The 142070-nt window shown below is 34.8% G+C and overlaps 11 protein-coding genes across 11 annotated transcripts; 4 read left to right on the top strand and 7 right to left on the bottom strand.

Moving 5' to 3' along the window:
• Positions 1-240: 240 nt before the first annotated feature.
• Positions 241-1400, bottom strand: LOC131868839 (G-type lectin S-receptor-like serine/threonine-protein kinase At2g19130; the record flags this gene model as incomplete). The annotated part of the gene is made up of 2 exons (XM_059215679.1): positions 870-1400; positions 241-777 (listed from the first exon to the last, which is right to left on the bottom strand). Coding segments are annotated over exons 1-2 (1068 nt in total), but the record flags the coding sequence as incomplete, so codon positions are not given.
• A 117-nt stretch (positions 1401-1517) lies between these two features.
• Positions 1518-2607, bottom strand: LOC131868838 (G-type lectin S-receptor-like serine/threonine-protein kinase At2g19130). Its single transcript, XM_059215678.1, has 2 exons — positions 2399-2607; positions 1518-2352 (listed from the first exon to the last, which is right to left on the bottom strand). Exons 1-2 carry the CDS (start codon positions 2605-2607, stop codon positions 1518-1520), a joined length of 1044 nt encoding a protein of 347 aa, XP_059071661.1.
• Positions 2608-8476: 5869 nt separating this feature from the next.
• Positions 8477-9427, top strand: LOC131868837 (G-type lectin S-receptor-like serine/threonine-protein kinase At2g19130). The gene has a single exon (XM_059215677.1). It carries the CDS (start codon positions 8477-8479, stop codon positions 9425-9427), a length of 951 nt encoding a protein of 316 aa, XP_059071660.1.
• Positions 9428-24298: 14871 nt separating this feature from the next.
• On the top strand, positions 24299-25126 carry LOC131061751 (G-type lectin S-receptor-like serine/threonine-protein kinase SD2-2). Its single transcript, XM_057995575.2, has 2 exons — positions 24299-24943; positions 25025-25126. The coding sequence occupies exons 1-2, from the start codon at positions 24299-24301 to the stop codon at positions 25124-25126; spliced, it is 747 nt and encodes a 248-aa protein (XP_057851558.2).
• A 13771-nt stretch (positions 25127-38897) lies between these two features.
• Positions 38898-40185, bottom strand: LOC131868840 (G-type lectin S-receptor-like serine/threonine-protein kinase At2g19130). Its single transcript, XM_059215680.1, has one exon. The coding sequence runs from the start codon at positions 40160-40162 to the stop codon at positions 38990-38992; it is 1173 nt and encodes a 390-aa protein (XP_059071663.1). The 5' UTR covers positions 40163-40185; the 3' UTR covers positions 38898-38989.
• A 29754-nt stretch (positions 40186-69939) lies between these two features.
• Positions 69940-71076, bottom strand: LOC131061766 (G-type lectin S-receptor-like serine/threonine-protein kinase At2g19130). The gene has a single exon (XM_057995590.2). It carries the CDS (start codon positions 71074-71076, stop codon positions 69940-69942), a length of 1137 nt encoding a protein of 378 aa, XP_057851573.2.
• Positions 71077-71193: 117 nt separating this feature from the next.
• Positions 71194-72283, bottom strand: LOC131061765 (G-type lectin S-receptor-like serine/threonine-protein kinase At2g19130). The gene is made up of 2 exons (XM_057995589.2): positions 72075-72283; positions 71194-72028 (listed from the first exon to the last, which is right to left on the bottom strand). The coding sequence occupies exons 1-2, from the start codon at positions 72281-72283 to the stop codon at positions 71194-71196; spliced, it is 1044 nt and encodes a 347-aa protein (XP_057851572.2).
• A 5922-nt stretch (positions 72284-78205) lies between these two features.
• LOC131061767 (G-type lectin S-receptor-like serine/threonine-protein kinase At2g19130) lies at positions 78206-79156 on the top strand. Its single transcript, XM_059215676.1, has one exon. It carries the CDS (start codon positions 78206-78208, stop codon positions 79154-79156), a length of 951 nt encoding a protein of 316 aa, XP_059071659.1.
• Positions 79157-94025: 14869 nt separating this feature from the next.
• Positions 94026-94853, top strand: LOC131868836 (G-type lectin S-receptor-like serine/threonine-protein kinase SD2-2). The gene is made up of 2 exons (XM_059215675.1): positions 94026-94670; positions 94752-94853. The coding sequence occupies exons 1-2, from the start codon at positions 94026-94028 to the stop codon at positions 94851-94853; spliced, it is 747 nt and encodes a 248-aa protein (XP_059071658.1).
• A 10050-nt stretch (positions 94854-104903) lies between these two features.
• Positions 104904-107332, bottom strand: LOC131868835 (G-type lectin S-receptor-like serine/threonine-protein kinase At2g19130). The gene has a single exon (XM_059215674.1). It carries the CDS (start codon positions 107330-107332, stop codon positions 104996-104998), a length of 2337 nt encoding a protein of 778 aa, XP_059071657.1. The 3' UTR covers positions 104904-104995.
• Positions 107333-135970: 28638 nt separating this feature from the next.
• On the bottom strand, positions 135971-138245 carry LOC131868834 (G-type lectin S-receptor-like serine/threonine-protein kinase At2g19130). Its single transcript, XM_059215673.1, has 3 exons — positions 138037-138245; positions 137157-137990; positions 135971-137084 (listed from the first exon to the last, which is right to left on the bottom strand). Exons 1-3 carry the CDS (start codon positions 138243-138245, stop codon positions 135971-135973), a joined length of 2157 nt encoding a protein of 718 aa, XP_059071656.1.
• Between the last annotated feature and the right edge of the window lie 3825 nt (positions 138246-142070).

Raw genomic sequence — 142070 nt, 5'->3', positions numbered from 1 at the left:
AAATCTTTATTAAATAAAACTATTCATATATCAGGGCGTGAATGTGAATCTCATCTAATAATACAATCTTTGAATAGATACCTCTCCACACAAAACCCTGTTATCTAATGTTTTAAAATAAAGAAGACTTCCTCTCACAAATTCTTCCAATAACACAAATCATATAATACTCTAATACCATACCAAGTGAGAAGCAATACAATAAATAACTAATAACTACACTAGCAAACCACTCAGTACCGAGTGACTGTAACTTCCATAGCTGTCAATGTCGCTTTGGTCTACATGCTTGTCCATAAACGCATAGCTTGGAATCTGCGGAGGTTGAGGCTCCATCTTCCCTTCTAGCATCTGCACCACTTGCCTCATGCTTGGCCTTACTTCGTCGTCCTCTTGAATGCATAACAACACTATAACACATGCTCTTCTCACCTCTTCCATGTCTGCCGCCTCTACAACATCCTTCTCCACAACATTAATTGTCTTCCCCTGCTGAATTTGTGTTACAGCCCATGCGGGAAAGTAAATCAAACTTGAATCTTGCATGTTTAAGTCTATATTTCTTCCCCCCGAAATAATTTCCAAAAGCGTCATACCAAAACTGTAGACATCAACCTTGGTAGAGATGGGAAGACCAAAGATCCACTCTGGAGCCAAATACCCTCTCGTTCCTCTTGTAGTGGTCAGCACACGGCTAAAATCTCTACCCACAAGCCTTGCCAGCCCGAAATCCGCTAACTTGGGTGACAAATTACTGTCCAGCAGAATGTTTTCGGGCTTGACATCGCCGGGAATGATGCAATCTCTGCATTCTTCGTGGAGATAATGTAACCCTCTTGCAGTGCCTAACGCGATCTCCAATCGAGTACCCTCCGTTTACTTTTAGACTGACTTGTGAACAGAAAAGAATTTAGAGAACCGTTGGGCATGTAATCATGAACCAACAGCCGTCTCGATCCTTGTGCACAAAATCCCCGAAGCCTTACCAAATTCATATGATGTATGTTCCCAAGAGAACTAATTTCCGCTCGGAATTGCTTCTCATCTTGTCGTGAACACTCCATTCTTTTTACGGCCACAATTGTACCGTCTGGTAGAGATCCTTTGAACACTGAACCGAATCCTCCTCTCCCCAACTGAGACTTGAAATTCCTGGTTGCAATCTTCAATTCCTTGTAACTAAACATTCTAAGAAAAGAGTCCGAGGAATCTGCGTACCTATCCGTCTGACGCCTTCGCCAGATGAAAACTGAAAAGATACCCAAAGCAACGGCGAGAGCACTAACAATACCAAGCACTGTGCCGACAATAGTTGTGCTTTTGCGTTTCGTTGGAAGTTCAGAAGCACCTACTCGGATGGAAACATTTGAACTGCTTTTCGACGGAGGAGAGTTGCGCATGTTTAGCACATCTCCTGACCGGAGTTGGCAAGGCCCTGAAGGCGGACTGAAAGTAAATGCAGTGCATGAGCAGTTGCGGAAGCAGAGTTTCTGGCAATCTTTCTTTGTTGGTGCAGACTATGAGGAAGTGTAATCATTAGGCAACGTCACATTAAGGTCGACGAATCTGTCAGTGCTGCCATTTTTGGCATCGCAGTTTAATGGGCTCTGTCGAACACAGCCACTGGATCCCCAGTCTTGGGAATCCCAGGCACCATTGTCTGTGGGCGCGAAGCCTTCCACGCAGCTGCAAAAGTGAAGATTGTTGGAGTTGCAGGTTCCATAAGCACCACAGAGACCATATACGGCGCATGCATCTGCGGGCTGAGACCAGAATGTGTTCCATTTACTGCCCCTAATAATAGCATTTATTTGCAGTCCTCCTAAATTGGTTAGGACGAAACGTGGGAGAACATTGATTTCAGGCAACAATGTAATACTGGTATAAAAACCAGAGTTTCTACTTTCAGCCCTTACATGGACGCCCTTGTCCAAGTTTGCCATTTCTAGAAGTTTACTGAAAATTTTGCCGTCCCAAGTTCCGGTTTCCCAGTACTGTATAGATTTGTTCCATGTCAACACGAATTGCTTGGCCCCAGACGGATCCGCGCGGAAGGAGAAAAGGCCAGGAGTGGGATCCATTGGGTTTTTCCAAGAGACTAGCTTTTGCTGTCCACCAAACCTCATCCCTGGCAACCATGTATTTACAGGATTGTCGAAACTCTGCCAAACAGTTTCATATTTATTGTCATCTTTCAGCATTAAAAAATTACCAGAATCTATTATCACAGCCCGGGAGGCCTTTTTTGTTGTGTTGACTGACCGGATAGACGCGCCCTCTGCATCAAACAATACCAGATTACCTTCTCGTGACAGCTTCAAAACGCCAGACCTGTTTCTGGCGGGAGTCTCCCTGTTAGCCAACCCAGACAATCGTCTTCTCTGGTATTTTGGCATACCAGATTCCGATATACCAGTTGCTTCCATTTGGGCTGAAGAATCCCAACTCAAATGTGCCATTCTGTGAAATTATTGTCTGAGTTCCAGTAAGCGAGGCACCCAACGAAAGAGTATCTCCAGCGTCGATTGCAGCACCATAGCTCTTCAGTTGAGAAAACACTGTAAGTGCAAAGAAAAGAGTTTTCCATGATTTTTCCCTCTTTTCCATCTCTAAATTGTTAGCGACGGAAAGAACTTCTAGGCTGAAGTAGAAACGTCACTTAGAATTTGTATTTGTATCACATTCTATGCTTCATGCTTAGAATTTTTTATAGTTCAAATTCAACGGTAGTAATTTATCACCGAGTCAATGTGAAACACGAGGGCGTCTTCAAAGGTGGGGGTCAAATCATAGAGCAGAGTCGGTAAGTAATTGTCTTATGTGGACACTTTGTCGTCGTCTTCTTATAGACAAACCTTGTCAAATCTCATTAAATAAGATATGGGTTTTGAAGTTACATAAATTCTTTTATAAGGTCACTAATATTATCATAATTATTTGGAGGTGGGAGACTCAACATTATAATACGGGCCAACTCATAGTATAGAGAAGGTGAAAAGATGAAGTTGTGATCATAATTTGAAAGGACATTCTCCACCACTCTAGCCCCGTTTGATTGGATGATGCTCACATAAGCAAACTTTGACACCTATCGTATTAAGTAAAATCCATGTCTTCTTAAATTAATGCTTAGTGGGTGTACTTGCTGATGTGACATCTATCCTCACTAGTGAGGTGTCATTTACGGGGCCGACATAATACAGTGGTCTTATAATGTACAATATGGGGCTGATGTATTCTATCAGCTTCATAATTAGAACCTACTAGTAATAGTTCTATTGGAAAGTGAGTCAATGCTTCGTTGGATTCTTGGTAAACATGTTTCATTGTGAACTCTATGAAATGCGCCATCAAATGCCTAGCTTCATTAAATAGAGTCTCTAACTTCCAACTGTGTAGTTTTTTTTGTTTGAATAACATTTATCACCAATGTCAAATCACCTTCAATTTTAAGCTTTGATAAACCACGTTTTAGTTTCAATTAGAGGTTGATTATGGAAAGGTGTATCCAACCGACTAAAAAGCAACCCATACAAAGGAGACACTTTTTTTTTTTTTTGAAAACTCTTCTTTATGAGTTGCTTTTTAGTTGGCTAGATAGCCACGTGTTGATTATGAATGCTTGTATTTTAGGTTCATTATTAGTCCCTTTTGCCAAAGGTCTAGAGACTTCCCTTTTAATTAAACCCTCCTAATCTCTAATTACACAACATACACCCGATGTCCCAAGATTGCTACATGTCGCTCCATTGAAATTTAGTTTATACCACTCACTTTGGGGGGCAACTCATTTTGTTTCCCATCTCTTTTTAATGGTATCAACACCCCCAATGCCTTTAACAAGACGATGTTAAGATATTTTTATTATTAAACAAATGATTTTAGTTAAAATTAAATTTAAAAAAATAAATATAAGTTATGGAACAATTAATTGTCTTAAATGCATTTAATTAATATAAAATTAATTAATATTAATATTTAGCTTTATTTATATCACAATTGAAATATTTATTAATTATATTGATATTTATATACAAATAATTATTTATAATAATAATAAAATTATGAAACTATGTAATTAATGTTGAGAGGAATTCTACAATGGAAATTGAAAGGATTCAATGAGAGTTACTTTTAAGTGATTTTTTAGCATAGAGTTGAATTTTTCAAAGTATTTTTAGTTTGAACATGATAATAATTTGATTTTGTGATCGTAGAAATGAGTCTCTCTTGCAATAAGCTGAAATGTTCATAGTTTTTATTGTGCTAAAATATGATTCATTGGTTTCTTGAAAAATATTTCATTAGAAGAATTTTATCTATCAAGATATACATGATCTAAATGTATTAGAAATTACTTATATATAAAAGAAACTCTTAGAAAAAAAAGGCTATGAAAGTAGATCTAGCTTGTTCTTTTGAAGAGAAGGTACCTCTTTACTATAAATTTTATATTTTATTTTTCTTCAGTTTGTTGTTCTTAAAATCCATTCAACATGAAAATGGAAATATAGAAAGAGAGACACATAAAAGAGATATAGATGGAGATATATAAAGAGAAAATTAGGAGAGAGGAGAGAAATCCTACAAAATGTGAAAGCAAAATTGTCAAGTTTATTTTACTACCTTTTTGATATATTATTTTAATAATAGTTTCATTTGGAAGTATTATTTGAATGTTTCCAAATCAATAAAATAACACCTTCAAATGAAAGGTTCTCTCAAACAAAGGTGACCTTTATTCGAAGTTGTTTTCCATATAACCTTTGAATAAAGGCATCTTGGACATTTCAGGGATATAAACATAAAATATCTGTAATTACAATATTGGACACGTCATACATAATTATACTAATTGGTAAGTTGGATTTTGTAGAGGAGAGAGTGACAAGGGAGGGAGGTACTTGAAAATTGCATAGGATGTTATTTTTTATTGAATATGTATGAAGATATAAATATTTGTTGGTATGAATTTGTTACAGTTGATCTATTGCATCTTCTTTCTCGCTTGTCTCATTTATACTTGTTTCTTACCTTTGGAAGTCTTAAATTAAACTATACAAATATTTTACTTATACCCATACTTGCTTTTTTCTTTAGAACTTTCCCATACAACCTTATGACTGTGAAGATATTATTTTGATTCTATGCTCTTGAATATTGATAGGTTATGAGGTCAAGTGCTCCTAAGGACCAAACAAAGGTCCACACCCACTTAATGACTTTTGTGCATTGATAATCACATACTAAAATAAATTATAATTAACTAGAATAAATATTAATTCTACGATTATAAAATTTTATTAAATAAATTTACTCTTTATTATGTAATATTAAATAAAATTTAAATAATATATGTTATTGATAAATAATTTAAATATAATATAATTATATATAAAAAATATTGTTTCTATAATTATAAAATAATGCTGATATATACTATATTAAATATTATATAATATTAGATAAAATGAAAATAGTATTTATTATTTATTAATAATTTAAATATTATGTAATTCTATTATATTTAAATATATATTTATCATAAAGTTTAAAAGATAATCTTGAAGAAACCAATATATTGACACATCCAAAGTAATAATCAAGAGAGTTCATTTTCCCTAATTTGCATGTTAACCATCGATGAGATCAAAACTTGGCTATGTGTAGGATCACGATGAGACAAACTAGGCCCTTAAGTGGCGATGAAAATTTAAAAATACAAGGTTAGGTAGCTTGACATGAAAATTTGAGTAGGCTATCAACATAACTTCAAAAATATGCAAGAACAAAATTTGAGGCAAATTGAATGCAATTTCTAAGCTACTACTAGTTGTCTTCTAAAAAAAATTAATAAATCTATTTTGTGAAAATTTGAAATTTCAATTTGCAGTAGTACTAAATTTTCAAGAAAAAGATAAAAAAGAGGTGTATGTCTGACCAACCTAAGTACAAGCAAACCATAATATTTTTTTTATGAAACTTTAAATATAAATAGATGACACATGTCTAGAAGTGATGAATTTTTTTTGAATTTTTTTTCCAAGTAAATAGCTAGCTATGAGGTTTTTACTACAATTTTTTTAAAATAAAAAAAATCGTATGCCTGGCCACCATAACTTAGTCAAAATTTTGATTTTTTTTTCTTTTTTTAATCTTATAGTATATGAAGCATAGAATGTGGTATATCTTTTGGATTCAAAAAATATGAAACTGTTTGAAATTTATAGATGTTTTTCAATCAGTTTATCAATCTAGATTTTAGTAATAATGCATGTAGAAAATCAATAAAAAATTGTTTATTAAATCTGGTTCAGATTGTTTTTTGGATTGGTTTTTTTTCCAATTTTGGCATATTCACAGTACCAAGAAAAGCTTATATCAGTACTTTTGCCAATGACTTCTATTTTTTTATTTCTAGCCACAATTCATCGTTGCTAGCTTTGAGTTGTGGGGAGGTGCGATCCATCAGTGGTTGACATCTACTTGGAAAAAATGTGCCATGTCATTGGTGCAAGAGCTGACTGATTTTCATATTGATTGGGTTATTTTTATTGTTTAGAGCACTGAATTCATGGCATTGATTATTTTGTTTGAAGCAGCTGTGGGGAAATCTTCCATAATTTTAGGTGATTCACTTGTGTTTGAGGCAATTACACAAATTCAAAAATAGAATGCTATGGGATTCAATCATATTGGTTCTTTCTGAATTGACAAATTAACTTGACTTTTCAGTTAATTTATGCAACTAAATTAATAATATCAAGCATATCCTTTGTGCACTTAATCTACCACACAATGACATTTTCTAAAGAAATAATTTAATATATAATTACATTGGATCATCATCAACTACTTATACATATGTTTCATATATTAATTGATGTATCGTCTAATTTCTCAAGAAACTAGTGAATCAATAAATAGGGCTTGATTTTACTTAGAGAACGTCTCAAGGAATTTTGATTACCATAGTAAGTCTTAATGGTGTTTCTCAACACCACCAAGTCTTTGGTTTGTCGAAAGTCAACAATACAAGTTTTAGGTGAAAAATACACATAAGGTTAAGGTTTTGAGGAAGATCAAAACTATGATTACAAGTTAAAACTTACATGAATTTGTAAACACTTTTGACATATCAACCACAAAATTTATTTGAGCTCTTTCTCTTCTTATTTTTAGGTTTTTGATTTCTAGCATATGATTTGCCACAATTATTAAGTGTGTTAACATAATTGTCTTAATTAGGTTTAGGTTTAGGTTTAGGTTTAGGTTTTAGTTTTAATGCAAATAATTAATTTTTATTTAATTTAAAATAATACTAATAAAATTAAATTTATTAGTATAGAGTTATGCATCATATAGATTGTGAAAAATAGATTCTCAAATAATATAATATGATAAGTTAATAGTGTGACAATTCTACAAGACATTAATAATGACTTTGTCTTGTATGAAGTAGAGCACTTATGACACTGAAGGGTGCCAACATATTCACCGAACTCACATGCATTTTAACAAAAAATACAAATGTACTTTTCAAAATCAATTCATGTTTGAATTTCAAGTTGAATAACCTCTTGAGCACAAATGTCACCTAAGAAATGACTCCTCATACTTCCATTGAAATGTCACATAGTGAGAAAGTGGAAGAGAGACTACATAAGGGAGATGGAGAGATGGACAAGAAAGAGAGATATATAGAGAGAGGAATGAAGAAACAAAGAGGAATAAATAGTTAGAAAGATGGATTAGAGAGAATGAAGAAAGGAAGAATGATAGAACGTGCAAAAGAAAAATAGAGAAAAAAGAATAGGAGAGAATCATTAATCACACATGGATTCATATTCTTAACAACCTACCAATTGACTTATTGTACTCCATAGATATATCTTAAAAACAACAAACAATTATTTGCTAGACTATATTGACATCAAGCCAAGTGTCCAACAAGATACTTACCCAATTGACTTTGTGATATGATTATAAATGAAAAATTAAAAAGGGGTGGCTTGACTTCCCACAAATAGAAACATATCTCCATTCCTACGCCGTACATTGAACTGGATATTTTGAACATGGGCTGGTGATTAATTATTGCCATCGAATTCTACCCAGAAAAAAATTCTAAGCATGACGCATACAACAAATATATCGGACATGTCAGTATTCATATCCGATATATTTTAAAGGGATTAAATAGTCAACTATAAATTCAAGGTGACGTTGGAATCATATTAAAGGGCTGAAGGTGGTTTTTACGCGATGTAGGTAAAGGATTGCAACTTGACTTCCCACAAACATTAACATTGTCTGAAGTGGTTATTCTGATTATAAGTTGGTGATTAATTACTGCCTGTGAATTTGAAGCACAAGAAATTTCTATGAATCATGCATAGAATCTGATACAGCGATAAATTCAAAGTGACGTTCCTCTTTCAGCCTAGAAGTTCTCTCCGTCGCCAACAATTTAGCGATGGGAAACAGGGCAAAATTATGCTTTACTCTTTTCTTGGTAGTTACAGTGTTTTCTCATTTGAAGAGTTATGGTGCTGCAGTCGAGGCTGGAGATACTCTTTCGTTGGGTGCCTCGCTTGCTGGAAACCAGACAATATTTTCCAAGAATGGCACATTTGAGTTGGGATTCTTCAGCCCAAATGGAAGCAACTGGTATATTGGCATCTGGTATGCCAAAATACCAGAGAAGACGATTGTTTGGGTGGCAAACAGGGAGACTCCAGCCAGAAACAGGTCTGGTGTTTTGAAGCTGTCAAGAGAAGGTAATCTGGTACTGTTCGATACAGAGGGTGCTTCTATTTGGTCTGTCAACATGTCGAAGAAGGCCTCCCGGGCTGTGATATTGGATTCTGGTAATTTTTTAATGCTGAGCGGTAACAATAAATCTGAAACTGTTTGGCAGAGTTTCGACAATCCTTTAAATGCAGTATTGCCAGGAATGAGGTTTGGTGGACAGCAAAAGCTAGTTTCTTGGAAAAACTCACTGGATCCCGCTCCTGGGCTTTTCTCCTTGCATGTGGATCCATCTGGGGCCAAACAATTCGTGGTTACATGGAACAATTCTGTACAGTATTGGGAGACTGGAACTTGGGAAGACAAAATTTTCAGTGGACTTCCAGGCCTGAACAAGAGCTTTCATATGATTGTTGAAAGTAGTAGCTCTGGTTTGTATTTCAGTTATACATTGAAGCCTGAATACACTGTGCTCTCACGTTACGTCCTAACAAAGTTCGGAGGAATGCAAGTCAATGCTTTTGTTGATGGCAGTAAATGGAACACGTACTGGTCTCAGCCCGGAGACGCATGCGCCGTATATGGTCTCTGTGGTGCTTATGGAACCTGCAACTCCAACTCAGACAATGGCGCGTGGGATTCACAAGACTGGGGGTCCAGTGGCTGTGTTCGATAGAGCCCGTCTATCTGCGATGCCCAAAATAGCAGCACTGAGAGATTCGTCGACCTTAGTGTGACGTTAGCTAATGATTACGCATCCTCGTGCACTGCGTTTTCTTTCAGTCAGCCGTCAGGGCCCTGCCAAATCTGGTCCGGAGATTCGCTGAACATGCGCAACTCTCCTTCCATCGGAAAGCAGTTCAAATGTCTCCATCCGAGTAGGAGCCTCCGAACCTCCAACGAAACGCAAAACCTTTAGTATTGTGGGCACAGTGCTTCGTATTGTTGGTGCTCTCACTGTTGTGTTGGGTATCTTTTCAGTTTTCATCTGGCGAAGGAATCAGCTACTACCGAAGGACAGGTATGCAGATTCCTCGAACTCCTTTCTTAGAATGTTTAGTTACGAGGAATTGAAGATTGCAACTAGGAATTTCAAGTCTGAGTTGGCACTAGTACATTTGGTGCTGATTTCCGATGGCCGTTTGTCGGATTTTCGATGAATTTTCGTCGGAGTGTCGACAAATCCACTGTTGAAAACTCGGCGTCGGATTGGTCGACGATGCCATGTCCGTCGGAAATTCGACAATCCAATGGACTCTGCCGACAGTCAAAGAAGTCGTCAGTCGAAAGCTTGGTATTCGTCGTAATTCCGACGATGATCATTTTTATAAAAAAAATAAATATAAAAGAGACATCGAAGGAAGGAAGTTCTTTCAATTTGTTTTAAATCCTAAGGGGTTCAGGGTTTAGGTTTTAAGTCGCTTCAATACCTAAGAAAAGCCCTTTTGGTTTCTAATTTAGCGTTACTGTATTCACTTAAGTGATGGGTCCATTTATCATAAAAGTGTTCTCCCCTTGTCATTTACCTAGGCAGTCCCTTTAAATATTTTATTCTTGTTCGCTTTTAATCTGCCTTTTCTAATGTCCATCGGGCCTTATAAGTATCATGCGATTTTCTGTTGATCTGACAGCCCGCGTTGATTCGCGACCAAAAAGTGCTCGAACCTTAGTTTCCACGAAGTAGCGAAAGGCGAAGGTGGACCCGACATATAGGTTTGGACCAAAGCTAAACACTGGTCAAGTTTCATCTGATCGAACAGACAACGTGGTTTCGTGAGATCAAGCTGAACGTGTTTTAACCTTCGCAAAGTGGTGAAAGGGTTTGGCGGGTCCTAGAGATAAGCGGTCTTCTTTGATTAAAGAATGACCGGGTTGGAAAAAGATCAATGGCTTCTCGTTGTTTCGTGGCCGAGAGATGCACGAGCTATACCTTCAGCGAAATAGCGAAAAGGTGGAGGGTCCCACTAAGAGTGGTAGTGAATGTGGTAACCCCAGTTGGCGATGACATGGCGGTGATAGGGCACTCAGTTGGCGGTATGCAGTGGGTCCGGGCAAGGTTGTCATAAAAAGAGTAAACAATGAGCAAGTTCTTGAGATCTAACAGCTCGCGTGAATTCGCGAAGATAAGATGCTAGCAAGTTAGTCATTGCGAAGTAGCGAAAAGGCCGATGGGCCCAAGTGACAGGGATGGCATGAAGTTAAAAGCAGATCAGGTCTGTTTTGATCTAATGGTTCTCGTGGTTTCGTGGCTGCAAGCCAAACGAAGAATAATGTTCGTGAAGTCACAAAAGACAGGTGGAAATCACACAGAGGAGTGACATGGCATAACAGCTACTTCTTTTTGTAGAGCTTGGAAAAAGATCAATGGCTTCTCGTTGTTTCATGGCCGGGAGATGCACGAGCTATACCTTCAGCGAAATAGCGAAAAGGTGGAGGGTCCCGCTGAGAGTGGTAGTAAATGTGGTAACCCCAGTTGGCGATGACATGGCGGTGACAAGGCACTCAGTTTGCCGTGGGTCCGGGCAAGGTTGTCATAAAAAGAGTAAACAATGAGCAAGTTCTTGAGATCTAACGGCTCACGTGAATTCGCGAAGATAAGATGCTAGCAAGTTAGTCATTGTGAAGTAGCGAAAAGGCCGATGGGCCCAAGGGACAGGCATGGTATGAAGTTAAAAACAGATCAGGTCTGTTTTGATCTAATGGTTCTCGTGGTTTCGTGGCTGCAAGCCAAATGAAGAATAATGTTCATGAAGTCGCGAAAGACAGGTGGAAATCACATGGAGGAGTGATGTGACACGTGGTTTAAAAAAGTGGTTGAGGGCCCGCCTAGGTGTAATCAGCAGTTATGTGGGAATAGTAAAAGGGAACACGTGGTGGATTAAGGGTGGAACCAAAAGGAGTTTCTAGGGCTAATGGCCGACTGCCATGTGGCGTTTATTAACCGGATAACAAGTGGGGTAAGTAATTCTCAGATAAAGGGCCCACTTAAAAGGCATTCATCTCAAGATAGATCCAACGCTTCTTGTTGTTTCGTGACCCAAAGATGCCCGCAACTTAACCTCAGCGAAATGGCAAAAACCGTTAGCCATGAAGATGAGGCGTGGTTAGTTAAAAGGATTGATGGTCCCGGTTGGAGCTAAAGGCCGAGTGATTTGAGTTTGATCTAATGCTTGGCGCGGCCTCGCGAAGGAAAAGTGCACGACTGTTAAACTTCACGAAGTGGCGAAAAGGAGGTAGGGCCCGACACTAAAGCAAAGAGATTAAACAGAGTAAAAGGCGATGTAAGTTCTCGAGATCCAACAACTAGCGTTGTTTCGCGAAAGAAAAGAGCACGGGTTTTATGTTCTGCGAAGTAGCAAAAGAGCGAAACAGAGGAAAGACTTAGAGAAATTATGACCCGTTGGAGCCAGTTTTGAATTCGATTTGGTGAATTTAATTTTGAAAAGAAAGCCGAAGCATGTGGAGTTAATTTCTAAAAACTTAAATGCCAACTTGCCCTTTTCAGTTCGCATCAACTTGATTGCTAAGTATTGTTTCATCGAAGTTTGTTGCAGAGCGAATTGTTGCAGAGCGATTTTCTTCAGGCGAATAATTAGGTTTCTTGTGCTTTTCTTGATAACTCTTGGTTTGTTCTCAAATACTGCTATGTGAATTACTTCATTAGAGGTCTGTGCTAGCTTCTAGTGGTATAATTGTTTGACCAGAATGGCACCCAGAAGAGAATTTACAGGGAAAGTTAATTACCAGGACCGAAATATCTGTGATGATTTTTTAGAGAAATTAACCATGTCCACCAATGCTGGGGCTAAGGCCAAAGAGCTAGTACCTAAGAACCCTTGTCTAAAAATTGGAGATGTCCTTTATGATAAGGGTAATTGGTTGAGGGACCCTGAAATAGGATTGTCAGGCTTAGGACTCTTCAAAGTTGGTTTTGGGCAGAGGAATTCCCCAGCTCCTTTGAATGGCATATGGGAGTAGGATGTAGGAAAGCTTGTGGTCCCAGATGTTTTTATGGATGTAGATCTGTTAGCCCTGATTGCACAGAATTATGACTCTGTGGCAAGATGCATCAGGAACATAAAGGGATCAGTCTTGATTGAGATAAATGAAGATGAATTCAGGAAAGTGTTTAAACTCAGTGAGTCCTCCAATTTGTTAGAACCTATTGACTTTGAGTCGTCAGCCCAGGTTAACAACACACAAAGGGATCATCTTAGAAGTGGCCCATTAAAAGAATTCTTTGTAAAGATAGGGGGCTTAACAGTTGTAAGCCCCAACACAATGGAACCATTCTCTCTCAACCTATTCACTCTGAGAGCTAAGGGTATGTATTGGGCATTATGCCAGATTTTTGGAGAGGATGCTGAAAAGAATATCCCAACCCATTATATGTTAATGATTGCACAAATTCTAAACCCCTCCCTAGCAATAACATTTGATTATGCCTCATACCTTGCTGATGCAATTCATAAAGGGCTAGTAGGAATAAAAAATGGTAAGGTGGATAGGCCATTTCGATGGTACTACATGTTAATGCATATGTTTCTGTTCAAAGGGGCTGATTATTTTGGAAAGGAGATGGACCTGATTAAGGTCAAGGATAAAGAGGAGATGCTAGTGCAATTGTGGAGTATTGTTCTATCTTGGGATAGAGAAGATGCAAGTTATTTAAATTTTGATAGATGCTTTGCATCTAAAATCAGGATTCTTCTATGCAGAGAAAACCCTAGAATTCCTAAGGCTCTTTTGGAGTTTCTCAGACCAAAGGAGTTTGCAGAGGATATCAAGATTGTTCACAATTGGGGAGACATATATTTGTACCCTGTGTCTACTATTTTTAGAGTGTTTGGATTTAGAGGCACCCCCTTTTTACTACCCTATCAGGTTCCATTGAAGATAGGGATTGCAAAAGTCCTGAGACAAATTGGGGGAGTACAAGAAGTAGAGCTAACCAATAGAGGTAAAGGAACTATTTTCCCAACTATTACCATGGCTCACCATTTTGTGATCACTAAGGGTGGATGGAGATTTTTTGAAGAATTCTTTAAGCCATATAGGTTGTCTATTGCAGTGTCAAGATGTGCAGACCCCGAGGAGAAAATAAAATTCCCGATTCTTTATTTTGAAGATCTCATGCAGACCTTAAAAGAAAAGAGGGAGGCCATAATGCAAAATGAGCCTGATAAGGCTAAGATGGTATTGGCTAAGCTTTCCTTTTCTAGAGATATCCCATGTGGTGACTATGTAATGCACAAAAGGTCAAAGTACACTGTGATAATGCCAGTGACAGGTGAGCCTTCCACTTCAAAAGGGAAGAGGAAAATTGAAGATGTCATTGACATCCAGGATTCCCCTAAGAAGCAAAGAGTGGGAAAGGAAATTGAAACTGATGAGCCTCAATATTCTCCATCTCAGTCTCCTATCCACATTGGAGATGAACAAGCTGTGGCTGAACAATTATTGCAGTTAGGGAGTCTCGATGAGATTGCCTATACCTATGAGGAGACCCAAGAGGGGATGCCCGAAGAGCCACCTAATGCTGAAATGGATTTGACTAATGGTGAGTTAAAGGGCCAAGAAATGGACCTTACTGTTAAGCAAGCTAGTGAAGAATTCCTAGTTGACAGTAATTTTGTCACATCGGGAGCTTTTATACAGTTTCTATGGAAGCAAAATATTGATCAATTCAAGACTAGATGTGAACAGAGGAAAAGTGAACAACCTCTTAAAAATACAACTCAGGTAGAAGAAGAGGTTAAGCAAGAAATGATGGAGGAGTTCAAAGCAATCACCCCTGAGAAAGGAAGAGAAATGGTAGCAAAGGCTGGTGTGTTGATTCTCCCTGAATGGGATATAGCTGATGCCTTAGTGCTTGATGCAGTGAGGAAAGAAACAAAGCCTATGGAAGGAGTGACATTCAACAAAGATAATGTTGCTCTTGTCATGTGGTCTTTAAATAAGGATGAAAACAAAAGAAGGAAGGATGCATCAGATTTTAGCCTCTTATGAGGCATGATAGTTAAAAGAGTCCAAGACACAGGGGTAGTGGAAGCTACAAGCACAGTCCTAGAGACTGCAAAATTCAGTGTTGTGGTGGTAGAGAAAGAGGCATAAGAAAATGATAATCTCCAATTGAAGTTGGAGACTATTTTAAAAGCTTACAATGATGCTAAAGAAGGAATAGCCAATAGAGGCAACATAATTGCTAGACTCCAGAGTCAACTGGTAGGTCAATATCATCCTGGTGAATCTTCTACACTCATGATAGCCTCCTGTCTAGCAAGACCCCCTCCTACTAGTCCCATCATTGAATATCCCCCTTATTCTATGTCTTCTAGTTCCCAATTACCTGAAAATGCCCAACATGAGTTGGAAAAATTGAAACAAGCTCAGACATTGTATGCAAACAAATATGAGGAGAAGGTGAAAGCCACCATCTTGAAGTTTGCCAACTCAGTCAAAACCTCTAATGTATACATAAATATGAAGAGGATTATTGAGATTTTGATCAAATTGAGAGAAGAAGAAGCCACTTTGGAACCAATCCTGAATAAGTGGGTGCCTAGAGGTAAAGAGTTAGAGCTCATGTGTTCTTCCCATGCAAATGCAGAACAGAATGACAATCTAAGGTCCACATGTGAGTTTATAAAAGAGATGAATACTCTTTCAGTGGAAGGAGCAGGTATAAAAAGAAAAGCCCAACTTTATAGGAAAGAATATTCAAATCATAAATTTGAAATGTTTCCAGGAGGTTTCAGTGGTCCTGTCCAGCTAAAGGAAGAGAAGACTTGGTTAAAGGAGGTGGACCACAATTTGTCCCTAAGGATCAATCAGATTGTTAGTACTGATGACACATCCTTATTTGTCCAAACAATTGAGGAAATTGAAAAAGTGAAATCTCATTATGGTTTTAGAGAAACAGAGATTGGGCATGTACGAGTCACTTGGAATCGGCTAGAAGATATGAAACAAAAGATTGCTAGTTTTACTTGGCCTAGTGATGATGTGTATCAGGAGTGGAAAGATAAGTATATGGGATAGGAAGAAGATGCTCAGGAGTAGTTACAAGAGGTTGCAACAGAACAACAAGCAGAGGAAGCCGCAAATGCTGAAAAGGACTTATAACCGCTTCTTGAAAATGTTTGGTTGTTTGTAACAAACTTTCTTTTAAAGGGTCCAAAGCTTGTATGCATCCATACTATTATAAATGGATACCAAGACTCCTAAAAAAATGATTGCAAGTAATTGTAAGAAAATGCTGCAGAAATTTATTTGAGCTTTTTTTCTAGTCTCATGGAGAATACTTTGAGTTTTGTAATATTTTCTCAAAATTAATATCAATATATAGACGAGAAATAGTGTATATACATAAATGTGCATAGCAGTCATAGGGCAACTCATGTCAATTGTGCAACTCAATACAATAAATAATCTTAGTTTGTAGCACTATAGCATCATAATGCAGTCCTTGACCAAGTATGCATACAAGAAACATCTAGTTCTATTAAGGCACAAGCATCGAAGTCAGAGGTTATGACAACTAGTGAAAAACATCAAGAACAAAAAGTTTAGTCTCAAGAATTAGGAGTTGTAATAAAAAAACTTACAAGGATGAGGCATATTCATAACTTTTGCAGTCCCACCTTGGATATCAACACTTGAAGCAACTCATATTGTTCGTGTAAAGACAAGACAATATGGGAGTTCATTATATCCAGCAAATCATGGTGTTGTTGTTTGTGTTGGCTCTGTTGGACCCTGCAATTAAGATTCAATATACATTATTCAATAAGATTAACTGTGCAACATAATGAAATATTGAAAAGTGTGCTACCTTGTTGAGCTTGGCTTGGTTTGGAGAATAGTTTAATATTCTCTACTTAATAGGGCCAACCACGTGAAGGTGGAAGCTCATTTGGCCCCTCCCCCCCACTAATTCTTTCTACCATTAATAAAATTTAACATTCATTCATTAATTCTTTTTACCATTAATAAAATATAGCATTCATTCATTAATATCACATAACGTTCATTAACACATAACATTGATTAACATTAATTAACATGCAACATTCATCAATATTAATTAACACATATCATCCATAACCATTAATTAGCACATAATTACATTCACTAACACATAAAAATCAGTCATTATAAAATAAGTTAGATTACAATCATTTCTTTCTTTGTTTTTTCTTTGAAGCTATGAAAAGACTAAGTGGAACATCCATGTCTTCATCATTTCCCCCCTCTGCAGATGTTCCACCAACTACTTGTGATCTCAATGTATGCCTAGTCCTATACTGAGGATGAGGACACTAAAGCGAAGGGGGGTCCTCTGCAATAACAAAGAAATGGGTTAAATTCAAAAAAAAAAAAAAATTATTGCTACAAGTATTTCATTAATTAAGAGAACATAATTGTTGTGCTCTTTACCTGATGGGGCCACATCATTTTGTGTAGCCTCAACCTCAACATGCTGAACATGACAGTCCTCTTCACTTGAGTGGGGAACATCACGTTCTTGAGGTTGTGTACCCAGATCATGCTCCACTTGCTCACCACCGACTACATGCTCTAAAATATTAACAAGAAAGGTTACATTAATTACTACTCTAATTACAAATTAAGATGTTTAATTGTATTAATAGCTAAATAAATAAATTTGAATAGCAAATGAATACCTCCACTACTGGGATGCACATCCAGACCTTCATGTGCAGGTGGTGTTTCACAATTAGCAGGCTGCATTCCAATGACATGCACATTGTTATCATTGCTTGCTTATTTAAAACAAATATAGTCACTTTATGTTGGAACTCAACATCAATTAGATTATTGGTAAAGTATTCAATTTGAAACAACTTCCATTTACCATATTTACCTGTGTGACGGATGCACTCAAATGTTATGTATGCCCACTTAATTCTCGTAGCCGATCAGCCACGGCTGAATAGCCTTGCTGGTAGGCAATTCTCTTGTCATCTTATGTGGGTGCTCTATTGAATTCAGAGCCCTGCATTTTTGCTTGGTACCGTGAATTTTGCTTTCATTGTTTGATTAAAAAAAAACGTTTGCAATTTATTAATATTTTGAGACAATATGGGAGTTTACATGAGATACTTACAATTCATGCAACAAGTTTCATGTAACCACCAGAGCCGAGTTTGTGTTTCCCGTGATTTTCTTGCCTTGGTTGCCTTTGACATGTCACTCAGTCTATAAAAAGTTTGAAATATGTTAGATTATATAAATATAAAGAGTAATTAATTAGTACATAATTACATTCTTGATAGTATCCCGTACCTTCTTTTGGCATCTACTGGTGTATTTTCTTTTTTCCTTTCAATTCTCTCCTTGGCATCCAAAATCAGATCCTTCCACTCCCTCTCTGGAATCATGGGGGGACGCTTGTACTTTAAGTTCCTTTCCAAATGGGTCCTGTATTGGTCCCTCACATACTTTAGATATGTGCCAGCTTTTTCAAGGAGCTTGGTTTTGTGAAAGGTGTCATTTCCAAACCACTCAACCATTTGGTTTGTCAATTCATCTTTTAACCTTTTTTCTTGGTCATTCCACCTTTTAAAGCAAAAACAAACCTGTTAGATTCAGAAATGAACTGAAGCTACATTTATTACACTTCAAGAAATGGATCAAAGGAAAAGTATTCTAGCAATGATATGAAATCAAAAGTGGATAAGGGTTAGTTCACATATGATGTACCACCTTTCACGTATGGTGGGCCCAAATATCTGCAATGCAATGCCACTAAGATGTTTATAGAAAATATCATTTCCTGCAAAAAATTCATGGGATCAATATTAGTCCAAAAAGAGTGATCATAAAGTAAATTACAATTAGAGTATATATAATAATAATTTTAAAGTACCTGGAACCTTTTGTATCTTTAAGGGAAGCATTTCTTCGTTGCTCACCACGAATGTGGCCTACAATGTTCCCGTACTAGCAATACGAGAAGATCCAGGAAACGATGCTATGTATCTTTATGGATTTCTTTACATGACAACCATCTACAAGGTATTCAAGATGAAAAAAAATATATTACATAAGAAGTAAAACAAATCACAAATATAATATCTATACAACGAACTAAACAAATATCACTACTTACCTGATGTATTTTCCAAGATCATATATGACTTGATTGACATTATTGTCAAAGTCGTCTGGGAGAGATAGAGGTAGAACGTACTACAACAATTATAAAATTATCTTTTCATTTTTTTGTAACATAATGAAAAGTACACATACGCTCAGTACTTAAATACATACTAAAAGCACAAGAACATGAATTACCTTAATGAAGGTATGCCAATCATGTGTTTTCATCCCTAGCCCAAATTCACTTTTCTTTGATATGAGATTGTTTATGTTCGCAGCAAATCCTGTGGGAAATCGAATTTTTTGTATGACTTCTTTTATAGCATTGCTTTGCTGGTCCGTTAATAACCAAGGAAGCTCACTTATATTAATCTGGTCTCCATGACTATTTGATTGAATGCCACTTATCATTGCATGATTGGAATCCTGAATGTCACTACATATTTTGACAATTTTTTCTTTGTCACGCCTTCCATCCAATATTTTCCATAATGTCTCTGTTATATTCTTTCCAATATGCATACTGTCAAACAAATGAACAATTTGTAACTGCTCGTAGTAGGGCAACCTACTAAATTGTCGGGGATAACTTTTTATTCCCTTAGGAAGGTGGTCATTTATGCCTTCACAACCTTCATGATCATCAATCACATCATTAGTAAATAAAACAAAATAGAAAAGATGTTTTATGACAAACCAATAGATGGAATGGCATTACCTTGACGATGAATTCTATTATATTCCAACATCCACAGGTGAGGTGTCATTCTTTGTGGCTTTGATGTATTCTCTTCTTTCCCATTGAAAAGATGTTTTTCAGTATTTCGATACTTATGATTTTTGTGGAGAAAGTGCTTATACTCATCAAACACCTGCTTTCCTAAACTTTTTGAATGATGAGATTTCATCTTTGGACCACAAACAGGGCATGCAAATTTTCCCTTTGTTTGAAGACCTACAAGATAATGTATAATTGGATTAAATATGATAATTTTTTGAATTATAATGTTCATGCACAACTTAAACACTATAACATACCACAAAAATGTGTTAGCCCCGGGGCATCGTGTATTGTCCATAGGAGCATCGCATGGAATTGAAATTGTCTTTTTCCTATTGGTCTAGAGACGTCATACATAGTGACACCATTCCATAACTCCAACAACTCGTCAATAAGAGGCTCGATATATACATTCATATCTTTAACTTGGTACTTATCTAATCGAATGAACAAAAACATTACATAATTATTATGACCATTTTACTGCAATATTTATAATTAAATTTAGATGACTATATTTAAATGATAAAATACCTGGAACAATCATTGCCAACATTATGTGCTCCCTCTTTATTGACATCCATGGAGGAATGTTATTGTTGATAACAAAAACAGGCCACATTGAGTAAACAGATCTCATCTCTCCAAATGGATTGACACCGTCCGTTGCCAATGAAAGCCTGAGATTATGAGGTTCTTCTTTAAAGTGTGGCCACTTTTCCTCTTTGTCCATAAATGCTGAACCATCCATAGGCATTTGAATAATGTCATCTCAACTTCTATTGCATGCATGGTAATCCATAAATTGTGCCAAGCTAGTGCACTTGAATAATCGTTGCATATGTGGAATAATGGGAATATAGCGAAGAACCTTGCAAGGAACCCTTTTTGTTATTTGATCTGTTAGATATCTACTGATATGACATTCATGGCATTCAGTTCAAAATTCATGTTGTTTGTGATATATAATATGATCATTGGGACACGCATCTATTGCTTGATACTCCATTCCAATATCTTTCATAACGACAGATAATTCTCGGTATGAGCGAGGTAGAATATTTGATGGTGGTAACAAAAACTCACCTATCAATCTACAACAACAAAATATAATTTGTTATAATAAAGAATATTAATGGTACAACATGATTCACTGTTTACTATGACATATATGACATGCCTTAACATACGTGACATTGTTATGTTGGATAAACCATTCATAACCTTCAAGTTCACCAACAACAATACATCGGAGAGAAGAGTTTCCTGTGAGCCTTCATAAAGGGACTCAGATGCCTTCTCAAGTAGAGTGACATCATGAACAACATCAAGGTCATCTTCATCATCATGATAAGCTCCACGAGTACTAAATGAGTCATGGATCAATGTATTTGTACCATCATCTTCAATTGTGTTTTTTGGCTCATGATCGTCATCTTCCATGGGATCATTATCTTCAGCTTTGATATTCACACCTCCATGTTCGTCCACTTCAAAAACCATATTCTTAGGGTTGTGTTGATCCATACCATGTGCTCCGGGGTGCTCGACCTATATAAAATTGATATACATAAATAAACCATGATCATGATCTCATCATCACGTGATTTATTATGTATATAAATTGTCAAAATGATATAATGAAAAACTTACCAATGGATGATAATCATGTCCACCTTCAATGTGACCATGTAGCCTACAATGTTTCTTCATTGTTTTGATTAGAACTCTTCTAGTCTTTAACCCCTTACAAATTTTGCGCGGACAATAACATTTTCCATCACCTTTTCTTTTCAAGTTAGACCACAATCTAGCAATTGTCTCCTTATTTTGTTGTTCGTTGATATTGTCTAACATGGTATTTCTTCACAGGCAAGAAAATAGAAATTATTGTCTGACATGGTCTTTCCCTCAGGAGCTGGCAGATCCTACTTCCATACTTTAATTCTATTTTCTCAAAGGACAATCCTAAAAATCCATGCATTGCAAACAACATTTTACACCTTTGTTGGTTGTGGTGGCGTCACAGAGAGTTTACATCAATAAATGAAGAACATGCCAATGCTTTTAATGCACCAGTAGAATTTTGTCTCTTATTCAATATCTCTAGTGAAACCCCCATGATATTTTGTTGGAGTAGAATTTTTTATATTCTAGAAAGGGTCTTGTCCTTTGTTGATGGGATATTCATCTACCTCAAGAAATAACTATTCTTATCTCCAACAAGAAGTGGAACTAAATGAAGATCTAGCACCATGAAATTAATCCTCAAAAGGATTACTATAGTTAGTTTTGGTAGATAATGATCTAGGTAAAATACTAATGTGGCTTTACGAAACATTATGTACTAGCTTAGCATACTCTAACAACTTTGGTGCGACATGCTACATCCAATTAAGTCTCCATCGGTATCTCTATTATGTTTATGGATTGGGATTCAATGTACTCTTTTTATACGCAGATTTTACTTTCAACTGAGGAGGTTTGTATGTACTTACTTGTCTTTCGATTGTATCCCTATTTCAAGAATTTCTTCTATCAACAAATCATTTGTTGTAAGTTGTACAAGTGGAAGCTTGAACATGCCTTCCATGCTAGCCTTGTTGATACGTTCAACACCATCTTGTGCAACAAATCTTTAGAACTCCATTTTTTTGAATTGAATAGTGAGTAGTAGGGACAATCTAGGACACTTATAGAGGTTTTGCAAGAGAGATAAATAGACCTAAATATTATGGCTTAATAATGATCAATAGGTAAATAGATAAGAAACTCTCAATATCAAAATGACTTTCTCAATTGTCTTTACTAGAAATGGATAGATCTGCTAATAATGGCTTTATGACTGTATGTCAACTTTAGACTCAAGCCAAGAAGAGCTATAACTAATATGCGATATCTAGATTTATGATCTCTATAATATAACAATCCCATAATTATGTTTCCATGCATCTATACCACAACACAAACATCATGCTAGTGTTCAGCCATAGCAATTGATATCCTAATTATAGAATGTGAAATATGCACATAACTATGAATAAAGATTAAGAAAAACAAAGAAAGATGCTTATTGCAAACATAAATGACTAATGGACAAGAATTGAATTCATTGTAGATAGTTTTGAATATCAAATTCACTTATTTGTGTGCATTTAGTAACTCATGTACTTGTGGCCAACCATTTATCTCTTTCATAAATTAAACACTTATTAATAACATTAAATGGCTGAGTAATTATGTTTTAGTTGAAATTGAAAATAAAATATTTTATTTCAGGACAGCTCACACTATTCCCTATCATATTTTAGACTCTCGGTTTTGTTAGTAGTGGTTTGATGTCTTTGGAGCTGATCATTGCATTTCTTTAGTTACGTTTGCCAGCCTACTCCTAGCTTGTGCCAAAATGGGAGCTTTGGAATAGGGTATGGACATCCATCAAAGCATAAAAGATAGAGGAATTTTGTCAGATGTAGTTGCAACTGCACAAAATGGATTTGTTGAGAAGGCTTTAGAAACTTTCAAGAAAATGCAATCGGCAGGTGTAAAGCCAAATTCCACTACCATTGCTACTATCCTCCCTGCTTGTGCCAAAATGTGAGATTTGGAATAGGGTATGGACATTCATCGAAGCATAAAGGATAGAGAAATTTTGTTAGATGTTGTAGTTGTAACTGCCTTGGTAGACATGTATGCAAAATGTGGAAGCATAGACAAGGCACGTGAAGTATTTGATAGAATGCCATAAAGAAATGTTGTCTCGTGGACTGCAATGATTGCTGGATATGCACAAAATGGATTTGTCGAAAAGGCTTTAGACACTTTCAAGCAAATGAAATTGGAAGGCATAAAGCCAAATTCTACAACCTTTGCCAACATCCTCCCTACTTGTGCAAAAATGGGAGCTTTGGAACAGGGTATGGACATCCATCAAAGCATAACGGATAGAGGAATTTTGTTAGGTGTTGTACTTGCAAATGCCTTGCTTGACATGAATGCAAAATGTGGAAACATGGACAAGGCTCGTGAATTGTTTGATACGATGCCACAAAGAGATGTGATCTCATGTGAACAATCAACATGTGCGTATATGGGAGGAAGGGATTGCTGATACAAAATTGAATGCTCACTCCTCAATCACAGTTCTATGGTTTTACAAGGTTAAACTAGGACAATTAACCACCACATGTATATTTTTTGCAACATGAAATTAAAAACTAGGGCAATTTGAATCTACCTCCTATGTGGGATTGCCTTCGACGTGGGTTTAATGTTCTTGGGGGTTGAAGTCACCATGGACGCCTACGCGGGATTGCAATTAACAAATGAAATCCCCACCTCTTTTTTTATTTTGTAATGGCCACTGTCGTCGGAATTACGATGAACTCAAGCACTTTTTTGAAAAAAAGAAAATTCTCATTGCTAATGCCTTCTTCGTTGAAACCAAATGGGTAATTTTCGTCAGAATTATGACGAATGAGGGCATTTTAAAAAAAAAAAATCAAATTTGGCCATAATATACCTTCTATGTCGGAAACCTCAATCGGAAATCTAGTCCAAATGTATTATGTGGGGAGATAAGGATTTGGCTCGGTGATCAAAGGATCTCTACCAGATGGTACAGTGGTTGCTGTAAAGAAAATGAAGTGTTCACGACAAGATGAAAAGCAATTCCGAGCAGAAATTAGTTCTCTTGGCAACATACAACATGTCAATTTCGTCAGGCTACGACGGTTTTGTGCAAAAGGATCAAGACAGTTACTGGTTTATGATTACATGCCCAAGGGTTCTCTAAATTCTCTACTGTTCACCGGTAGTTCCAAAAGTAAACGGGAGGTAGTCGACTGGAAGACCCAATTTGAGATCGCACTAGGCACTGCAAGAGGGTTACTTTATCTCCATGAAGAATGTCGAGATCACATCATTCACTGCGATGTTAAGCTGGAAAACATTCTGCCGGATGGTGATTTGTCACCTAATTTGGTCGATTTTGGGCTAGCAAAGCTTGTGGGTAGAGATTTTAGTCATGTGCCGACCACTACAAGGGGAACGAGAGGATACTTGGCTCCAGAGTGGATCTCCTGTCTTCCCATCACTCCCAAGGTTGACGTCTACAGTTTTGGTATGACACTCTTGGAAATCATTTCGGGGCGAAGAAATCTAGACTTAAAAGTGCAAGATTCAAGTTTGGTTTACTTTCCCCCATGGCCTGCAACTCAAATTCAGCAGGGGAACACAATGAACATTGTGGAGGAGGGTGTTGCAGAGGAGGCAAACATGGAAGAGGTGAGAAGTTTATGTGTTGTAGCCTTGTTATGCATTCAAGAGGATTAGGAAGTGAGGCCTAGCATGATGCAAGTGGTGCAGATGCTGGAAGGGAAGGTGGAGCCTCAAACTCCACAGGTTATGGACAGGCCAGTGGACCGAAGTGACACAAGCAGCATCACCTATAGCCATGTTACCAATTAGAATATTGTAAGCGGTTGGTTAGTGCATTGTAAAATGTAGAGGAAGGTTATTTAAGCTCAAATTTTAGTTAAGATAGCTATACCTGGTATACCTATTTCAATATAAAAAAGCTAGTGAACATTAGGGCATATTAAGTATGCGTTCAGCTCACTGTTTGGACCTTTGGGTTAAATTTGTATTTCATGTGGAAGAAGTGATGGTAACTTAGGGATAGATAACTAATTTTGTTCCTCTCATCAATGGATGTAGGTATTGCTCTTTATTGTAAGTTTTGGATGTCCTAATGATAAGGTTAAATGTTTAAAGTGATTTTTTAATCTATATATTTTTTTAAACTCTTTCATTAGTGGTTGATTTGATAGGAGGATTGAGAATTTTGGAGGTTCTTATTTCATGTAAAATAATCATGTAGTTATTTCAGCTGTTTAAAAATGTTACCACTTTAAAGGTTTTTTAGATTATAGTCCATTTTGTATGTACTAGATAAGGTTTATCATAAGTGAACTTAGCATCTATTTAGAGTTTTGTCTTCAACATTTTATCATTTAAGAAAGTCAAAATTAAATCGGATGAATATTATTTTTTATATATTATAAGTTATTTTATTTGTATATAAATTAAATTTATAAAAAAATCATATTTTAATTTTATTAATAGATTTTCTTTATTTTAAGTGGATACGTGACTTACTTCCAAGATAGATGTGGAATGAATGAATTGTATGATCTATGCTCATTTTCTTCCATATTTCTATTAACATTTTACACTTTCAATATTATTGCAATATCCCTTGTTTTGATTGAAAGTTTCTATTGTTATTCAAAAAATGAATTACAAGAAATTTTTAAATCACACATGCATGAAAAACATGCATAAACAAGTCACGTTTAACATTCCACTCTTTTAATTTTGCCACAACTTTGACCATCACTAATAATATGGTTTCTATTACATACTCCCTTCTAGAAGACAGAGACTATTAATGATCATACACGTTATATTTTTGTTATTCGTAAATGTCTATATGAAACAATCTCCTTTCTTGAGATTCTTGTGAACAAGATTATTGTTTAAGGGAACCTTTTCAACTTATGTCATTTTGTAGAAGGTTCTTTAACCTATGATATTTTTTGATTTAGCACATTCGTTGACGCTAGAATCCATTTATCAGTCAACCATACTACTTTATCTTCACTCAATTTAATCTTAATTCTCAAATCAAGATTGCTTGGGTGGCCTGGACCTAGGTAAAGACTACTTATTCAAATATTTTTTGTTCACATCTTGCTCCATGGAAGTCACCTTCAGAGAGTCGCGTATAATAAGAATCGAGTCTGCTTATAGACAAATTGCCTTGCTGAGATGTACTAGCAAAGACAAAATAAGTGCAAATCGTAGGTTAAATCACTTGCATGGGATTTAGCAAATTGATGATATACTTCTCTTTATGCTCACAATCTTATGTATCGCCCTCCACAATGAATGAAAATAACATGCAAAAGAAATTTTGTATCCTATATGAGGATTTTCCCCTGCAATAAAGAAGTCATTGCCTTTCACATTCTTCTAGATGAAGATGTTTGACCTCTACACAGTTGATTTGCCTTTTCAATGAATAAAAAACCTCACACATGTTTTTTTGGCAGTCTTTTACACATCATAGTGCAAGAGGCATCCTCAATCTCAAAGATTTAGTTTCAACATATTTATTGGTGGAAGAACTCAAGCGAGTTGCAAATTTGACACAAGGACTTCGATTAAGAAATATAACTCCCCCAACAAAATTTTGATTCCTCTTGGATGCCCCATTAAAGAAATGATAGTAAGCATCATGGGACAATGGGGTTTGATTTGAAAATGACACCATTCCTAGCATTCCTGACTCCCACAAAAAGATAAATGGAATTGCACAAATATATTATTAAATTTAAATATAATATTGCTAAAATTGATCAAAAATCATTAAACAATAGAAATACAAATACATTAATGTCAAGTGCACAAATTTTCACACTAAGCTTATTTTACTCATATCTCAAGTGCAAAACTTTGATGGATTCTTGCAATGTGTTGGACCACATGAAATAACGACAGTGTCTGATGGAATATGACTATCATTGTGTTTAGAAGGTATGTGTTTTTCTCTCAAGGTAATCACACAAACACATATAGAATAATGACAGGATAAACACACTTTGTAGACATAGATGATTGAGATAAATTTAAGTGTCTTGCATCATTAAAAATATCTATTAATTATAGATCATAAATACACTAGATATAATAAATAAATTGAAATCATCATATAACTTTATTTATTAACAAACATTCCTCACTAATAATACTAAAGAATAAAATTAATTACATGATCGATCCATCTTGCCTATAAAATATCATGTTGAATTCAAGGTTGAAACATGATAATATTAATTCTTTTCAATATGCCTTTCATTGTTGATTAAAACCATTTCACAACCCTATTTGTGATAAACAAAACATTTCAAATTACTGATGTTATGATCAACTAAATTCCCTAATAGGAAATGATGTTGATGGATGAGGTAACTCTTATTTGCAATTGACTATACTTAGAACTTGAAGAATGTATTGCTAAAAATATAAGAATAAACTTGTATTTGTATTCAATATTGTACTTCATTAGTGTAGAGTACAAGGTAAAGTATGTGTTGTACAACCTTCATTGTAGGTAGATAAAATGAATTACTTTGGTCAAACATATAAACACAATTTGAATCATGTTTCACCATTCAATGAAGGAATTCATCTACAAATAAAATTTTGCAAGATATAATTTATTTAAGATTTATCTTTTTAGATGTTTTTTTTAATGAGTTTCATAGTAAATGTACTCTACTTTGTGTGGTGTGCTTCATGACATGATCTTCTCATTTTTTTAGTGATAAATTGTGTTCTTTATAGCGTATTGGTGGAATGTGGTAGTATTGGCATGACTATTTAACCATTGAAGAGCTTCGAACAATAAAAAATAATTATATTTATGCAAGATATGCATGATTTTCATGGATTAGAAACTATTGATATCCGTGAGGGAGGATTACTTTCTTTTAATCACATGTTTGTCTTTCATGTCACCACTATCTTTAATCTACAATACTACAGTCTCTAACTCTATTGTATTATTATAATATTATATAATATTATTATTTATCTTTATTTATTATCTCTATATACTATTATATTTATTCTACTTCCAATGCATCTGAAAGAAAATATTATAAATTATAATTAAAAAAAGTGTTTATCTATCAATTATCAAAATTAACTAAATATTTTTATTTCTCCCAATTTATAATATTATAAATGTAATGCCATAAATTTCATAATGAAAATAGAATACACACCATTTTCTTTTATTTTGTTTTTGAAAGATCTTTTAACTCTAAGGTTTGATTTGATACTTACATGAAGTAGAGAATGGAACCATTTGGCATAATTCTAGTGGGTGAACAAATATTCACATGCATATTTTGTAACATAGATTATATTATTATGCAATTAGTATCGTACAAAGGTCTTTCAAGGATAGCTATTTGGACAATTATTCCTTGGTGGGTGACCATCTATTGATAGAGAGTGATTAAGTTTTCTCAAGATAGGCTTAGCATTAGGTCATCATGTTGAATTTCTAATGTCATTAGTTAGAGAGTTAATTTAATTTAGTAATAAAGTTTAAATGTCTCATCAAATAGAAAATAGGATCTAGGAGAAAATGATCTACACAAATTATCGATAATGCAAAAACCCAAATGACATAGGTGATAATGGAAGGGGGCTCATGGTTGCGGCTTGGATACACTAAGCTATAATTTCTATAGCTTGGTGTAGAATTATACTATTTTTACATTACTATTAAAATAATCCACACATTTTCCTGATTATTGCCACAATGTATTGGCTTATAGATCATTGAATTTGTGTGTAGTTACGTAGTGTTGAAACTAGGCAGCGCTAGATATGTCTACAACTTTTCCAATAAAAAATGTTGACTAAATGTATAAGTAACACCAGTTTCCTTGATCAATTTGCCAAAAAAATATTATTTACATGAATAGAAGTTGTTGATAGCTTACTGTTGAGTGAAATATGTCGAGAATATTCTTTTGACTAGTAGTTGATATAATCTTTAGCCATGACAATATATTTCATTTTAGTGAAGGAATATTTTCTTTAGAACATTAACTTCTGTTGTTACAAACCAAGCTTATCTCTCTTAATTTTTAAATACCTTATTGAAGTATAACCTTAAAGAGATTATTTTATTTATGATTGCTTTGCACTAGTATTAAATTAAAAAGGGATATTCTTTGATATTCATAGTTAAAGGAGTCTTCTTTTATGTTTTTAGTTACATTTTTTTTTGAGTCATTAAGATTCTTTATTTACTGACCTATGCCTATTCTCAACATAAAAACACACACCTGCAAAAATAGAAATTTGCATAACATGATATTATTTCTCCCAATTTATAATATTATAAATGTAATGCCATAAATTTCATAATGAAAATAGAATACGCACCATTTTCTTTTATTTTGTTTTTGAAAGATCTTTTAACTCTAAGGTTTGATTTGATACTTACATGAAGTAGAGAATGGAACCATTTGGCATAATTCTAGTGGGTGAACAAATATTCACACGCATATTTTGTAACATAGATTATATTATTATGCAATTAGTATCGTACAAAGGTCTTTCAAGGATAGCTATTTGGACAATTATTCCTTGGTGGGTGACCATCTATTGATAGAGAGTGATTAAGTTTTCTCAAGATAGGCTTAGCATTAGGTCATCATGTTGAATTTCTAATGTCATTAGTTAGAGAGTTAATTTAATTTAGTAATAAAGTTTAAATGTCTCATCAAATAGAAAATAGGATCTAGGAGAAAATGATCTACACAAATTATCGATAATGCAAAAACCCAAATGACATAGGTGATAATGGAAGGGGGCTCATGGTTGCGGCTTGGATACACTAAGCTATAATTTCTATAGCTTGGTGTAGAATTATACTATTTTTACATTACTATTAAAATAATCCACACATTTTCCTGATTATTGCCATAATGTATTGGCTTATAGATCATTGAATTTGTGTGTAGTTACGTAGTGTTGAAACTAGGCAGCGCTAGATATGTCTACAACTTTTCCAATAAAAAATGTTGACTAAATGTATAAGTAACACCACTTTCCTTGATCAATTTGCCAAAAAAATATTATTTACATGAATAGAAGTTGTTGATAGCTTACTGTTGAGTGAAATATGTCGAGAATATTCTTTTGACTAGTAGTTGATATAATCTTTAGCCATGACAATATATTTCATTTTAGTGAAGGAATATTTTCTTTAGAACATTAACTTCTGTTGTTACAAACCAAGCTTATCTCTCTTAATTTTTAAATACCTTATTGAAGTATAACCTTAAAGAGATTATTTTATTTATGATTGCTTTGCACTAGTATTAAATTAAAAAGGGATATTCTTTGATATTCATAGTTAAAGGAGTCTTCTTTTATGTTTTTAGTTACATTTTTTTTTGAGTCATTAAGATTCTTTATTTACTGACCTATGCCTATTCTCAACATAAAAACACACACCTGCAAAAATAGAAATTTGCATAACATGATATTATTTCTCCCAATTTATAATATTATAAATGTAATGCCATAAATTTCATAATGAAAATAGAATACGCACCATTTTCTTTTATTTTGTTTTTGAAAGATCTTTTAACTCTAAGGTTTGATTTGATACTTACATGAAGTAGAGAATGGAACCATTTGGCATAATTCTAGTGGGTGAACAAATATTCACATGCATATTTTGTAACATAGATTATATTATTATGCAATTAGTATCGTACAAAGGTCTTTCAAGGATAGCTATTTGGACAATTATTCCTTGGTGGGTGACCATCTATTGATAGAGAGTGATTAAGTTTTCTCAAGATAGGCTTAGCATTAGGTCATCATGTTGAATTTCTAATGTCATTAGTTAGAGAGTTAATTTAATTTAGTAATAAAGTTTAAATGTCTCATCAAATAGAAAATAGGATCTAGGAGAAAATGATCTACACAAATTATCGATAATGCAAAAACCCAAATGACATAGGTGATAATGGAAGGGGGCTCATGGTTGCGGCTTGGATACACTAAGCTATAATTTCTATAGCTTGGTGTAGAATTATACTATTTTTACATTACTATTAAAATAATCCACACATTTTCCTGATTATTGCCACAATGTATTGGCTTATAGATCATTGAATTTGTGTGTAGTTACGTAGTGTTGAAACTAGGCAGCGCTAGATATGTCTACAACTTTTCCAATAAAAAATGTTGACTAAATGTATAAGTAACACCAGTTTCCTTGATCAATTTGCCAAAAAAATATTATTTACATGAATAGAAGTTGTTGATAGCTTACTGTTGAGTGAAATATGTCGAGAATATTCTTTTGACTAGTAGTTGATATAATCTTTAGCCATGACAATATATTTCATTTTAGTGAAGGAATATTTTCTTTAGAACATTAACTTCTGTTGTTACAAACCAAGCTTATCTCTCTTAATTTTTAAATACCTTATTGAAGTATAACCTTAAAGAGATTATTTTATTTATGATTGCTTTGCACTAGTATTAAATTAAAAAGGGATATTCTTTGATATTCATAGTTAAAGGAGTCTTCTTTTATGTTTTTAGTTACATTTTTTTTTGAGTCATTAAGATTCTTTATTTACTGACCTATGCCTATTCTCAACATAAAAACACACACCTGCAAAAATAGAAATTTGCATAACATGATATTATTTCTCCCAATTTATAATATTATAAATTTAATGCCATAAATTTCATAATGAAAATAGAATACGCACCATTTTCTTTTATTTTGTTTTTGAAAGATCTTTTAACTCTAAGGTTTGATTTGATACTTACATGAAGTAGAGAATGGAACCATTTGGCATAATTCTAGTGGGTGAACAAATATTCACATGCATATTTTGTAACATAGATTATATTATTATGCAATTAGTATCGTACAAAGGTCTTTCAAGGATAGCTATTTGGACAATTATTCCTTGGTGGGTGACCATCTATTGATAGAGAGTGATTAAGTTTTCTCAAGATAGGCTTAGCATTAGGTCATCATGTTGAATTTCTAATGTCATTAGTTAGAGAGTTAATTTAATTTAGTAATAAAGTTTAAATGTCTCATCAAATAGAAAATAGGATCTAGGAGAAAATGATCTACACAAATTATCGATAATGCAAAAACCCAAATGACATAGGTGATAATGGAAGGGGGCTCATGGTTGCGGCTTGGATACACTAAGCTATAATTTCTATAGCTTGGTGTAGAATTATACTATTTTTACATTACTATTAAAATAATCCACACATTTTCCTGATTATTGCCACAATGTATTGGCTTATAGATCATTGAATTTGTGTGTAGTTACGTAGTGTTGAAACTAGGCAGCGCTAGATATGTCTACAACTTTTCCAATAAAAAATGTTGACTAAATGTATAAGTAACACCAGTTTCCTTGATCAATTTGCCAAAAAAATATTATTTACATGAATAGAAGTTGTTGATAGCTTACTGTTGAGTGAAATATGTCGAGAATATTCTTTTGACTAGTAGTTGATATAATCTTTAGCCATGACAATATATTTCATTTTAGTGAAGGAATATTTTCTTTAGAACATTAACTTCTGTTGTTACAAACCAAGCTTATCTCTCTTAATTTTTAAATACCTTATTGAAGTATAACCTTAAAGAGATTATTTTATTTATGATTGCTTTGCACTAGTATTAAATTAAAAAGGGACATTCTTTGATATTCATAGTTAAAGGAGTCTTCTTTTATGTTTTTAGTTACATTTTTTTTTGAGTCATTAAGATTCTTTATTTACTGACCTATGCCTATTCTCAACATAAAAACACACACCTGCAAAAATAGAAATTTGCATAACATGATGGTTTTTCATCATATTTTTTAGGTTTTAATAGCATTGTGGAGGCTGATTATGAGGATTCGAATGATGAAAATCATGTGAAAAATCTATCATGATTTGCATATTTTGATTTTGGTATGGAATGTGGTTTTGTGTGGAGATTAGTTGTGTCTCATATATTGGCCAAAAATAAAGGAAAGCCAGTAATGGTGCATGAGGGGAGTAGATTTTTATAATTTCTTCCTATATAATTTAGGGGATTGCAGAATTATTAGCCAATAGGCTATATATGGTGGGCATCACCCACCAAAATTCAGAAATCTCACGTCGTTAAATTGTCTCAAAATCATATAAAATTTAAATTAAAACATAATTAGATAAGTATCATTTATTATAGTGTTAATAAATCTAAGATGCACTAAAAACAAAGAGAAGTGCTAAGGGATTGTAATTGTTAATCATTATTATTGTTGATTTATATTATTTAAAATTAATTTTATGTCAAATTATTTTTATCCTTGATTCTTGCAAAATCATATTACTTACATTTTAAATATATAGTTTTTATCTTATGATATTTAAAAAAAATTAATAAAATTAAAAATATTTTCACAAAATTTAGAACAAAGAATCAATACAAGAGATAGGAAGGTTTGCATAATATTTTTTTAAAATTATATTTAAATAGCTCATTAATTAAATAATGAAAAAACATTAAAAATAACATTAAAGGATAATAAATAATAATTTTTATAGCCTGTAGTCAAGAACAACATATCCAAAAACTAGCCCAACATTGATGATATATTAAAAAGGAATGGCTAAAACAATATTGTCTACTAAGTCAAAATAAAAAATTTCTCAAGTATGAAAAATTATAACAAGATAGGACAGTCTAAATATTAATTATTTATTAATATTTTATTATAAAATAAAATTAAAATATTTAATTTCAAATTTTTTCCATATAATAGTATTTTTTCTAGCACACGATCATATTATTCGAAAAATAAGTAGATATGACATAGCCATTATTTTCTCCTAATTTCAAATTAGTTTTCAAACTCTTGCTTCAAATTCAAATTCATTGTTGATCAAGCTTAACTTTTGTGATTCTCAACACTTCCTCTTCATAAGGGAAAATGACTTTTGACTTTTCCATAAAATTTTCACCACTTTCTTCCTAGGTTACATAGGGAGGGTCATAAATTGATAAAATGTAATATTTATACATAAGTAATTATCCAACTCAAAGCTAGACATATTAGGTACTTAATTTCGAAAAAGAATTGAAAAAACCTTTTTACACTACTTAGAAACATAATTGAATAGAGTCATGTTATAATATAACATAATTTTCAACATAAAAATCTTAGTTTCTTCATGGGTCTCAATCCGTGTCACAAAGAATTTACCACATCGAGATTTTTTTGAGAACGTTTAAATATTTCTATTAAACTTTATATCACTTACATACTTAAAATATTTGATAGTAAATATTAGATATAAATAAAAATATTATAAATTAAGCTTAATAACTCTTGTACACAATTTATATAATAATAATATTCTATTTGTTTTCTTTCTAATTCTAATAGAATATAAATAAAATTTATTCATAATATTAATATAAGAAGAATCTAATTACTTATAAATTATGTTTATCATGAATTAATATCAAAACCTATTTTATTTTATAAATTATATAAATTTTGATAATAACCAAAAATTCATAACTGTATATCATCAAATATTTTTTTAATTGAATTCATTACAAAAATAAATACATAGAGGTACCTAGCATATCTTAACCACTTTAAGTTCATATTTTGTTTTCAAAAGATCAATGAAAAGCTTTCTTTATCAAAATTTATGACTGACTACTTTAAGTTTATCCTTTGTCTTCCAAAGATCATTGAAAAACTTGCTTTATCAAAATTTATAACTAAGGGTTCAATTATGAATGGTGAATAATAATAACTGATATTAATATGAATATTTGTATCCTTACTTTTAGTATCATAATTTATATCTTAATTGTTGTTAATGTTGCCCACCAATTATAAACGACTCCTCTCCCTTTCTTTAAAATTTAGAAAATGAAAAAACATAAATTAGGCACATGCCTTGATTGACCCGTCTGCACGTTGCTCTTCCACGTTCTGGTAAATTGTATTGATTTTCTTCCATGTTCAGTAAAATAAATAAGCCTTTGTTTGGACCGAATCCTTGAACAAATAAATTAGATATTGATTAGACTGAATCAACATTGCAATGCCTATTTAACGCATGTATGGGAGCGCCTATTTATAGCACCATTTGGCTTCTGATAGTCAAAATACCTCATTTAAATATGAATTTGAACTTACACATATTTTTCTCACGTGTAAAATGACAAATAACTTCAATAAAATATCTTATTGTTAAATTGGAATAATTTCCTTGAAAAATCTTTACATTTAGAAGTAAAAAAGAAATGATTTCAATAGCACGGTGAACCCTAAAAACTAGGGTTTACGTTTACACGGTCATATCACCTTTCTGAATGTCGAAGTCCGATATCCCGTTTAAGCCAAAATTTTATAGATTTCACCGTTTCTGCAACACCATAAGACGCACTGTCAATTATCATATATACACCATGCACACTTGCAATTGGTGTCAGGCTTAGCACAGACCCGTTCCCTGCGGCGCCTCTTCTTTCCGATGCATTTTGCAAAACAGAACTAAACGAAATAGGGTTTCAATTTTGGTACATCCAATTTAGGGCTTCTACTAAGAAACACAAAATATATTTAAAGTGATAACCAGCTAAAATAGTAGAAACTTGGCACCTAAACTATTTTATAGAATGCCACATTGCATTGTTTCTGTTGCACTACATGAACCAACGATGCCTACGAATAAATTCAAAACATTATAAAATTGATTTTTGAACGTTGTAGTCTTGGATATTCATGCGTTCTCTTGCATCGGAGATTACAAGAGACGGTGGAAGTTTTAACATATAAAAGTCTATCATCTAGTTATATTATAATCAACTTGCATAATTTATTTTAACTATTAAAGCTATAAAAGATTGGTTAAATCATAATAATATAAGCTTGGTTAATTTTTAAACTATAAAAATTATAAAAAACATTTTTAATTGGAATTTGATACTAATTTGATTTTGAGATGGTAGAAATGGACATTTGTCTATTTCATAATTTTTATGGTGCTAAAATATGGTTCATTGATGTTTTGACAAATATTTATTGCAAGAATTATCATCTACCAAGATATACATGATTTTCACGTATTAGAAATTACTTATATTAAAGAAACTCTTAGATAAGCATTGGCCATGAAAGTAAATGTAGGTTGTTCTTTTGAAGAGAAAGTACCTCTTTGCAACAAAAAAAAAAAGATTTTATTTTTCCTCAATTTGTATTTATTAAAATCTATGTGGTATACAAAGGGAGAGAGTGATAAAAGAGATATAGGGAGAAATATAGAAAGGGGAAAGTACAAGACAAGAGGACATGAAGAAATATGTAGAGAAAAGTAAATAGAGAGAGGAAAAGGAGATAAAAATAAGAGATATAAAAGGAAAGAGAGATAGTTAATGTAGAGATTGGATTTTGATCAACTCTTTTATATCAAGAATTCAAACATCTATGTAAGTGTAGAATATTGTGTTAAGAATATTCTTCTAGATACGTTTTCTATTTTGTTGTTATCTTGTTCACATATTTATTTCTTAGGTGTGAAATCTTGCATGTAAATGCATATTTAATTCTATAAACAACAACTATTCTAGGTTGCAGTGCACTATGTACTTATTTCTAAAGTAATCCAAATTGATCCTTCAATCTTTCGATTATTGGAATGGTTTGTAGTTTGCATATTGACTATTATTCTTGGTTCTCAAATGATATGAGAGCTAAAATATCAAATGATAGTTGCTTGTAGGTTGGTCCATGTATTGGGAGGTTTATTCCATACCAGTGGCATGCGGTGTGTTGTACAAAAGCAAGGCATTGCATGATGGGATACTGATCCCATCAACAAAACTTTGTAGAAAAATAAGGGTAAACCAAAGGATGAAACAACGATCAGCAACCGAGTAAGGCTTGGTAGTCAAAGCAGCCCAAAGGAGCACTAAAACCCCCACAATAGTAGAAGAGAAATGAAACACAATCCTCCACCCACATTCCAAAGGAGTGAAGAAGATGGGACTATAGATCAAAGGGAGGGTCACAAAGGGACTTGCTCTAGGCATCCAGTGCTAAACAAAAAAGAACATAAAATCTCTACCACAAACAGATCCCCCCCCCACACACACACCCCTACAACAAGCAAAGAAACCAGCACTAGCACCCAAGTAGAGAGGAGGGATTCCTTTAATAGAAAAACCATAGGAATAAGGGCTAATGACAACCTGAAATATAATCACTAGCCACCAAACCCAACATAAACAACAATCGCTACCAATAGGAGCACCAAGTGACCAAGGGGCAAAGGATCCTTGCACACTACGACTAGAGACACCCTATATATAACTCAACACAAATGAAATCCAAACGAAACTGGAGGGGAACAAAAGAGAGGGGACACAACCCCAATTATAGAAAGAACTCCCTACAAAGAACCCCAACAACACCATAGATCACTAGAAGAGGGTAGGCATAGACCCAAAGGGAAGTACCCAACAGAGGGTGGGGCTCCAAGAGCCAAGTACACCAAGAGAAAATGGCAAAGGCCAGAGACAAAACCAAAAAGACAAAAACCCTTATTGATCCAAAGGGGGACAATAGTGGAGCAAGAAAACTGCTATTCCTGCACCAACCTAATAAGGGGCCAACAAGGATCAATTCCCTCAAGCAGGTTGAGAGGAAAACACCAATGAGAGAAGGAAACTCTAGAAGACACATCCTCCACAAACCCCAAGGAGAAACACAAGGCAAAGCAAAGTCCCAAAACCAACCGGGCAATAGACCCAATCCCATTTGGGTCACCATCGCCATCTTCATCTGCTTCCTCTACAACATCCAAAACCCTACCACTCCTTCCTCCTCTTTCGCACACCGTCAATTTGGTTAACTTGTTAATAGTAAAGGATCATATATGTTAGTTGTGTTAGTTTTATAATTACATGTTAGCAATATATTTTATAAAATAAATATTTAAACATATTTACCACATGAGATATTTTTGCATTATTTATAACACTTTTTCAGTGTGACAATTAAATAGACATATTTTAAAAACACATAAATTATGATGGTTAAATAGAGGTTTTTTAAATCTTGCCACCAAGATTCAAACACCATTGTGATGTTATTGTTGAGTTCTCATATAAAGATGTGGTACTCCATTTGTAACCTCGCCAATTTATAACTCTCACACAAACCATTTACCTTAAAAAAAATAAAAATTAATAATAAAAATTATATTAATGATATTATTTAGAAAAATAAGTTTTAAATTAAATATAAAATTCAAATACAAATTAAATTTATTTGCCACCAAGAATCAAACTCTATTGTGTTTTTATTATTGATTTCTCTAATGACAATGAAGAAACCCATTTAGAACCTCACTAATTTATAACTCTCACGAGATACATTTACCTTTAAAAAATAAAATAAAATGATGATAATTTTTAATTATAAACATAAACATTATAATAATAATATTATTTTGAAAATTAATTCTTAAATAAAATATAAGATACAAAATATTATGATTGTTTCTTAGATATGGAACATAAATAAAATGATGACTTACATAAATTTATTGACTACTCAAAATTGAATTTACCTAGCAACTAAAGTTTAAGCTTAAATAGCATACCTCTACATTATTCTAACTAGTAACATTTCAGTCACTATAGCTGTTACTATTGCTTTGGTCTCCATCGTTGTCCGTCAGAGGAGAGCTTGGAACATGTGGAGTTCGAGGCTCCATCTTCCCTTCCAGCATTTGCACCACTTGTCTCATACTGGGCCTCACTTCGTCATCCTCTTGAATGCATAACAATGCTACAACACATGATCTTCCCACCTCTTCCATGTCTGCCGCCTCTGCAATACCCTCCTCCACAATATTAATCGTCTTCCCCTGTTGAATTTGAGTTGCAGCAAACGGGGGAAAATAATACAAACTTGAATCTTGCACGGTTAAGTCTAGATTTCTTCGCCCAGAAATAATTTCCAAGAGTGTCATACCAAAACTGTAGACATCAACTTTGGGAGTGATGGGAAGACCAGAGATCCATTCTGGAGCCAAGTAACCTCTCGTTCCTCTTGTAGTGGTTAGAACGCGGCTTAAATCTCTACCCATAAGCTTTGCCAACCCAAAGTCGGCCAACTTCGGTGATAAATCACCGTCCAGCAGAATGTTTTCGGGCTTCACATCGCTGTGAATGATGCAACCTCTGCATTCCTCGTGGAGGTAGAGTAACCCTCTGGCGGTGCCTAATGCAATCTCAAATCGGGTCTTCCAGTCGAGTACCTTTTTCTTACTCGTGGAATTACTTGTGAACAGGAGGGAATTGAGAGATCCGTTGGGCATGTAATCATAAATCAGTAACCGTTTTGATCCTTGTGCACAAAACCCTCGCAGCCTGACCAAATTCACATGTTGTATGTTTCCCAGAGAACTGATTTCCGCCCGAAATTGTTTCTCATCTTGCCTTGACCCCTGCATTTTTTTAACGGCCACAAGCGTACCGTCTTGTAGAGATCCTTTGAACACTGAGCCGGATCCTCCGCTCCCCAACTTAGACCTGAAATTCCTTGTTGCAATTTTCAACTCCTTGTAACTAAACATTCTCAGAAAAGAGTCCGAGGAATCTGCAGGCCTGTCCATCGACCGCTGCTGATGCCTCCGCCAAATTAAAACTGAACAGATACCCAGGGCAACGGTGAGTGCACCAACGATACCCAGCACGACGCCTACAATACTTGTGGTTTTGCTTTTCATTGAAAGTTGAGAAGCACCTACTCTAATGAAGACATTTGAATTGATTTTTGATGGAGTAGAGTTGCGCATGTTTAGCAAATCTCCAGACCAGACTTGGCACGCCCCTGAAGACGGATTGAAAGCAAACGCGGTGCACGAACAGCTGCGGAGGCAGGCTTCCTGGCAATCTTTCTTTGTGGATGCAGCGTATGAGGAACCCTCATCAGGCAAAGTTACACTATTGTCGATGAATCGGTCAGTGCTGCAGTTTAACGGGCTCTGCCGAACACAGCCACTGGACGCCCAATCTTGCGAAAGCCAGGCGCGATCGTCTGTGGGTTTGAAGCCTTCATCGCAGCTGCAGAGCGGAAGATTTCTGGAGTCACAGGCTGCGTACGCACCACAGGTACCATATACGTCGCATGCATCTCTGGGCACAGACCAGAACATGCTCCAACCCGTGCTTTCGAATGAAGATTGTTGCCCTTGTCCGAACTTAGTCAGGACGAAGCGTGCGAGAGCATTGAAGTTAGGAACCAACATATAAGTGAAATACAAACCAGAGCTATCACCTTCAACGCTGACATTGAAAAGTTGTTTGTCTGCAATTTCTGGAATTCCACTGAAAATTTTGCCGTCCCAAGTTCCAGTCGTCCAATAGTGTACAGAATTGTTCCATGTCAGAACAAATTGTTTTGCACCAGACGGATCCATGTGTAGGGCAAAAAGCCCAGGAGCAGGATCCAATGAGCTTTTCCAAGAGACTAACTTTTGCTGTCCACCGAACCTCATCCCGGGCAACAAGGTATCTACAGGATTCTCGAAACTCTGCCAAACAGTTTCAGATTTATTGCCATCGGTCAGAATTAGAAAATTACCAGAATCCAATATCACAGCTCGGAAGGCCTTGTTTGTTGTGTTGACTGACCAAAGAGATGCGCCCTCTGCATCGAACAATACCAGATTACCTTCTCGTGACAGCTTCAAAACGCCTGACCGGTTTCTCGCTGGAGTCTCCCTGTTGGCCACCCAAACATACGTCTTCTCTGGAATTTTGGCATACCAGATGCCAATATACCATTTGCTTCCATTTGGGCTGAAGAATCCCAACTCAAATGTGCCATTCTTTGAAATGATTGTCTGCTTTCCAGTAAGCGAGGCACCCAGCGAAAGAGTATCTCGAGCACCACTATTACTGTTCAGTTGAATAAACAGGGTACCTGTAAAAAGCAGGCTTAAGAATATATTTCCCATGAAGTCCCTTGAAAGGATAGCGTGAGTTCCAAGAGAGCTTCCCCTTGACAGAGCAGCGTCACCTCCAAGAGGCCATCAAATTCAATGGTCGCCTAACTGTATTGAAGCCAAAAACAAAAGTTGTGGGTAATGTTTTCCTCTTGCGTAGCGTTCCAAAGGTTTCACAAATACCATCTGTCAATTTAATAATGGCATTGAATGTTTTATTTATTATACCATTGATCTTTTTTTCTGTATATTTATTTCTTCTTCTTCTAATTAATTAAGCAGATAGGCTTTTAGTGGGGGCTTTTTGCTCGTCGAAGTGTAAGACAATCCGGCAATTGTTGCTTTTCGGTGACCAGTCACTTTTCCCGGTGAGCGGCAGGTGGCTTCTTGATTGTTTGGCTTAGATTTTGCACGAATCTTGGAGAAGTGACGAATGGTAAATTAAACAAGCTCAGTGCTTCGGTGGCTTTTTTTGGGTGCAGGTTTGGAAAGAAAGAAGGATGAGAGGAAAAACCCCAGATCTGCTTTGGGAAAGATTTCTGGAAACTTTTAACCCAACTGTAATCTTTTTTCTGTCTTATGTAATTTTTTGCAGCACTCAATAGTTAATTTGTAGCAATATTTGGTGTCATTTTCCTCCAAATTTAACTGTAGACTAAAATCTTAGGTGGTGGGTTTGTTAGGGTTTACGAAGTGAGAAGTTTTTCATAACTGATCTTCATTGCAGGTAGCAACATATTCGTTGGATTGTCGAAGCTTTCCGAAACCACAATATCACTTGTATCTTCATAGTATTATTTCACTGTTGCTGTAACTGCCTTCGATGGTAGCGATTATATTGACATGGTCACTGATAAATTTAGTGAACTGGGAAATGATGCATTTAAGCTGTTGTGAACCTCCCCCAAAGCTTTATAGTTTGCAGAGTTTTCTCTCTGGTTTACATTTTTCTATGGCCAATTATACCTATCAATCAAAACTATAATCTTGTGGGTGTTTACTTGGTTAGTTTTTCTTGTGCTCAATTTAGAGCTTTCAAACTTATAGGTTTGTGGGTATTTGATTTGGTCGCATTTTCCTATTCCCTATTTAATAATCTATCTTGGGTATTTGGTTTGGATGTCTTTTCGTATGATTAGTTCTGTCAATCAAACTTATAGTTATGTGGGTGTTTAATTCGATTTCATTTTCTTTTGCCCAATTGTCTCAATCATTGTCTGCATAGCTAAATTAATTGTATTTGATTTGGTTATTTAACAATATTTTGGATTAGATCTTTTTGTGCAGTTATGACAAGAAGTACAGTTCGATCAGCGAGCTTGTGTAGCGATACAATGCTTTTGTTCAGAACATGGATTTAATGGAGTCAACAAACAACATGAATCTTCCTTACACTTTCAGAATTAACGGTAACTCACTCATGTCTTCTTAAGGAAAACATTTAGCCCTATTTAAGAATCTAGATGTTGGATTGAAGTTGGGATGTTGGCATGCCTCATGAATTAATTTTGAGTGGCTTATTACAATGTCTGATTAGCAGTGAATTGGTATAAACCTAACAAATTGAGAAATCTATAGGGTATTAGATTGTTTGAACTTCGGGGTTTATAATCTAGGTCAACCATCTATTTATACAGGGATTGCAGGAGAATTACAAGCTTAGGACGTGGTCTTATCTGATTTCTTGTAAGAGGGTTATGCTTTCCATGGAAGATCCAAGGATCAATTATGGTCTCATAAGAAATTAGGCATTAGAGTCTTTGTTTAAGCCATAGATCAAACAAATCTTTGTCCGACTAAGATTTTTTTTCACGTAATAACTATCAAATGAAAACATCATTTCGTTTATATGTAGAAATTTGTATTTTGAGCTCTAAATACTTCTTGTAAGGTCATTTAGACAGCTCAGCTCATTGGCAGTAGTCGACTCAGTCTAATGGAAACAAAAATGATCATCCTTTGGTCTATGTGGCTAGAATAAGGCGTAGTTTCTTTTTTGAATATAGGTTAGAACACTGTCATGAAATTTTCATATGAGAGGTAGGGGTGACAATCAAATTCCAAACCTGATTGAGACCTTATCCACTGCTTAGAATCCATTAAGAGAACTCGTGCAAGTTCCTCTACAACTGAAAATTCTCTCTATCTACTCTAGCTGCTGAAATCTTAAAGATTATAATGATTATGTATATGGCCGAGCATAATAGTCAGCAAAACCTAGAATAATAGGCTTGCTTCTAAGTTTCCATACTTTATTTTTTTCATTTGTAGTCTTGTTGACTCTCCATTGACATTAATATAGAATTGTTATCACAGAATAATGGTATACATAGTTTAAGGAAACTACATGATATAACCTTGCAGAGTTGCCCCTGTTCTACCAAAAGTGATAACTCCAATTTTGTCCATACTTAACTGTATTTTAGAAAACCAATACCCATTTTTTAACTTATTGCTATGACTTTAGTGCCAAATAAAGGGATGGTTCCAAAATCAGGAGCACAACGTTATCTTTTTGTCTCAGATTACATAGTATTATTAAAGATTAACTTCATGAACTTTAATAATAACAAAAATATGTTTTGTGCAGTGAAAATAGGAGGATCACAACGTTATCATGTTAAGTGGGGTTTGATTTTGGGTAATTGTGCAAATCTTTAAAACAAAATTTTGAATACCCTAATGCTTTAAAACAAAATTATTCACTCTACCTATTGTCTATGTTTTTTGGCCTTGCTGCAAAAATGAGCTCAAAAAATAGATTGGTTATATAAAAGAATATCAGAACCATTATTTTTACTACTCAGGAAATAACACACAACAAATTTGGCAGTTTGTGATTACTTCTGAGTTTTTCATGTGTTATGCTACAATGGCATATAGGAAGTTTCAGTTATTGTAGGAAAGTTCAGTTATTGTAGATGTGAAAATGAATTAATTGATCATTTCCTCCAATTCCCATCTTGAGGATATGAAGATTTTTATGGAATGGATGTTCCTTAATAAAAGAGTGGAAAAAGTGAAACATTGAATCACTCTTTGAAAGACCTGAAAAAATCAGTAGCATTGTCAAGATCTCCAAATTTTATTACATTGAAACCGGAGAGTACAATAGATGTGATTCATCTCACATTCGACCAAAAACTATCACTAACCACATACCTCTACTGTTATTTTCACCTTATCAACGTAAGATGTTTCAATTGGGGTGTGAGATTTTTCCCTTTGGAAAATGAGCTGATGCTACTTCACATTGTAAATTTGTTTTATGAATTTAGTCTTGTTTTACTTAAGTGGGTTGACATGAACATAACTTTTACTTTTTTAAGAGAGAAGATGGAAGCATCTAACAAAAGGGTGCAACAAGGGTATCGACAACCAGAAACTGGTTCTTGTTTTTTGCTATGTCTGAAACACTTAAATTATGTAGTACTTAGCTAAGATAATGATTTTTTTGTTTGTGCAACCAAGAAGCGGCACACAGTTCAAGTAATCGATCTGCTACATTTGCCCAAATAGAATGGAAGACCTATTTTTGATCTGCCAAAATAGAAGCATTTTTTGAATCAAGTAATGAAATGTTAATTTCAGCTTAGTTCATTATGTCTGGTGAGGGAGATTTTATATGCACCGCAGAAGAAGAAAAAAGTAGCAGAAAAGAAAGAATTTTCATATTGGAAGGGCAAAGCTCCTTGTGCTGACATCACAGTAGAGTTGGCCCTATGTCAATGGATATTGTAATCAGTCCATCTAGCATGTATACCTTCATATGGTTGAAATCCAATTTGACAAATCTAACACTGCCATAAGATCCGAGTAAAACAAAGGAAAATCTCTACATCTTTACTTTCACTATCAATTCTGCATGTAAACACTCTAAATTCTGCTTTCTTCCCATTATTGAAGTCACTTATTTTTAATTATTTGTCTTAATTCATGTACCAATTCTTCCATCTTAGCATACTTTGATACACCTTTCAAGACATTAAAATCAGACGACAAATCTACTCAGGTATTTCATCTAATTATCTTTTGCAGCCAAGCACATTAATTTGTGGTCTTGACTTTACATTTTGGCCTTCACTCATTTTCAAATTTTTATCTCTTCAGGTCACAAAATCGAACGTTCAATAGTTGAGGAGACTCAGAAGTTTTGTAAGATGGATCAAAAATCAAACTATGAGTACCAACCAACAAAAAGAAAAGAACACAATTAATTTTTGTTTTTAACTTCCAAAATTTTTGGTCTTGGAGACAAAATGCTTTCAATAGGTTGGGTAGTTAAAAGTGCCAAAAATTTCAACTATCAATTGTAAAAATTATTAGCAATATACCTAACTATATATAATTATTTTATTTTACATCATGTTGGGTAAAAATCCTCTTATAGTTCCAGAATATACAAAACTATTAATTGATATTATCTAAAACACATGTCTGAAAACCATGAGCACATAAAATTATTGATCACAACGAATAGATGGAAACGTGTTACTATTATTACAATAGAAATTTACAAGTAAACCCAAATAATAACTTGTATGGATAAACACATCCTAAAATACACCAAAAATAAATATTTATTTTGCATCAATAAAAAAAATAAAATTCTTGTGCAAGGTTTATAATGCATTTTTTCTTAACATTGTCCCACTTGTGTACATCATATTGGTGTCAATTAATGAAATACATCATCACATCCATCCATAAAACCACATCAATCTCTATAATGTTTTTGTGTTCCATCAAGATATCTACAATAGTGTATCCAAGATTACCACTATCTCAAGTAAGAACTCCTCTCATCCTCTAAAATGCCACCTCTCTAATATGCCACCTATATAAGGAAAGGAAGAAACCAAGTTGAAGATGTACCAATCGAAAGAACAAAATAGTCAATTTAAAGTGATAATAAAGGCTTTAAAACACTGTCAAAAAAATACATATGACTAGAAATAGAAATAACAAATTCTAATACATCAAATAATCCATACCTTAAAAGATATGAAAACATTAATTAAAATCTTACCAATATGATATACAACCTATAAACTATAATCACAAGTTTCGTGTATAAAATATATACATGTTCAAGCACATACATATCAAAGATCTCCACTAGAAAGGTACTACCAAAGTTAAAAATAGATCAAGGGATACCAATTCTTTCCATCAACATTCATACCAAAGTATGGCAAATAATCAAAAACATGTAGTACAAAAAAATGACCTCAATGATCCACGCTTGCAATAAAAACTATCTAGGTAATTCTCTCTCTCAATAGTCGATCTATATCTCTCAAACACTCAAAATAAAATAAAAAAGACAAATGATGGGATGTGATGAATGGTAAGCTCCGACTACAGAGAAAAACAAGAGTAGGGGACAAACTAAGACATCTTCATTTTGATCTGTGTTCAATTTCAGACGGCATTGACCAAGACTTTGAACAGATTAGCCATTAAATATGAAGGCCGGCCTTGATCAGCTTACAATGACTTTACATCAGTTTTTAACTTATTCAAATTCGAATATGTTATATATTGATTTGTAAAGCCCCATTCACCAAACATGACGACTTTTGTCCTTTAATACTAGTCATTTTTCTCATATGTGATAAACTAATATTCAAGAAAGCTGTATTATTAAATTGACTTATTATTTAAATATTATGAAAATTTTATATTTAAAAAAGAATTATATTAAAATAAGACTGGAACAATAAGTTTATTTTATGTTAAAAGTTAATTATGAGTTGGTATGTATTTTATGTTTTTATATTGACTTGATTTATAAATGTTTTGATGTAGCATTTGAATAGACTATGGATGTAAATGGTAAAATATTATTAAAAAATAAGTAAACATGATAGATAACTCTAATATAATACCTAACCTTAGGATTAGTTGAAAAGAGAAGATAATGATTGCTTTGGATTATCTTAAAGTTTGAGTTCTAAGTCTTTCTTTTGTTATGTTCATTTGAGAGACTACAAGTTTGAAAGGGAGAATGTCTATTGTTAGGTGAAACCTTCCTTTTAAAGAAAATCAATTTTAAAGATTAATGGTTAGATCATATTTTTAGCAACCACCCAACCATACTAGAGCTGGTGTAGGTTGGTTATATCTACTTAACTCCCATCATAGTCTATAAGATTGACACTTTACATTTGTAATAGCCTTAGTATTGTTGGATTGTAGTTAAATAGAAAAGGAATTAGCGAATACATTGAATATGACACTTTACACGAGTTTGTGAATATTTTTTTCAAATCAAGATTTTCATATTAGTTTGTATTGATCAAAAGAGGGACAATGTTAATGAACTTTTGTTTTTGTTTTTTTAATCTTTTCCTATGGAATTGGATATTGGGTTTGGAGGAGGGAATTGCATGGTCGTGCTCTCATTTTTTTTAACAATATTCATATTTCTTATTTTATGAAGAGATTGCAAAAAGATGGTCATTTAAGATTATTTTAGTAAGCTTATATTCTCAAACATAATTAAAGAGTCATTTGAGATAATTTTTTCTCTTCTCTCGACTTTCATGTGAATGTTTGACTATTTGATCTTATATTCTATATTAATATTGTGATTTTCTTTGGATTCAATGAAATATTGAAATGAAGTTATTATCTTGAAATTATTATACTTTCAATGTTATTATATGGTTTAAGGGGTAAGAATTCCATATGGCTCTTTACTTCTATCGTTATATGAACATTGCTACCTACTTGTGCAACTTATTTTCCTTTGTCTTTCCTATTGTATAATTTGTATACCTTTCTTCGATGACTCTTCAATTGTATTTTTTTCTAGAAAATTATTTCCTTTGTGAGCTATATTGGAATTTCCATAGGTTAAAAAATTTGTACACTTGCACACAAGATGGTTATTTTCTCCATACTTATGAAGCAAAGCATATGGCCTTTGTCATTATTAATAGAGCTCGAATAGCTACATCCATTTGTTATGAACATCTTTTTATCTTCATTTACCTCAAAGGCGTATTTTTATACCTATATCTAAAAAAGACAATTTAACTTTCAAGATTAAGGGCTCACATTCAAGGATAAGCATGCAAAACTATTGGGCTCTTTGTGACCATCAGATCATTTCCTCCAATTTTTTAACTTTTTTAACTCAGGTTCTTTGAACCCACACAACGAAGCCAAACACGTTTTGTGTTTATCATAAGTTGTGCCCCGAATCAACTCTTCCATACCTTTTTCACTCCTTTCAAAATAATTACGAAACAAATCAGCTTTGTCCATGTGAATGAAGAGAGAAAATTAAACAAGCCTCATTTTGATCTCGGCTATAATATGAATTCTTTCTTTATAGCGTTAATTTTATATTTAGTTTTTTTAATTCTTTTATTTTAAAAGTTTACTTGAAAAGCAATTTGGTTTCTTTTGTTTGGTAGATTTTTTTATTGAATGCATGAAGTTTCCACAGTCTATATTGATATGTTTTTTATTTTTCTGGATTGGACTGTATGAGTTTTTATGTAAAAATCTCACATAGTCGAAACCAGAAAAATAAAAAACAATTTTTTTTATTTTTAAAAATTTTACCTTTTAATTTTTAATTTTCAATTTTTTTAATAGAAGGAAGGCTTCATAACATATGGAGATTTCCTTTATCTTTATCAAAAACATATGGAGATATAAATATTTATATTGTATTTATTGTTCCATATTATATAGAATTTAATGTACAATATTAAATAAAAATATGATATAATTTATATTTTTATACATAATATTATTTAAATTAAATACATAAAAAATGTAATATATAATTAATGTTTGTATAATATATTATTTAAATTAATTTATAAGAAATCTTACAATGTAACTATTCATTTATAGAGATGAAATGAGACGGATGGAAGCAAGGAGAGAGACCTACATGTGTTAATTTGCAATTGTTGTATACCTTAATATATATAAGATGATACAAATTATTGGTTCACATACTTCACAAATAAATGATGCAAATCAATGAAATCAATTTTGATCAATCTTGAATTTATGATTTTTTGAGTTCATTTAGTGATTTTTGTAGCTTTGAATGAATAGACTAAAGGTTTGACTATAGGTATTTGAAATTATCTATATATGTAGGCTCAAGATTCTCAAATATTTTGATTGAGGTAGGGGACCGAAAGGAAACTGAGGGAGATGAGCGAGGTCTACAACTAGGGTTTCGTTGACATGGACCGTCCTTCCAGGCTCGACAACGAGTTTCCCTCCTGATAGTGGAGGAGGTGGTAAGACTTCCTCCATGGTGGTAAGGCCCTTGTTTTTCCCTTCTACCTGCATTCATTTCACTCACATTTATTGAGTGTGGTTTTACTTTGTTACTTGTTTTGTTGTACATGTTGCCTTATGGGCGAGCAATCAATAGGGTCTAGCATTAACTTGATCAACCCATCGGTTTCTACGACCGAGGCTGATGGAATTAATGGAAAAACCTTTAGAGATGCCATTATTGGCTTGGCTTTGTAGGTTCTGGATGAAGCCAAGTTTATACTCTAGTAAGTGATTCTGAACCAAGCAATGGCAGTGGAGGAAACCTTGGTAAGAACCCTCCCTCTCCTTTGCCTAACTTGTCCGTTTTTCCTAATGAATCGATGTCTAGGGCTATAGATTTCAAAAAGGCTAGGCTGCAACATATTTCCATTTTCTTCATTGCTACTGACATTGATAGATGCCCAGCTAGGAAGTTTATGGATGACTAGATGAAAAATGTTGGATAAATAAGTTAGGGTTTAAGTTTTCTTTTTGTAGAATGGTTCAGAAAGGTCTGTTCATTATTTTCTTCAATGACAATAAATCTTAGGCAGAAATTATTAAGAAACAATTTTGGGTCATGGGGAAACCACATTTAGGGCTCTTAAATGGTCATTTGATACTAACAATGAGGAAATATTGGCTCTATCATGCCCCCGTTAGATCCAAATTAAGAATCTTCCTCCCGTTTTCTTGAATTTCATTCCTCAAATCGTGGGACCAATAGGCAGAATGATAAGGGTAGACCACTCGTCAAACCTAGTTCCTCACCTGGATGCCTGCATTCTTGTTTCTATTAACACTGGTGTAGATATTCCTAGATTTATTGTCATTCATCTTGGAGATGAACGGTTTACTTGTCTTGTTGAAACCCTAGGTGAACTTAATGCTTGTTTTATGTGTATCAAGAAAGGGCACATTAGAAGATCCTTCCCTATTATTAATTCCAAGAAGAGGGCCTCTAAAAACCCTACCGATAATGTTTCTAAATCTAATGGTTACCCTTCCTCTTTGGCCCCCAATCTGGGTGGTGTCTCTCCCTTAGTGGGTAAACTTGATTCTCTTAAAGATGCCATTAGTAAAGCTACTTCAGGCTTCTGGAGTGAGAAATATGTAGTACTTCTTTCTATTGATGGCTCTTCTATCTTTGGAACCTTCAATGTCGACCCTCCTCCGTGTTATGCTGTGTCAGAAGCAGTCAAGAAGGAAGAATGCACAACAAATCGCATTGGAAAAAAGAGGGTGTGTGGATATGTGCAGAAATGCTTCTCCGTGAAGAAGATGTTCTTGAAGTTTTGTCTGAGAGTAAGTTGTCAGATAATAATGATATGTAGTCTCTAGTGAAGTCTATCATTAGGATTTTTGAGGGGGTAGTTCAGGGTACCTCTGGCTTGGGGAAGACGGAGAGAATCGGCCCTCCTCTTGGCAAAGATCCTATTCTACCAAAATCTAATCAATTTTAGATTCTTGATTCTTAGTCTGAGCCAATTAAGGATTTGATTGATCCTATGGATTCCCGAGAGGAGGGAGATTTTCCTTCTTGTTATCAAGACACTGATACTACGGTGTCTTTCCCCCTGTTTCTAAAAATTTGATTGATCCTGACAATGTGGTCTATGAGATCATCCATGTTGACCCTCTAGTTGGTAGGTCAAACCCTAACGACTCCCCCACTCTTGCCAAAGTTGACATAACTGAGAGTGATAGCCTGCAGTATGACTCCTTGCTGGGCAATCATGAGTTCGAAGTTGAGATAGACCTTATTTCCAACTACTCGGTCACAAGTAGTGAGGGGGTCCAGGAGAGAGGATTTTTGGATGAGGAAATTTCTGAAACATAGACTAATGCGAGGAGAAAAAGAGGTAGACCTCCAAGATCCAAAAATAAAAACTCTCCATTGCATAAGAAATCTAACCGTAAATCTAGCATGTGCAAGTGCTTCAGCAGCTTCCATGCTGCTAAGGAAGACAATTAAGAAGTTGTTGATTATGAAGTGCATGTCATGGAATGTCTGGGAGTTGGAATCTCCTGACAGGAAATATATTGTCAGAAGAAGGCTTAATCAACATAGAGAACTGGACATTGTTATGCTTCAAGAAATCAAGGCACGTAGTTTCACATTGGATGTTGGTCAAAATTTTGTCTGGAAAGATGCTCTGAAGTTTTATACCAAACATGAAAAGAGGAAAGGGGGAGCCGTGATACTTGTACATTCAAAATGGAGAGACTCAATTTAGTGCTCCAGTGTATCCCCCATGTACCAGAGCAGTATGGGTCTCTGTTAAAAGCAGTGATAACATATTTGGTATTTGTATAGTCTATGCCCCTAATGATTATAAGGAGAGAGATAATCTATGGCAATGGTTGCTTTCTTACCTGACATCCCATGGATCATAGGAGGATACTTTAACATGATTGAGCGATAGGAGGATAAGAGGAGAGGTTAAAAAGTGGATTGGAAAGGAGGAGAGAAGATGATATGGGACAAAATGAAAGGAATGAAGAGATTGTATGACCCGTTAGAAGGTATGAGATCTTCCCACAAAGGTATTTGGTTTACCTGGTGCAACTACCAAAAAAGGCAAAGTAGGATTTATTCCAGACTTGACATATTTTATGCCAACAAAGATTTATTTTCCTTTGCTCGTGATCTTGATGGCTATCCGGTGAGAGTCTGGCCTTCCCCTCTCTTTGCCCATCACCCCATTATTGCCTATTTCTCCCTTAGAGACGCTATCAAAGGACAAACAAAGGGCAGTAACAAATTTATTCTCAATACAAAGTTGTTAGAAGATCAAGATATCCTTGCTGCCCTCCACATTGCCAGTATTTTTAACAGATGGAACTCTCACTCTAATTCCCATATTGAAAGATGGAATGCCTCAGTGATCAGTTGGAAAAATGTTCTTAATACCATGGGTAAAAACAAAGCCAAGGATGTGAGACAGGTTGAACTTATCCTCACATCAAACCTGTAAGAGGCAGAAGAAAAGATCCAATCTAACCTGAGTAATGTAATTCTTGCCCATTCGGTGGCTTTGGCTAGAAATAAACTTAGGAAGCTGCAACATAATAGATCTTTAGGAGCAAGGGCAAGAGCCAGAATACAATGGCTACAACAGGGAGATTCAAGTTCTAAATTTTTCTTTAAGTATCTTAAACAAATGCAAGCAAGAGACATAATTGATAAGTTGTCAGATGAAGATAGAGAGATTTATAGTGAGGATGGCATGATGGGAGTATTCCTTTTCTTTTACAAGAATCTCTTTACAACCTATGACTTGCCCATCTCCATCATTGCTAGGAAGATATGTTGCTCTCTCATCCCTAAGATCCTTTCACCTAAAGATAACTAGAGGCTAAACCAACCTTTTTCTGTGGAGGAAATCAAAAGTGCCATTAACTCACTTCACAATGATAAGGCCCCAAGCCCAGATGGGTTATCCATTGAATTCTATAAAGCCAATATCAACTGGATTGCTAACAACTTGCTGGAAGTGTATAAGGAAGCCACTGGGAAAGGTTCCCTTGGGGATGAGATTAATAGAGGACTTATTAAATTACTTCCTAAAGAAGGGGATAAGGACATCATAAAAAACTGCAGACCTATCACTCTACTCAATGTCTCCTATAAAATTCTAGCCAAAATGCTAGCCATCAGATTGGAAAATATTCTTCCTAGGCTTATTTGTGGGGAAAGGTCTATATGGTGGAATCTATTCCACAATGGTAAACCCCTAGCCCTCACTCAAGGCCGCTTAGCCAGAAGTTGGGCTAACAGAGGTATTTTTTGTTTTAAAGATATTTGTTTAAATGATCCATGGAAGATTATTATTAGGAATAATATTAAGTTGGGTGTTCCCAAGACTGTAAAATCTTGGAAATCCCTTTCTCTTAGTGACCTCTTAGTTGGAATTTTCTATGACTCTGCTACGGGCTCATCGGTGTTCAAGTCAATTTGGAAGGCGTGGGAGAGTGTTAGGCACAACATATCTAACAATTGGGTTAGTAGGGATGATCTCATTTGTGGGGAAAGGTCTATATGGTGGAATCTATTCCACAATGGTAAACCCCTAGCCCTCACTCAAGACTGCTCAGCCAAAAGTTGGGCTAACAGAGGTCTTTTTTGTTTTAAAGATATTTGTTTAAATGATGGTCTCATCTTTTGGAATGATCTCTCTAGTAGGTATCATCTTCTTGTTTCCAATAGGAGAACTTATAATATAATGTTTAATGCTTGTCTTTCCTTGCAACTCCCCAAAAAATGTGTAACTATTGATAAGAGGTTTGTTGACCTCTCTTGGTGTGACAACACTAAGTTATGTAATTTGAAATCCATCTCGGTTTATAATTCTCTTATGTACAATGATTGAATTCTCAATCACATTAACTCTCTTTGGTATACTGACTTGACGCCCATGCAATGGGGTAAGCTGTTTAAATCAGTACGGAACAAGCTGATAGCTCCTAAAGAGAAGATTTTTAGATGGCTACTAATTACTGTTAACCTTCCTATCAGATTTGACCATAATAGAGATGTGCTTTGTACCATCTGTAAAGTTATTTAAACTACAAGGCATATTTTGTTTTATTGTATTATTGCTAAGGAAATCTGGTTAATGTTTGGTTTATCATTTCCATTGCATGTTAATCTTCTTGATTTTGTTACTGGTTATATTAAAGGCCTCAAAAAAGACAACAATTTATTTTGGAATTTGTTATCATGTGAAATTCTTTGGTATATATGGAAGATAAGAAATGAAGATAGGTTTCAAGGAAAAGAGAGTATCCTTAATGAGACTTTTTGTAGACTCACACATTATTTTGTCTCTTCTCAGGTGGACTTAGTAATTAGGTTGAAAAGGGAGAAGTTCCAGAGATTTCTGAGTGACGACCATACTAAGATCTTTGTACATGAGCTCTCTCACGGCTACACATGGCATAGGCTCAATGCTCAAGGTACACCCTTTGTCAATGTTCTGGATGCCCTTTTGGAGGAAATCAGAGGCAATAGAGTCCTGATTCGCCAATAAATGATATACTCAACCAGGATGAGAGATTACCAAAGGCTAGTCTGGATAGAAGGCCCCATGGGATGGGTTGCATGGATGTGAACTATTAGTCATTTTGCATAATGTCATAGTTTTGTATCTAATGAGATGTATAACACTTGTCAGTCCTTTGTAGTTAGGGATTTAGGAGGGTTATATATAAACAGTCTGTTCTGGTAGCATGAGTTTTTGAGACTACTACGGCTATGAAACTTTCAGTTTTGTACTTATGTTTTGTTATTGTGGGAGATTATCTGACTATTTTACTTTCACTAATGTATTGTAATTGTGGGAGATTAGACTATTAATAACCATTCAAATATAGTGTTTGACTCAATGATTTCGTATTAGAGAACTAACCTTGCCACTAAAACAAATCAAATTCAACCAAATAATTTTTAAATAGAAGATAAAAATGTAACCCTTTACCATTGTATGCTTGACTTATTTTTTTTATACAAATTTAAGATTGATCAAATATGTTATTAACTTAATAAGCTTATTATATGGTAAGTTTACTATTATTTATTTTAAATTATTATTATTTTATTAACATTTATACTTTATATATTTTGACTTTGCATTTTTTATTTACTCTCTATCTCTCTCTATTACTTATCTCAATCACCTCTTTTGTCTATCACTCTTGCCCTCGCCCCCTCTTTCTCTCTACATCTATCTTTATCTCCTTGTCCCCCCTCTCTGTCTATATATCATTATATCTACCTCTCTCTTATTCACTTTATGTCTCCCGCTATCTCTCTCTTTCCCTCTTAATACTATTCTCTCTCTCTCTCTCTCTCTCTCTCTCTCTCTCTCTCTCTCTCTCTATCTCCCTCTCATTCTTCTCTATCTCTTTCTATCTATATCTTTCTCTACATCTATCTCTCTATATATCTCTCTCCTTATCTCTCCATCTCTTTCCAACCCCTATCTATCTCCTTTCCATATCCCTTTCTATCTCTCTATGTCACCCTATACAAATATCTATTTGCCTCTTCCTCTCCCTCTCTCTCTCCCTCTCTACATGTTGAGTTCTCTCTCTCTCTCTCTCTCTCTCTCTCTCTCTCCCCCTTTATTCTCCTATACATCTTTATCTCCCTCTCCATGATCCTTACCCCCATTTATTTCCCTCTCTCACCTCTCCATCTATCACCTTTATAGTTACTCCCCTCTCTATCTACATCAATCTCCATCCTGCCTTTCTCACCTCGCTCAACTCTTCTTCTCTAGGTCCCTCACTATTCCTCTCTTATTCTCTCTCCATGTCTCTCACTACCTTTATTCCTCTATCCCTCTCTATCTATCTCATCCATCCTTACCCCCATCTCTTTCCCTCTCTCACCTATTTCACCTCTCTAGGTCTCTCCCTCACTTTCTTCCTCTCTCCATTGTTATGCTCATATCTTTCTATATCTACATCTCCCACTCCTTCCATTTATACCTATCCCTCAATCCATTCTTTCTCCTCTCTCTCTCTTTTTTTTTATCCCTCTTCTATATAAGTCCTTCACTCCCTTTATTCCACTATCCCTTTCTATCTCCCACTCTTAGGATAAGGTTTTGACTTAGTCCTATTGCTTAATTTCCTTTTCTTAACCTTTATTTTTTTAATCTCAATCCATCTTTTCTCATTCTCTAAAGGATCATTTTTATCTAACAATCTTAGAGTATTAAGAGAAGGGACTTTATTCAAGACATGAATCATATCCCCCTCTATGGTCTCTAAGTTATCTAAACACTCTATGGACCTCGCTAGGACTTCATCATAATTCCACATTATTTCCTTATTCTCTAGACCTAATTGGTTAATGAGAAGAGTTATTTTTTCAAGATTAACTTTAAAATAATAATTGTTTCCTATTTTGGAGTTGAGAACTTTCCATTTCTTATCCTTCTCCAAGGCCAATCTATGGGCAATGTGTTGTCTAGGATTGGCATTAGGTAGGGAAATATTTATTATTTATAAAGGGGTTTTATTATCCTCTTATAATCTATTTTTATTATCTTCACAAATATCATTTGTATCATGCACATCCAAATTGAGTCTAAGGCATAAAGTAAATGTCTCAAAGCTACGACACTTATGTTGATTCATAGACTTTATTTCCTTTCGTCATCCCATGTTTATGATGCTAGTAGCTCCTCCCTACTACCCTTTGTTTGAGCCCACCACATGTACATGCTCCTATCCATGCATAGGCCACCAAACTTGGCACACTTTTTTGTGTTTCCAAGAAAGCCCTCACCACTCTATTACGTATTGTCACTCTTTCCACATAATGGACCATTTTTTTCTCAACTCTAAATCTTAAAAAACTTGTGATTTTGATTGGTCATTCTTAGGATGTCTATCATTAATACATAAATCCAATAAAAAATGGAAACCTCAAGAATGTATCTTTGAGTGTCTTTGACATAATTTTTTCTAAAGATAGTTGTGTTAGTATTTCTCTCATACATATAAGAATAAGAAATATATATTTTTTAAAATTAGAATAATATAATTTGTACATATGGAGATATTGTTTATGTAATGAATGCATACACACAAACATTTCCTAGAATGTTATTTTATATATTTAAGATTTATTTATTTATTTTATATGGGTTTTAATAATATTTACATATTTAAACATTATATAAGTAATGTATAGACAGAAAGAAAGAAAGAAGGGTATGTTTGTGTTTTTTTTTTAATTAAGAGTTATTTTACTTTCTTTGGATTTAAAACATAGATAATCATACATGTTAGTTCTGTTAGTTTATAAATAATATGTTTTTGATTAAGTGAAAAGAAGGTTTTGAAGGGACCACGAAACCATTTGCAACATTACATAAATAAGATTAAACCTTATAGACCCACAAAGATAAGATAGTTGGCAAATAGACAAAAAACCAATGAAGGACTAAAAACCAAGAAAAGGATAACACACATGTGCATAAGGGATAAAGGGGGATCCACCAAGAAATAAACCTAAGTAAAACTTTTTAGGAGATCTGCAGCTTCCAACTCGACTTGATCCATAGAGGCAGCTGCATTCTTAATTTCTTCAATCTCCTTGTTAGCACACAACAACTTATTCCTAGTACTTACACATGTTCTCTTACCTCGGATGACATACGCATATTTAGGGCTCATATCCTTGTCTTCCATAGATTCAACAATAGATTTATCCTTTTTGACCCGCTCCAACTTGACAAGCAGAATATTTAGGTGTTCAATAGAGGACTTGAGGATTTTATGACTCTACTCCCCAATTTTCTTGAGGGTACCCTCCAAACTAGAAAATATCCTCTCTAGATCTTTTAACCTAGCCTCCACCACTTTAAAATTAGAGCCATAAGAATTAGTAATGGCTTCATCATCACTATCCTCTTTTGTCAGCTCCCTCAAATTATTAGGGAGAGAGCTAAGCTTACCATTGTTCATGGCTTCAATAATTTTAATTAATCTTTTATTTCCTTGACCTCAAGAAATATCCATTTTATTACCCTATAGAAATCCAGTGCCCCATCCTTGGTAGTTTGCAGCACATTCATAGTAGGGTCTTTGTTGTCATTGTTCAGGTCAATAAAAATAAATTAATCTTCAGGGGTTTCAAACTCAACAATAGGGATTTTTTTATTGATAGGAAATAAACCCTCACCTACTGTGTCCTTAAGCATTCTATCAACAGGTTGAACATGGCTCTTAGAAACTAGAGGAGGGGACAGAGCTTTAGAATTTCCCACATAATCCCCCAGGCCTTTGGTAGGGATCGAGGGAATAATCTTTGTCTTCTGCTTTGGAGGAGAGGCAACCCACTCATTCTCATTCTCTGTCTCCATACCCTCATTCTCATCATCTTCTTCATCATACCAACTCTCCTCCTCTTGGTTCTTCTTTCTCCTATTCTTAGTCACTTTCCCCAAATTCTTCTTGGTAGACCCAATGACACTCTCTTTGCCTTTACCTTTGCCAATATTCTTGACATGGGTAGCCATGGCCATCTCCACTTCTAATTCTGTATCGGACCCCCTTTCCTCCTGATCATGTGAATCATGCATGTCCTCTTCCGAGGTAGAATGGTTAGAAATGGTTTGTTGTATGGAAGTGGATTTGACATAATCATACAATAACACCATTATCCCTTCATGGAGAGCAGGGTTACTATCCGGATTAGCCCTAGCATCCTTGATACTGGTATTAAGAGAACAAAGAGGATAGAAAGGAATGGATACCTTATCTTAATGGTAAAAATGATTCAACACTACAAAGCGATACCCGTAGACTTGGGTAAATCTCCCATCTAGAGTAATGTATTACATAATAGAAAATAAAACCCACCTCCAGAACTTCTTTATCAACTTGGGAGAGTAGTAGATCTTACTGCCCTTGACCAATTTGGCCTTTTTAGCCCCCTCTTTTGAAAATCTCTTGATGGAAGAGGCAGTGAGTTTCCGGTCTCTGTAAAAAATCCTACCTTTAAGGGGGAGACCAGTAATGTTAGAAATAACACCCTCATCGATATTGACCTCCTTCCACAAATAGTAATCACGTCATCCTTCCAATTTTTTTAAAGATTCTAGTAATGGAGGGGTTTCAGCCTTGCAAATTCTCCATGAAGCCAATCATATTACCAGCTTCCAAAATCTCCCAAACCATAGGCTTTTTCTTCCATTCATCACAGGATAGGGGCTCCCTTCTCTTCCTCTTTCCTCCCATCACACTTCCAACAACCCCATTCAAAACCTCCTCAATAGCCAGAAACAACAACAAAGATAGACCTAGTATGAGATATGATCTGCAAAATTTAGAAACCATGAGGCTAAAAATTGAAAGAAGAACCCATAAAGCATCTGTGGTCATTTCAAAATTAATCTCCGATCTATCAATCAAATGCCACACTTCACAAATAATAATAACTTTATTCCTTGAAGTGTACATTGTAATCATTGATAAGAGCTCCCACTTTCCCATAAATCATGTCATAATTAAGGATGGCACGTGCATCATGGGGAAAATCTAGCTCACCATGCCAATGAATCGGTTGATCAGCTCACACCACTACCTTAGCAATCTAGTCCACCATAACATTAACTTTTCTGCAAGCATGAGATATAAAGCATTTCTCAAAGGAGTTAATTGTATCTCTGGCAAAATTTATGATATTGTTTATTGTCCAAGAAGGGGGGTTAAGACCCTTAAGGCATCTTATTATATTGTTGGAGTCCCCATCAATCCCGACTTTTTTATATCCCATATTTTTAGCTAGAAGAAGGGATTAAAGAGCAGCCATAGCCTCAACTAAGTGATTAGTCGGACATCCCAAGGGTAGCACCACTGTCGCAAAACATTGGCCAAATTCATTTCTTATCACTCCCCTACACCCAGCCAGGCTAGGGTTACCCTTGGCCGCCCCATCAAAGTTGATTTTAACCCATCCATTTGGTGGAAAGTTCCACTTACAATCTATAAATAATATGTTAGTAATATATTTTATAAAAAATATTTAAACATGTTTATCACATGAGATTTTTTTACATTAATTAATAATAATTTTTCAATGTAACAATTATATACATTTAAAAAACATATAAATTGTGGTGTTTTAATTTTTATCACCAAGATTCACACTCTATTTAGATATTATTGTTGAGTTCTTATGCGAAAATAAAATACCTCATATGTGACCTCACTAATTTATAATTTGACAAAAAAAATATCTTTAGAAAATTAAATAAAAATAATAATTTAATAATTCAATAATAAATATTTTATTATATTAATAGTTATATTTAGTAAAATGATTCTTAAATAAAATATAAAATACAAATAGAAATAAAATTTATGACTTTTTTCTTGGATATGAAAAATAAATAAACTAGTGGCATACATAGATATATTGACTACTTAAAATTGAATTTAGTTACTAATTGACTTTTAAGCTTAAATAACTTGCCCCTACATTTTAGAGTGCATAGTCCCCTTGGACTATTCTATCCTATAACATTGCCAGCACTATAGCTCTTAGTGTCGCTTTGCTGTCCATTTTTGTCCAGGAGAGCAGAGCTTGGAAGAATAGGTCACACTGGGACCTTAAATTGAAAGATCTATCTTCTAGGCATAGTCTATCTTTGATTGATTATAATTGATCTTCAATTGATTGAATTATAAAGCATGATTACAAATATATATATCAATCCAAAGGATCCAGTTGGCCCAAAAGGATCAAAACCTGAAGAACAAGACCTAACGTGCAAAATGAACAAGGTTGGTCTCCACCAAGAGATTCCTTTGGAAAATCCAAAGGATGAAATGTAGAAGGTTGACCACATGCTAAGAAACATCGAGATCAATGCTCAAGGATCCACAAGCTTTGAAATGGGTTTTGGTAGATCATCAGAATAGGTCTTAGGCAACCAGAAAAAAAGGAACAATCGGTAACAATAAACTGTCATAGAAACTGGTAGCAATATCTTGCCGGAAAGTGATCCAAATGAGATGCGGTTTGAAAGCAAGAAATATGATCAAGTCTTCAAGTAGAATCCAACTCCATAGGATCCGGTGAGCCAAAAATGGGACACATAGAAAGGAAAACTGAAACTGCAAACAAAAAAAAAAACAAAAGAGAAAGTGTTTTTGGTTGATGCAAGATTGTTGTGAACTCGGGATGCTCCTGCATTAGACATCCGGGTTTAATGAAAAAATTGAGCCTCTCACTTTAATGGGGTTAACAGGAAACCAAGACGGTCTACCTCTGCCTGAGAAATACAAGATGAATCTTTGAATAGTTTGCTCTTCCACTTCATAAGATATTATTTGTACTGACTATTCCGGGTACTTTTCCCAATCCTACTGTCTAAAATTTCTTCAATCTGATCTGTTTCCTTCTGGGGAAATTGTTTCTCAATGTCTGCAACATTGTCCTCATCAAATTCTGGTTCATGGTACTCATTAAGATTTGTAATGTTGAATATAGGTGAAATATTTAGACTATTCGGGAGCCCTACATCATATGCATTTCCAGAAATGAATTTCCTCAAAATATTATAGGGTCCAAACTTCTTCATCTGCAACTTAATATAAGTTCCAACCGGGAATCTCTCTTTTCTCAGGTATACCATCACCACATCACCAACTGTAAATTCCTTATCTCTCATCTTCTCATCTGCCTTCTCCTTATATTTGCTATTCATGTCTTCCAAATGTTGTTTAACCTGAATATGCAATGCTTTCTTGTGATCTGCAAATTCTTCTTCTTCTGAACTCTTCTGGTCTTCACTGCTAATGTCTCTCAATTCTTCTATTCATCTAGGATGCACTTTGGTAACAATCTCAAAATGTGTTTTTCCGGTACTTCTATTCACTTAATTTTTATAGGAAAACTCTGCTTGTGCAAGGATCAAATCCCAACTTCCAGTTTTATCTCCCACTAAACACCTCAACAAGTTTCCCAAACTCTGATTAACTACTTCAGTCTATCCATCAGTCTGTGGATGAAAAGTAGAACTGAACTTCAAATCTATCTTCATCTTCTTCCAAAGTGTTCTCCAAAATAAGCCAACAAACTTAGTATCCCTGTCTGAAACTATGCTCTTAGGTAATCCATGCAATCTCACCACTTCTTTGAAAAATAGACCTACTACATGCAATGCATCTTATATTTTCTTACAAGGTATGAAATGAGCCATCTTTGAAAATCTATCCAATACCACAAATATAGAATCATTCCCTCTCGATGTCTTAGGCAATCCAAGTACAAAATCCATGCTTATATCCTCCCAAGGTCTTATCGGTACTATCAAAGGTTTATACAATCCCACATTTTGACTACTACCTTTTGCAACTTGACAAACTCTACAACTCTGCACATATCTCTTAACATCCTTATGAATCTGGGGCCAAAATTACTATTCACTCACTAATGCAACTGTTTTATCAATGCCGAAATGTCTAGCTAAACCTCCACTATGCTTCTCTTTTACCAGGTTCTCTCTCATGGAACTCTTAGGTATGCATAACTGATCTCCCTTGAATAACATCCCATCATGAATGAAATAATCCAACAATTTGCTTCTATCAACCATAACCAGTTCTCTAGATGCTTTCCAAGGTTTTGTAAAATCTAGGTCTTCATCATACAAGCTCTTCAAATCTTGAAAACCTAATACTGTCACTCTCATCTCTGTCAGCAAATTCCTTCTCCTACTCAATGCATCAACAACTTTGTTAGATATCCTACTTCTATGCTTCAACACAAAGGTGTAACTCTACAAGAATTCTACCCATCTCATATGTCTGATTCAACTTACTTTGACTGTTCAAATACTGCAAAGCTTGATGATCTATATACAATAAAAATTCCTTAGGCAACAAGTAATGTCTCCATTTCTTCAAGGCTTGAACTATGGCATAAAATTCCTGATCATACACTAAATATCTCTTCCAGGCATCATTGAATTTCTCACTGAAATATGTTACTGCTCTCCCTTCTTGACTCAAAACTGCTCCTATTGCTATTCCACTTGCATCACAATCCACTTGAAATACCTTATCAAAATCCGATAAAGCCAACACAGGCTACTCAGTCACATTCTGTTTCAACAATTCAAAACTTTTCCGGTGGTCCACTTGAATTCCTTTTGATCTCCTGTCATGGTCTTAGTCATAGGGTTACAAACTGAACTAAAATTTCTGATAAACTTCCGGTAAAAACTAGCCAATCCATGAAATGATCTTACCTCTCCAATGCTTTTCGGTGTAGGCCACTCAACAATGGCTTTCACTTTCTCAGGTTCCATCTTCAAACCATCCTTAGATATCACAAATCCTAAATAAACTAACTCATCCTTCACGAAAGTGCACTTCTTGATATTGATCAACGATTTTTCTTCTCTCAACCTTTGTAAAAATTGTATTAACTGCAACAAATGCTCCTCTTTTGTTCTACTAAAAATCAGAATGTCATCCAAATACACAATAACAAACTTACCCAAGAATTTCTTCAATACCTCATTCATCAGCCTTATGAAATTACTCAGTGCATTAGTCAATCCAAAGGGCATCACCAACCATTCATATAGTCCTTCATTTGTCTTAAATGCTGTCTTCCCCTCATCACCTTCTCTGATCCCAATTTGATGATATCCACTCTTCAAATCTATCTTTGTAAAGTATTTTTCTCCACTCAAACAGTCCATTATGTCATCCATCCTAGGCAAAGGAAACTGGTATTTCACTGTGATCTTGTTTATTGCTCTTGAATCAGTACACATCCTCCATTCTCCATTCTTCTTAGGTGCTAATACTATTGGTACTGCACAAGGGCTCAGACTTTCCCTGATCAAACCTTTCTCCAATAACTCCTGCGCTTGTCTATTCAGTTCTTCATTTTCTGCCGATGTCAATCGGTGTGCAACTTTGTTGGGAAAAATAGCTCCAAGAACCAAGTCCATGCAATGACTAATACTTCTAATAGGTGCCAATCCATTAGGTACGTTATTTGAAATGATGTCCTCATATTCTGTTAGCAAATCTCTTATCTCTGCCAAGTGTTCTCCTTCCGGTTTTGGTCTCTCAGTCTTCTTAAGAATTAAGGCAAAACACACATTCTCATGTCTCATTCCATCCATGAATTTCCTTCCATCTATTAAACAAATTTTGGTAGTCATACAGACTTCATTCTTCAAAGGTTCCTCCAAAGGTAACAAGGTTTTCTTCATCCCATTGGCCACAATAGTGTATGTATTCTTCCTCCCATCATGTATTTCTTGTCTATCAAACTGCCAAGGTCTTCCCAACAAAAAATGAAAAATATATAGGCATAATATCACACAAAACTTCATCATGATAATTCCCAATTTTAGTTTTACCAAACACTGTTCACTTACTAACAACTTATGTTCATCCTGAATCCATGCTATCTGATAAGGCTTAGGGTGTTTCAATCTCTCCAATTTCAACTTATTCACCATCTCTTCTGAAACTAGATTATCTGAACTACCACTATCAATAACAACTTTATAACACTTACTAGATACCTTACATCTGGTCTTGAACAGATTCTTCCTCTGCAAGGGTTCTTCATCTCCTCCGGTATGACACAAAGCTCTCCTCATCATCAACAGTTCTCCATCTTCTGATTTATTGTCTAATCCGGTGGGGTTTTCTTCCACCACTACTACTCTTCTAGTACCCTCTGTCTTCTTGCATTCAAATGCATAGTGTCCTTATCCTCCACATTTAAAGTAGGTTCCTCTAAATGCCCTCTTGTCTTGTCTTCCAAAGTTCTGATTCCGGTAACCATCCGGTTCTCTCCTCTGGTAGAAATTTCTATCATCCTTCTAGTATGAATTACCTTACTTGCTCACTTCCTTGTCCTTGTTATGATCTGTACTGGTTCCTCTTCCTCCGGTATATCCTCTTCCTCCTTGAAATCTTCCTTCGGTAAACCTTCCACCTCTACCTCTCTGTCTCTGCTCATGTATTTTGTTCAATTTCTCTTCACCCTTTAGTGCATATTGGTAAGCCTCTTCAACAGTCTCCAATTTGATCATACTCAGTTCATCTTGTATAGACATCCACATTCCACTCAAATATCTTGCAATTTTTTCATTTTCATCATCAACATGTCCGGATCTGATGTTCAACTTGTAAAATGCTTCAGTGTACTCCTTCACACTAGATTCCTTCTGTCTCAGATTCTGCAACTTCCAGAACAAATCCACTTGATAACTCGCTTAGACAAACTTTGATTTCAACTTAGCAATCATCCTATCCCACATCTTAATCTTTTTTTTACCTCTTCTTTGCCTATCAACTTGCAAGTGCTCCCACGAAAGAGATGCATGACCTTTCAACTGGGTACAAGCATATTTCACCTTCCTCTCTTCTACAGTGTTTTCAAAATCAAAATACTTCTCCATCTCCGAGATCCAATCCAACAATTAATCTGAATCTAACTTCCCATCATATTCCAGTGGGGTAAAATGAGGTTTAGTGTTTTCCCTACTCAAAACCCTTAAAAACCTTTCTTCATCCGGATCAACTACCTATAGGTTCACTTATTCTATCGAGGCTTTTTCTCCTCCATCTTCTCTCACATCGTCAATATATTAACCTCTTCTCTGGGCTGTCTCCACGACTTCTAATTGGGCTGCTATTCCTTGCAACATCTCCATCACAACAGGGTCTACATTCCCACACACTTCACCATTCCTAGTTCCTCTTCACGCCATTGATTCATGCTAGTCCTTTGGCAATTGCAGGTCGGATCCGCAATCCACCACCCTACAACAAAATTTAGGACACGAAACCTCCGGAACATAATTTTTCTCTAATACCACTTGAAGAAGTCACCAGTGAGGATGGACCTCAAGGAGATCAGTCCAAACCGTTTAGCAAGAGTAAACACAACGAAAACACACAGACATGATGGAGGCAATGCAAAACATATAGTTTTATTGCATGAAATTTGATTACATCCAACTGGGTTACAACATACCAACACACAGGCCTGGTAGAATAGGTCACACTAGGACCTTGAATCGAAAGATCTATCTTCTAGGCACAGTCTATCTCTGATTGATTCTAATTGATCTTCAATTGATTGCATTCTAAAGCATGATTACAATATATATATATCGATCCAAAGGATCCAGTCGACCCAAAAGGATCGAAATTTGAAGAACAAGACCTAACGTGCAAAATGAACAAGGTTGGCCTCCGCAAAGAGATTCCTTCGGAAAATCTAAATGATGAAATGTAGAAGGTCAACCACATGCCAAGAAACATCGATATCAATGCTCAAGGCTCCACAAGCTTTAAAATGGGTTCCGGTAGATCACCAGAATATGTCTCGGGCAACCAAAAATAAAGGAACAATCGGTAACAAGAAACTGTCATGGAAACCGGTAGCGATATCTTGCCGGAAAGTGATCCAAATAAGATGTGGTTTGAAAGAAAGAAAGATGATCAAGTCTTCAAGTAGAATCCAACTCCACAGGATCCGGTGATCCAAACCGGGACACACAGTTAGGAAAATTGAAACTGCAAATAGAAAACAAAACAGAAAAGAAAATGTTTTTGGTTGATGCAAGGTTGCTGTGAGCTGGGGATGCTCCTACATCAATGGTATTAATCACGTACTATGCAAATAAGCACATGGGTATTTGTTGGGGTTATTTAGTGGAATATCTTATGTAGGTTGCACATGAGAGTAAATGAAGCATGGATTGGGATTGTAGGGTTGCATGAAACACATTCTCTTGCTCACATGGAGTGCATGTAGAGAGCTTGATGCTTGAACCTTGGTATTCATGGATACTTTATAGATGTATTATAATCTTTGTTCATGAGATAGTACATTGAATGTAAATTCTTTTGGAGGCTAAGTTTTTTCCGAGGTAAATCTTATGCCATATTGATAGTATGTCTATCTATTCTCTTACATGTGGATTTTGAACACTTGTTTATATGTTTTTCTCTCTCGAGGTTATATGGAAATAGTCATATATAGATACAAACTTCTTTTCAAATTTCACCAAATTTTTTTTTAAAGAGTACCCCAAAAAGTACATTCAACTTTCTCTACAAATTCTTTTACTATATATTTTTTAAATTATGTAGATAACTAATTCAAATTTTCATGTGAAGTTACTTAAGTCTATTTTTAGCACTTAGAGGTATTGTTTGGCCCATCATGATCCTAAACTCACCTATTTAAACTTTGAGTGTACACATCTTGAATTGCTCATTCACGTTCAAATTTAGCTTATTTTATGCAAAAACATGACCACATTTAACCTCTTTTTTTTTTTTATCATCATTCACATCCACTTACCCACATTTTATGTTGCGCCTTACATTCCTACATAATAAGGGTACTTGGAAATGTAATTCATGATACTTTTATAATATTTCAATCCTAAGTAGGGTTTATATTTTTTATAATCTTATGTGTCATGGCCATATCTTTATTTAGGATTTCATGTATTGTATGTCCTATTTTCTACACCTATTTTTGTTTTGTCTCAAGATTTTGAATCCCTAATTCATTTTAGATTTAGTTATTGAATTTATGAGATCCTTATTCTATCTAATCATTTTATCTTTTAAGGTTTGAAGGATTCATTTGCATGTCATTGTACCAATCCTCTCAGCTCCCTTTGAAAAGAAGTGCACACTTGAAATCTTACATGGCTCAATCTATTGAAAATTTTGGTACTTACAATTGTTTTAGCAATTTTTGTTGATTGTTCATTTGTTGAACATGAAAGTGAAGTTTATGAGCATGATGGACATGTGGATCAATAATGTTTTGCACAAGAACTTGTTGTGTTAAAGCTAACATTGAAAATGTTACACAATTGGTGGACATGATTCGTTTTTGTTGATCACAATTTAGTTTTCCATATATTTCTACTTTAGCATGCGTGCACACTTATTTTCACACAAATGCTACAATGTGGTAAGATATGGACTAGTAGAAACATGCATAAAATAACCCTTTTCCTTTTTATTTTATACTACTCTGGGTTGGGGTTTTGGGTGCATGAATTTAGCACATAATTTGATTATTTTAATGAGCTCATTGGTTGAATATCTAATCATGTATTATGATGTGCCACATTCTTGTATTCAAAATGCATCTCACTCAAATTCCATTTGTCTACATGCATCTTAAACGAGATCATAACTATGATTTTGACCTTAAGAAAAACTCATTGATATTTTTATGCTCCTAACATTTAAAATTTGAATTCTCACATTTCAAGGCTAATAATAGTGGGATCTAACTAGTACCTATCATCATTGATACCAAAAATTCAAAATTATATATCTATAATTATATATTTAAAGACATCATGTTCAGATATTTATACATCACTAACAGATCAAAACATAATGAACTCTAGATCACAAAAAAATTAAAATGTTTCTCTTTTACAATAAATCAATCCTCCATCGTCCTCGAATACCATAACTATAATCAATCTCTCATAAATTAATAAATAATTCATTAACACTATGAAATTTCTCCAATACAATCATTCATTAACTTACTCCAATAGCGACCTTATATTAACATCCATTGCCACCTTATTATTAGAAGATAGATCAACCCAGAAACATCTATTTGTCTCCACCACAACCAATAAAAGAATAAATGGTCTCGTTGAGTTCCATGATGCAAAAGATTGGTCGCTGATTAAGTTAAATCAGTTCCGAAATGGAGTGCTATAAAAAAATGCTAATTCAAAGTATGAAACTGGCTTAGGAAAGTCCCGCCATGCAAACCAAACCACGCCATTTTTTTTTGGCATATCATCTTTACTTGATTGGACTTTTGTTATTTGCCATATAAAATTCCACAAAAATTCTTTGACTTCCTTAGCCACCGTATTGGTGAAATAGAGGAAAATTAAAACGCAACTCAGGGAAGTTCGGCCTTACATAAATGAATTACGCCAAACCCAAAACACATGCCAATATTTTTTTCTGCATTTTTTCTTAGGCGACTGGACTTTTGCTGATGTCGACTTAAAATTCCACATGTTAATTGACTTCCTTCGAATATGGCCGCCCATTACGGGTCATAAGTCGTGAGTTACTCACAGAAAAGTAGCTGTAGTAAATTCGGAAAGGGTGAAATTATATTTACTTCAGTTAATTTTTATTATATAACATTCTTAAATATTCATTTTGGTCAAATTGTAACAATGTCATTTTCAAAAGGTTAGCATCAATAAAGAAGACACATTAATGATCAAGATCAAATCTATTTAGTGTAATCTATTTCATAAGTTAATTGTTTCTTTATATCATAGAAAAGCTACACTGTACAATGAAGGATTCTAGAGGACTTATCAAGAAGATCTCAACTATTGCTTTATGCTTATTAAGGTATATTATAAATTATTCACTATTAAATTCAGTTTTCACATTCTTTCATTTGTACAATCTAATATATTATTTAACTTATATTTTACTTTGAGCCTAACCATTGCACCTCCTTTTGATGAAAGTGCTAATATATGATTACTTTAAAACACACATAGTATTAACTGATTAAGAAATCTTTATTAAATAAAACTATTCATATATCAGGGGGTGAATGTGAATCTCATCTAATAATACAATCTTTGAATAGATACCTCTCCACACAAAACCCTGTTATCTAATGTTTTAAAATAAAGAAGACTTCCTCTCACAAATTCTTCCAGTAACACAAATCATATAATACTCTAATACCATACCAAGTGAGAAGCAATACAATAAATAACTAATAACTACACTAGCAAACCACTCAGTACCGAGTGACTGTAACTTCCATAGCTGTGAATGTCGCTTTGGTCTACATGCTTGTCCATAAACGCATAGCTTGGAATCTGCGGAGGTTGAGGCTCCATCTTTCCTTCTAGCATCTGCACCACTTGCCTCATGCTTGGCCTTACTTCGTCGTCCTCTTGAATGCATAACAACACTATAACACATGCTCTTCTCACCTCTTCCATGTCTGCCGCCTCTACAACATCCTTCTCCACAACATTAATTGTCTTCCCCTGCTGAATTTGAGTTACAGCCCATGCGGGAAAGTAAATCAAACTTGAATCTTGCATGTTTAAGTCTATATTTCTTCCCCCCGAAATAATTTCCAAAAACGTCATACCAAAACTGTAGACATCAACCTTGGTAGAGATGGGAAGACCAAAGATCCACTCTGGAGCCAAATACCCTCTCGTTCCTCTTGTGGTGGTCAGCACACGGCTAAAATCTCTACCCACAAGCCTTGCCAGCCCGAAATCCGCTAACTTGGGTGACAAATTACTGTCCAGCAGAATGTTTTCGGGCTTGACATCGCCGTGAATGATGCAATCTCTGCATTCTTCGTGGAGATAATGTAACCCTCTTGCAGTGCCTAACGCGATCTCCAATCGAGTCTTCCAGTTGGGCATGTAATCATGAACCAACAGCCGTCTCGATCCTTGTGCACAAAATCCCCGAAGCCTTACCAAATTCATATAATGTATGTTCCCAAGAGAACTAATTTCCGCTCGGAATTGCTTCTCATCTTGTCGTGAACACTCCATTCTTTTTACGGCCACAATTGTACCGTCTGGTAGAGATCCTTTGAACACTGAACCGAATCCTCCTCTCCCCAACTGAGACTTGAAATTCCTGGTTGCAATCTTCAATTCCTTGTAACTAAACATTCTGAGGAAAGAGTCCGAGGAATCTGCGTACCTATCCGTCTGACGCCTTCGCCAGATGAAAACTGAAAAGATACCCAAAGCAACGGCGAGAGCACTAACAATACCAAGCACTGTGCCGACAATAGTTGTGCTTTTGCGTTTCGTTGGAAGTTCAGAAGCACCTACTCGGATGGAAACATTTGAACTGCTTTTCGACGGAGGAGAGTTGCGCATGTTTAGCACATCTCCTGACCGGAGTTGGCAAGGCCCTGAAGGCGGACTGAAAGTAAATGCAGTGCATGAGCAGTTGTGGAAGCAGAGTTTCTGGCAATCTTTCTTTGTTGGTGCAGACTATGAGGAAGTGTAATCATTAGGCAACGTCACATTAAGGTCGACGAATCTGTCAGTGCTGCCATTTTTGGCATCGCAGTTTAATGGGCTCTGTCGAACACAGCCACTGGATCCCCAGTCTTGGGAATCCCAGGCACCATTGTCTGTGGGCGCGAAGCCTTCCACGCAGCTGCAAAAGTGAAGATTGTTGGAGTTGCAGGTTCCATAAGCACCACAGAGACCATATACGGCGCATGCATCTGCGGGCTGAGACCAGAATGTGTTCCATTTACTGCCCCTAATAATAGCATTTATTTGCAGTCCTCCTAAATTGGTTAGGACGAAACGTGGGAGAACATTGATTTCAGGCAACAATGTAATACTGGTATAAAAACCAGAGTTTCTACTTTCAGCCCTTACATGGACGCCCTTGTCCAAGTTTGCCATTTCTAGAAGTTTACTGAAAATTTTGCCGTCCCAAGTTCCGGTTTCCCAGTACTGTATAGATTTGTTCCATGTCAACACGAATTGCTTGGCCCCAGACGGATCCGCGCGGAAGGAGAAAAGGCCAGGAGTGGGATCCATTGGGTTTTTCCAAGAGACTAGCTTTTGCTGTCCACCAAACCTCATCCCTGGCAACCATGTATTTACAGGATTGTCGAAACTCTGCCAAACAGTTTCATATTTATTGTCATCTTTCAGCATTAAAAAATTACCAGAATCTATTATCACAGCCCGGGAGGCCTTTTTTGTTGTGTTGACTGACCGGATAGACGCGCCCTCTGCATCAAACAATACCAGATTACCTTCTCGTGACAGCTTCAAAACGCCAGACCTGTTTCTGGCGGGAGTCTCCCTGTTAGCCAACCCAGACAATCGTCTTCTCTGGTATTTTGGCATACCAGATTCCGATATACCAGTTGCTTCCATTTGGGCTGAAGAATCCCAACTCAAATGTGCCATTCTGTGAAATTATTGTCTGAGTTCCAGTAAGCGAGGCACCCAACGAAAGAGTATCTCCAGCGTCGATTGCAGCACCATAGCTCTTCAGTTGAGAAAACACTGTAAGTGCAAAGAAAAGAGTTTTCCATGATTTTTCCCTCTTTTCCATCTCTAAATTGTTAGCGACGGAAAGAACTTCTAGGCTGAAGTAGAAACGTCACTTAGAATTTGTATTTGTATCACATTCTATGCTTCATGCTTAGAATTTTTTATAGTTCAAATTCAACGGTACTAATTTATCACCGAGTCAATGTGAATCACGAGGGCGTCTCCAAAGGTGGGGGTCAAATCATAGAGCAGAGTCGGTAAGTAATTGTCTTATGTGGACACTTTGTCGTCGTCTTCTTATAGACAAACCTTGTCAAATCTCATTAAATAAGATATGGGTTTTGAAGTTACATAAATTCTTTTATAAGGTCACTAATATTATCATAATTATTTGGAGGTGGGAGACTCAACATTATAATACGGGCCAACTCATAGTATAGAGAAGGTGAAAAGATGAAGTTGTGATCATAATTTGAAAGGACATTCTCCACCACTCTAGCCCCGTTTGATTGGATGATGCTCACATAAGCAAACTTTGACACCTATCGTATTAAGTAAAATCCATGTCTTCTTAAATTAATGCTTAGTGGGTGTACTTGCTGATGTGACATCTATCCTCACTAGTGAAGTGTCGTTTACGGGGCCGACATAATACAGTGGTCTTATAATGTACAATATGGGGCTGATGTATTCTATCAGCGTCATAATTAGAACCTACTAGTAATAGTTCTATTGGAAAGTGAGTCAATGCTTCGTTGGATTCTTGGTAAACATGTTTCATTGTGAACTCTATGAAATGCGCCATCAAATGCCTAGCTTCATTAAATAGAGTCTCTAACTTCCAACTGTGTAGTTTTTTTTGTTTGAATAACATTTATCACCAATGTCAAATCACCTTCAATTTTAAGCTTTGATAAACCACGTTTTAGTTTCAATTAGAGGTTGATTATGGAAAGGTGTATCCAACCGACTAAAAAGCAACCCATACAAAGGAGACACTTTTTTTTTTTTTTGAAAACTCTTCTTTATGAGTTGCTTTTTAGTTGGCTAGATAGCCACGTGTTGATTATGAATGCTTGTATTTTAGGTTCATTATTAGTCCCTTTTGCCAAAGGTCTAGAGACTTCCCTTTTAATTAAACCCTCCTAATCTCTAATTACACAACATACACCCGATGTCCCAAGATTGCTACATGTCGCTCCATTGAAATTTAGTTTATACCACTCACTTTGGGGGGCAACTCATTTTGTTTCCCATCTCTTTTTAATGGTATCAACACCCCCAATGCCTTTAACAAGACGATGTTAAGATATTTTTATTATTAAACAAATGATTTTAGTTAAAATTAAATTTAAAAAAATAAATATAAGTTATGGAACAATTAATTGTCTTAAATGCATTTAATTAATATAAAATTAATTAATATTAATATTTAGCTTTATTTATATCACAATTGAAATATTTATTAATTATATTGATATTTATATACAAATAATTATTTATAATAATAATAAAATTATGAAACTATGTAATTAATGTTGAGAGGAATTCTACAATGGAAATTGAAAGGATTCAATGAGAGTTACTTTTAAGTGATTTTTTAGCATAGAGTTGAATTTTTCAAAGTATTTTTAGTTTGAACATGATAATAATTTGATTTTGTGATCGTAGAAATGAGTCTCTCTTGCAATAAGCTGAAATGTTCATAGTTTTTATTGTGCTAAAATATGATTCATTGGTTTCTTGAAAAATATTTCATTAGAAGAATTTTATCTATCAAGATATACATGATCTAAATGTATTAGAAATTACTTATATATAAAAGAAACTCTTAGAAAAAAAAGGCTATGAAAGTAGATCTAGCTTGTTCTTTTGAAGAGAAGGTACCTCTTTACTATAAATTTTATATTTTATTTTTCTTCAGTTTGTTGTTCTTAAAATCCATTCAACATGAAAATGGAAATATAGAAAGAGAGACACATAAAAGAGATATAGATGGAGATATATAAAGAGAAAATTAGGAGAGAGGAGAGAAATCCTACAAAATGTGAAAGCAAAATTGTCAAGTTTATTTTACTACCTTTTTGATATATTATTTTAATAATAGTTTCATTTGGAAGTATTATTTGAATGTTTCCAAATCAATAAAATAACACCTTCAAATGAAAGGTTCTCTCAAACAAAGGTGACCTTTATTCGAAGGTGTTTTCCATATAACCTTTGAATAAAGGCATCTTGGACATTTCAGGGATATAAACATAAAATATCTATAATTACAATATTGGACATGTCATACATAATTATACTAATTGGTAAGTTGGATTTTGTAGAGGATAGAGTGACAAGGGAGGGAGGTACTTGAAAATTGCATAGGATGTTATTTTTTATTGAATATGTATGAAGATATAAATATTTGTTGGTATGAATTTGTTACAGTTGATCTATTGCATCTTCTTTCTCGCTTGTCTCATTTATACTTGTTTCTTACCTTTGGAAGTCTTAAATTAAACTATACAAATATTTTACTTATACCCATACTTGCTTTTTTCTTTAGAACTTTCCCATACAACCTTATGACTGTGAAGATATTATTTTGATTCTATGCTCTTGAATATTGATAGGTTATGAGGTCAAGTGCTCCTAAGGACCAAACAAAGGTCCACACCCACTTAATGACTTTTGTGCATTGATAATCACATACTAAAATAAATTATAATTAACTAGAATAAATATTAATTCTACGATTATAAAATTTTATTAAATAAATTTACTCTTTATTATGTAATATTAAATAAAATTTAAATAATATATGTTATTGATAAATAATTTAAATATAATATAATTATATATAAAAAATATTGTTTCTATAATTATAAAATAATGCTGATATATACTATATTAAATATTATATAATATTAGATAAAATGAAAATAGTATTTATTATTTATTAATAATTTAAATATTATGTAATTCTATTATATTTAAATATATATTTATCATAAAGTTTAAAAGATAATCTTGAAGAAACCAATATATTGACACATCCAAAGTAATAATCAAGAGAGTTCATTTTCCCTAATTTGCATGTTAACCATCTATGAGATCAAAACTTGGCTATGTGTAGGATCACGATGAGACAAACTAGGCCCTTAAGTGGCGATGAAAATTTAAAAATACAAGGTTAGGTAGCTTGACATGAAAATTTGAGTAGGCTATCAACATAACTTCAAAAATATGCAAGAACAAAATTTGAGGCAAATTGAATGCAATCTCTAAGCTACTACTAGTTGTCTTCTAAAAAAAATTAATAAATCTATTTTGTGAAAATTTGAAATTTCAATTTGCAGTAGTACTAAATTTTCAAGAAAAAGATAAAAAAGAGGTGTATGTTTGACCAACCTAAGTACAAGCAAACCATAATATTTTTTTTATGAAACTTTAAATATAAATAGATGACACATGTCTAGAAGTGATGAATTTTTTTTGAATTTTTTTTCCAAGTAAATAGCTAGCTATGAGGTTTTTACTACAATTTTGTTAAAATAAAAAAACTCGTATGCCTGGCCACCATAACTTAGTCAAAATTTTGATTTTTTTTTCTTTTTTTAATCTTATAGTATATGAAGCATAGAATGTGGTATATATTTTGGATTCAAAAAATATGAAACTGTTTGAAATTTATAGATGTTTTTCAATCAGTTTATCAATCAAGATTTTAGTAATAATGCATGTAGAAAATCAATAAAAAATTGTTTATTAAATCTGGTTCAGATTGTTTTTTGGATTGGTTTTTTTTCCAATTTTGGCATATTCACAGTACCAGGAAAAGCTTATATCAGTACTTTTGCCAATGACTTCTATTTTTTTATTTCTAGCCACAATTCATCGTTGCTAGCTTTGAGTTGTGGGGAGGTGCGATCCATCAGTGGTTGACATCTACTTGGAAAAAATGTGCCATGTCATTGGTGCAAGAGCTGACTGATTTTCATATTGATTGGGTTATTTTCATTGTTTAGAGCACTGAATTCATGGCATTGATTATTTTGTTTGAAGCAGCTGTGGGGAAATCTTCCATAATTTTAGGTGATTCACTTGTGTTTGAGGCAATTACACAAATTCAAAAATAGAATGCTATGGGATTCAATCATATTGGTTCTTTCTGAATTGACAAATTAACTTGACTTTTCAGTTAATTTATGCAACTAAATTAATAATATCAAGCATATCCTTTGTGCACTTAATCTACCACACAATGACATTTTCTAAAGAAATAATTTAATATATAATTACATTGGATCATCATCAACTACTTATACATATGTTTCATATATTAATTGATGTATCGTCTAATTTCTCAAGAAACTAGTGAATCAATAAATAGGGCTTGATTTTACTTAGAGAACGTCTCAAGGAATTTTGATTACCATAGTAAGTCTTAATGGTGTTTCTCAACACCACCAAGTCTTTGGTTTTTTATTATAGACTTTAAGAAAATCCTTTTCTATAAGTATTGAAATCTTGGTTTGTCGAAAGTCAACAATACAAGTTTTAGGTGAAAAATACACATAAGGTTAAGGTTTTGAGGAAGATCAAAACTATGATTACAAGTTAAAACTTACATGAATTTGTAAACACTTTTGACATATCAACCACAAAATTTATTTGAGCTCTTTCTCTTCTTATTTTTAGGTTTTTGATTTCTAGCATATGATTTGCCACAATTATTAAGTGTGTTAACATAATTGTCTTAATTAGGTTTAGGTTTAGGTTTAGGTTTAGGTTTTAGTTTTAATGCAAATAATTAATTTTTATTTAATTTAAAATAATACTAATAAAATTAAATTTATTAGTATAGAGTTATGCATCATATAGATTGTGAAAAATAGATTCTCAAATAATATAATATGATAAGTTAATAGTGTGACAATTCTACAAGACATTAATAATGACTTTGTCTTGTATGAAGTAGAGCACTTATGACACTGAAGGGTGCCAACATATTCACCGAACTCACATGCATTTTAACAAAAAATACAAATGTACTTTTCAAAATCAATTCATGTTTGAATTTCAAGTTGAATAACCTCTTGAGCACAAATGTCACCTAAGAAATGACTCCTCATACTTCCATTGAAATGTCACATAGTGAGAAAGTGGAAGAGAGACTACATAAGGGAGATGGAGAGATGGACAAGAAAGAGAGATATATAGAGAGAGGAATGAAGAAACAAAGAGGAATAAATAGTTAGAAAGATGGATTAGAGAGAATGAAGAAAGGAAGAATGATAGAACGTGCAAAAGAAAAATAGAGAAAAAAGAATAGGAGAGAATCATTAATCACACATGGATTCATATTCTTAACAACCTACCAATTGACTTATTGTACTCCATAGATATATCTTAAAAACAACAAACAATTATTTGCTAGACTATATTGACATCAAGCCAAGTGTCCAACAAGATACTTACCCAATTGACTTTGTGATATGATTATAAATGAAAAATTAAAAAGGGGTGGCTTGACTTCCCACAAATAGAAACATATCTCCATTCCTACGCCGTACATTGAACTGGATATTTTGAACATGGGCTGGTGATTAATTATTGCCATCGAATTCTACCCAGAAAAAAATTCTAAGCATGACGCATACAACAAATATATCGGACATGTCAGTATTCATATCCGATATATTTTAAAGGGATTAAATAGTCAACTATAAATTCAAGGTGACGTTGGAATCATATTAAAGGGCTGAAGGTGGTTTTTACGCGATGTAGGTAAAGGATTGCAACTTGACTTCCCACAAACATTAACATTGTCTGAAGTGGTTATTCTGATTATAAGTTGGTGATTAATTACTGCCTGTGAATTTGAAGCACAAGAAATTTCTATGAATCATGCATAGAATCTGATACAGCGATAAATTCAAAGTGACGTTCCTCTTTCAGCCTAGAAGTTCTCTCCGTCGCCAACAATTTAGCGATGGGAAACAGGGCAAAATTATGCTTTACTCTTTTCTTGGTAGTTACAGTGTTTTCTCATTTGAAGAGTTATGGTGCTGCAGTCGAGGCTGGAGATACTCTTTCGTTGGGTGCCTCGCTTGCTGGAAACCAGACAATATTTTCCAAGAATGGCACATTTGAGTTGGGATTCTTCAGCCCAAATGGAAGCAACTGGTATATTGGCATCTGGTATGCCAAAATACCAGAGAAGACGATTGTTTGGGTGGCAAACAGGGAGACTCCAGCCAGAAACAGGTCTGGTGTTTTGAAGCTGTCAAGAGAAGGTAATCTGGTACTGTTCGATACAGAGGGTGCTTCTATTTGGTCTGTCAACATGTCGAAGAAGGCCTCCCGGGCTGTGATATTGGATTCTGGTAATTTTTTAATGCTGAGCGGTAACAATAAATCTGAAACTGTTTGGCAGAGTTTCGACAATCCTTTAAATGCAGTATTGCCAGGAATGAGGTTTGGTGGACAGCAAAAGCTAGTTTCTTGGAAAAACTCACTGGATCCCGCTCCTGGGCTTTTCTCCTTGCATGTGGATCCATCTGGGGCCAAACAATTCGTGGTTACATGGAACAATTCTGTACAGTATTGGGAGACTGGAACTTGGGAAGACAAAATTTTCAGTGGACTTCCAGGCCTGAACAAGAGCTTTCATATGATTGTTGAAAGTAGTAGCTCTGGTTTGTATTTCAGTTATACATTGAAGCCTGAATACACTGTGCTCTCACGTTACGTCCTAACAAAGTTCGGAGGAATGCAAGTCAATGCTTTTGTTGATGGCAGTAAATGGAACACGTACTGGTCTCAGCCCGGAGACGCATGCGCCGTATATGGTCTCTGTGGTGCTTATGGAACCTGCAACTCCAACTCAGACAATGGCGCGTGGGATTCACAAGACTGGGGGTCCAGTGGCTGTGTTCGATAGAGCCCGTCTATCTGCGATGCCCAAAATAGCAGCACTGAGAGATTCGTCGACCTTAGTGTGACGTTAGCTAATGATTACGCATCCTCGTGCACTGCGTTTTCTTTCAGTCAGCCGTCAGGGCCCTGCCAAATCTGGTCCGGAGATTCGCTGAACATGCGCAACTCTCGTTCCATCGGAAAGCAGTTCAAATGTCTCCATCCGAGTAGGAGCCTCCGAACCTCCAACGAAACGCAAAACCTTTAGTATTGTGGGCACAGTGCTTCGTATTGTTGGTGCTCTCACTGTTGTGTTGGGTATCTTTTCAGTTTTCATCTGGCGAAGGAATCAGCTACTACCGAAGGACAGGTATGCAGATTCCTCGAACTCCTTTCTTAGAATGTTTAGTTACGAGGAATTGAAGATTGCAACTAGGAATTTCAAGTCTGAGTTGGCACTAGTACATTTGGTGCTGATTTCCGATGGCCGTTTGTCGGATTTTCGATGAATTTTCATCGGAGTGTCGACAAAATCCACTGTTGAAAACTCGGCGTCGGATTGGTCGACGATGCCATGTCCGTCGGAAATTCGACAATCCAATGGACTCTGCCGACAGTCAAAGAAGTCGTCAGTCGAAAGCTTGGTATTCGTCGTAATTCCGACGATGATCATTTTTATAAAAAAAATAAATATAAAAGAGACATCGAAGGAAGGAAGTTCTTTCAATTTGTTTTAAATCCTAAGGGGTTCAGGGTTTAGGTTTTAAGTCGCTTCAATACCTAAGAAAAGCCCTTTTGGTTTCTAATTTAGCGTTACTGTATTCACTTAAGTGATGGGTCCATTTATCATAAAAGTGTTCTCCCCTTGTCATTTACCTAGGCAGTCCCTTTAAATATTTTATTCTTGTTCGCTTTTATTCTGCCTTTTCTAATGTCCATCGGGCCTTATAAGTATCATGCGATTTTCTGTTGATCTGACAGCCCGCGTTGATTCGCGACCAAAAAGTGCTCGAACCTTAGTTTCCACGAAGTAGCGAAAGGCAAAGGTGGACCCGACATATAGGTTTGGACCAAAGCTAAACACTGGTCAAGTTTCATCTGATCGAACAGACAACGTGGTTTCGTGAGATCAAGCTGAACGTGTTTTAACCTTCGCAAAGTGGCGAAAGGGTTTGGCGGGTCCTAGAGATAAGCGGTCTTCTTTGATTAAAGAATGACCGGGTTGGAAAAAGATCAATGGCTTCTCGTTGTTTCGTGGCCGAGAGATGCACGAGCTATACCTTCAGCGAAATAGCGAAAAGGTGGAGGGTCCCACTAAGAGTGGTAGTGAATGTGGTAACCCCAGTTGGCGATGACATGGCGGTGATAGGGCACTCAGTTGGCGGTATGCAGTGGGTCCGGGCAAGGTTGTCATAAAAAGAGTAAACAATGAGCAAGTTCTTGAGATCTAACAGCTCGCGTGAATTCGCGAAGATAAGATGCTAGCAAGTTAGTCATTGCGAAGTAGCGAAAAGGCCGATGGGCCCAAGTGACAGGGATGGCATGAAGTTAAAAGCAGATCAGGTCTGTTTTGATCTAATGGTTCTCGTGGTTTCGTGGCTGCAAGCCAAACGAAGAATAATGTTCGTGAAGTCACAAAAGACAGGTGGAAATCACACAGAGGAGTGACATGGCATAACAGCTACTTCTTTTTGTAGAGCTTGGAAAAAGATCAATGGCTTCTCGTTGTTTCATGGCTAGGAGATGCACGAGCTATACCTTCAGCGAAATAGCGAAAAGGTGGAGGGTCCCGCTGAGAGTGGTAGTAAATGTGGTAACCCCAGTTGGCGATGACATGGCGGTGACAAGGCACTCAGTTTGCCGTGGGTCCGGGCAAGGTTGTCATAAAAAGAGTAAACAATGAGCAAGTTCTTGAGATCTAACGGCTCACGTGAATTCGCGAAGATAAGATGCTAGCAAGTTAGTCATTGTGAAGTAGCGAAAAGGCCGATGGGCCCAAGGGACAGGCATGGTATGAAGTTAAAAACAGATCAGGTCTGTTTTGATCTAACGGTTCTCGTGGTTTCGTGGCTGCAAGCCAAATGAAGAATAATGTTCATGAAGTCGCGAAAGACAGGTGGAAATCACATGGAGGAGTGACGTGAAACGTGGTTTAAAAAAGTGGTTGAGGGCCTGCCTAGGTGTAATCAGCAGTTATGTGGGAATAGTAAAAGGGAACACGTGGTGGATTAAGGGTGGAACCAAAAGGAGTTTCTAGGGCTAATGGCCGACTGCCATGTGGCGTTTATTAACCGGATAACAAGTGGGGTAAGTAATTCTCAGATAAAGGGCCCACTTAAAAGGCATTCATCTCAAGATAGATCCAACGCTTCTTGTTGTTTCGTGACCCAAAGATGCCCGCAACTTAACCTCAGCGAAATGGCAAAAACCGTTAGCCGTCAAGATGAGGCGTGGTTAGTTAAAAGGATTGATGGTCTCGGTTGGAGCTAAAGGCCGAGTGATTTGAGTTTGATCTAATGCTTGGCGCGGCCTCGCGAAGGAAAAGTGCACGACTGTTAAACTTCGCGAAGTGGCGAAAAGGAGGTAGGGCCCGACACTAAAGCAAAGAGATTAAACAGAGTAAAAGGCGATGTAAGTTCTCGAGATCCAACAACTAGCGTTGTTTCGCGAAAGAAAAGAGCACGGGTTTTATGTTCTGCGAAGTAGCGAAAGAGCGAAACAGAGGAAAGACTTAGAGAAATTATGACCCGTTGGAGCCAGTTTTGAATTCGATTTGGTGAATTTAATTTTGAAAAGAAAGCCGAAGCATGTGGAGTTAATTTCTAAAAACTTAAATGCCAACTTGCCCTTTTCAGTTCGCATCAACTTGATTGCTAAGTATTGTTTCATCGAAGTTTGTTGCAGAGCGAATTGTTGCAGAGCGATTTTCTTCAGGGGAATAATTAGGTTTCTTGTGCTTTTCTTGATAACTCTTGTTTTGTTCTCAAATACTGCTATGTGAATTACTTCATTAGAGGTCTGTGCTAGCTTCTAGTGGTATAATTGTTTGACCAGAATGGCACCCAGAAGAGAATTTACAGGGAAAGTTAATTACCAGGACCGAAATATCTGTGATGATTTTTTAGAGAAATTAACCATGTCCACCAATGCTGGGGCTAAGGCCAAAGAGCTAGTACCTAAGAACCCTTGTCTAAAAATTGGAGATGTCCTTTATGATAAGGGTAATTGGTTGAGGGACCCTGAAATAGGATTGTCAGGCTTAGGACTCTTCAAAGTTGGTTTTGGGCAGAGGAATTCCCCAACTCCTTTGAATGGCATATCGGAGCAGGATGTAGGAAAGCTTGTGGTCCCAGGTGTTTTTATGGATGTAGATCTGTTAGCCCTGATTGCACAGAATTATGACTCTGTGGCAAGATGCATTAGGAACATAAAGCGATCAGTCTTGATTGAGATAAATGAAGATGATTTAAGGAAAGTGTTTAAACTCAGTGAGTCCTCCAATTTGTTAGAACCTATTGACTTTGAGTCGTTAGCCCAGGTTAACAACACACAAAGGGATCATCTTAGAAGTGGCCCATTAAAAGAATTCTTTGTAAAGATAGGGGGCTTAACAGTTGTAAGCCCCAACACAATGGAACCATTCTCTCTCAACCTATTCACTCTGAGAGCTAAGGGTATGTATTGGGCATTATGCCAGATTTTTGGAGAGGATGCTGAAAAGAATATCCCAACCCATTATATGTTAATGATTGCACAAATTCTAAACCCCTCCCTAGCAATAACATTTGATTATGCCTCATACCTTGCTGATGCAATTCATAAAGGGCTAGTAGGAATAAAAAATGGTAAGGTGGATAGGCCATTTCGATGGTACTCCATGTTAATGCATATGTTTCTGTTCAAAGGGGCTGATTATTTTCGAAAGGAGATGGACCTGATTAAGGTCAAGGATAAAGAGGAGATGCCAGTGCAATTGTGGAGTACTGTTCTATCTTGGGATAGAGAAGATGCAAGTTATTTAAATTTTGATAGATGCTTTGCATCTAAAATCAGGATTCTTCTATGCAGAGAAAACCCTAGAATTCCTAAGGCTCTTTTGGAGTTTCTCAGACCAAAGGAGTTTGCAGAGGATATCAAGATTGTTCACAATTGGGGAGACATATATTTGTACCTTGTGTCTACTATTTTTAGAGTGTTTGGATTTAGAGGCACCCCCTTTTTACTACCCTATCAGGTTCCATTGAAGATAGGGATTGCAAAAGTCCTGAGACAAATTGGGGGAGTACAAGAAGTAGAGCTAACCAATAGAGGTAAAGGGACTATTTTCCCAACTATTACCATGGCTCACCATTTTGTGATCACTAAGGGTGGATGGAGATTTTTTGAAGAATTCTTTAAGCCATATAGGTTGTCTATTGCAGTGTCAAGATGTGCAGACCCCGAGGAGAAAATAAAATTCCCGATTCTTTATTTTGAAGATCTCATGCAGACCTTAAAAGAAAAGAGGGAGGCCATAATGCAAAATGAGCCTGATAAGGCTAAGATGGTATTGGCTAAGCTTTCCTTTTCTAGAGATATCCCATGTGGTGACTATGTAATGCACAAAAGGTCAAAGTACACTGTGATAATGCCAGTGACAGGTGAGCCTTCCACTTCAAAAGGGAAGAGGAAAATTGAAGATGTCATTGACATCCAGGATTCCCCTAAGAAGCAAAGAGTGGGAAAGGAAATTGAAACTGATGAGCCTCAATATTCTCCATCTCAGTCTCCTATCCACATTGGAGATGAACAAGCTGTGGCTGAACAATTATTGCAGTTAGGGAGTCTCGATGAGATTGCCTATACCTATGAGGAGACCCAAGAGGGGATGCCCAAAGAGCCACCTAATGCTAAAATGGATTTGACTGATGGTGAGTTAAAGGGCCAAGAAATGGACCTTACTGTTAAGCAAGCTAGTGAAGAATTCCTAGTTGACAGTAATTTTGTCACATCAGGAGCTTTTATACATTTTCTATGGAAGCAAAATATTGATCAATTCAAGACTAGATGTGAACAGAGGAAAAGTGAACAACCTCTTAAAAATACAACTCAGGTAGAAGAAGAGGTTAAGCAAGAAATGATGGAGGAGTTCAAAGCAATCACCCCTGAGAAAGGAAGAGAAATGGTAGCAAAGGCTGGTGTGTTGATTCTCCCTGAATGGGATATAGCTGATGCCTTAGTGCTTGATGCGGTGAGGAAAGAAACAAAGCCTATGGAAGGAGTGACATTCAACAAAGATAATGTTGCTCTTGTCATGTGGTCTTTAAATAAGGATGAAAACAAAAGAAGGAAGGATGCATCAGATTCTAGCCTCTTATGAGGCATGATAGTTAAAAGAGTCCAAGACACAGGGGTAGTGGAAGCTACAAGCACAGTCCTAGAGACTGCAAAATTCAGTGTTGTGGTGGTAGAGAAAGAGGCATAAGAAAATGATAATCTCCAATTGAAGTTGGAGACTATTTTAAAAGCTTACAATGATGCTAAAGAAGGAATAGCCAACAGAGGCAACATAATTGCTAGACTCCAGAGTCAACTGGCAGGTCAATATCATCCCGGTGAATCTTCTACACTCATGATAGCCTCCTGTCTAGCAAGACCCCCTCCTACTAGTCCCATCATTGAATATCCCCCTTATTCTATGCCTTCTAGTTCCCAATTACCTGAAAATGCCCAACATGAGTTGGAAAAATTGAAACAAGCTCAGACATTCTATGCAAACAAATATGAGGAGAAGGTGAAAGCCACCATCTTGAAGTTTGCCAACTCAGTCAAAACCTCTAATGTATACATAAATATGAAGAGGATTCTTGAGATTTTGATCAAATTGAGAGAAGAAGAAGCCACTTTGGAACCAATCCTGAATAAGTGGGTGCCTAGAGGTAAAGAGTTAGAGCTCATGTGTTCTTCCCATGCAAATGCAGAACAGAATGACAATCTAAGGTCCACATGTGAGTTTATAAAAGAGATGAATACTCTTTCAGTGGAAGGAGCAGGTATAAAAAGAAAAGCCCAACTTTATAGGAAAGAATATTCAAATCATAAATTTGAAATGTTTCCAGGAGGTTTCATTGGTCCTGTCCAGCTAAAGGAAGAGAAGACTTGGTTAAAGGAGGTGGACCACAATTTGTCCCTAAGGATCAATCAGATTATTAGTACTGATGACACATCCTTATTTGTCCAAACAATTGAGGAAATTGAAAAAGTGAAATCTCATTATGGTTTCAGAGAAACAGAGATTGGGCATGTACGAGTCACTTGGAAGCGGCTAGAAGATATGAAACAAAAGATTGCTAGTTTTACTTGGCCTAGTGATGATGTGTATCAGGAGTGGAAAGATAAGTATATGGGATAGGAAGAAGATGCTCAGGAGTAGTTACAAGAGGTTGCAACAGAACAACAAGCAGAGGAAACCGCAAATGCTGAAAAGGACTTATAACCGCTTCTTGAAAATGTTTGGTTGTTTGTAACAAACTTTCTTTTAAAGGGTCCAAAGCTTGTATGCATCCATACTATTATAAATGGATACCAAGACTCCTAAAAAAATGATTGCAAGTAATTGTAAGAAAATGCTGCAGAAATTTATTTGAGCTTTTTTTCTAGTCTCATGGAGAATACTTTGAGTTTTGTAATATTTTCTCAAAATTAATATCAATATACAGACGAGAAATAGTGTATATACATAAATGTGCATAGCAGTCATAGGGCAACTCATGTCAATTGTGCAACTCAATACAATAAATAATCTTAGTTTGTAGCCCTATAGCATCATAATGCAATCCTTGACCAAGTATGCATACAAGAAACATCTAGTTCTATTAAGGCACAAGCATCGAAGTCAGAGGTTATGACAACTAGTGAAAAACATCAAGAACAAAAGTTTAGTCTCAAGAATTAGGAGTTGTAATAAAAAAACTTACAAGGATGAGGCATATTCATAACTTTTGCAGTCCCACCTTGGATATCAACACTTGAAGCAACTCATATTGTTCGTGTAAAGACAAGACAATATGGGAGTTCATTATATCCAGCAAATCATGGTGTTGTTGTTTGTGTTGGCTCTGTTGGACCCTGCAATTAAGATTCAATATACATTATTCAATAAGATTAACTGTGCAACATAATGAAATATTGAAAAGTGTGCTACCTTGTTGAGCTTCGCTTGGTTTGGAGAATAGTTTAATATTCTCTACTTAATAGGGCCAACCACATGAAGGTGGAAGCTCATTTGGCCCCTCCCCCCCACTAATTCTTTCTACCATTAATAAAATTTAACATTCATTCATTAATTCTTTTTACCATTAATAAAATATAGCATTCATTCATTAATATCACATAACGTTCATTAACACATAACATTGATTAACATTAATTAACACTCAACATTCATCAATATTAATTAACACATATCATCCATAACCATTAATTAGCACATAATTACATTCACTAACACATAAAAATCAGTCATTATAAAATAAGTTAGATTACAATCATTTCTTTCTTTGTTTTTTCTTTGAAGCTATGAAAAGACTAAGTGGAACATCCATGTCTTCATCATTTCCCCCCTCTGCAGATGTTCCACCAACTACTTGTGATCTCAATGTATGCCTAGTCCTATACTGAGGATGAGGACACTAAAGCGAAGGGGGGTCCTCTGCAATAACAAAGAAATGGGTTAAATTCAAAAATAAATAAAAATTATTGCTACAAGTATTTCATTAATTTAGAGAACATAATTGTTGTGCTCTTTACCTGATGGGGCCACATCATTTTGTGTAGCCTCAACCTCAACATGCTGAACATGACAGTCCTCTTCACCTGAGTGGGGAACATCACGTTCTTGAGGTTGTGTACCCAGATCATGCTCCACTTGCTCACCACCGACTACATGCTCTAAAATATTAACAAGAAAGGTTACATTAATTACTACTCTAATTAAAAATTAAGATTTTTAATTGTATTAATAGCTAAATAAATAAATTTGAATAGCAAATGAATACCTCCACTACTGGGATGCACATCCAGACCTTCATGTGCAGGTGGTGTTTCACAATTAGCAGGCTGCATTCCAATGACATGCACATTGTTATCATTGCTTGCTTATTTAAAACAAATATAGTCACTTTATGTTGGAACTCAACATCAATTAGATTATTGGTAAAGTATTCAATTTGAAACAACTTCCATTTACCATATTTACCTGTGTGACGGATGCACTCGAATGTTATGTATGCCCACTTAATTCTCGTAGCCGATCAGCCACGGCTGAATAGCCTTGCTGGTAGGCAATTCTCTTGTCATCTTATGTGGGTGCTCTATTGAATTCAGAGCCCTGCATTTTTGCTTGGTACCGTGAATTTTGCTTTCATTGTTTGATTAAAAAAAAACGTTTGCAATTTATTAATATTTTGAGACAATATGGGAGTTTACATGAGATACTTACAATTCATGCAACAAGTTTCATGTAACCACTAGAGCCGAGTTTGTGTTTCCCGTGATTTTCTTGCCTTGGTTGCCTTTGACGTGTCACTCAGTCTATAAAAAGTTTGAAATATGTTAGATTATATAAATATAAAGAGTAATTAATTAGTACATAATTACATTCTTGATAGTATCCCGTACCTTCTTTTGGCATCTACTGGTGTATTTTCTTTTTTCCTGTCAATTCTGTCCTTGGCATCCAAAATCAGATCCTTCCACTCCCTCTCTGGAATCATGGGGGGACGCTTGTACTTTAAGTTCCTTTCCAAATGGGTCCTGTATTGGTCCCTCACATACTTTAGATATGTGCCAGCTTTTTCAAGGAGCTTGGTTTTGTGAAAGGTGTCATTTCCAAACCACTCAACCATTTGGTTTGTCAATTCATCTTTTAACCTTTTTTCTTGGTCATTCCACCTTTTAAAGCAAAAGCAAACCTGTTAGATTCAGAAATGAACTGAAGCTACATTTATTACACTTCAAGAAATGGATCAAAGGAAAAGTATTCTAGCAATGATATGAAATCAAAAGTGGATAAGGGTTAGTTCACATATGATGTACCACCTTTTACGTATGGTGGGCCCAAATATCTGCAATGCAATGCCACTAAGATGTTTATAGAAAATATCATTTCCTGCAAAAAATTCATGGGATCAATATTAGTCCAAAAAGAGTGATCATAAAGTAAATTACAATTAGAGTATATATAATAATAATTTTAAAGTACCTGGAACCTTTTGTATCTTTAAGGGAAGCATTTCTTCATTGCTCACCACGAATGTGGCCTACAATGTTCCCGTACTAGCAATACGAGAAGATCCAGGAAACGATGCTATGTATCTTTATGGATTTCTTTACATGACAACCATCTACAAGGTATTCAAGATGAAAAAAAATATATTACATAAGAAGTAAAACAAATCACAAATATAATATCTATACAACGAACTAAACAAATATCACTACTTACCTGATGTATTTTCCAAGATCATATATGACTTGATTGACATTATTGTCAAAGTCGTCTGGGAGAGATAGAGGTAGAACGTACTACAACAATTATAAAATTATCTTTTCATTTTTTTGTAACATAATGAAAAGTACACATACGCTCAGTACTTAAATACATACTAAAAGCACAAGAACATGAATTACCTTAATGAAGGTATGCCAATCATGTGTTTTCATCCCTAGCCCAAATTCACTTTTCTTTGATATGAGATTGTTTATGTTCGCAGCAAATCCTGTGGGAAATCGAATTTTTTGTATGACTTCTTTTATAGCATTGCTTTGCTGGTCCATTAATAACCAAGGAAGCTCACTTATATTAATCTGGTCTCCATGACTATTTGATTGAATGCCACTTATCATTGCATGATTGGAATCCTGAATGTCACTACATATTTTGACAATTTTTTCTTTGTCACGCCTTCCATCCAATATTTTCCATAATGTCTCTGTTATATTCTTTCCAATATGCATACTGTCAAACAAATGAACAATTTGTAACTGCTCGTAGTAGGGCAACCTACTAAATTGTCGGGGATAACTTTTTATTCCCTTAGGAAGGTGGTCATTTATGCCTTCACAACCTTCATGATCATCAATCACATCATTAGTAAATAAAACAAAATAGAAAAGATGTTTTATGACAAACCAATAGATGGAATGGCATTACCTTGACGATGAATTCTATTATATTCCAACATCCACAGGTGAGGTGTCATTCTTTGTGGCTTTGATGTATTCTCTTCTTTCCCATTGAAAAGATGTTTTTCAGTATTTCGATACTTATGATTTTTGTGGAGAAAGTGCTTATACTCATCAAACACCTGCTTTCCTAAACTTTTTGAATGATGAGATTTCATCTTTGGACCACAAACAGGGCATGCAAATTTTCCCTTTGTTTGAAGACCTACAAGATAATGTATAATTGGATTAAATATGATAATTTTTTGAATTATAATGTTCATGCACAACTTAAACACTATAACATACCACAAAAATGTGTTAGCCCCGGGGCATCGTGTATTGTCCATAGGAGCATCGCATGGAATTGAAATTGTCTTTTTCCTATTGGTCTAGAGACGTCATACATAGTGACACCATTCCATAACTCCAACAACTCATCAATAAGAGGCTCGATATATACATTCATATCTTTAACTTGGTACTTATCTAATCGAATGAACAAAAACATTACATAATTATTATGACCATTTTACTGCAATATTTATAATTAAATTTAGATGACTATATTTAAATGATAAAATACCTGGAACAATCATTGCCAACATTATGTGCTCCCTCTTTATTGACATCCATGGAGGAATGTTATTGTTGATAACAAAAACAGGCCACACTGAGTAAACAGATCTCATCTCTCCAAATGGATTGACACCGTCCGTTGCCAATGAAAGCCTGAGATTATGAGGTTCTTCTTTAAAGTGTGGCCACTTTTCCTCTATGTCCATAAATGCTGAACCATCCATAGGCATTTGAATAATGTCATCTCAACTTCTATTGCATGCATGGTAATCCATAAATTGTGCCAAGCTAGTGCACTTGAATAATCATTGCATATGTGGAATAATGGGAATATAGCGAAGAACCTTGCAAGGAACCCTTTTTGTTATTTGATCTGTTAGATATCTACTGATATGACATTCATGGCATTCAGTTCAAAATTCATGTTGTTTGTGATATATAATATGATCATTGGGACACGCATCTATTGCTTGATACTCCATTCCAATATCTTTCATAACGACAGATAATTCTCGGTATGAGCGAGGTAGAATATTTGATGGTGGTAACAAAAACTCACCTATCAATCTACAACAACAAAATATAATTTGTTATAATAAAGAATATTAATGGTACAACATGATTCACAGTTTACTATGACATATATGACATGCCTTAACATACGTGACATTGTTATGTTGGATAAACCATTCATAACCTTCAAGTTCACCAACAACAATACATCGGAGAGAAGAGTTGCCTGTGAGCCTTCATAAAGGGACTCAGATGCCTTCTCAAGTAGAGTGACATCATGAACAACATCAAGGTCATCTTCATCATCATGATAAGCTCCACGAGTACTAAATGAGTCATGGATCAATGTATTTGTACCATCATCTTCAATTGTGTTTTTTGGCTCATGATTGTCATCTTCCATGGGATCATTATCTTCAGCTTCGATATTCACACCTCCATGTTCGTCCACTTCGAAAACCATATTCTTAGGGTTGTGTTGATCCATACCATGTGCTCCGGGGTGCTCGACCTATATAAAATTGATATACATAAATAAACCGTGATCATGATCTCATCATCACGTGATTTATTATGTATATAAATTGTCAAAATGATATAATGAAAAACTTACCAATGGATGATAATCATGTCCACCTTCAATGTGACCATGCAGCCTACAATGTTTCTTCATTGTTTTGATTAGAAGTCTTCTAGTCTTTAACCCCTTACAAATTTTGCGCGGACAATAACATTTTCCATCACCTTTTCTTTTCAAGTTAGACCACAATCTAGCAATTGTCTCCTTATTTTGTTGTTCGTTGATATTGTCTAACATGGTATTTCTTCACAGGCAAGAAAATAGAAATTATTGTCTGACATGGTCTTTCCCTCAGGAGCTGGCAGATCCTACTTCCATACTTTAATTCTATTTTCTCAAAGGACAATCCTAAAAATCCATGCATTGCAAACAACATTTTACACCTTTGTTGGTTGTGGTGGCGTCACAGAGAGTTTACATCAATAAATGAAGAACATGCCAATGCTTTTAATGCACCAGTAGAATTTTGTCTCTTATTCAATATCTCTAGTGAAACCCCCATGATATTTTGTTGGAGTAGAATTTTTTATATTCTAGAAAGGGTCTTGTCCTTTGTTGATGGGATATTCATCTACCTCAAGAAATAACTATTCTTATCTCCAACAAGAAGTGGAACTAAATGAAGATCTAGCACCATGAAATTAATCCTCAAAAGGATTACTATAGTTAGTTTTGGTAGATAATGATCTGGGTAAAATACTAATGTGGCTTTACGAAACATTATGTACTAGCTTAGCATACTCTAACAACTTTGGTGCGACATGCTACATCCAATTAAGTCTCCATCGGTATCTCTATTATGTTTATGGATTGGGATTCAATGTACTCTTTTTATACGTAGATTTACTTTCAACTGAGGAGGTTTGTATGTACTTACTTGTCTTTCGATTGTATCCCTATTTCAAGAATTTCTTCTATCAACAAATCATTTGTTGTAAGTTGTACAAGTGGAAGCTTGAACATGCCTTCCATGCTAGCCTTGTTGATACGTTCAACACCATCTTGTGCAACAAATCTTTAGAACTCCATTTTTTTGAATTGAATAGTGAGTAGTAGGGACAATCTAGGACACTTACAGAGGTTTTGCAAGAGAGATAAATAGACCTAAATATTATGGCTTAATAATGATCAATAGGTAAATAGATAAGAAACTCTCAATATCAAAATGACTTTCTCAATTGTCTTTACTAGAAATGGATAGATCTGCTAATAATGGCTTTATGACTGTATGTCAACTTTAGACTCAAGCCAAGAAGAGCTATAACTAATATGCGATATCTAGATTTATGATCTCTATAATATAACAATCCCATAATTATGTTTCCATGCATCTATACCACAACACAAACATCATGCTAGTGTTCAGCCATAGCAATTGATATCCTAATTATAGAATGTGAAATATGCACATAACTATGAATAAAGATTAAGAAAAACAAAGAAAGATGCTTATTGCAAACATAAATGACTAATGGACAAGAATTGAATTCATTGTAGATAGTTTTGAATATCAAATTCACTTATTTGTGTGCATTTAGTAACTCATGTACTTGTGGCCAACCATTTATCTCTTTCATAAATTAAACACTTATTAATAACATTAAATGGCTGAGTAATTATGTTTTAGTTGAAATTGAAAATAAAATATTTTATTTCAGGACAGCTCACACTATTCCCTATCATATTTTAGACTCTCGGTTTTGTTAGTAGTGGTTTGATGTCTTTGGAGCTGATCATTGCATTTCTTTAGTTACGTTTGCCAGCCTACTCCTAGCTTGTGCCAAAATGGGAGCTTTGGAATAGGGTATGGACATCCATCAAAGCATAAAAGATAGAGGAATTTTGTCAGATGTAGTTGCAACTGCACAAAATGGATTTGTTGAGAAGGCTTTAGAAACTTTCAAGAAAATGCAATCGGCAGGTGTAAAGCCAAATTCCACTACCATTGCTACTATCCTCCCTGCTTGTGCCAAAATGGGAGATTTGGAATAGGGTATGGACATTCATCGAAGCATAAAGGATAGAGAAATTTTGTTAGATGTTGTAGTTGTAACTGCCTTGGTAGACATGTATGCAAAATGTGGAAGCATAGACAAGGCACGTGAACTATTTGATAGAATGCCATAAAGAAATGTTGTCTCGTGGACTGCAACGATTGCTGGATATGCACAAAATGGATTTGTCGAAAAGGCTTTAGACACTTTCAAGCAAATGAAATTGGAAGGCATAAAGCCAAATTCTACAACCTTTGCCAACATCCTCCCTACTTGTGCAAAAATGGGAGCTTTGGAACAGGGTATGGACATCCATCAAAGCATAACGGATAGAGGAATTTTGTTAGGTGTTGTACTTGCAAATGCCTTGCTTGACATGAATGCAAAATGTGGAAACATGGACAAGGCTCGTGAATTGTTTGATACGATGCCGCAAAGAGATGTGATCTCATGTGAACAATCAACATGTGCGTATATGGGAGGAAGGGATTGCTGATACAAAATTGAATGCTCACTCCTCAATCACAGTTCTATGGTTTTACAAGGTTAAACTAGGACAATTAACCACCACATGTATATTTTTTGCAACATGAAATTAAAAACTAGGGCAATTTGAATCTACCTCCTGTGTGGGATTGCCTTCGACGTGGGTTTAATGTTCTTGGGGGTTGAAGTCACCATGGACGCCTACGCGGGATTGCAATTAACAAATGAAATCCCCACCTCTTTTTTTATTTTGTAATGGCCACTGTCGTCGGAATTACGACGAACTCAAGCACTTTTTTGAAAAAAAGAAAATTCTCATTGCTAATGCCTTCTTCGTTGAAACCAAATGGGTAATTTTCGTCAGAATTATGACGAATGAGGGCATTTTTTCAAAAAAAATCAAATTTGGCCATAATATACCTTCTATGTCGGAAACCTCAATCGGAAATCTAGTCCAAATGTATTATGTGGGGAGATAAGGATTTGGCTCGGTGATCAAAGGATCTCTACCAGATGGTACAGTGGTTGCTGTAAAGAAAATGAAGTGTTCACGACAAGATGAAAAGCAATTCCGAGCAGAAATTAGTTCTCTTGGCAACATACAACATGTCAATTTCGTCAGGCTACGACGGTTTTGTGCAAAAGGATCAAGACAGTTACTGGTTTATGATTACATGCCCAAGGGTTCTCTAAATTCTATACTGTTCACCGGTAGTTCCAAAAGTAAACGGGAGGTAGTCGACTGGAAGACCCAATTTGAGATCGCACTAGGCACTGCAAGAGGGTTACTTTATCTCCATGAAGAATGTCGAGATCACATCATTCACTGCGATGTTAAGCTGGAAAACATTCTGCCGGATGGTGATTTGTCACCTAATTTGGTCGATTTTGGGCTAGCAAAGCTTGTGGGTAGAGATTTTAGTCATGTGCCGACCACTACAAGGGGAACGAGAGGATACTTGGCTCCAGAGTGGATCTCCTGTCTTCCCATCACTCCCAAGGTTGACGTCTACAGTTTTGGTATGACACTCTTGGAAATCATTTCGGGGCGAAGAAATCTAGACTTAAAAGTGCAAGATTCAAGTTTGGTTTACTTTCCCCCATGGCCTGCAACTCAAATTCAGCAGGGGAACACAATGAACATTGTGGAGGAGGGTGTTGCAGAGGAGGCAAACATGGAAGAGGTGAGAAGTTTATGTGTTGTAGCCTTGTTATGCATTCAAGAGGATTAGGAAGTGAGGCCTAGCATGATGCAAGTGGTGCAGATGCTGGAAGGGAAGGTGGAGCCTCAAACTCCACAGGTTATGGACAGGCCAGTGGACCGAAGTGACACAAGCAGCATCACCTATAGCCATGTTACCAATTAGAATATTGTAAGCGGTTGGTTAGTGCATTGTAAAATGTAGAGGAAGGTTATTTAAGCTCAAATTTTAGTTAAGATAGCTATACCTAGTATACCTATTTCAATATAAAAAAGCTAGTGAACATTAGGGCATATTAAGTATGCGTTCAGCTCACTGTTTGGACCTTTGGGTTAAATTTGTATTTCATGTGGAAGAAGTGATGGTAACTTAGGGATAGATAACTAATTTTGTTCCTCTCATCAATGGATGTAGGTATTGCTCTTTATTGTAAGTTTTGGATGTCCTAATGATAAGGTTAAATGTTTAAAGTGATTTTTTAATCTATATATTTTTTTAAACTCTTTCATTAGTGGTTGATTTGATAGGAGGATTGAGAATTTTGGAGGTTCTTATTTCATGTAAAATAATCATGTAGTTATTTCAGCTGTTTAAAAATGTTACCACTTTAAAGGTTTTTTAGATTATAGTCCATTTTGTATGTACTAGATAAGGTTTATCATAAGTGAACTTAGCATCTATTTAGAGTTTTGTCTTCAACATTTTATCATTTAAGAAAGTCAAAATTAAATCGGATGAATATTATTTTTTATATATTATAAGTTATTTTATTTGTATATAAATTAAATTTATAAAAAAATCATATTTTAATTTTATTAATAGATTTTCTTTATTTTAAGTGGATACGTGACTTACTTCCAAGATAGATGTGGAATGAATGAATTGTATGATCTATGCTCATTTTCTTCCATATTTCTATTAACATTTTACACTTTCAATATTATTGCAATATCCCTTGTTTTGATTGAAAGTTTCTATTGTTATTCAAAAAATGAATTACAAGAAATTTTTAAATCACACATGCATGAAAAACATGCATAAACAAGTCACGTTTAACATTCCACTCTTTTAATTTTGCCACAACTTTGACCATCACTAATAATATGGTTTCTATTACATACTCCCTTCTAGAAGACAGAGACTATTAATGATCATACACGTTATATTTTTGTTATTCGTAAATGTCTATATGAAACAATCTCCTTTCTTGAGATTCTTGTGAACAAGATTATTGTTTAAGGGAACCTTTTCAACTTATGTCATTTTGTAGAAGGTTCTTTAACCTATGATATTTTTTGATTTAGCACATTCGTTGACGCTAGAATCCATTTATCAGTCAACCATACTACTTTATCTTCACTCAATTTAATCTTAATTCTTAAATCAAGATTGCTTGGGTGGCCTGGACCTAGTTAAAGACTACTTATTCAAATATTTTTTGTTCACATCTTGCACCATGGAAGTCACCTTCAGAGAGTCGCGTATAATAAGAATCGAGTCTGCTTATAGGCAAATTGCCTTGCTGAGATGTACTAGCAAAGACAAAATAAGTGCAAATCGTAGGTTAAATCACTTGCATGGGATTTAGCAAATTGATGATATACTTCTCTTTATGCTCACAATCTTATGTATCGCCCTCCACAATGAATGAAAATAACATGCAAAAGAAATTTTGTATCCTATATGAGGATTTTCCCCTGCAATAAAGAAGTCATTGCCTTTCACATTCTTCTAGATGAAGATGTTTGACCTCTACACAGTTGATTTGCCTTTTCAATGAATAAAAAACCTCACACATGTTTTTTTGGCAGTCTTTTACACATCATAGTGCAAGAGGCATCCTCAATCTCAAAGATTTAGTTTCAACATATTTATTGGTGGAAGAACTCAAGCGAGTTGCAAATTTGACACAAGGACTTCGATTAAGAAATATAACTCCCCCAACAAAATTTTGATTCCTCTTGGATGCCCCATTAAAGAAATGATAGTAAGCATCATGGGACAATGGGGTTTGATTTGAAAATGACACCATTCCTAGCATTCCTGACTCCCACAAAAAGATAAATGGAATTGCACAAATATATAATGAAATTTAAATATAATATTGCTAAAATTGATCAAAAATCATTAAACAATAGAAATACAAATACATTAATGTCAAGTGCACAAATTTTCACACTAAGCTTATTTTACTCATATCTCAAGTGCAAAACTTTGATGGATTCTTGCAATGTGTTGGACCACATGAAATAGCGACAGTGTCTGATGGAATATGACTATCATTGTGTTTAGAAGGTATGTGTTTTTCTCTCAAGGTAATCACACAAACACATATAGAATAATGACAGGATAAACACACTTTGTAGACATAGATGATTGAGATAAATTTAAGTGTCTTGCATCATTAAAAATATCTATTAATTATAGATCATAAATACACTAGATATAATAAATAAATTGAAATCATCATATAACTTTATTTATTAACAAACATTCCTCACTAATAATACTAAAGAATAAAATTAATTACATGATCGATCCATCTTGCCTATAAAATATCATGTTGAATTCAAGGTTGAAACATGATAATATTAATTCTTTTCAATATGCCTTTCATTGTTGATTAAAACCATTTCACAACCCTATTTGTGATAAACAAAACATTTCAAATTACTGATGTTATGATCAACTAAATTCCCTAATAGGAAATGATGTTGATGGATGAGGTAACTCTTATTTGCAATTGACTATACTTAGAACTTGAAGAATGTATTGCTAAAAATATAAGAATAAACTTGTATTTGTATTCAATATTGTACTTCATTAGTGTAGAGTACAAGGTAAAGTATGTGTTGTACAACCTTCATTGTAGGTAGATAAAATGAATTACTTTGGTCAAACATATAAACACAATTTGAATCATGTTTCACCATTCAATGAAGGAATTCATCTACAAATAAAATTTCACAAGATATAATTTATTTAAGATTTATCTTTTTAGATGTTTTTTTTAATGAGTTTCATAGTAAATGTACTCTACTTTGTGTGGTGTGCTTCATGACATGATCTTCTCATTTTTTTAGTGATAAATTGTGTTCTTTATAGCGTATTGGTGGAATGTGGTAGTATTGGCATGACTATTTAACCATTGAAGAGCTTCGAACAATAAAAAATAATTATATTTATGCAAGATATGCATGATTTTCATGGATTAGAAACTATTGATATCCGTGAGGGAGGATTACTTTCTTTTAATCACATGTTTGTCTTTCATGTCACCACTATCTTTAATCTACAATACTACAGTCTCTAACTCTATTGTATTATTATAATATTATATAATATTATTATTTATCTTTATTTATTATCTCTATATACTATTATATTTATTCTACTTCCAATGCATCTGAAAGAAAATATTATAAATTATAATTAAAAAAAGTGTTTATCTATCAATTATCAAAATTAACTAAATATTTTTATTTCTCCCAATTTATAATATTATAAATGTAATGCCATAAATTTCATAATGAAAATAGAATACGCACCATTTTCTTTTATTTGGTTTTTGAAAGATCTTTTAACTCTAAGGTTTGATTTGATACTTACATGAAGTAGAGAATGGAACCATTTGGCATAATTCTAGTGGGTGAACAAATATTCACATGCATATTTTGTAACATAGATTATATTATTATGCAATTAGTATCGTACAAAGGTCTTTCAAGGATAGCTATTTGGACAATTATTCCTTGGTGGGTGACCATCTATTGATAGAGAGTGATTAAGTTTTCTCAAGATAGGCTTAGCATTAGGTCATCATGTTGAATTTCTAATGTCATTAGTTAGAGAGTTAATTTAATTTAGTAATAAAGTCTAAATGTCTCATCAAATAGAAAATAGGATCTAGGAGAAAATGATCTACACAAATTATCGATAATGCAAAAACCCAAATGACATAGGTGATAATGGAAGGGGGCTCATGGTTGCGGCTTGGATACACTAAGCTATAATTTCTATAGCTTGGTGTAGAATTATACTATTTTTACATTACTATTAAAATAATCCACACATTTTCCTGATTATTGCCACAATGTATTGGCTTATAGATCATTGAATTTGTGTGTAGTTACGTAGCGTTGAAACTAGGCAGCGCTAGATATGTCTACAACTTTTCCAATAAAAAATGTTGACTAAATGTATAAGTAACACCACTTTCCTTGATCAATTTGCCAAAAAAATATTATTTACATGAATAGAAGTTGTTGATAGCTTACTGTTGAGTGAAATATGTCGAGAATATTCTTTTGACTAGTAGTTGATATAATCTTTAGCCATGACAATATATTTCATTTTAGTGAAGGAATATTTTCTTTAGAACATTAACTTCTGTTGTTACAAACCAAGCTTATCTCTCTTAATTTTTAAATACCTTATTGAAGTATAACCTTAAAGAGATTATTTTATTTATGATTGCTTTGCACTAGTATTAAATTAAAAAGGGACATTCTTTGATATTCATAGTTAAAGGAGTCTTCTTTTATGTTTTTAGTTACATTTTTTTTTGAGTCATTAAGATTCTTTATTTACTGACCTATGCCTATTCTCAACATAAAAACACACACCTGCAAAAATAGAAATTTGCATAACATGATGGTTTTTCATCATATTTTTTAGGTTTTAATAGCATTGTGGAGGCTGATTATGAGGATTCGAATGATGAAAATCATGTGAAAAATCTATCATGATTTGCATATTTTGATTTTGGTATGGAATGTGGTTTTGTGTGGAGATTAGTTGTGTCTCATATATTGGCCAAAAATAAAGGAAAGCCAGTAATGGTGCATGAGGGGAGTAGATTTTTATAATTTCTTCCTATATAATTTAGGGGATTGCAGAATTATTAGCCAATAGGCTATATATGGTGGGCATCACCCACCAAAATTCAGAAATCTCACGTCGTTAAATTGTCTCAAAATCATATAAAATTTAAATTAAAACATAATTAGATAAGTATCATTTATTATAGTGTTAATAAATCTAAGATGCACTAAAAACAAAGAGAAGTGCTAAGGGATTGTAATTGTTAATCATTATTATTGTTGATTTATATTATTTAAAATTAATTTTATGTCAAATTATTTTTATCCTTGATTCTTGCAAAATCATATTACTTACATTTTAAATATATAGTTTTTATCTTATGATATTTAAAAAAAATTAATAAAATTAAAAATATTTTCACAAAATTTAGAACAAAGAATCAATACAAGAGATAGGAAGGTTTGCATAATATTTTTTTAAAATTATATTTAAATAGCTCATTAATTAAATAATGAAAAAACATTAAAAATAACATTAAAGGATAATAAATAATAATTTTTATAGCCTGTAGTCAAGAACAACATATCCAAAAACTAGCCCAACATTGATGATATATTAAAAAGGAATGGCTAAAACAATATTGTCTACTAAGTCAAAATAAAAAATTTCTCAAGTATGAAAAATTATAACAAGATAGGACAGTCTAAATATTAATTATTTATTAATATTTTATTATAAAATAAAATTAAAATATTTAATTTCAAATTTTTTCCATATAATAGTATTTTTTCTAGCACACGATCATATTATTCGAAAAATAAGTAGATATGACATAGCCATTATTTTCTCCTAATTTCAAATTAGTTTTCAAACTCTTGCTTCAAATTCAAATTCATTGTTGATCAAGCTTAACTTTTGTGATTCTCAACACTTCCTCTTCATAAGGGAAAATGACTTTTGACTTTTCCATAAAATTTTCACCACTTTCTTCCTAGGTTACATAGGGAGGGTCATAAATTGATAAAATGTAATATTTATACATAAGTAATTATCCAACTCAAAGCTAGACATATTAGGTACTTAATTTCGAAAAAGAATTGAAAAAACCTTTTTACACTACTTAGAAACATAATTGAATAGAGTCATGCTATAATATAACATAATTTTCAACATAAAAATCTTAGTTTCTTCATGGGTCTCAATCCGTGTCACAAAGAATTTACCACATCGAGATTTTTTTGAGAACGTCTAAATATTTCTATTAAACTTTATATCACTTACATACTTAAAATATTTGATAGTAAATATTAGATATAAATAAAAATATTATAAATTAAGCTTAATAACTCTTGTACACAATTTATATAATAATAATATTCTATTTGTTTTCTTTCTAATTCTAATAGAATATAAATAAAATTTATTCATAATATTAATATAAGAAGAATCTAATTACTTATAAATTATGTTTATCATGAATTAATATCAAAACCTATTTTGTTTTATAAATTATATAAATTTTGATAATAACCAAAAAATCATAACTGTATATCATCAAATATTTTTTTAATTGAATTCATTACAAAAATAAATACATAGAGGTACCTAGCATATCTTAACCACTTTAAGTTCATATTTTGTTTTCAAAAGATCAATGGAAAACTTTCTTTATCGAAATTTATGACTGACTACTTTAAGTTTATCCTTTGTCTTCCAAAGATCATTGAAAAACTTGCTTTATCAAAATTTATAACTAAGGGTTCAATTATGAATGGTGAATAATAATAACTGATATTAATATGAATATTTGTATCCTTACTTTTAGTATCATAATTTATATCTTAATCCTTGAACAAATAAATTAGATATTGATTAGACTGAATCAACATTGCAATGCCTATTTAACGCATGTATGGGAGCGCCTATTTATAGCACCATTTGGCTTCTGATAGTCAAAATACCTCATTTAAATATGAATTTGAACTTACACATATTTTTCTCACGTGTAAAATGACAAATAACTTCAATAAAATATCTTATTGTTAAATTGGAATAATTTCCTTGAAAAATCTTTACATTTAGAAGTAAAAAAGAAATGATTTCAATAGCACGGTGAACCCTAAAAACTAGGGTTTACTTTTACACGGTCATATCACCTTTCTGAATGTCGAAGTCCGATATCCCGTTTAAGCCAAAATTTTATAGATTTCACCATTTCTGCAACACCATAAGACGCACTGTCAATTATCATATATACACCATGCACACTTGCAATTGGTGTCAGGCTTAGCACAGACCCGTTCCCTGCGGCGCCTCTTCTTTTCGATGCATTTTGCAAAACAGAACCAAACGAAATAGGGTTTCAATTTTGGTACATCCAATTTAGGGCTTCTACTAAGAAACACAAAATATATTTAAAGTGATAACCAACTAAAATAGTAGAAACTTGGCACCTAAACTATTTTATAGAATGCCACATTGCATTGTTTCTGTTGCACTACATGAACCAACGATGCCTACGAATAAATTCAAAACATTATAAAATTGATTTTCGAACGTTGTAGTCTTGGATATTCATGCGTTCTCTTGCATCGGAGATTACAAGAGACGGTGGAAGTTTTAACATATAAAAGTCTATCATCTAGTTATATTATAATCAACTTGCATAATTTATTTTAACTATTAAAGCTATAAAAGATTGGTTAAATCATAATAATATAAGCTTGGTTAATTTTTAAACTATAAAAATTATAAAAAACATTTTTAATTGGAATTTGATACTAATTTGATTTTGAGATGGTAGAAATGGACATTTGTCTATTTCATAATTTTTATGGTGCTAAAATATGGTTCATTGATGTTTTGACAAATATTTATTGCAAGAATTATCATCTACCAAGATATACATGATTTTCACGTATTAGAAATTACTTATATTAAAGAAACTCTTAGATAAGCATTGGCCATGAAAGTAAATGTAGGTTGTTCTTTTGAAGAGAAAGTACCTCTTTGCAACAAAAAAAAAAAGATTTTATTTTTCCTCAATTTGTATTTATTAAAATCTATGTGGTATACAAAGGGAGAGAGTGATAAAAGAGATATAGGGAGAAATATAGAAAGGGGAAAGTACAAGACAAGAGGACATGAAGAAATATGTAGAGAAAAGTAAATAGAGAGAGGAAAAGGAGATAAAAATAAGAGATATAAAAGGAAAGAGAGATAGTTAATGTAGAGATTGGATTTTGATCAACTCTTTTATATCAAGAATTCAAACATCTATGTAAGTGTAGAATATTGTGTTAAGAATATTCTTCTAGATACGTTTTCTATTTTGTTGTTATCTTGTTCACATATTTATTTCTTAGGTGTGAAATCTTGCATGTAAATGCATATTTAATTCTATAAACAACAACTATTCTAGGTTGTAGTGCACTATGTACTTATTTCTAAAGTAATCCAAATTGATCCTTCAATCTTTCGATTATTGGAATGGTTTGTAGTTTGCATATTGACTATTATTCTTGGTTCTCAAATGATATGAGAGCTAAAATATCAAATGATAGTTGCTTGTAGGTTGGTCCATGTATTGGGAGGTTTATTCCATACCAGTGGCATGCGGTGTGTTGTACAAAAGCAAGGCATTGCATGATGGGATACTGATCCCATCAACAAAACTTTGTAGAAAAATAAGGGTAAACCAAAGGATGAAACAACGATCAGCAACCGAGTAAGGCTTGGTAGTCAAAGCAGCCCAAAGGAGCACTAAAACCCCCACAATAGTAGAAGAGAAATGAAACACAATCCTCCACCCACATTCCAAAGGAGTGAAGAAGATGGGACTATAGATCAAAGGGAGGGTCACAAAGGGACTTGCTCTAGGCATCCAGTGCTAAAAAAAAAAGAACATAAAATCTCTACCACAAACAGATCCCCCCCCCACACACACACCCCTACAACAAGCAAAGAAACCAGCACTAGCACCCAAGTAGAGAGGAGGGATTCCTTTAATAGAAAAACCATAGGAATAAGGGCTAATGACAACCTGAAATATAATCACTAGCCACCAGCCCAACATAAACAACAATCGCTACCAATAGGAGCACCAAGTGACCAAGGGGCAAAGGATCCTTGCACACTACGACTAGAGACACCCTCTATATAACTCAACACAAATGAAATCCAAACGAAACTGGAGGGGAACAAAAGAGAGGGGACACAACCCCAATTATAGAAAGAACTCCCTACAAAGAACCCCAACAACACCATAGATCACTAGAAGAGGGTAGGCATAGACCCAAAGGGAAGTACCCAACAGAGGGTGGGGCTCCAAGAGCCAAGTACACCAAGAGAAAATGGCAAAGGCCAGAGACAAAACCAAAAAGACAAAAACCCTTATTGATCCAAAGGGGGACAATAGTGGAGCAAGAAAACTGCTATTCCTGCACCAACCTAATAAGGGGCCAACAAGGATCAATTCCCTCAAGCAGGTTGAGAGGAAAACACCAATGAGAGAAGGAAACTCTAGAAGACACATCCTCCACAAACCCCAAGGAGAAACACAAGGCAAAGCAAAGTCCCAAAACCAACCGGGCAATAGACCCAATCCCATTTGGGTCACCATCGCCATCTTCATCTGCTTCCTCTACAACATCCAAAACCCTACCACTCCTTCCTCCTCTTTCGCACACCGTCAATTTGGTTAACTTGTTAATAGTAAAGGATCATATATGTTAGTTGTGTTAGTTTTATAATTACATGTTAGCAATATATTTTATAAAATAAATATTTAAACATATTTACCACATGAGATATTTTTGCATTATTTATAACACTTTTTCAGTGTGACAATTAAATAGACATATTTTAAAAACACATAAATTATGATGGTTAAATAGAGGTTTTTTAAATCTTGCCACCAAGATTCAAACACCATTGTGATGTTATTGTTGAGTTCTCATATAAAGATGTGGTACTCCATTTGTAACCTCGCCAATTTATAACTCTCACACAAACCATTTACCTTAAAAAAAATAAAAATTAATAATAAAAATTATATTAATGATATTATTTAGAAAAATAAGTTTTAAATTAAATATAAAATTCAAATACAAATTAAATTTATTTGCCACCAAGAATCAAACTCTATTGTGTTTTTATTATTGATTTCTCTAATGACAATGAAGAAACCCATTTAGAACCTCACTAATTTATAACTCTCACGAGATACATTTACCTTTAAAAAATAAAATAAAATGATGATAATTTTTAATTATAAACATAAACATTATAATAATAATATTATTTTGAAAATTAATTCTTAAATAAAATATAAGATACAAAATATTATGATTGTTTCTTAGATATGGAACATAAATAAAATGATGACTTACATAAATTTATTGACTACTCAAAATTGAATTTACCTAGCAACTAAAGTTTAAGCTTAAATAGCATACCTCTACATTATTCTAACTAGTAACATTTCAGTCACTATAGCTGTTACTATTGCTTTGGTCTCCATCGTTGTCCGTCAGAGGAGAGCTTGGAACATGTGGAGTTCGAGGCTCCATCTTCCCTTCCAGCATTTGCACCACTTGTCTCATACTGGGCCTCACTTCGTCATCCTCTTGAATGCATAACAATGCTACAACACATGATCTTCCCACCTCTTCCATGTCTGCCGCCTCTGCAATACCCTCCTCCACAATATTAATCGTCTTCCCCTGTTGAATTTGAGTTGCAGCAAACGGGGGAAAATAATACAAACTTGAATCTTGCACGGTTAAGTCTAGATTTCTTCGCCCAGAAATAATTTCCAAGAGTGTCATACCAAAACTGTAGACATCAACTTTGGGAGTGATGGGAAGACCAGAGATCCATTCTGGAGCCAAGTAACCTCTCGTTCCTCTTGTAGTGGTTAGAACGCGGCTTAAATCTCTACCCATAAGCTTTGCCAACCCAAAGTCGGCCAACTTCGGTGATAAATCACCGTCCAGCAGAATGTTTTCGGGCTTCACATCGCTGTGAATGATGCAACCTCTGCATTCCTCGTGGAGGTAGAGTAACCCTCTGGCGGTGCCTAATGCAATCTCAAATCGGGTCTTCCAGTCGAGTACCTTTTTCTTACTCGTGGAATTACTTGTGAACAGGAGGGAATTGAGAGATCCGTTGGGCATGTAATCATAAATCAGTAACCGTTTTGATCCTTGTGCACAAAACCCTCGCAGCCTGACCAAATTCACATGTTGTATGTTTCCCAGAGAACTGATTTCCGCCCGAAATTGTTTCTCATCTTGCCTTGACCCCTGCATTTTTTTAACGGCCACAAGCGTACCGTCTTGTAGAGATCCTTTGAACACTGAGCCGGATCCTCCGCTCCCCAACTTAGACCTGAAATTCCTTGTTGCAATTTTCAACTCCTTGTAACTAAACATTCTCAGAAAAGAGTCCGAGGAATCTGCAGGCCTGTCCATCGACCGCTGCTGATGCCTCCGCCAAATTAAAACTGAACAGATACCCAGGGCAACGGTGAGTGCACCAACGATACCCAGCACGACGCCTACAATACTTGTGGTTTTGCTTTTCATTGAAAGTTGAGAAGCACCTACTCTAATGAAGACATTTGAATTGATTTTTGATGGAGTAGAGTTGCGCATGTTTAGCAAATCTCCAGACCAGACTTGGCACGCCCCTGAAGACGGATTGAAAGCAAACGCGGTGCACGAACAGCTGCGGAGGCAGGCTTCCTGGCAATCTTTCTTTGTGGATGCAGCGTATGAGGAACCCTCATCAGGCAAAGTTACACTATTGTCGATGAATCGGTCAGTGCTGCAGTTTAACGGGCTCTGCCGAACACAGCCACTGGACGCCCAATCTTGCGAAAGCCAGGCGCGATCGTCTGTGGGTTTGAAGCCTTCATCGCAGCTGCAGAGCGGAAGATTTCTGGAGTCACAGGCTGCGTACGCACCACAGGTACCATATACGTCGCATGCATCTCTGGGCACAGACCAGAACATGCTCCAACCCGTGCTTTCGAATGAAGATTGTTGCCCTTGTCCGAACTTAGTCAGGACGAAGCGTGCGAGAGCATTGAAGTTAGGAACCAACATATAAGTGAAATACAAACCAGAGCTATCACCTTCAACGCTGACATTGAAAAGTTGTTTGTCTGCAATTTCTGGAATTCCACTGAAAATTTTGCCGTCCCAAGTTCCAGTCGTCCAATAGTGTACAGAATTGTTCCATGTCAGAACAAATTGTTTTGCACCAGACGGATCCATGTGTAGGGCAAAAAGCCCAGGAGCAGGATCCAATGAGCTTTTCCAAGAGACTAACTTTTGCTGTCCACCGAACCTCATCCCGGGCAACAAGGTATCTACAGGATTCTCGAAACTCTGCCAAACAGTTTCAGATTTATTGCCATCGGTCAGAATTAGAAAATTACCAGAATCCAATATCACAGCTCGGAAGGCCTTGTTTGTTGTGTTGACTGACCAAAGAGATGCGCCCTCTGCATCGAACAATACCAGATTACCTTCTCGTGACAGCTTCAAAACGCCTGACCGGTTTCTCGCTGGAGTCTCCCTGTTGGCCACCCAAACATACGTCTTCTCTGGAATTTTGGCATACCAGATGCCAATATACCATTTGCTTCCATTTGGGCTGAAGAATCCCAACTCAAATGTGCCATTCTTTGAAATGATTGTCTGCTTTCCAGTAAGCGAGGCACCCAGCGAAAGAGTATCTCGAGCACCACTATTACTGTTCAGTTGAATAAACAGGGTACCTGTAAAAAGCAGGCTTAAGAATATATTTCCCATGAAGTCCCTTGAAAGGATAGCGTGAGTTCCAAGAGAGCTTCCCCTTGACAGAGCAGCGTCACCTCCAAGAGGCCATCAAATTCAATGGTCGCCTAACTGTATTGAAGCCAAAAACAAAAGTTGTGGGTAATGTTTTCCTCTTGCGTAGCGTTCCAAAGGTTTCACAAATACCATCTGTCAATTTAATAATGGCATTGAATGTTTTATTTATTATACCATTGATCTTTTTTTCTGTATATTTATTTCTTCTTCTTCTAATTAATTAAGCAGATAGGCTTTTAGTGGGGGCTTTTTGCTCGTCGAAGTGTAAGACAATCCGGCAATTGTTGCTTTTCGGTGACCAGTCACTTTTCCCGGTGAGCGGCAGGTGGCTTCTTGATTGTTTGGCTTAGATTTTGCACGAATCTTGGAGAAGTGACGAATGGTAAATTAAACAAGCTCAGTGCTTCGGTGGCTTTTTTTGGGTGCAGGTTTGGAAAGAAAGAAGGATGAGAGGAAAAACCCCAGATCTGCTTTGGGAAAGATTTCTGGAAACTTTTAACCCAAGTGTAATCTTTTTTCTGTCTTATGTAATTTTTTGCAGCACTCAATAGTTAATTTGTAGCAATATTTGGTGTCATTTTCCTCCAAATTTAACTGTAGACTAAAATCTTAGGTGGTGGGTTTGTTAGGGTTTACGAAGTGAGAAGTTTTTCATAACTGATCTTCATTGCAGGTAGCAACATATTCGTTGGATTGTCGAAGCTTTTCGAAACCACAATATCACTTGTATCTTCATAGTATTATTTCACTGTTGCTGTAACTGCCTTCGATGGTAGCGATTATATTGACATGGTCACTGATAAATTTAGTGAACTGGGAAATGATGCGTTTAAGCTGTTGTGAACCTCCCCCAAAGCTTTATAGTTTGCAGAGTTTTCTCTCTGGTTTACATTTTTCTATGGCCAATTATACCTATCAATCAAAACTATAATCTTGTGGGTGTTTACTTGGTTAGTTTTTCTTGTGCTCAATTTAGAGCTTTCAAACTTATAGGTTTGTGGGTATTTGATTTGGTCGCATTTTCCTATTCCCTATTTAATAATCTATCTTGGGTATTTGGTTTGGATGTCTTTTCGTATGATTAGTTCTGTCAATCAAACTTATAGTTATGTGGGTGTTTAATTCGATTTCATTTTCTTTTGCCCAATTGTCTCAATCATTGTCTGCATAGCTAAATTAATTGTATTTGATTTGGTTATTTAACAATATTTTGGATTAGATCTTTTTGTGCAGTTATGACAAGAAGTACAGTTCGATCAGCGAGCTTGTGTAGCGATACAATGCTTTTGTTCAGAACATGGATTTAATGGAGTCAACAAACAACATGAATCTTCCTTACACTTTCAGAATTAATGGTAACTCACTCATGTCTTCTTAAGGAAAACATTTAGCCCTATTTAAGAATCTAGATGTTGGATTGAAGTTGGGATGTTGGCATGCCTCATGAATTAATTTTGAGTGGCTTATTACAATGTCTGATTAGCAGTGAATTGGTATAAACCTAACAAATTGAGAAATCTATAGGGTATTAGATTGTTTGAACTTCGGGGTTTATAATCTAGGTCAACCATCTATTTATACAGGGATTGCAGGAGAATTACAAGCTTAGGACGTGGTCTTATCTGATTTCTTGTAAGAGGGTTATGCTTTCCATGGAAGATCCAAGGATCAATTATGGTCTCATAAGAAATTAGGCATTAGAGTCTTTGTTTAAGCCATAGATCAAACAAATCTTTGTCCGACTAAGATTTTTTTTCACGTAATAACTATCAAATGAAAACATCATTTCGTTTATATGTAGAAATTTGTATTTTGAGCTCTAAATACTTCTTGTAAGGTCATTTAGACAGCTCAGCTCATTGGCAGTAGTCGACTCAGTCTAATGGAAACAAAAATGATCATCCTTTGGTCTATGTGGCTAGAATAAGGCGTAGTTTCTTTTTTGAATATAGGTTAGAACACTGTCATGAAATTTTCATATGAGAGGTAGGGGTGACAATCAAATTCCAAACCTGATTGAGACCTTATCCACTGCTTAGAATCCATTAAGAGAACTCGTGCAAGTTCCTCTACAACTGAAAATTCTCTCTATCTACTCTAGCTGCTGAAATCTTAAAGATTATAATGATTATGTATATGGCCGAGCATAATAGTCAGCAAAACCTAGAATAATAGGCTTGCTTCTAAGTTTCCATACTTTATTTTTTTCATTTGTAGTCTTGTTGACTCTCCATTGACATTAATATAGAATTGTTATCACAGAATAATGGTATACATAGTTTAAGGAAACTACATGATATAACCTTGCAGAGTTGCCCCTGTTCTACCAAAAGTGATAACTCCAATTTTGTCCATACTTAACTGTATTTTAGAAAACCAATACCCATTTTTTAACTTATTGCTATGACTTTAGTGCCAAATAAAGGGATGGTTCCAAAATCAGGAGCACAACGTTATCTTTTTGTCTCAGATTACATAGTATTATTAAAGATTAACTTCATGAACTTTAATAATAACAAAAATATGTTTTGTGCAGTGAAAATAGGAGGATCACAACGTTATCATGTTAAGTGGGGTTTGATTTTGGGTAATTGTGCAAATCTTTAAAACAAAATTTTGAATACCCTAATGCTTTAAAACAAAATTATTCACTCTAACTATTGTCTATGTTTTTTGGCCTTGCTGCAAAAATGAGCTCAAAAAATAGATTGGTTATATAAAAGAATATCAGAACCATTATTTTTACAACTCAGGAAATAACACACAACAAATTTGGCAGTTTGTGATTACTTCTGAGTTTTTCATGTGTTATGCTACAATGGCATATAGGAAGTTTCAGTTATTGTAGATGTGAAAATGAATTAATTGATCATTTCCTCCAATTCCCATCTTGAGGATATGAAGATTTTTATGGAATGGATGTTCCTTAATAAAAGAGTGGAAAAAGTGAAACATTGAATCACTCTTTGAAAGACCTGAAAAAATCAGTAGCATTGTCAAGATCTCCAAATTTTATTACATTGAAACCGGAGAGTACAATAGATGTGATTCATCTCACATTCGACCAAAAACTATCACTAACCACATACCTCTACTGTTATTTTCACCTTATCAACGTAAGATGTTTCAATTGGGGTGTGAGATTTTTCCCTTTGGAAAATGAGCTGATGCTACTTCACATTGTAAATTTGTTTTATGAATTTAGTCTTGTTTTACTTAAGAGGGTTGACATGAACATAACTTTTACTTTTTTAAGAGAGAAGATGGAAGCATCTAACAAAAGGGTGCAACAAGGGTATCGACAACCAGAAACTGGTTCTTGTTTTTTGCTATGTCTGAAACACTTAAATTATGTAGTACTTAGCTAAGATAATGATTTTTTTGTTTGTGCAACCAAGAAGCGGCACACAGTTCAAGTAATCGATCTGCTACATTTGCCCAAATAGCATGGAAGACCTATTTTTGATCTGCCAAAATAGAAGCATTTTTTGAATCAAGTAATGAAATGTTAATTTCAGCTTAGTTCATTATGTCTGGTGAGGGAGATTTTATATGCACCGCAGAAGAAGAAAAAAGTAGCAGAAAAGAAAGAATTTTCATATTGGAAGGGCAAAGCTCCTTGTGCTGACATCACAGTAGAGTTGGCATTATGTCAATGGATATTGTAATCAGTCCATCTAGCATGTATACCTTCATATGGTTGAAATCCAATTTGACAAATCTAACACTGCCATAAGATCCGAGTAAAACAAAGGAAAATCTCTACATCTTTACTTTCACTATCAATTCTGCATGTAAACACTCTAAATTCTGCTTTCTTCCCATTATTGAAGTCACTTATTTTTAATTATTTGTCTTAATTCATGTACCAATTCTTCCATCTTAGCATACTTTGATACACCTTTCAAGACATTAAAATCAGACGACAAATCTACTCAGGTATTTCATCTAATTATCTTTTGCAGCCAAGCACATTAATTTGTGGTCTTGACTTTACATTTTGGCCTTCACTCATTTTCAAATTTTTATCTCTTCAGGTCACAAAATCGAACGTTCAATAGTTGAGGAGACTCAGAAGTTTTGTAAGATGGATCAAAAATCAAACTATGAGTACCAACCAACAAAAAGAAAAGAACACAATTAATTTTTGTTTTTAACTTCCAAAATTTTTGGTCTTGGAGACAAAATGCTTTCAATAGGTTGGGTAGTTAAAAGTGCCAAAAATTTCAACTATCAATTGTAAAAATTATTAGCAATATACCTAACTATATATAATTATTTTATTTTACATCATGTTGGGTAAAAATCCTCTTATAGTTCCAGAATATACAAAACTATTAATTGATATTATCTAAAACACATGTCTGAAAACCATGAGCACATAAAATTATTGATCACAACGAATAGATGGAAACGTGTTACTATTATTACAATAGAAATTTACAAGTAAACCCAAATAATAACTTGTGTGGATAAACACATCCTAAAATACACCAAAAATAAATATTTATTTTGCATCAATAAAAAAAATAAAATTCTTGTGCAAGGTTTATAATGCATTTTTTCTTAACATTGTCCCACTTGTGTACATCATATTGGTGTCAATTAATGAAATACATCATCACATCCATCCATAAAACCACATCAATCTCTATAATGTTTTTGTGTTCCATCAAGATATCTACAATAGTGTATCCAAGATTACCACTATCTCAAGTAAGAACTCCTCTCATCCTCTAAAATGCCACCTCTCTAATATGCCACCTATATAAGGAAAGGAAGAAACCAAGTTGAAGATGTACCAATCGAAAGAACAAAATAGTCAATTTAAAGTGATAATAAAGGCTTTAAAACACTGTCAAAAAAATACATATGACTAGAAATAGAAATAACAAATTCTAATACATCAAATAATCCATACCTTAAAAGATATGAAAACATTAATTAAAATCTTACCAATATGATATACAACCTATAAACTATAATCACAAGTTTCGTGTATAAAATATATACATGTTCAAGCACATACATATCAAAGATCTCCACTAGAAAGGTACTACCAAAGTTAAAAATAGATCAAGGGATACCAATTCTTTCCATCAACATTCATACCAAAGTATGGCAAATAATCAAAAACATGTAGTACAAAAAAATGACCTCAATGATCCACGCTTGCAATAAAAACTATCTAGGTAATTCTCTCTCTCAATAGTCGATCTATATCTCTCAAACACTCAAAATAAAATAAAAAAGACAAATGATGGGATGTGATGAATGGTAAGCTCCGACTACAGAGAAAAACAAGAGTAGGGGACAAACTAAGACATCTTCATTTTGATCTGTGTTCAATTTCAGATGGCATTGACCAAGACTTTGAACAGATTAGCCATTAAATATGAAGGCCGGCCTTGATCAGCTTACAATGACTTTACATCAGTTTTTAACTTATTCAAATTCGAATATGTTATATATTGATTTGTAAAGCCCCATTCACCAAACATGACGACTTTTGTCCTTTAATACTAGTCATTTTTCTCATATGTGATAAACTAATATTCAAGAAAGCTGTATTATTAAATTGACTTATTATTTAAATATTATGAAAATTTTATATTTAAAAAAGAATTATATTAAAATAAGACTGGAACAATAAGTTTATTTTATGTTAAAAGTTAATTATGAGTTGGTATGTATTTTATGTTTTTATATTGACTTGATTTATAAATGTTTTGATGTAGCATTTGAATAGACTATGGATGTAAATGGTAAAATATTATTAAAAAATAAGTAAACATGATAGATAACTCTAATATAATACCTAACCTTAGGATTAGTTGAAAAGAGAAGATAATGATTGCTTTGGATTATCTTAAAGTTTGAGTTCTAAGTCTTTCTTTTGTTATGTTCATTTGAGAGACTACAAGTTTGAAAGGGAGAATGTCTATTGTTAGGTGAAACCTTCCTTTTAAAGAAAATCAATTTTAAAGATTAATGGTTAGATCATATTTTTAGCAACCACCCAACCATACTAGAGCTGGTGTAGGTTGGTTATATCTACTTAACTCCCATCATAGTCTATAAGATTGACACTTTACATTTGTAATAGCCTTAGTATTGTTGGATTGTAGTTAAATAGAAAAGGAATTAGCGAATACATTGAATATGACACTTTACACGAGTTTGTGAATATGTTTTTCAAATCAAGATTTTCATATTAGTTTGTATTGATCAAAAGAGGGACAATGTTAATGAACTTTTGTTTTTGTTTTTTTAATCTTTTCCTATGGAATTGGATATTGGGTTTGGAGGAGGGAATTGCATGGTCGTGCTCTCATTTTTTTTAACAATATTCATATTTCTTATTTTATGAAGAGATTGCAAAAAGATGGTCATTTAAGATTATTTTAGTAAGCTTATATTCTCAAACATAATTAAAGAGTCATTTGAGATAATTTTTTCTCTTCTCTCGACTTTCATGTGAATGTTTGACTATTTGATCTTATATTCTATATTAATATTGTGATTTTCTTTGGATTCAATGAAATATTGAAATGAAGTTATTATCTTGAAATTATTATACTTTCAATGTTATTATATGGTTTAAGGGGTAAGAATTCCATATGGCTCTTTACTTCTATCGTTATATGAACATTGCTACCTACTTGTGCAACTTATTTTCCTTTGTCTTTCCTATTGTATAATTTGTATACCTTTCTTCGATGACTCTTCAATTGTATTTTTTTCTAGAAAATTATTTCCTTTGTGAGCTATATTGGAATTTCCATAGGTTAAAAAATTTGTACACTTGCACACAAGATGGTTATTTTCTCCATACTTATGAAGCAAAGCATATGGCCTTTGTCATTATTAATAGAGCTCGAATAGCTACATCCATTTGTTATGAACATCTTTTTATCTTCATTTACCTCAAAGGCGTATTTTTATACCTATATCTAAAAAAGACAATTTAACTTTCAAGATTAAGGGCTCACATTCAAGGATAAGCATGCAAAACTATTGGGCTCTTTGTGACCATCAGATCATTTCCTCCAATTTTTTAACTTTTTTAACTCAGGTTCTTTGAACCCACACAACGAAGCCAAACATGTTTTGTGTTTATCATAAGTTGTGCCCCGAATCAACTCTTCCATACCTTTTTCACTCCTTTCAAAATAATTACGAAACAAATCAGCTTTGTCCATGTGAATGAAGAGAGAAAATTAAACAAGCCTCATTTTGATCTCGGCTATAATATGAATTCTTTCTTTATAGCGTTAATTTTATATTTAGTTTTTTTAATTCTTTTATTTTAAAAGTTTACTTGAAAAGCAATTTGGTTTCTTTTGTTTGGTAGATTTTTTTATTGAATGCATGAAGTTTCCACAGTCTATATTGATATGTTTTTTATTTTTCTGGATTGGACTGTATGAGTTTTTATGTAAAAATCTCACATAGTCGAAACCAGAAAAATAAAAAACAATTTTTTTTATTTTTAAAAATTTTACCTTTTAATTTTTAATTTTCAATTTTTTTAATAGAAGGAAGGCTTCATAACATATGGAGATTTCCTTTATCTTTATCAAAAACATATGGAGATATAAATATTTATATTGTATTTATTGTTCCATATTATATAGAATTTAATGTACAATATTAAATAAAAATATGATATAATTTATATTTTTATACATAATATTATTTAAATTAAATACATAAAAAATGTAATATATAATTAATGTTTGTATAATATATTATTTAAATTAATTTATAAGAAATCTTACAATGTAACTATTCATTTATAGAGATGAAATGAGACGGATGGAAGCAAGGAGAGAGACCTACATGTGTTAATTTGCAATTGTTGTATACCTTAATATATATAAGATGATACAAATTATTGGTTCACATACTTCACAAATAAATGATGCAAATCAATGAAATCAATTTTGATCAATCTTGAATTTATGATTTTTTGAGTTCATTTAGTGATTTTTGTAGCTTTGAATGAATAGACTAAAGGTTTGACTATAGGTATTTGAAATTATCTATATATGTAGGCTCAAGATTCTCAAATATTTTGATTGAGGTAGGGGACCGGAAGGAAACTGAGGGAGATGAGCGAGGTCTACAACTAGGGTTTCGTCGACATGGACCGTCCTTCCAGGCTCGACAACGAGTTTCCCTCCTGATAGTGGAGGAGGTGGTAAGACTTCCTCCATGGTGGTAAGGCCCTTGTTTTTCCCTTCTACCTGCATTCATTTCACTCACATTTATTGAGTGTGGTTTTACTTTGTTACTTGTTTTGTTGTACATGTTGCCTTATGGGCGAGCAATCAATAGGGTCTAGCATTAACTTGATCAACCCATCGGTTTCTACGACCGAGGCTGATGGAATTAATGGAAAAACCTTTAGAGATGCCATTATTGGCTTGGCTTTGCAGGTTCTGGATGAAGCCAAGTTTATACTCTAGTAAGTGATTCTGAACCAAGCAATGGTAGTGGAGGAAACCTTGGTAAGAACCCTCCCTCTCCTTTGCCTAACTTGTCCATTTTTCCTAATGAATCGATGTCTAGGGCTATAGATTTCAAAAAGGCTAGGCTGCAACATATTTCCATTTTCTTCATTGCTACTGACATTGATAGATGCCCAGCTAGGAAGTTTATGGATGACTAGATGAAAAATGTTGGATAAATAAATTAGGGTTTAAGTTTTCTTTTTGTAGAATGGTTCAGAAAGGTCTGTTCATTATTTTCTTCAATGACAATAAATCTTAGGCAGAAATTATTAAGAAACAATTTTGGGTCATGGGGAAACCACATTTAGGGCTCTTAAATGGTCATTTGATACTAACAATGAGGAAATATTGGCTCTATCATGCCCCCGTTAGATCCAAATTAAGAATCTTCCTCCCGTTTTCTTGAATTTCATTCCTCAAATCGTGGGACCAATAGGCAGAATGATAAGGGTAGACCACTTGTCAAACCTAGTTCCTCACCTGGATGCCTGCATTCTTGTTTCTATTAACACTGGTGTAGATATTCCTAGATTTATTGTCATTCATCTTGGAGATGAACGGTTTACTTGTCTTGTTGAAACCCTAGGTGAACTTAATGCTTGTTTTATGTGTATCAAGAAAGGGCACATTAGAAGATCCTTCCCTATTATTAATTCCAAGAAGAGGGCCTCTAAAAACCCTACCGATAATGTTTCTAAATCTAATGGTTACCCTTCCTCTTTGGCCCCCAATCTGGGTGGTGTCTCTCCCTTAGTGGGTAAACTTGATTCTCTTAAAGATGCCATTAGTAAAGCTACTTCAGGCTTCTGGAGTGAGAAATATGTAGTACTTCTTTCTATTGATGGCTCTTCTATCTTTGGAACCTTCAATGTCGACCCTCCTCCGTGTTATGCTGTGTCAGAAGCAGTCAAGAAGGAAGAATGCACAACAAATCGCATTGGAAAAAAGAGGGTGTGTGGATATGTGCAGAAATGCTTCTCCGTGAAGAAGATGTTCTTGAAGTTTTGTCTGAGAGTAAGTTGTCAGATAATAATGATATGTAGTCTCTAGTGAAGTCTATCATTAGGATTTTTGAGGGGGTAGTTCAGGGTACCTCTGGCTTGGGGAAGACGGAGAGAATCGGCCCTCCTCTTGGCAAAGATCCTATTCTACCAAAATCCAATCAATTTTAGATTCTTGATTCTTAGTCTGAGCCAATTAAGGATTTGATTGATCCTATGGATTCCCGAGAGGAGGGAGATTTTCCTTCTTGTTATCAAGACACTGATACTACGGTGTCTTCCCCCTGTTTCTAAAAATTTGATTGATCCTGACAATGTGGTCTATGAGATCATCCATGTTGACCCTCTAGTTGGTAGGTCAAACCCTAACGACTCCCCCACTCTTGCCAAAGTTGACATAACTGAGAGTGATAGCCTGCAGTATGACTCCTTGCTGGGCAATCATGAGTCCGAAGTTGAGATAGACCTTATTTCCAACTACTCGGTCACAAGTAGTGAGGGGGTCCAGGAGAGAGGAGTTTTGGATGAGGAAATTTCTGAAACATAGACTAATGCGAGGAGAAAAAGAGGTAGACCTCCAAGATCCAAAAATAAAAACTCTCCATTGCATAAGAAATCTAACCGTAAATCTAGCATGTGCAAGTGCTTCAGCAGCTTCCATGCTGCTAAGGAAGACAATTAAGAAGTTGTTGATTATGAAGTGCATGTCATGGAATGTCTGGGAGTTGGAATCTCCTGACAGGAAATATATTGTCAGAAGAAGGCTTAATCAACATAGAGAACTGGACATTGTTATGCTTCAAGAAATCAAGGCACGTAGTTTCACATTGGATGTTGGTCAAAATTTTGTCTGGAAAGATGCTCTGAAGTTTTATACCAAACATGAAAAGAGGAAAGGGGGAGCCGTGATACTTGTACATTCAAAATGGAGAGACTCAATTTAGTGCTCCAGTGTATCCCCCATGTAGCAGAGCAGTATGGGTCTCTGTTAAAAGCAGTGATAACATATTTGGTATTTGTATAGTCTATGCCCCTAATGATTATAAGGAGAGAGATAATCTATGGCAATGGTTGCTTTCTTACCTGACATCCCATGGATCATAGGAGGATACTTTAACATGATTGAGCGATAGGAGGATAAGAGGAGAGGTTAAAAAGTGGATTGGAAAGGAGGAGAGAAGATGATATGGGACAAAATGAAAGGAATGAAGAGATTGTATGACCCGTTAGAAGGTATGAGATCTTCCCACAAAGGTATTTGGTTTACCTGGTGCAACTACCAAAAAAGGCAAAGTAGGATTTATTCCAGACTTGACATATTTTATGCCAACAAAGATTTATTTTCCTTTGCTCGTGATCTTGATGGCTATCCGGTGAGAGTCTGGCCTTCCCCTCTCTTTGCCCATCACCCCATTATTGCCTATTTCTCCCTTAGAGACGCTATCAAAGGACAAACAAAGGGCAGTAACAAATTTATTCTCAATACAAAGTTGTTAGAAGATCAAGATATCCTTGCTGCCCTCCACATTGCCAGTATTTTTAACAGATGGAACTCTCACTCTAATTCCCATATTGAAAGATGGAATGCCTCAATGATCAGTTGGAAAAATGTTCTTAATACCATGGGTAAAAACAAAGCCAAGGATGTGAGACAGGTTGAACTTATCCTCACATCAAACCTGTAAGAGGCAGAAGAAAAGATCCAATCTAACCTGAGTAATGTAATTCTTGCCCATTCGGTGGCTTTGGCTAGAAATAAACTTAGGAAGCTGCAACATAATAGATCTTTAGGAGCAAGGGCAAGAGCCAGAATACAATGGCTACAACAGGGAGATTCGAGTTCTAAATTTTTCTTTAAGTATCTTAAACAAATGCAAGCAAGAGACATAATTGATAAGTTGTCAGATGAAGATAGAGAGATTTATAGTGAGGATGGCATGATGGGAGTATTCCTTTTCTTTTACAAGAATCTCTTTACAACCTATGACTTGCCCATCTCCATCATTGCTAGGAAGATATGTTGCTCTCTCATCCCTAAGATCCTTTCACCTAAAGATAACTAGAGGCTAAACCAACCTTTTTCTGTGGAGGAAATCAAAAGTGCCATTAACTCACTTCACAATGATAATGCCCCAAGCCCAGATGGGTTATCCATTGAATTCTACAAAGCCAATATCAACTGGATTGCTAACAACTTGCTGGAAGTGTATAAGGAAGCCACTGGGAAAGGTTCCCTTGGGGATGAGATTAATAGAGGACTTATTAAATTACTTCCTAAAGAAGGGGATAAGGACATCATAAAAAACTGCAGACCTATCACTCTACTCAATGTCTCCTATAAAATTCTAGCCAAAATGCTAGCCATCAGATTGGAAAATATTCTTCCTAGGCTTATTTGTGGGGAAAGGTCTATATGGTGGAATCTATTCCACAATGGTAAACCCCTAGCCCTCACTCAAGGCCGCTTAGCCAGAAGTTGGGCTAACAGAGGTATTTTTTGTTTTAAAGATATTTGTTTAAATGATCCATGGAAGATTATTATTAGGAATAATATTAAGTTGGGTGTTCCCAAGACTGTAAAATCTTGGAAATCCCTTTCTCTTAGTGACCTCTTAGTTGGAATTTTCTATGACTCTGCTACGGGCTCATCGGTGTTCAAGTCAATTTGGAAGGCGTGGGAGAGTGTTAGGCACAACATATCTAACAATTGGGTTAGTAGGGATGATCTCATTTGTGGGGAAAGGTCTATATGGTGGAATCTATTCCACAATGGTAAACCCCTAGCCCTCACTCAAGACTGCTCAGCCAAAAGTTGGGCTAACAGAGGTCTTTTTTGTTTTAAAGATATTTGTTTAAATGATGGTCTCATCTTTTGGAATGATCTCTCTAGTAGGTATCATCTTCTTGTTTCCAATAGGAGAACTTATAATATAATGTTTAATGCTTGTCTTTCCTTGCAACTCCCCAAAAAATGTGTAACTATTGATAAGAGGTTTGTTGACCTCTCTTGGTGTGACAACACTAAGTTATGTAATTTGAAATCCATCTCGGTTTATAATTCTCTTATGTACAATGATTGAATTCTCAATCACATTAACTCTCTTTGGTATACTGACTTGACGCCCATGCAATGGGGTAAGCTGTTTAAATCAGTACGGAACAAGCTGATAGCTCCTAAAGAGAAGATTTTTAGATGGCTACTAATTACTGTTAACCTTCCTATCAGATTTGACCATAATAGAGATGTGCTTTGTACCATCTGTAAAGTTATTTAAACTACAAGGCATATTTTGTTTTATTGTATTATTGCTAAGGAAATCTGGTTAATGTTTGGTTTATCATTTCCATTGCATGTTAATCTTCTTGATATTGTTACTGGTTATATTAAAGGCCTCAAAAAAGACAACAATTTATTTTGGAATTTGTTATCATGTGAAATTCTTTGGTATATATGGAAGATAAGAAATGAAGATAGGTTTCAAGGAAAAGAGAGTATCCTTAATGAGACTTTTTGTAGACTCACACATTATTTTGTCTCTTCTCAGGTGGACTTAGTAATTAGGTTGAAAAGGGAGAAGTTCCAGAGATTTCTGAGTGACGACCATACTAAGATCTTTGTACATGAGCTCTCTCACGGCTACACATGGCATAGGCTCAATGCTCAAGGTACACCCTTTGTCAATGTTCTAGATGCCCTTTTGGAGGAAATCAGAGGCAATAGAGTCCTGATTCGCCAATAAATGATATACTCAACCAGGATGAGAGATTACCAAAGGCTAGTCTGGATAGAAGGCCCCATGGGATGGGTTGCATGGATGTGAACTATTAGTCATTTTGCATAATGTCATAGTTTTGTATCTAATGAGATGTATAACACTTGTCAGTCCTTTGTAGTTAGGGATTTAGGAGGGTTATATATAAACAGTCTGTTCTGGTAGCATGAGTTTTTGAGACTGGTACGGCTATGAAACTTTCAGTTTTGTACTTATGTTTTGTTATTGTGGGAGATTATCTGACTATTTTACATTCACTAATGTATTGTAATTGTGGGAGATTAGACTATTAATAACCATTCAAATATAGTGTTTGACTCAATGATTTCGTATTAGAGAACTAACCTTGCCACTAAAACAAATCAAATTCAACCAAATAATTTTTAAATAGAAGATAAAAATGTAACCCTTTACCATTGTATGCTTGACTTATTTTTTTTATACAAATTTAAGATTGATCAAATATGTTATTAACTTAATAAGCTTATTATATGGTAAGTTTACTATTATTTATTTTAAATTATTATTATTTTATTAACATTTATACTTTATATATTTTGACTTTGCATTTTTTATTTACTCTCTATCTCTCTCTATTACTTATCTCAATCACCTCTTTTGTCTATCACTCTTGCCCTCGCCCCCTCTTTCTCTCTACATCTATCTTTATCTCCTTGTCCCCCCTCTCTGTCTATATATCATTATATCTACCTCTCTCTTATTCACTTTATGTCTCCCACTATCTCTCTCTTTCCCTCTTAATACTATTCTCTCTCTCTCTCTCTCTCTCTCTCTCTCTCTCTCTCTCTCTCTCTCTCTCTCTCTCTCTCTCTCTCTCTCTCTCTCTCTCTCTATCTCCCTCTCATTCTTCTCTATCTCTTTCTATCTATATCTTTCTCTACATCTATCTCTCTATATATCTCTCTCCTTATCTCTCCATCTCTTTCCAACCCCTATCTATCTCCTTTCCATATCCCTTTCTATCTCTCTATGTCACCCTATACAAATATCTATTTGCCTCTTCCTCTCCCTCTCTCTCTCCCTCTCTACATGTTGAGTTCTCTCTCTCTCTCTCTCTCTCTCTCTCTCTCTCTCTCTCTCCCCTTTATTCTCCTATACATCTTTATCTCCCTCTCCATGATCCTTACCCCCATTTATTTACCTCTCTCACCTCTCCATCTATCACCTTTATAGTTACTCCCCTCTCTATCTACATCAATCTCCATCCTGCCTTTCTCACCTCGCTCAACTCTTCTTCTCTAGGTCCCTCACTATTCCTCTCTTATTCTCTCTCCATGTCTCTCACTACCTTTATTCCTCTATCCCTCTCTATCTATCTCATCCATCCTTACCCCCATCTCTTTCGCTCTCTCACCTATTTCACCTCTCTAGGTCTCTCCCTCACTTTCTTCCTCTCTCCATTGTTATGCTCATATCTTTCTATATCTACATCTCCCACTCCTTCCATTTATACCTATCCCTCAATCCATTCTTTCTCCTCTCTCTCTTTTTTTTTTTATCCCTCTTCTATATAAGTCCTTCACTCCCTTTATTCCACTATCCCTTTCTATCTCCCACTCTTAGGATAAGGTTTTGACTTAGTCCTATTGCTTAATTTCCTTTTCTTAACCTTTATTTTTTTAATCTCAATCCATCTTTTCTCATTCTCTAAAGGATCATTTTTATCTAACAATCTTAGAGTATTAAGAGAAGGGACTTTATTCAAGACATGAATCATATCCCTCTCTATGGTCTCTAAGTTATCTAAACACTCTATGGACCTCGCTAGGACTTCATCATAATTCCACATTATTTCCTTATTCTCTAGACCTAATTGGTTAATGAGAAGAGTTATTTTTTCAAGATTAACTTTAAAATAATAATTGTTTCCTATTTTGGAGTTGAGAACTTTCCATTTCTTATCCTTCTCCAAGGCCAATCTATGGGCAATGTGTTGTCTAGGATTGGCATTAGGTAGGGAAATATTTATTATTTATAAAGGGGTTTTATTATCCTCTTATAATCTATTTTTATTATCTTCACAAATATCATTTGTATCATGCACATCCAAATTGAGTCTAAGGCATAAAGTAAATGTCTCAAAGCTACGACACTTATGTTGATTCATAGACTTTATTTCCTTTCGTCATCCCATGTTTATGATGCTAGTAGCTCCTCCCTACTACCCTTTGTTTGAGCCCACCACATGTACATGCTCCTATCCATGCATAGGCCACCAAACTTGGCACACTTTTTTGTGTTTCCAAGAAAGCCCTCACCACTCTATTACATATTGTCACTCTTTCCACATAATGGACCATTTTTTTCTCAACTCTAAATCTTAAAAAACTTGTGATTTTGATTGGTCATTCTTAGGATGTCTATCATTAATACATAAATCCAATAAAAAATAGAAACCTCAAGAATGTATCTTTGAGTGTCTTTGACATAATTTTTTCTAAAGATAGTTGTGTTAGTATTTCTCTCATACATATAAGAATAAGAAATATATATTTTTTAAAATTAGAATAATATAATTTGTACATATGGAGATATTGTTTATGTAATGAATGCATACACACAAACATTTCCTAGAATGTTATTTTATATATTTAAGATTTATTTATTTATTTTATATGGGTTTTAATAATATTTACATATTTAAACATTATATAAGTAATGTATAGACAGAAAGAAAGAAAGAAGGGTATGTTTGTGTTTTTTCTTTAATTAAGAGTTATTTTACTTGCTTTGGATTTAAAACATAGATAATCATACATGTTAGTTCTGTTAGTTTATAAATAATATGTTTTTGATTAAGTGAAAAGAAGGTTTTGAAGGGACCACGAAACCATTTGCAACATTACATAAATAAGATTAAACCTTATAGACCCAAAAAGATAAGATAGTTGGCAAATAGACAAAAAACCAATGAAGGACTAAAAACCAAGAAAAGGATAACACACATGTGCATAAGGGATAAAGGGGGATCCACCAAGAAATAAACCTAAGTAAAACTTTTTAGGAGATCTGCAGCTTCCAACTCAACTTGATCCATAGAGGCAGCTGCATTCTTAATTTCTTCAATCTCCTTGTTAGCACACAACAACTTATTCCTAGTACTTACACATGTTCTCTTACCTCGGATGACATACGCATATTTAGGGCTCGTATCCTTGTCTTCCATAGATTCAACAATAGATTTATCCTTTTTGACCCGCCCCAACTTGACAAGCAGAATATTTAGGTGTTCAATAGAGGACTTGAGGATTTTATGACTCTACTCCCCAATTTTCTTGAGGGTACCCTCCAAACTAGAAAATATCTTCTCTAGATCTTTTAACCTAGCCTCCACCACTTTAAAATTAGAGCCATAAGAATTAGTAATGGCTTCATCATCACTAACCTCTTTTGTCAGCTCCCTCAAATTATTAGGGAGAGAGCTAAGCTTACCATTGTTCATGGCTTCAATAATTTTAATTAATCTTTTATTTCCTTGACCTCAAGAAATATCCATTTTATTACCCTATAGAAATCCAGTGCCCCATCCTTGGTAGTTTGCAGCACATTGATAGTAGGGTCTTTGTTGTCATTGTTCAGGTCAATAAAAATAAATTAATCTTCAGGGGTTTCAAACTCAACAATAGGGATTTTTTTATTGATAGGAAATAAACCCTCACCTACTGTGTCCTTAAGCATTCTATCAACAGGTTGAACATGGCTCTTAGAAACTAGAGGAGGGGACAGAGCTTTAGAATTTCCCACATAATCCCCCAGGCCTTTGGTAGGGATTGAGGGAATAATCTTTGTCTTCTGCTTTGGAGGAGAGGCAACCCACTCATTCTCATTCTCTGTCTCCATACCCTCATTCTCATCATCTTCTTCATCATACCAACTCTCCTCCTCTTGGTTCTTCTTTCTCCTATTCTTAGTCACTTTCCCCAAATTCTTCTTGGTAGACCCAATGACACTCTCTTTGCCTTTACCTTTGCCAATATTCTTGACATGGGTAGCCATGGCCATCTCCACTTCTAATTCTGTATCGGACCCCCTTTCCTCCTGATCATGTGAATCATGCATGTCCTCTTCCGAGGTAGAATGGTTAGAAATGGTTTGTTGTATGGAAGTGGATTTGACATAATCATACAATAACACCATTATCCCTTCATGGAGAGCAGGGTTACTATCCGGATTAGCCCTAGCATCCTTGATACTGGTATTAAGAGAATAAAGAGGATAGAAAGGAATGGATACCTTATCTTAATGGTAAAAATGATTCAACACTACAAAGCGATACCCGTAGACTTGGGTAAATCTCCCATCTAGAGTAATGTATTACATAATAGAAAATAAAACCCACCTCCAGAACTTCTTTATCAACTTGGGAGAGTAGTAGATCTTACTGCCCTTGACCAATTTGGCCTTTTTAGCCCCCTCTTTTGAAAATCTCTTGATGGAAGAGGCAGTGAGTTTCCGGTCTCTGTAAAAAATCCTACCTTTAAGGGGGAGACCAGTAATGTTAGAAATAACACCCTCATCGATATTGACCTCCTTCCACAAATAGTAATCACGTCATCCTTCCAATTTTTTTAAAGATTCTAGTAATGGAGGGGTTTCAGCCTTACAAATTCTCCATGAAGCCAATCATATTACCAGCTTCCAAAATCTCCCAAACCATAGGCTTTTTCTTCCATTCATCACAGGATAGGGGCTCCCTTCTCTTCCTCTTTCCTCCCATCACACTTCCAACAACCCCATTCAAAACCTCCTCAATAGCCAGAAACAACAACAAAGATAGACCTAGTATGAGATATGATCTACAAAATTTAGAAACCATGAGGCTAAAAATTGCAAGAAGAACCCATAAAGCATCTGTGGTCATTTCAAAATTAATCTCCGATCTATCAATCAAATGCCACACTTCACAAATAATAATAACTTTATTCCTTGAAGTGTACATTGTAATCATTGATAAGAGCTCCCACTTTCCCATAAATCATGTCATAATTAAGGATGGCACGTGCATCATGGGGAAAATCTAGCTCACCATGCCAATGAATCGGTTGATCAGCTCACACCACCACCTTAGCAATCTAGTCCACCATACCATTAACTTTTCTGCAACCATGAGATATAAAGCATTTCTCAAAGGAGTTAATTGTATCTCTGGCAAAATTTATGATATTGTTTATTGTCCAAGAAGGGGGGGTAAGACCCTTAAGGCATCTTATTATATTGTTGGAGTCCCCATCAATCCCGACTTTTTTATATCCCATATTTTTAGCTAGAAGAAGGGATTAAAGAGCAGCCATAGCCTCAACTAAGTGATTAGTCGGACATCCCAAGGGTAGCACCACTGTCGCAAAACATTGGCCAAATTCATTTCTTATCACTCCCCTACACCCAGCCAGGCTAGGGTTACCCTTGGCCGCCCCATCAAAGTTGATTTTAACCCATCCATTTGGTGGAAAGTTCCACTTACAATCTATAAATAATATGTTAGTAATATATTTTATAAAAAATATTTAAACATGTTTATCACATGAGATTTTTTTACATTAATTAATAATAATTTTTCAATGTAACAATTATATACATTTAAAAAACATATAAATTGTGGTGTTTTAATTTTTATCACCAAGATTCACACTCTATTTAGATATTATTGTTGAGTTCTTATGCGAAAATAAAATACCTCATATGTGACCTCACTAATTTATAATTTGACAAAAAAAATATCTTTAGAAAATTAAATAAAAATAATAATTTAATAATTCAATAATAAATATTTTATTATATTAATAGTTATATTTAGTAAAATGATTCTTAAATAAAATATAAAATACAAATAGAAATAAAATTTATGACTTTTTTCTTGGATATGAAAAATAAATAAACTAGTGGCATACATAGATATATTGACTACTTAAAATTGAATTTAGTTACTAACTGACTTTTAAGCTTAAATAACTTGCCCCTACATTTTAGAGTGCATAGTCCCCTTGGACTATTCTATCCTATAACATTGCCAACACTATAGCTCTTAGTGTCGCTTTGCTGTCCATTTTTGTCCAGGAGAGCAGAGCTTGGAAGAATAGGTCACACTGGGACCTTAAATCGAAAGATCTATCTTCTAGGCATAGTCTATCTTTGATTGATTATAATTGATCTTCAATTGATTGAATTATAAAGCATGATTACAAATATATATATCAATCCAAAGGATCCAGTTGGCCCAGAAGGATCAAAACCTGAAGAACAAGACCTAACGTGCAAAATGAACAAGGTCGGTCTCCACCAAGAGATTCCTTTGGAAAATCCAAAGGATGAAATGTAGAAGGTTGACCACATGCTAAGAAACATCGAGATCAATGCTCAAGGATCCACAAGCTTTGAAATGGGTTTTGGTAGATCATCAGAATAGGTCTTAGGCAACCAGAAAAAAAGGAACAATCGGTAACAATAAACTGTCATAGAAACTGGTAGCAATATCTTGCCGGAAAGTGATCCAAATGAGATGCGGTTTGAAAGCAAGAAATATGATCAAGTCTTCAAGTAGAATCCAACTCCATAGGATCCGGTGAGCCAAAAATGGGACACATAGAAAGGAAAACTGAAACTGCAAACAAAAAAACAAACAAAAGAGAAAGTGTTTTTGGTTGATGCAAGATTGTTGTGAACTCGGGATGCTCCTGCATTAGACATCCGGGTTTAATGAAAAAATTGAGCCTCTCACTTTAATGGGGTTAACAGGAAACCAAGACGGTCTACCTCTGCCTGAGAAATACAAGATGAATCTTTGAATAGTTTGCTCTTCCACTTCACAAGATATTATTTGTACTGACTATTCTGGGTACTTTTCCCAATCCTACTGTCTAAAATTTCTTCAATCTGATCTGTTTCCTTCTGGGGAAATTGTTTCTCAATGTCTGCAACATTGTCCTCATCAAATTCTAGTTCATGGTACTCATTAAGATTTGTAATGTTGAATATAGGTGAAATATTTAGACTATTCAGGAGCCCTACTTCATATGCATTTCCAGAAATGAATTTCCTCAAAATATTATAGGGTCCAAACTTCTTCATCTGCAACTTAATATAAGTTCCAACCGGGAATCTCTCTTTTCTCAGGTATACCATCACCACATCACCAACTGTAAATTCCTTATCTCTCATCTTCTCATCTGCCTTCTCCTTATATTTGCTATTCATGTCTTCCAAATGTTGTTTAACCTGAATATGCAATGCTTTCTTGTGATCTGCAAATTCTTCTTCTTCTAAACTCTTCTGGTCTTCACTGCTAATGTCTCTCAATTCTTCTATTCATCTAGGATGCACTTTGGTAACAATCTCAAAATGTGTTTTTCCGGTACTTCTATTCACTTAATTTTTATAGGAAAACTCTGCTTGTGCAAGGATCAAATCCCAACTTCCAGTTTTATCTCCCACTAAACACCTCAACAAGTTTCCCAAACTCTGATTAACTACTTCAGTCTATCCATCAGTCTGTGGATGAAAAGTAGAACTGAACTTCAAATCTGTCTTCATCTTCTTCCAAAGTGTTCTCCAAAATAAGCCAACAAACTTAGTATCCTTGTCTGAAACTATGCTCTTAGGTAATCCATGCAATCTCACCACTTCTTTGAAAAATAGACCTACTACATGCAATGCATCTTATATTTTCTTACAAGGTATGAAATGAGCCATCTTTGAAAATCTATCCAATACCACAAATATAGAATCATTCCCTCTCGATGTCTTAGGAAATCCAAGTACAAAATCCATGCTTATATCCTCCCAAGGTCTTATCGGTACTATCAAAGGTTTATACAATCCCACATTTTGACTACTACCTTTTGCAACTTGACAAATTCTACAACTCTGCACATATCTCTTAACATCCTTATGAATCTGGGGCCAAAATTACTATTCACTCACTAATGTAACTGTTTTATCAATGCCGAAATGTCTAGCTAAACCTCCACTATGCTTCTCTTTTACCAGGTTCTCTCTCATGGAACTCTTAGGTATGCATAACTGATCTCCCTTGAATAACATCCCATCATGAATGAAATAATCCAACAATTTGCTTCTATCAACCATAACCAGTTCTCTAGATGCTTTCCAAGGTTTTGTAAAATCTAGGTCTTCATCATACAAGCTCTTCAAATCTTGAAAACCTAATACTGTCACTCTCATCTCTGCCAGCAAATTCCTTCTCCTACTCAATGCATCAACAACTTTGTTAGATTCCTACTTCTATGCTTCAACACAAAGGTGTAACTCTACAAGAATTCTACCCATCTCATATGTCTGACTCAACTTACTTTGACTGTTCAAATACTGCAAAGCTTGATGATCTATATACAATAAAAATTCCTTAGGCAACAAGTAATGTCTCCATTTCTTCAAGGCTTGAACTATGGCATAAAATTCCTGATCATACACTAAATATCTCTTCCAGGCATCATTGAATTTCTCACTGAAATATGTTACTGCTCTCCCTTCTTGACTCAAAACTGCTCCTATTGCTATTCCACTTGCATCACAATCCACTTGAAATACCTTATCAAAATCCGATAAAGCCAACACAGGCTACTCAGTCACATTCTGTTTCAACAATTCAAAACTTTTCCGGTGGTCCACTTGAATTCCTTTTGATCTCCTGTCATGGTCTTAGTCATAGGGTTACAAACTGAACTAAAATTTCTGATAAACTTCCAGTAAAAACTAGCCAATCCATGAAATGATCTTACCTCTCCAATGCTTTTCGGTGTAGGCCACTCAACAATGGCTTTCACTTTCTCAGGTTCCATCTTCAAACCATCCTTAGATATCACAAATCCTAAATAAACTAACTCATCCTTCATGAAAGTGCACTTCTTGATATTGATCAATGATTTTTCTTCTCTCAACCTTTGTAAAAATTGTATTAACTACAAGAAATGCTCCTCTTTTGTTCTACTAAAAATCAGAATGTCATCCAAATACACAATAACAAACTTACCCAAGAATTTCTTCAATACCTTATTCATCAGCCTTATGAAATTACTCAGTGCATTAGTCAATCCAAAGGGCATCACCAACCATTCATATAGTCCTTCATTTGTCTTAAATGTTGTCTTCCCCTCATCACCTTCTCTGATCCCAATTTGATGATATCCACTCTTCAAATCTATCTTTGTAAAGTATTTTTCTCCACTCAAACAGTCCATTATGTCATCCATCCTAGGCAAAGGAAACTGGTATTTCACTGTGATCTTGTTTATTGCTCTTGAATCAGTACACATCCTCCATTCTCCATTCTTCTTAGGTGCTAATACTATTGGTACTGCACAAGGGCTCAGACTTTCCCTGATCAAACCTTTCTCCAATAACTCCTGCGCTTGTCTATTCAGTTCTTCATTTTCTACCGATGTCAATCGGTGTGCAACTTTGTTGGGAAAAATAGCTCCAAGAACCAAGTCCATGCAATGACTAATACTTCTAATAGGTGCCAATCCATTAGGTACGTTATTTGAAATGATGTCCTCATATTCTGTTAGCAAATCTCTTATCTCTGCCAAGTGTTCTCCTTCCGGTTTTGGTCTCTCAGTCTTCTTAAGAATTAAGGCAAAACACACATTCTCATGTCTCATTCCATCCATCAATTTCCTTCCATCTATTAAACAAATTTTGGTAGTCGTACAGACTTCATTCTTCAAAGGTTCCTCCAAAGGTAACAAGGTTTTCTTCATCCCATTGGCCACAATAGTGTATGTATTCTTCCTCCCATCATGTATTTCTTGTCTATCAAACTGCCAAGGTCTTCCCAACAAAAAATGAAAAATATATAGGCATAATATCACACAAAACTTCATCATGATAATTCCCAATTTTAGTTTTACCAAACACTGTTCACTTACTAACAACTTATGTTCATCCTGAATCCATGCTATCTGATAAGGCTTAGGGTGTTTCAATCTCTCCAATTTCAACTTATTCACCATCTCTTCTGAAACTAGATTATCTGAACTACCACTATCAATAACAACTTTATAACACTTACTAGATACCTTACATCTGGTCTTGAACAGATTCTTCCTCTGCAAGGGTTCTTCATCTCCTCCGGTATGACACAAAGCTCTCCTCATCATCAACAGTTCTCCATCTTCTGATTTATTGTCTAATCCGGTGGGGTTTTCTTCCACCACTGCTACTCTTCTAGTAGCCTCTGTCTTCTTGCATTCAAATGCATAGTGTCCTTATCCTCCACATTTAAAGTAGGTTCCTCTAAATGCCCTCTTGTCTTGTCTTCCAAAGTTCTGATTCCGGTAACCATCCGGTTCTCTCCTCTGGTAGAAATTTCTATCATCCTTCTAGTATGAATTACCTTACTTGCTCACTTCCTTGTCCTTGTTATGATCTGTACTGGTTCCTCTTCCTCTGGTATATCCTCTTCCTCCTTGAAATCTTCCTTCGGTAAACCTTCCACCTCTACCTCTCTGTCTCTGCTCATGTATTTTGTTCAATTTCTCTTCACCCTTTAGTGCATATTGGTAAGCCTCTTCAACAGTCTCCAATTTGATCATACTCAGTTCATCTTGTATAGACATCCACATTCCATTCAAATATCTTGCAATTTTTTCATTTTCATCATCAACATGTCCGGATCTGATGTTCAACTTGTAAAATGCTTCAGTGTACTCCTTCACACTAGATTCCTTCTGTCTCAGATTCTGCAACTTCCAGAACAAATCCACTTGATAACTCGCTTAGACAAACTTTGATTTCAACTTAGCAATCATCCTATCCCACATCTTAATCTTTTTTTTACCTCTTCTTTGCCTATCAACTTGCAAGTGCTCCCACGAAAGAGATGCATGACCTTTCAACCGGGTACAAGCATATTTCACCTTCCTCTCTTCTACAGTGTTTTCAAAATCAAAATACTTCTCCATCTCCGAGATCCAATCCATCAATTCATCTGAATCTAACTTCCCATCATATTCCAGTGGGGTAAAATGAGGTTTAGTGTTTTCCCTACTCAAAACCCTTAAAAACCTTTCTTCATCCGGATCAACTACCGATAGGTTCACTTGTTCTACCGAGGCTTTTTCTCCTCCATCTTCTCTCACATCGTCAATATATTAACCTCTTCTCTGGGCTGTCTCCACAACTTCTAATTGGGCTGCTATTCCTTGCAACATCTCCATCACAACAGGGTCTACATTCCCACACACTTCACCATTCCTAGTTCCTCTTCACGCCATTGATTCATGCTAGTCCTTTGGCAATTGCAGGTCGGATCCGCAATCCACCACCCTACAACAAAATTTAGGACACGAAACCTCCAGAACATAATTTTTCTCTAATACCACTTGAAGAAGTCACCAGTGAGGATGGACCTCAAGGAGATCAGTCCAAACCGTTTAGCAAGAGTAAACACAACGAAAACACACAGACATGATGGAGGCAATGCAAAACATATAGTTTTATTGCATGAAATTTGATTACATCCAACTGGGTTACAACATACCAACACACAGGCCTGGTAGAATAGGTCACACTAGGACCTTGAATCGAAAGATCTATCTTCTAGGCACAGTCTATCTCTGATTGATTCTAATTGATCTTCAATTGATTGCATTCTAAAGCATGATTACAAATATATATATCGATCCAAAGGATCCAGTCGACCCAAAAGGATCGAAATTTGAAGAACAAGACCTAACGTGCAAAATGAACAAGGTTGGCCTCCGCAAAGAGATTCCTTCAGAAAATCTAAATGATGAAATGTAGAAGGTCAACCACATGCCAAGAAACATCGAGATCAATGCTCAAGGCTCCACAAGCTTTAAAATGGGTTCCGGTAGATCACCAGAATATGTCTCGGGCAACCAAAAATAAAGGAACAATCGGTAACAAGAAACTGTCATGGAAACCAGTAGCGATATCTTGCCGGAAAGTGATCCAAATAAGATGTGGTTTGAAAGAAAGAAAGATGATCAAGTCTTCAAGTAGAATCCAACTCCACAGGATCCGGTGATCCAAACCGGGACACACAGTTAGGAAAATTGAAACTGCAAATAGAAAACAAAACAGAAAAGAAAATGTTTTTGGTTGATGCAAGGTTGCTGTGAGTTGGGGATGCTCCTACATCAATGGTATTAATCACGTACTATGCAAATAAGCACATGGGTATTTGTTGGGGTTATTTAGTGGAATATCTTGTGTAGGTTGCACATGAGAGTAAATGAAGCATGGATTGGGATTGTAGGGTTGCATGAAACACATTCTCTTGCTCACATGGAGTGCATGTAGAGAGCTTGATGCTTGAACCTTGGTATTCATGGATACTTTATAGATGTATTATAATCTTTGTTCATGAGATAGTACATTGAATGTAAATTCTTTTGGAGGCTAAGTTTTTTCCGAGGTAAATCTTATGCCATATTGATAGTATGTCTATCTATTCTCTTACATGTGGATTTTGAACACTTGTTTATATGTTTTTCTCTCTCGAGGTTATATGGAAATAGTCATATATAGATACAAACTTCTTTTCAAATTTCACCAAATTTTTTTTTAAAGAGTACCCCAAAAAGTACATTCAACTTTCTCTACAAATTCTTTTACTATATATTTTTTAAATTATGTAGATAACTAATTCAAATTTTCATGTGAAGTTACTTAAGTCTATTTTTAGCACTTAGAGGTATTGTTTGGCCCATCATGATCCTAAACTCACCTATTTAAACTTTGAGTGTACACATCTTGAATTGCTCATTCACGTTCAAATTTAGCTTATTTTATGCAAAAACATGACCACATTTAACCTCTTTTTTTTTTTTTATCATCATTCACATCCACTTACCCACATTTTATGTTGCGCCTTACATTCCTACATAATAAGGGTACTTGGAAATGTAATTCATGATACTTTTATAATATTTCAATCCTAAGTAGGGTTTATATTTTTTATAATCTTATGTGTCATGGCCATATCTTTATTTAGGATTTCATGTATTGTATGTCCTATTTTCTACACCTATTTTTGTTTTGTCTCAAGATTTTGAATCCCTAATTCATTTTAGATTTAGTTATTGAATTTATGAGATCCTTATTCTATCTAATCATTTTATCTTTTAAGGTTTGAAGGATTCATTTGCATGTCATTGTACCAATCCTCTCAGCTCCCTTTGAAAAGAAGTGCACACTTGAAATCTTACATGGCTCAATCTATTGAAAATTTTGGTACTTACAATTGTTTTAGCAATTTTTGTTGATTGTTCATTTGTTGAACATGAAAGTGAAGTTTATGAGCATGATGGACATGTGGATCAATAATGTTTTGCACAAGAACTTGTTGTGTTAAAGCTAACATTGAAAATGTTACACAATTGGTGGACATGATTCATTTTTGTTGATCACAATTTAGTTTTCCATATATTTCTACTTTAGCATGCGTGCACACTTATTTTCACACAAATGCTACAATGTGGTAAGATATGGACTAGTAGAAACATGCATAAAATAACCCTTTTCCTTTTTATTTTATACTACTCTGGGTTGGGGTTTTGGGTGCATGAATTTAGCACATAATTTGATTATTTTAATGAGCTCATTGGTTGAATATCTAATCATGTATTATGATGTGCCACATTCTTGTATTCAAAATGCATCTCACTCAAATTCCATTTGTCTACATGCATCTTAAACGAGATCATAACTATGATTTTGACCTTAAGAAAAACTCATTGATATTTTTATGCTCCTAACATTTAAAATTTTGAATTCTCACATTTCAAGGCTAATAATAGTGGGATCTAACTAGTACCTATCATCATTGATACCAAAAATTCAAAATTATATATCTATAATTATATATTTAAAGACATCATGTTCAGATATTTATACATCACTAACAGATCAAAACATAATGAACTCTAGATCACAAAAAAATTAAAATGTTTCTCTTTTACAATAAATCAATCCTCCATCTTCCTCGAATACCATAACTATAATCAATCTCTCATAAATTAATAAATAATTCATTAACACTATGCAATTTCTCCAATACAATCATTCATTAACTTACTCCAATAGCGACCTTATATTAACATCCATTGCCACCTTATTATTAGAAGATAGATCAACCCAGAAACATCTATTTGTCTCCACCACAACCAATAAAAGAATAAATGGTCTCGTTGAGTTCCATGATGCAAAAGATTGGTCGCTGATTAAGTTAAATCAGTTCCGAAATGGAGTGCTATAAAAAAATGCTAATTCAAAGTATGAAACTGGCTTAGGAAAGTCCCGCCATGCAAACCAAACCACGCCATTTTTTTTTGGCATATCATCTTTACTTGATTGGACTTTTGTTGTTTGCCATATAAAATTCCACAAAAATTCTTTGACTTCCTTAGCCACCGTATTGGTGAAATAGAGGAAAATTAAAACGCAACTCAGGGAAGTTCGGCCTTACATAAATGAATTACGCCAAACCCAAAACACATGCCAATATTTTTTTCTGCATTTTTTCTTAGGCGACTGGACTTTTGCTGATGTCGACTTAAAATTCCACACGTTAATTGACTTCCTTCGAATATGGCCGCCCATTACGGGTCATAAGTCGTGAGTTACTCACAGAAAAGTAGCTGTAGTAAATTCGGAAAGGGTGAAATTATATTTACTTCAGTTAATTTTTATTATATAACATTCTTAAATATTCATTTTGGTCAAATTGTAACAATGTCATTTTCAAAAGGTTAGCATCAATAAAGAAGACACATTAATGATCAAGATCAAATCTATTTAGTGTAATCTATTTCATAAGTTAATTGTTTCTTTATATCATAGAAAAGCTACACTGTACAATGAAGGATTCTAGAGGACTTATCAAGAAGATCTCAACTATTGCTTTATGCTTATTAAGGTATATTATAAATTATTCACTATTAAATTCAGTTTTCACATTCTTTCATTTGTACAATCTAATATATTATTTAACTTATATTTTACTTTGAGCCTAACCATTGCACCTCCTTTTGATGAAAGTGCTAATATATGATTACTTTAAAACACACATAGTATTAACTGATTAAGAAATCTTTATTAAATAAAACTATTCATATATCAGGGAGTGAATGTGAATCTCATCTAATAATACAATCTTTGAATAGATACCTCTCCACACAAAACCCTGTTATCTAATGTTTTAAAATAAAGAAGACTTCCTCTCACAAATTCTTCCAGTAACACAAATCATATAATACTCTAATACCATACCAAGTGAGAAGCAATACAATAAATAACTAATAACTACACTAGCAAACCACTATAGCTTGGAATCTGCGGAGGTTGAGGTTCCATCTTTCCTTCTAGCATCTGCACCACTTGCCTCATGCTTGGCCTTACTTCGTCGTCCTCTTGAATGCATAACAACACTATAACACATGCTCTTCTCACCTCTTCCATGTCTGCCGCCTCTACAACATCCTTCTCCACAACATTAATTGTCTTCCCCTGCTGAATTTGAGTTACAGCCCATGCGGGAAAGTAAATCAAACTTGAATCTTGCATGTTTAAGTCTATATTTCTTCCCCCCGAAATAATTTCCAAAAACGTCATACCAAAACTGTAGACATCAACCTTGGTAGAGATGGGAAGACCAAAGATCCACTCTGGAGCCAAATACCCTCTCGTTCCTCTTGTGGTGGTCAGCACACGGCTAAAATCTCTACCCACAAGCCTTGCCAGCCCGAAATCCGCTAACTTGGGTGACAAATTACTGTCCAGCAGAATGTTTTCGGGCTTGACATCGCCGTGAATGATGCAATCTCTGCATTCTTCGTGGAGATAATGTAACCCTCTTGCAGTGCCTAACGCGATCTCCAATCGAGTCTTCCAGTTGGGCATGTAATCATGAACCAACAGCCGTCTCGATCCTTGTACACAAAATCCCCGAAGCCTTACCAAATTCATATAATGTATGTTCCCAAGAGAACTAATTTCCGCTCGGAATTGCTTCTCATCTTGTCGTGAACACTCCATTCTTTTTACGGCCACAATTGTACCGTCTGGTAGAGATCCTTTGAACACTGAACCGAATCCTCCTCTCCCCAACTGAGACTTGAAATTCCTGGTTGCAATCTTCAATTCCTTGTAACTAAACATTCTGAGGAAAGAGTCCGAGGAATCTGCGTACCTATCCGTCTGACGCCTTCGCCAGATGAAAACTGAAAAGATACCCAAAGCAACGGCGAGAGCACTAACAATACCAAGCACTGTGCCGACAATAGTTGTGCTTTTGCGTTTCGTTGGAAGTTCAGAAGCACCTACTCGGATGGAAACATTTGAACTGCTTTTCGACGGAGGAGAGTTGCGTATGTTTAGCACATCTCCTGACCGGAGTTGGCAAGGCCCTGAAGGCGGACTGAAAGTAAATGCAGTGCATGAGCAGTTGTGGAAGCAGAGTTTCTGGCAATCTTTCTTTGTTGGTGCAGACTATGAGGAAGTGTAATCATTAGGCAACGTCACATTAAGGTCGACGAATCTGTCAGTGCTGCCATTTTTGGCATCGCAGTTTAATGGGCTCTGTCGAACACAGCCACTGGATCCCCAGTCTTGGGAATCCCAGGCACCATTGTCTGTGGGCGCGAAGCCTTCCACGCAGCTGCAAAAGTGAAGATTGTTGGAGTTGCAGGTTCCATAAGCACCACAGAGACCATATACGGCGCATGCATCTGCGGGCTGAGACCAGAATGTGTTCCATTTACTGCCCCTAATAATAGCATTTATTTGCAGTCCTCCTAAATTGGTTAGGACGAAACGTGGGAGAACATTGATTTCAGGCAACAATGTAATACTGGTATAAAAACCAGAGTTTCTACTTTCAGCCCTTACATGGACGCCCTTGTCCAAGTTTGCCATTTCTAGAAGTTTACTGAAAATTTTGCCGTCCCAAGTTCCGGTTTCCCAGTACTGTATAGATTTGTTCCATGTCAACACGAATTGCTTGGCCCCAGACGGATCCGTGCGGAAGGAGAAAAGGCCAGGAGTGGGATCCATTGGGTTTTTCCAAGAGACTAGCTTTTGCTGTCCACCAAACCTCATCCCTGGCAACCATGTATTTACAGGATTGTCGAAACTCTGCCAAACAGTTTCATATTTATTGTCATCTTTCAGCATTAAAAAATTACCAGAATCTATTATCACAGCCCGGGAGGCCTTTTTTGTTGTGTTGACTGACCGGATAGACGCGCCCTCTGCATCAAACAATACCAGATTACCTTCTCGTGACAGCTTCAAAACGCCAGACCTGTTTCTGGCGGGAGTCTCCCTGTTAGCCAACCCAGACAATCGTCTTCTCTGGTATTTTGGCATACCAGATTCCGATATACCAGTTGCTTCCATTTGGGCTGAAGAATCCCAACTCAAATGTGCCATTCTGTGAAATTATTGTCTGAGTTCCAGTAAGCGAGGCACCCAACGAAAGAGTATCTCCAGCGTCGATTGCAGCACCATAGCTCTTCAGTTGAGAAAACACTGTAAGTGCAAAGAAAAGAGTTTTCCATGATTTTTCCCTCTTTTCCATCTCTAAATTGTTAGCGACGGAAAGAACTTCTAGGCTGAAGTAGAAACGTCACTTAGAATTTGTATTTGTATCACATTCTATGCTTCATGCTTAGAATTTTTTATAGTTCAAATTCAACGGTAGTAATTTATCACCGAGTCAATGTGAAACACGAGGGCGTCTCCAAAGGTGGGGGTCAAATCATAGAGCAGAGTCGGTAAGTAATTGTCTTATGTGGACACTTTGTCGTCGTCTTCTTATAGACAAACCTTGTCAAATCTCATTAAATAAGATATGGGTTTTGAAGTTACATAAATTCTTTTATAAGGTCACTAATATTATCATAATTATTTGGAGGTGGGAGACTCAACATTATAATACGGGCCAACTCATAGTATAGAGAAGGTGAAAAGATGAAGTTGTGATCATAATTTGAAAGGACATTCTCCACCACTCTAGCCCCGTTTGATTGGATGATGCTCACATAAGCAAACTTTGACACCTATCGTATTAAGTAAAATCCATGTCTTCTTAAATTAATGCTTAGTGGGTGTACTTGCTGATGTGACATCTATCCTCACTAGTGAGGTGTCGTTTACGGGGCCGACATAATACAGTGGTCTTATAATGTACAATATGGGGCTGATGTATTCTATCAGCTTCATAATTAGAACCTACTAGTCATAGTTCTATTGGAAAGTGAGTCAATGCTTCGTTGGATTCTTGGTAAACATGTTTCATTGTGAACTCTATGAAATGCGCCATCAAATGCCTAGCTTCATTAAATAGAGTCTCTAACTTCCAACTGTGTAGTTTTTTTTGTTTGAATAACATTTATCACCAATGTCAAATCACCTTCAATTTTAAGCTTTGATAAACCACGTTTTAGTTTCAATTAGAGGTTGATTATGGAAAGGTGTATCCAACCGACTAAAAAGCAACCCATACAAAGGAGACACTTTTTTTTTTTTTGAAAACTCTTCTTTATGAGTTGCTTTTTAGTTGGCTAGATAGCCACGTGTTGATTATCAATGCTTGTATTTTAGGTTCATTATTAGTCCCTTTTGCCAAAGGTCTAGAGACTTCCCTTTTAATTAAACCCTCCTAATCTCTAATTACACAACATACACCCGATGTCCCAAGATTGCTACATGTCGCTCCATTGAAATTTAGTTTATACCACTCACTTTGGGGGGCAACTCATTTTGTTTCCCATCTCTTTTTAATGGTATCAACACCCCCAATGCCTTTAACAAGACGATGTTAAGATATTTCTATTATTAAACAAATGATTTTAGTTAAAATTAAATTTAAAAAAATAAATATAAGTTATGGAACAATTAATTGTCTTAAATGCATTTAATTAATATAAAATTAATTAATATTAATATTTAGCTTTATTTATATCACAATTGAAATATTTATTAATTATATTGATATTTATATACAAATAATTATTTATAATAATAATAAAATTATGAAACTATGTAATTAATGTTGAGAGGAATTCTACAATGGAAATTGAAAGGATTCAATGAGAGTTACTTTTAAGTGATTTTTTAGCATAGAGTTGAATTTTTCAAAGTATTTTTAGTTTGAACATGATAATAATTTGATTTTGTGATCGTAGAAATGAGTCTCTCTTGCAATAAGCTGAAATGTTCATAGTTTTTATTGTGCTAAAATATGATTCATTGGTTTCTTGAAAAATATTTCATTAGAAGAATTTTATCTATCAAGATATACATGATCTAAATGTATTAGAAATTACTTATATATAAAAGAAACTCTTAGAAAAAAAAGGCTATGAAAGTAGATCTAGCTTGTTCTTTTGAAGAGAAGGTACCTCTTTACTATAAATTTTATATTTTATTTTTCTTCAGTTTGTTGTTCTTAAAATCCATTCAACATGAAAATGGAAATATAGAAAGAGAGACACATAAAAGAGATATAGATGGAGATATATAAAGAGAAAATTAGGAGAGAGGAGAGAAATCCTACAAAATGTGAAAGCAAAATTGTCAAGTTTATTTTACTACCTTTTTGATATATTATTTTAATAATAGTTTCATTTGGAAGTATTATTTGAATGTTTCCAAATCAATAAAACAACACCTTCAAATGAAAGGTTCTCTCAAACAAAGGTGACCTTTATTCGAAGGTGTTTTCCATATAACCTTTGAATAAAGGCATCTTGGACATTTCAGGGATATAAACATAAAATATCTATAATTACAATATTGGACATGTCATACATAATTATACTAATTGGTAAGTTGGATTTTGTAGAGGAGAGAGTGACAAGGGAGGGAGGTACTTGAAAATTGCATAGGATGTTATTTTTTATTGAATATGTATGAAGATATAAATATTTGTTGGTATGAATTTGTTACAGTTGATCTATTGCATCTTCTTTCTCGCTTGTCTCATTTATACTTGTTTCTTACCTTTGGAAGTCTTAAATTAAACTATACAAATATTTTTCTTATACCCATACTTGCTTTTTTCTTTAGAACTTTCCCATACAACCTTATGACTGTGAAGATATTATTTTGATTCTATGCTCTTGAATATTGATAGGTTATGAGGTCAAGTGCTCCTAAGGACCAAACAAAGGTCCACACCCACTTAATGACTTTTGTGCATTGATAATCACATACTAAAATAAATTATAATTAACTAGAATAAATATTAATTCTACGATTATAAAATTTTATTAAATAAATTTACTCTTTATTATGTAATATTAAATAAAATTTAAATAATATATGTTATTGATAAATAATTTAAATATAATATAATTATATATAAAAAATATTGTTTCTATAATTATAAAATAATGCTGATATATACTATATTAAATATTATATAATATTAGATAAAATGAAAATAGTATTTATTATTTATTAATAATTTAAATATTATGTAATTCTATTATATTTAAATATATATTTATCATAAAGTTTAAAAGATAATCTTGAAGAAACCAATATATTGACACATCCAAAGTAATAATCAAGAGAGTTCATTTTCCCTAATTTGCATGTTAACCATCTATGAGATCAAAACTTGGCTATGTGTAGGATCACGATGAGACAAACTAGGCCCTTAAGTGGCGATGAAAATTTAAAAATACAAGGTTAGGTAGCTTGACATGAAAATTTGAGTAGGCTATCAACATAACTTCAAAAATATGCAAGAACAAAATTTGAGGCAAATTGAATGCAATTTCTAAGCTACTACTAGTTGTCTTCTAAAAAAAATTAATAAATCTATTTTGTGAAAATTTGAAATTTCAATTTGCAGTAGTACTAAATTTTCAAGAAAAAGATAAAAAAGAGGTGTATGTCTGACCAACCTAAGTACAAGCAAACCATAATATTTTTTTTATGAAACTTTAAATATAAATAGATGACACATGTCTAGAAGTGATGAATTTTTTTTGAATTTTTTTTCCAAGTAAATAGCTAGCTATGAGGTTTTTACTACAATTTTTTTAAAATAAAAAAACTCGTATGCCTGGCCACCATAACTTAGTCAAAATTTTGATTTTTTTTTCTTTTTTTAATCTTATAGTATATGAAGCATAGAATGTGGTATATATTTTGGATTCAAAAAATATGAAACTGTTTGAAATTTATAGATGTTTTTCAATCAGTTTATCAATCAAGATTTTAGTAATAATGCATGTAGAAAATCAATAAAAAATTGTTTATTAAATCTGGTTCAGATTGTTTTTTGGATTGGTTTTTTTTCCAATTTTGGCATATTCACAGTACCAGGAAAAGCTTATATCAGTACTTTTGCCAATGACTTCTATTTTTTTATTTCTAGCCACAATTCATC

This window comes from Cryptomeria japonica, unplaced genomic scaffold (genome assembly GCF_030272615.1).
Source record: "Cryptomeria japonica unplaced genomic scaffold, Sugi_1.0 HiC_scaffold_221, whole genome shotgun sequence".
Classification (NCBI taxonomy): Eukaryota; Viridiplantae; Streptophyta; class Pinopsida; order Cupressales; family Cupressaceae; genus Cryptomeria; species Cryptomeria japonica.
This window is presented reverse-complemented; position numbering and strand designations above follow the sequence as displayed.

Coding starts and splice junctions, on each gene's coding strand:
- LOC131868837 (XM_059215677.1), top strand. CDS start 8,477: ATGGGAAACAGGGCAAAATTATGCTTTACTCTTTTCTTGGTAGTTACA.
- LOC131061765 (XM_057995589.2), bottom strand. CDS start 72,283: ATGGAAAAGAGGGAAAAATCATGGAAAACTCTTTTCTTTGCACTTACA. Junction 72,029..72,074: donor AACTGGTATATCGGAATCTG/GTATGCCAAAAT, acceptor GTTGGCTAACAG/GGAGACTCCCGCCAGAAACA.
- LOC131061751 (XM_057995575.2), top strand. CDS start 24,299: ATGAAGTGTTCACGACAAGATGAAAAGCAATTCCGAGCAGAAATTAGT. Junction 24,944..25,024: donor AGGAGGCAAACATGGAAGAG/GTGAGAAGTTTA, acceptor CAAGTGGTGCAG/ATGCTGGAAGGGAAGGTGGA.
- LOC131868835 (XM_059215674.1), bottom strand. CDS start 107,332: ATGGGAAATATATTCTTAAGCCTGCTTTTTACAGGTACCCTGTTTATT.
- LOC131868834 (XM_059215673.1), bottom strand. CDS start 138,245: ATGGAAAAGAGGGAAAAATCATGGAAAACTCTTTTCTTTGCACTTACA. Junction 137,991..138,036: donor AACTGGTATATCGGAATCTG/GTATGCCAAAAT, acceptor GTTGGCTAACAG/GGAGACTCCCGCCAGAAACA. Junction 137,085..137,156: donor AATGATTACACTTCCTCATA/GTCTGCACCAAC, acceptor ATTTACTTTCAG/TCCGCCTTCAGGGCCTTGCC.
- LOC131868840 (XM_059215680.1), bottom strand. CDS start 40,162: ATGCGCAACTCTACTCCATCAAAAATCAATTCAAATGTCTTCATTAGA.
- LOC131061766 (XM_057995590.2), bottom strand. CDS start 71,076: ATGCGCAACTCTCCTCCGTCGAAAAGCAGTTCAAATGTTTCCATCCGA.
- LOC131868838 (XM_059215678.1), bottom strand. CDS start 2,607: ATGGAAAAGAGGGAAAAATCATGGAAAACTCTTTTCTTTGCACTTACA. Junction 2,353..2,398: donor AACTGGTATATCGGAATCTG/GTATGCCAAAAT, acceptor GTTGGCTAACAG/GGAGACTCCCGCCAGAAACA.
- LOC131868836 (XM_059215675.1), top strand. CDS start 94,026: ATGAAGTGTTCACGACAAGATGAAAAGCAATTCCGAGCAGAAATTAGT. Junction 94,671..94,751: donor AGGAGGCAAACATGGAAGAG/GTGAGAAGTTTA, acceptor CAAGTGGTGCAG/ATGCTGGAAGGGAAGGTGGA.
- LOC131061767 (XM_059215676.1), top strand. CDS start 78,206: ATGGGAAACAGGGCAAAATTATGCTTTACTCTTTTCTTGGTAGTTACA.